This window comes from Pongo abelii, chromosome 6 (genome assembly GCF_028885655.2).
Source record: "Pongo abelii isolate AG06213 chromosome 6, NHGRI_mPonAbe1-v2.0_pri, whole genome shotgun sequence".
NCBI classification, from domain to species: Eukaryota; Metazoa; Chordata; class Mammalia; order Primates; family Hominidae; genus Pongo; species Pongo abelii.
Window position 1 is genome coordinate 29,094,268 of NC_071991.2, and position 144,179 is coordinate 29,238,446.

Sequence of the window (144,179 nt, forward strand, 5' to 3'; positions counted from 1 at the left end):
AGCACTTTGGGAGGCCAAGGTGGGCAGATCATGAGGTCAGGAGATCAAGACCATCCTGGCTAACATGGTGAAACCCCATCTCTATTGAAAATAGAAAAAAATTAGCCAGGAATGGTGGCGGGCACATGTAGTCCCAGCTACTTGGGAGGCTGAGGAAGGAGAATGGCATGAACCCGGGAGATGGAGCTTGCAGTGAACCGAGGTCATGCCACTGCACTCCAGCCTGGGCGACAGAGCAAGACTCTGTCTCAAAAAAAAAAAAAAAAAAAAAAAACTAAAATGAGGTAGCCTATCCTAAAGCATGAGATATTGACATACAAAATTGCAAAATAAAACTTTAAAAACAGATTAACCTAAAAAGTCTTGAATAAACATAGTTCATTATGGAATCCTTCTAGATACCTACAATGTTCAACTATGACTGGGCATCCATAAAGAGGAAATATTTGATTTTATTAAAACTTCAACTTGTAGGTTCAAGGGTTACATGTGCAGATTTGTTACATGGGTGTATTGCATGATGTTGAGGTTTAGGGTAGGATTGATCCCATCAGCCAAGCAGTGAGCATAGTACCCAACAGGTAGGTTTTCAACTCTTGGCCCACTCCCTCCCCCAACCCAGTGGTCTCCAGTGTCTGCTGTTCCCATCTTTATGTGGCATCATCACAGCTTACTGCAGTCTTGACCTCCTGGGTTCAAGCGATCTTCCTGCCTCAGCCTCCTGAGTAGCTGGGACTACAGGCATGCACTACCACATACAGCTAATTTTTGTATTTTTAGTAGAGACAGGGTTTTGATACATTGTCCAAGTTTGCCGCAAACTCCTGGGCTCAAGCAATCCACTTGCCTCGGCCTCCCAAAGTTCTGGGATTACAGACATGAGCCACTGCACCTGGCAGAAATTTTTTAATCTGAGGAATGTAAACTACCTCTAAGTTATTAGGCCCACACAGGCACAGGAACTAGGCAGCAGTTATGTCTCACTTCCCCCCTTGAGCTTTGTAACCATTTCTTGAAGCTGCTTTCTCTGTGGAATCTGGACTGACTGATGTAAAAAGTGGCTAGAAATTAACCTCCGCCTCCCAGGTTCAAGCGATTCTCCTGCCTCAGCCTCCCGAGTAGCTGGGATTACAGGTGCCTGCCACCACGCCTGGCTAATTTTTTGTATCTTTAGTAGAGATGGAGTTTCACCATGTTGGCCAGGCTTGTCATGAACTCCTGACCTCGTGATCCACCTGCCTCGGCCTCCCAAAGTGCTGGGATTGCAGGTGTGAGGCACCGTGCCTGGCTAGATTTTCAACCAGGAAAATAAAACTCATATACTTAAATTAAGAAATAAAATTCTTAAATACTTGGGCAAACTGGAATTACATTGCAGCAAGATTTTTATAAAGAAAACAAAGCCAGGCGTGTTACTCATGCCTGTAATCTCAACACTTTGGAAGGCCAAGGCAGGTGGATCACCTGCGGTCGGGAGTTTGAAACTAGCCTGGCCAACATGGTGAAACCCCATCTCTACTAAAAATACAAAAATCAGCCGGGTGTGGTCGCAGGCACCTGTAATCCCAGCTACTCAGGAGGCTGAGGCAGGAGAATTGCCTGAACCCGGGAGGCAGAGGTTGCAGTGAGTCGAGATCACCCCACTGCACTGCAGCCTGGGAAAGAATTCGAGACTCTGTCTCAAAAAAAAAAAAAAAAAGAAAAGAAAAAAAGAAAACAAAACAAAAAGGGAAACAGCCTGTTTCATCCACAGTTCATAAGGAACCCCATACTCTAGATTAAACACAGGCCCAAGCTTAGTAACCACTCTGACCTTGGAGATGGAGCCCAGGGTGGTTCATTTCTAAGTGGTGAGTGAGAGAAACTTGATTCTCACCAGTGGCCAAACTCACCTGGAGTCAGTTTAAGGTTCTCACCTGTGATGTCTCTTTTCTTTTCTTTCTTTCCTTTTTTTTTTTTCTTTTGAAACAAGGTCTCCCACTGTCACCCAGGCTGGAATGTAGTGGTGCAATCTGGACTCACTGCAACCTCTGCTTCCCAGACTCAAGCAATCCTCCCTCAGGATTCCAGAGTAGCTGGGACCACAGCCTCCAGAGTAGCTGGGACCACAGCCACTCTATTGTTAATAAAAATGGGGTTTCCCGTGTTGCCCAGGCTGGTCTAAGACTCCTGAGCTCAAGCCATCCACTTGTCTTTGCCTCCCAAAGTGCTGGGATTACAAGTGTGAGGCACCACACCCAGCCTGTGATGTCTTTTATCTGACAACACTTCTGACAGCAAATGTGTGTAGCTTGCTGAATACAAACCAATTCTCCAACACAAACTAGTTCTTCAACAATTAAATTCTGTCACCACCCAGAGTTAGCACAGATCTCACAAGTTCAGGGCTCGGTCCCACCAACTGCCCCCACTGCAGATGCTAGTCACAATCTCTGGGGCCCATCTATACTGAGCAACTGTCTATAAATCAGGGGCTCCCATAAGCCCTCATGTCCAATAATTTGATAGAACTTCTCAGAGTACTCAGGGAAACATTTTACTTAAGTTTACCCGTTTATTATAAAGCATACAACTCAGAGGCTGGGTGTGATGGCTCATGCCTGTAATCCCAGTGCTTTGGGCGGCCAAGCCGGGCAGATCACCTGAGGTCAGGAGTTCAAGACCAGCCTGGCCAACACGGTGAAACCCTATATCTACTAAAGCTATAAAAATTAGCCTGGTGTGGTGGTGAGTGCCTGTAATCCCAGCTACTCGGGAGTCTGAGGCAGGAGAATCACTTGAACCCTGGAGGCTGAGGCTGCAGTAAGCCGAGATCACGCCATTGCACTCCAGCATGGGGGACACAGCAAGACTCCATCTCAAAATATACAAGTAGATAAATGAGTCTAACTGTACTACAAATGTATAGCCACCCTTAAAAGGGTGGAGATAAAGAGTCTTGACCTAAGTAACTTTGGAAAGCAGTGTTTTGATTGAATGCTGTAAGACTCAAGTTTGTATACAAACACTGGAATCTAGTTGGTAAATTTGTTTCCTGCAAGAATATGGGTTAGTAATTCTGAAACTACTTTATATGTTAGAATATATTTTGTAGATAATTAGTGCCCATTTCTCAGTATAGTCATACAACAATTACACATAAACAAAGGAATCATGTTAGAATAAACTAGTGGTTCTGGACTGGAGTTGGAAATGTCAGAATGAAGCCATGTCCATACATTCAGGATGGATGAATGGATGGGTGGATGGATGGATGGATGGATGGACAGATAGATCTATTGATAGATAGATAGATGTGGGCATATTTGAGTTTATATTTATATACACAGTTTCAAAGTCTGTCTGCTGAGAGGCCCAGAAGCAGTTATATCCCAGTATCTATGAGCACACCTAGCTCTCTAGATCTTGATTTCTAATATCATTCTTTAATAAAAGGAAACAAAGATTGTAAAAATGGATAATTCTCGGGCTGAAAATGGAAAATAAAAGTTGAGTAGAGTTTCTTGTAGGGCCAGAAAGCTGAAAAGTGCTTTTCAAAAAAGACAGATGTCAAAACGAGATAACTTGGCAGACCTCCCAGTGGCCCAAGCTGGAACAATGTGAACAATGAAATCATGATAGCATTGAACTCTAACTCACAGAATAAAATAAATATCCATGAGTCCATATTGATAGAAAAGATTGGGTAAATAAAGAAGGAAAGAATAAAGGATGGAAGGAAGGAAGGAAGTTTAAAATTTTCCTTGCAGAATTCCAAAATACTCATCAATATAGGTAGATAATTCAGATATAAAATTACCATTAGAACACCACAGTAGTAATTATCGTAAGCAAGATTCACTGAACAATTCAAAAATGGTGACTAAAGAGTTATAGGAACTGTGTGCATTTGTACAGTTCCAAAGTATCTGCCTCCAAATATCTGGCAGATATTTAATTTTTCTTTTAATTTTGTGAAAAGACTTATGACTTTTTTTGTTGTTGTTTTTCTGGACACAGAGTCTCATTTGGTCACCCAGGCTAAAGTGCAGTGGCATGATCTCAGCTCACTGCAACCTCTGCCTCCCGGGTTCAAGCGATTCTCTCACCTCAGTTTCCCGAGTAGCTGGGATTACAGGCATGTGCCGTGATACTCGGCTATTTTTTTGTATTTTTAGTAGAGACAGGGTTTCACCATATTGGCCAGGCTGGTCTCAAACTCCCGACTTTAGGTGATCTGCCCGCCTTGGCCTCCCAAAGTGCTGGGATTACAGGCATGAGCCACCTTGCTCAGCCAACTTGTGACTATTTAAAGCAAAAATTATAACATTGTAATGTGGAATTCAAATCATGAAGATGTTAAATTTATAATGGTAGCACGATAAATAGAAAGAGTTCAATAAAATTGTTTCATAGCAAGGTTTTTATAATGTACATTGATTAAAATTGCACAGTATTAACTCTACATAGATTGTGGTATGTTAAAAGTGCATATTGCGGCCGGGTGCGGTAGCTCGCACCTGTAATCCCAGCACTTTGGGGGGCTGAGGTGGGCGGCGGATCACAAGGTCAGGAGATCGAGGCCATCCTGGCTAACACAGTGAAACCCTGTCTCTGCTAAAAATACAAAAAATCAGTTGGGCGTGGTGGCAGGCACCTGTAGTCGCAGCTACTTGGGAGGGTGAGGCAGGAGAATGGCGTGAACCTGGGAGGTGGAGCTTGCAGTGAGCCGAGATTGTGCCACTGCACTCCAGCCTGGGTGACAGAGCGAGACTCCATCTCAAAAGAAAAAAAAAATTGCATATTGCAATCCCTGGAGTAACCGCTAAAAAATGCAAAGAGGTGTCACTTAAATGCTAATAAAGAAATTAAATATTAGAAATTATATAAAGTTGTTCATAGACGTTTTAGTCATAATAGCCCAAAGTAGAAAACCACATGGATGAACGAATTGCAGGGCATTTATACAACAGGATACTATTCAGCAGTACAAAGGAACAAACTACTGAAGCATGGACCCGGGATGACTCTCCTAACCCTGCAAAATGAGACAGGCTGGACATAAAATAATGCAGCTGTATGATTCCAGGCAAAAGTAACATATGTTGAAAAAAAAATCAGAGCAGAGATAGCCTCTTGGGAGAAAAAAAAATTGCCTAGGAAAAAACAAAAGGGAATTTCTGAGGATGATGAAAACATTAACATTCTATTCTTTTTAACTAATTTATTTATTTATTTATTTATTTATTTATTTATTTATTTATTTTGGAGACGGAGTCTCGCTCTGTCACCCAGGCTGAAGTGCAATGGTGCGATCTCAGCTCACTGCAACCTCTGCCTGGCTCAGCCTCCCAAGCAGCTGGGATTTCAGGCACTTGCCACCACACCTGGCTAAATTTTGTATTTTTAGCAGAGACGGCATTTTGCCATGTTGGCCAGACTGGTCTGGAACTCCTGACCTCAGGTGATCTACCCATCTCAGCCTCCCAAAGTGCTGGAATTATAGGTGTGAGCCACCTGGGCCACTGGGCCAAAAACATTCTATTCTTAAAGTAGGTGAAGATTACATGGGGGGTGTATTTATTTCTTAAAACTGTAAAGTTGGGTGGGATGTGGTTGCTCATGCCTGTAATCCCAGCACATTGGGAGGCTGAGGCGGGCAGATTGTTTGAGGTCAGGAGTTCGAGACCAGTCTGGCCAACATGGTGAAAACCCATCTCTACTAAAAATACAAATATTAGCCGAGCATGGTGGCGGGCACCTATAGTCCCAACTACTCAGAAGGCTGAGGCAGGGGAATCACTGGAACCCAGGGGGCAGATGTTGCAGTGAACCGAGATAGTGCCACTGCACTCCAGCCTGGGTGACAGAGCGAGACTCATTCTCAAAAATAAATAAATAAATAAATTAATTAATTAATTAATTAATTAAATGTTCTGTAGTAAAACAATTATATAAAAAGATAAAATCCATCTACAATACTAATGTCTAAGATATTGGTGACCTTTGTTGCAGAAGGGAAGGAGAAAGAAAATGATCGTTGAGGGCATACATGAGGGTGGTTCTATTTCTTGGTTATAAAAATATATTTGCTTTGTAATAATTCATTGAGCTTTACATGAATGCTTTGTGCTCACATTTCTGTATGCATGTTATACATCAATAAATATTTTTTTTGAGACAGAATCTCACTCTGTTGCCCAGGCTGGAGTGCAGTGGCAGGATTTCAGCTCTCTGCAGCCTTCACCTCCTGGACTCACTGGATCCTCCCACCTCAGCTTCCTGAGTGGCTGGGACTACAGGCACACGTGCCACCACATCCCACTTTTTTGTATTTTTTGTAGAGAGAGGGTTTTGCCATGTTGCTCAGGCTGGTTTTGCACTCCTGGGCTCCATAAATCCACCCATTTCAGTCTCTCAATGTGCTGAGATTACAGGCATCAGCCACCACATCTGCCCCACCAATAAAATTTTTAAATATTACATATTTGCATAAAAATCCTAACTCGGTACCTCAGAATAATGGCACATTTTGTTTATTCATTTGTTTTGTTTTAAAGTGGAACACATTTGCTCAGGCAACCACGAGATGGATTTTAATATTTTCAAGTATCTATTAATGTTCTAACATTCAAGTGACCTCCTGGGTCTTTCCATTTTTGCCTGCATTTGATAAGTGGTATGGTGTTGATTTTGGGGGATGCATTTCTCCCCAGCAAAGTCCTCTCCCAATAATGATGCTCACCAAGGTTAGGGAATCTAGTACAGTGCCCTGTGCATACAGTAGGGCGCTTGTGGAACTTGGTTGAATCCAAAACAAAACAAGTAGTAGAAGTCAATTCCCACCAAGGTACTAAGTAGGTAATGCAGGTATGGCTGGAAAACCAAATTCCAACAGTCAACATTTTTGCATTAATTTGAGGAAACATTTACAACGAGTTCACCAGAAGATGTTGGTGTAAGGCAATGTTTTGGGGACTTGGTTGCATACTGTAATCATCTGGAGAATTTTAAAAACACTGTTGCCTGGTGGTGGCAGGCACCTGTAATCCCAGCTACTCGGGAGGCTGAGGCAGGAGAATCGCTTGAACCCAGGATGCAGAGGTTGCAATGAGCTTTGATCACACCATTGCACTCCAGCCTGGGGAACACACACACACACACAAAGAAAAGAAAAAGAAAAAAGAAGAAAAATTGTTGCCTGGGACTCACTCAGAGATTCTGATTTACTGGTCTTTTGCAACTTGGCCTTGGGAGATTTTTGGCCCACCTATCATCCTCTGGCAATTCTGATGTTAAACCAAGGGTAATGTTCATTGGTTCGGTGTGAAGGATGAATTAAATATACGTTTTCCATGTGGACTGCTGGTATTTGCCCCCATGGATGCTCCTGAGTTTTGGCTTTTGGAAAACAGTTCTGCCCTGTTAAAATCAAAAGATGGGCCAGGCACTGTGGCTCATGCCTGTAATCCCTGCACTTTGGGATCACCTGTGGTCAGGAGTTCGAGACCAGCCTGGCCAACATTGTGAAACCCTGTCTTTACTAAAACTACAAAAATTAGTTTGGTGTGGTGGTGCATACCTGTAATCCCAGCTACTCTGGAGGCCGAGGCAGGAGAATCACTTGAACTTGGGAGGCAGAGGTTGCAGTGAGCCAAAATTGTACCACTGTGCTCCAGCTTGGGTAACAGAGTGAGACTCCGTCTCAAAAAAAAAAAAAAAAAAAAAAGATGACTTGAAGATGTACTCAGCAGTTGTCTGGGCTAAATTGCAGCAAGGGAAAATGTCCTCTTGGCAGCTCTATTTTTATGTCACTTGTTTTCAGAGTAACAGATTGTTTCACGCACAGTATTTTGATTTAGTCTGTGTTGAAAGTCGTAAATAGCCTACAGATACCATAAAGGTATGACAAGAATTTGCAGACACATAGAGTGCATTATACATGCTTTTAAATTTCTCCTATGGTGGTGAAAGAGGAAGTCAAATTGTGCCTGTTTGCAGACGACATGATTGTATATTTAGAAAACCCCATCGTCTCAGCCCAAAATTTCCTTAAACTGATAAGCAACTTCAGCAAAGTCTTAGGATACAAAATCAATGTGCAAAAATCACAAGCATTCCTATACACCAATAACAGACGAACAGAGAGCTAAATCATGGGTGAAGTCCCATTCACAATTGCTACAAAGGGAATAAAATACCTAGGAATCCAACTTACAAGGGATGTGAAGGACCTCTTCAAGGAGAACTACAAACCACTGCCAGTGAAATAAAAGAAGACACAAACAAATAGAAGAACATTCCATGCTCATGGATAGGAAGAATCAATATCGTGAAAATGGCCATGCTGCCCAAGGTAATTTACAGATTCAATGCCATCCCCATCAAGCTACCAATGACTTTCTTCACAGAATTGGAAAAACTACTTTAAAGTTCATATGGAACCGAAAAAGAGCTCACATTACCAAGATGATCATAAGCAAAAAGAACAAAGCTGGAGGCATCACACTACCTGACTCCAAACTATACTACAATGCTACAGTAACCAAAACAACATGGTACTGGTACCAAAACAGATATGTAGACCAATAGAACAGAACAGAGGTCTCAGAAATAACACCACACATCTACAACTATCTGATCTTTGACAAACCTGACAAAAACAAGAAATGGGGAAATGATTCCCTATTTAATAAATGGTGCTGGGAAAACTGCCTAGCCATATGTAGAAAGCTGAAACTGGATCCCTTCCTTACACCTTATACAAAAATTAATTCAAGATGGATTAAAGACTTAAATGTTAGACCTAAAACCATAAAAACCCTAGAATAAAACTAGGTAATACCATTCAGGACATAGGCATGTGCAAGGACTTCATGACTAAAACACCAAAAGCAATGGCAACAAAAGCCAAAATAGACAAATGGGATCTAATTAAACTAAAGAGCTTCTGCACGGCAAAAGAAACTACCATCAGAGTGAACGGGCAACCTACAGAATGGGAGAAAATTTTTGCAATCTACCCATCTGACAAAGGGCTAATATCCAGAATCTACAAAGAGCTTAAACAAATTTACAAGAAAAAAAAACCTTAAGAACTTAAAAAGTGGGCAAAGGATGTGAAAAGACACTTCTCAAAAGAAGATATTTATGCAGCCAACAGACACATGAACAAATGCTCATCATCACTGGTCATCAGAGAAATGCAAATCAAAACCACAATGAGATACCATCTCATGCCAGTTAGAATGGCGATCATTCAAAAGTCAGGAAACAACAGATGCTGGAGAGGATGTGGAGCAATAAGAATGCTTTTACACTGTTAGTGGGAGTGTAAATTAGTTCAATCATTGTGGAAGACAGTGTGGCGATTCCTCAAGGATCTAGAACTAGATATACCATTTGACCCAGCGATCCCATTACTGGGTATATACCCAAAGGATTATAAATCATGCTACCATAAAGACACATGAACACGTATGTTTATTGTGGTACTATTCACAGTAGCAAAGACTTGGAACCAACCCAAATGTCCATCAATGATAGACTGGATGAAGAAAATGTGGCACATATACACCATGGAATACTATGCAGCCATAAAAAACGATGAGTTCATGTCCTTTGCAGGGATATGGATGAAGCTGGATACCATCATTCTCAGCAAAATATCACAAGGACAGAAAACCAAACACCGCATGTTCTAACTCATAGGTGGGAACTGAACAACAAGAACACTTGGACACAGGGCAGGGAACTTCACATACCAGGGCCTGCCAGGGGGTGGGGGGCTGGGGTAAGGATGGCATTAGGAGAAATACCTAATGTAAATGACAAGTTGATGGGTGCTGCAAACCAACATGGCACACATATACCTATGTAACAAACCTGCACGTTGTGAACATGTATCCTAGAACTTAAAGTATAAGAATACATAAATAAATAAATAAATAAATTTCTCCTACGGTGAGAAATGAAAAATATAATATTGAGCCTTGATTTCCTAAACTCAGCCATTTCCCCAGATTATTTCAAGTCCTTTCAAGGGTCTTCAGAAGTATTTTCTGGAGGGGATTATTCCCAGGAGTGAAGGGTACTAGATGCATGAGAATCTCAATGGAATCCCGCTTCCTTTTCAGAAGACTCACTATCTAGAACCTTGAGAACCTGGGGATGCTGCATAAGTAGCATGGCCTATGGAGGTGCATGAGCTTTGAAATTAGGTGAGGGTGATCCTAAGTCCCAGCCCAGCAGTTTAGTAGTTGTGCAGTTTTGGACAAGTCTCTTGACTTGGAACATGTATATAAATGTTGTCTACAAGAAAAGGCAAAGTGATACTGATTGCAAAAATGACACCTATTCTTCATCCTTCGCTATATCTATGCCCTTTGGAAGGTGCCTTTTCAGCTACTCCCATCAATAGGTAAAGTGTGTTTCTCAAAACTTAAATCTGTCCATCCTTATTTGTTCTGGCCAATAGAAAGCTCTGCCTGGCCGCCACCCCGTCTGGGAGGAAGTGAGGAGCGCCTCTGCCTGGCCGCCACCCCGTCTGGGAGGAAGTGAGGAGCACCTCTGCCCAGCTGCCCCATCTGGGAAGTGAGGAGCGCCTCTGCCCGGCTGCCACCCCCTATGGGAAGTGAGGAGCGCCTCTGCCCGGCCGCCCACTCTGGGAAGTGAGGAGCGCCTCTGCCCGGCCGCCCACTCTGGGAGGTGAGGAGCGCCTCTGCCCGGCCGCCCCGTCTGGGAGGTGAGGAGCGCCTCTGCCTGGCCGCCACCCCGTCTGGGAGGAAGTGAGGAGCGCCTCTGCCTGGCCGCCACCCCGTCTGGGAGGAAGTGAGGAGCACCTCTGCCCAGCTGCCCCATCTGGGAAGTGAGGAGCGCCTCTGCCCGGCTGCCACCCCCTATGGGAAGTGAGGAGCGCCTCTGCCCGGCCGCCCACTCTGGGAAGTGAGGAGCGCCTCTGCCCGGCCGCCCACTCTGGGAAGTGAGGAGCGCCTCTGCCCAGCCGCCCACTCTGGGAGGTGAGGAGTGCCTCTGCCCGGCCGCCCCGTCTGGGAGGTGAGGAGCGCCTCTGCCTGGCCGCCACCCCGTCTGGGAGGAAGTGAGGAGCACCTCTGCCCGGCCGCCCACTCTGGGAGGTGAGGAGCGCCTCTGCCTGGCCACTCCGTCTGGGAGATGAGGAGCACCTCTGCCCGGCCGCCCCGTCTGGGAGGTGAGGAGTGCCTCTGCCCGGCTGCCACCCCGTCTGGGAGGAAGTGAGCACCTCTGCCCGGCCGCCCCCTCTGGGAAGTGAGGAGCGCCTCTGCCTGGCCGCCACCCCGTCTGGGAGGAAGTGAGGAGCGCCTCTGCCTGGCTGCCCCATCTGGGAAGGGAGGAGCACCTCTGCCCGGCCGCCACACCGTCTGGGAAGTGAGGAGCGCCTCTGCCTGGCTGCCCCATCTGGGAAGGGAGGAGCACCTATGCCCGGCCGCCACACCATCTGGGAAGTGAGGAGCGCCTCTGCCTGGTCGCCCCGTCTAGGAGGTGAGGAGCGCCTCTGCCCGGCCGCCCAGTCTGGGAAGTGAGGAGCGCCTCTGCCCGGCCGCCCTGTCTGGGAGGTGAGGAGCGCCTCTGCCTGGCCGCCACCCCATCTGGGAGGAAGTGAGGAGCGTCTCTGCCCGGCCGCCCCGTCTGGGAAGTGAGGAGCGCCTCTGCCCGGCCGCCCCCTCTGGGAAGTGAGGAGCGCCTCTGCTCGGCCGCCCCCTCTGGGAAGTGAGGAGCGCCTCTGCTCGGCCGCCCCGTCGGGGAAGTGAGGAGCGCCTCTGCCCGGCCGCCCCGTCTGGGAGGTGAGGAGCGCCTCTGCCCGGCTGCCACCCGGTCTGGGAGGAACTGAGGAGCGCCTCTGCCCGGGCGGCCCCGTCTGGGAAGCGAGGAGCGCCTCTGCCCGGGCGGCCCCGTCGGGGAAGTGAGGAGCGCCTCTGCCCGGCCGCCCCGTCTGGGAGGAGAGGAGCGCCTCTGCCCGGGCGGCCCCGTCTGGGAAGCGAGGGGCGCCTCTGCCCAGCCGCCCTGTCTGGGAGGTGAGGAGTGCCTCTGCCCGGCTGCCCTGTCTGGGAGGTGTACCCAACAGCTCCGAAGAGACAGCGACCATCGGGAGCGGGCCATGAGGACGATGGCGGTTTTGTTGAAGAGAAGGGGAGGAAGTGTGGGGAAAGGAAGGAGAGATCAGATTGTTGCTGTGTCTGTGTAGAAAGGGGTGGGCATAGGAGACTCCATTTTGTTCTGACTAGGAGAAATTCTTCTGCCTTGGGATGCTGTTGATCTATGGCCTTTCCCCCAGCCCCCTGCTCTCTGAAACATGTGCTGTGTCAACTCAGGGTTGAATGGATTAAGGGTGGTGCAAGATGTGCTTTGTTAAACAGATGCTTGAAGGCAGCATGCTCTTTAAGAGTCATCACCACTCCCTAATCTCAAGTACTCAGGGGCACAAACACTGCAGAAGGCCGCAGGGTCCTCTGCCTAGGAAAACCAGAGACCTTTGTTCATGTGTTTATCTCCTGACCTTCTCTCCACTATTATCCTATGACCCTGCCATATCCCCCTCTCCGAGAAACACCCAAGAATGATCAATAAATACTTCAGAAATTAAAAAAAAAAAAAAAAAAAAAAAAAAAAAAAAAGAAAAATTCCTCCAGCTGAGGCTGAGCTATGTTGTTGTTCATTGTGTTCAGAAGCCACTAGTTCCCAGAAACTAAAATAAATTCCCTTATCAGTAAAAAAAAAAAAAAAAAAAAAAAAAAAAAAAAAAAAAAAGAAAGCTGTGAATATGACAATGTACCACCTTTGGCCCTAGGCTGAAAAGATTTTAAATACTTCTGCCTTTTCTTTTGGAATCCTGCCATTACCATGAGAAGAGGCCCACAATGAAGGATGAGACACCAAGGGGAGGAGTGGAATCAAGGTGTCCCCGTTGACAGCCAGCTCACTCTCAGAAACAGAGCTGCCTCCTCAACCAGCAGCTGACCACATATGCCTGAAAGATCCCAGATGAAACCAGAAGAATGGCCCAGCTGAATTCAGCCTAAATGGCTTAGCAGCTCAAATATAAACTAAAACAAATTTGGTTGTTTTTTTTTTGAGATGGAGTCTTGCTCTGTTGCCCAGGCTGGAGTGCAGTGGCATGATCTCGGCTCACTGCAATCTCCACCTCCCAGGTTCAAGCAATTCTCCTGCCTCAGCCTCCTGATTATCTGGGGCTACAGGTGCGTGCCACCATGCCTGGCTAATTTTTTGTATTTTTAGTAGACACGGGGTTTCACTGTGTTAGCCAGGATGGTCTCGATCTCCTGATCTTGTGATCCACCTCGGCCTCCCAAAGTGCTGAGGTTACAGGCGTGAGCCACCGCGCCCAGGCTTGGGTTTTTTTTATTATTATTTAGTTTTTTTCGAGACGGAGTTTCATTCTTGTTGCCCAGGCTTGAGTGCAATGGCGTGGTCTCCACTCACTGAAACCTCCACCTACTGGGTTCAAGAGATTATCCTGCCTCAGCTTCCCAAGTAGCCGGGATTACAGGCACTCGCCACCACGCCCAGCTAATTTTGTTTTTTTGTATTTTTAGTAGAGACAAGTTTTCACCATGTTGGCCAGGCTGGTCTCGAACTCCTGACCTCAGGTGATCCGCCAGCCTTAGCCTCCTAAAGTGCTGGGATTACAGGTGTGAACACCACGCCCAGCCTTGGCGTGTTTTTTGTTTCTTGTTTTTTTTTAAATGTAGGGATAGTTAACTAATACATACCATCATTACAGATGGGATGCCAGGATTCAAGAACAGGTTGATTACAAGTTCCCTGACAAACAGCACATTACATGTAATGATTTTCTATATCTCTTATTTACGCGGTGGTGTGCGCCTGTAGTCCCAGCTACTTGAGAGGCTGAGGTGAGAGGATCGTTTGAACCTGGAAGGTTGAGGCTGCAGTGAGCCATGATTGTGCCAGTGCACTCCAGCCTGGGTGACAGAGTGAGACCTGCCTCCAAAAAACAAGGGGAAGGAAAGGGAAGGGGAGGGGAAGGGAGGGGAGGGGAAGGGAGGGGAGAGGAGGGGAGGGGAGGGAGAAGAAAGAAAGAAAGAAATTTGTCTTTAATCTATTCCCTCCACATCTAAACCCTGGAGGTCAGGGCTGTGGACACATCTGAAGACATGGGGTTTCATCCTCCTGAGGCCTCATCATTCTTTGTTTACTGCCTGGTTTCTAGAAGGAGGATGCCCCACCCCACCCTCAAGCAGCAGGTGGGTAACAGTTGTCTACCTGTGGACACTTTCTGCTTGTGAGCCCCCTGCTCTCTTTCAGGGCACCACCTCTCCCACCTATCAGCCTGAGGGGAGATGCTGGTAGGAAGGGGGTGTTCCTTTGCCCGTGGCAGAAAAGGAGAGAGTTCAGGCCTTCACTTCCCCTGAAGTCAGGGGAGCCAATGCTCCCAGAGCTCCACTTCAATGTGGCAGCCGCTGACCATGTAGGGCACCTGGAATGTGGCTGGTCTTAAGTGAGATGTGCTGGAAGCTTAAAATATAGAGTTTCTAAGATTTCCTACCAAAGGCCCCCTTCAGTGGCTCACGCCTGTAATCCCAGCACTTTGGGAGGCCAAGGCCGGAGCTTCCCTTGAAGCAGGAGTTGGACACCAGCCTGGGCAAGACGGTGACACATCTCTACAAAACTAAAAATATTAGCTGGGCATGGTGGTGCCCACCTGTAGTCCCAGCTACTCGAGAGGCTGGAGAGGGAGGATCACTTGAACCCAGGAGTCCCAGGTTGCAGTGAGCTATGCTCACCTCACTGCGCTACAGCCTGGGCGACAGAGAGAGACTCTGTCTCTATTTTTAAAATGAATAATAATAATAATTTTATGTAGATCACAAATCAAAATAATAATATTTTGGATCTATTGAGTAAAATCAATTATTGCAGTCAATTTCACCTTTTTGGTTTTTTTTTGTTTTTTTTTTAGATGGATTCTTGCTTTGTTGCCCAGGCTGGAGTGCAATGGTGGGATGTTGGCTCACTGCAACCTCCACCTCTCGGGTTCAAGTGATTCTCCTGCCTCAGCCTCCCGAGTAGCTGGGATTACAGGCGCCTGCCACCACGCTGGGCTACTTTTTGTATTTTTAGTAGAGATGGGGTTTTGCCATGTTGGTCAGGCTGGTCTCGAACTCCTGACCTCAGGTGATCCACCTGCCTTGGCCTCCCAAATGGTGGGATTACAGGCGTGAGCCACCACGTCCAGCCTGTTTCCTTTTCCTTTAAGCAGCTACTAGAAAAATTTAAATGACACACATGGCTCACATTTTTTTTCTTTCTATTGGAAATGGCTGCCTTAAAGGACTGCCTCTCTTGTGAAAGCTCAGGCTGCCGCCTCAAAAATCCAAAGGTCAGAAAGAACTCAGGAAGTGCAGGAGGCCAACAGTGGAACAACTGGAAAGGCACAACCAAGTTCTGCTTAAATGCAGATGTTCCCCTGGAGAGGCCACGTGCCAGCACCGCAAGGAAGCCCTGCAGCAAAGGGCTGAGCCAGCCAAACACCTGTCCTTCGGGCCGCCTGTCCCAGGCAGGAACACAGCTTCTGTCAATCAGGGCCCTGCAGGGCGGGGTCAGGATCCCTATCCAATCAGAGGCGCTTGTGTGGAACTGTCCAATCAGGTGCCAGCCTCGGAGGAAGGGGCGGCCTTCCACCACCTGGCTGGGTGTTTGTTTCCGGACCCGCGGAGCTCAGCGTTGTGTGTCAGTTGCGTGTTCGGTGTCCGTTGCTCTGTCCGGTTTTCTCCGCGAGGCTCCAAGTGACTCCGCCATTGCCTCCATGGCCCTGGGACCTGCAGGTACTGGAAGGTCCATTGGGAAGTTGTCGGGACACCACAGAAGACAAGAACCGGTGAGTGTGCGGAAGGACTGTCGTGAGGGGTAGACCTATGGTTGGAACCAGCTCTGGGGGGGACCCGGGCCTTCTCGCAGTCCGCTACAGGGACCAGGATTTGAGTCTCCGCCGGCGCAGCTCGGCTCTCAGTCTCCTCCGGCGCAGGGTGGGGCTGGGCGGCAGCCGGGAGCCCGGGCATCCCATCTCTACCCGTCCCTGCTCGGTGACTTCGGCTTGGCTCAAGCCCTCCTGGGGCAGCTCCACGCCCGCAACCATGCATTTCCTCAGGTTGTGCGGGGACCTCCTGGGGATCTTCAGTGGAGAATCCCGCTTCGGGGTGCCGCGTTCCTGGGTGGGAGGAGCTGTGGTCCGTGGGGTCCGCAGTCCCTCCTTTTTCCTGTGGAAAAAATAAACTGGGACGGGCGCGGTGGCTCACGCCTGTAAACTCAGCATTTTGGGAGGCCGAGGCGGGCGGATCACCTGAGGTCGGGAGTTCGAGACCAGACTGACCAACAAGGAGAAACCCCGTCTCTACTAAAAATACAAAACTAGCCGGGCGTGGTGGCGCGCGTCTGTAATCCCAGCTGCTCGGGAGGCTGAGGCAGGAGAATCGCTTGAACCTGGGAGGCGGAGGTTGCAGTGAGCCGAGATCACGCCATTGCACTCCAGCCTGGGCAACCAGAGCGAAACTCTGTCTCAAAAAAAAAAAAAAAAGATTGTGAATTTTACTTTTGTTGAGTGTAATGCTTTCTATGTGTCTATTAGGTGTAATTGTTTTATAGTGCTTTCAAGTCCTTTGTTCCCTTGTTTGTATTTGGTTTTGCTTTGTTATTCATTACTGAAAGTAGAGTATTGAAGTATCCTGCTATTATTATATTACTGTCTATTTCTTAAATTCTGTCAGTGTTTGCTTTATATATGAGGGAACCCTGATTTTTATTTACCTATGTACGTCTGTATGTTTCATAGGTTCCCAGTGAATGAAACCTTTTATTATTATTTAATGTTCTTTGTCTCTTCTGACAGTTTTGACGTAAGGTATATTTTACTACAAATAGTAATTTTTTACTTAAAAGATATTTTGCCTAATAAAATTGTGACCTCTCCTGCTCTCGTTTGGTTCATATTTGCATGTCGTATCTTTTCCATCCTGCAACTATGGACAGTTATGGCTAATCCTAGTAGATTGTCTTCCCTTCTTTTAACATCTTGGATGAATTTGGGTCACACTAATTGTTATGTGAAGATGGATGTTGAATTGTGTAGAATTTGACAGCAGTATCGACCTGAGGAGGAGAAGATGGAAAGGAGTCTAGCAACTTAAAAATCTTACAGCATTCTCTGTGAGGTGACCTTTTTTCCTGTTGGTGACTCAGTTTCCTTAGGCCATAAAGAAGATACTGAGGTCTGTGACAGCCTGTGACAGTATCAAGTTGTATCTGAACTTATTGAACTGTTTCCCCCCTTCCTTATTCGTTATTCATAGTTTGCTTTTCATGTGCATAAGTTGATTCATTTGTTTCCTGTTAGCATTTGAAACACCATGTGGCCACCATAAGTCCTGACAAAATGACTTCTAATGAGGAGGGGGAAGGTCCATGTCCCACCTTCCTATGAAATTTTGGCCTATTCACAAATCTACCCCCACATAAGAGAAGTAATTATGTTCTGTAAAGAAGAGGTTGCTAAAAACCTTTAGCATGGTGTTTTGTGACTTAGAAGTTTTAAGTAGTCGTTGTTACATCTAAGCATTTATTAATTTTGGTAAGAACATTACTATATATTTCTGATGTCACTTTTACTGTTAAGAGGTTCCAGGGATCTGGCAGCCTGCCACTTCAGGATTTGAGTGAATCAGACCATCTAAATATAATATAGAGACTTGTACTTGTATTTCCTGATTAAAAACAAACTAACCTCTGTTTCACTATTGAAGTAAGAGTACTTTATAATGAATACAAAAAAAGTATATTAAATATCCAGTAGAGCATGCTAAAGTGAAAAAAAATAGTAATTTTTTACTTGCAAGGTATTTTGCCTAATATAATTGTGACGTCTCCTGCTCTTGTTTGGTTCATATTTGCATGTAATGTCTTCCATCCTGCCAGTTTGTCTATTTTTGGTATTGGATCTAATGTGTTTGTCTTAGAGACAGGATATAGTTTCCTCGAGTTTTTATTTTTTAATCTCTATTTAATATATGTCCTTTGATAGGAAAGTTTAGTCCATGAATATTTAAATAATTTCCTGAAAGGCAAGGCCTTACTGTTGCCATTTTCATACTTCTTTTATTTAATTTTTGTACCCAGTTTGTCTCTCTTCTGTCTTTGCATCTTGTTCATCTTTGTAGTGACGTGCTTTGACTCCTTTCTTATTTTATATCTGAGTATTTTATTCATGGTTGCCATGGGGATTATCTTAAACCTTTTTTTCTTTTTTTTTGAGACAGAGTTTTGCTCTTGTTGCCCAGGCTGGAGTGCAATGGTGTGATCTTGGCTCACCGTACCCTCTGCCTCCCAGGTTCAGGCGATTCTCCTGCCTCAGCCTCCCCAGTAGGTGGGGTTACAGGCATGCACAACCATGCCCGGCTAATTTTGTATTTTTAGTAGAGATGGCTTTCTCCATGTTGGTCAGGCTGGTCTCGAACTCCTGACCTCAGGCCATCCACCCACCTCGGCCTCCCAAAGTGCTGGGATTACAGGCATGAGTCACCGCGCCCAGCTATATTAAACTTCTTAATGTTATAGCAGTGCATCTTAAGCTGATAACACCTTAACTTCAGTTCTATACAAATAGCTTTTCTCATTATTTTCTACCCTCAACTTTGTTATTATTGTCACTAATTACAACTTTCTATTTTATATTTACATTAACAGATGTTTATTTCTATTTTTATGCTCTTGACTTACAACTTTTAGAGCATAATTAAAAGTGTTTTCTGCAGTATTATTATCCTACAAAGTTTTATTTTTGTGTATGTGCCTATCTTTCCTGAGAGTCACCTATTTTTATCTGATTTTGTGTTGTTTTGTAGCATCATTTCATTTTCAATGGAAGAGACTCCCTTTAGCATTTCTTGTAGGGCAGGTCTCTTAGTGATATACTTTTTAATCTCTGTTAGCCTTAGAAAATCTGTATTTTTCCCTCATTTGGAGGACAGTATTGCTGGTTATAGTATTCTTGCTTGGAAGTTTTTTCTTCTTTCAGCTCTTTGATTATATTATCCAACTCTTTTCTAGCCTGTGAGGATTCTGTTCAGAAATCTACGGGTAATCTTACTGAAGCACTCTTACAGATAATTTATCACCTTTCTCTTGCTTCTTTCAAGATTCTCTCTTTGTTTGTGGCTTTTGAAACTCGGCTTATGATGTTTCTCATAGTGGGTTTCTTTGTGTTTAATTATAGTTGGAGTTTGTTGAGTTTGTTAAGTTTTAAGGTCTTTTTCCTTCCTTAAGTTTGATAATTTCTCAATCATTTTTGTATTCTGCAGCTCTACAATTTGTTTGCCTTATAGTTTCTATCCTTGTTGATCATTTCATTTTCCTGATTTTATTTTGTTGTCTATGTTGTGATTTACTCATCAAGTGCCATTAAGATGGTTACTTTAAATTTTTTCAGGCAATTTATACATTTTTTTTTGAGACAGGGTCTCATTGCTATCACCCAGGCTGGAGTTCAGTGGCATGATCACGGCTCACTGTAGCCTCAACCTCCCAGTCTCAACTGTTTCTCCTACCACAGCCTCCTGAGTAGCTGAGACTACAGGCATGCCCCACCATGCCTAGCCAATTTTTTGTGTTTTTAGTAGAGACAGGATTTTGCTGTTTTGCCCAGGCTGGTCTCAAATTCCTAGGATTCAAGGGATGTGCCTGACTTGGCCCCCCAAAGTGTTGGGCTTACAGGCATGAACCACCCACAGCACCCAGCCATATCTTGGTTTCTTTGGGTTTGATTTCTGGATGTTTGTTTTCTTTTATTGATTGGGTCATGCTACCCTGACGCTTTGTATACATTTTAATCTTTGGTTGAGATGTAGGCATGTCTGAAAAAAATAAACCCAACACTTTTTGCAGTGTTATTAGTGTCCAGTCTTGTAAATTGACACCAGTTTTCTTTTTTTTAATTTTTATAGTTACATAGTAGGTGTATATATATATTTATGGAATATATGACATATTTTGATACAGGCATAGTTTGTGTAATAATCACATCAGGGTAAATGTGGTATCTATGACCACAAAGATTTATCCTTTGTGTGACAAACAATCCACTTACACTCTTTATTTTTAAATGTATAACTAAATAATTATTGATTATACTCACCCTGTTACACTATCAAATACTAGATCCTATTTTTTCTATTTTTTGTATCCATTACCTATCCCCACTCCCCTGGCACACACTCACAGTACCCTTCCCAGTCTCTAGTAACTATCATTTTACTCTCTCTGTTTTAATTTTTAGCTCCCACAAATAAGTGAGAACATATGATGTTTGTCTTTCTGTACCTGCCTTATTTCACTGCACATGATGACCTCCAGTTCCATCTATGCTGCTGGAAATTACAGGATCTCATTCTTTCTTATAACTAAATAGTACCCCATTGTGTATGCTTGCCACATCCTGTTTATCCATTTGTTTCTTGATGGACACATAGGTTGCTTCCAAATCTTTGCTATTATGAATAGTGCTGTAATAAACATGAGAGTGCAGATATCTCTTTGATATAATAATTTCCTTTTTTGGGGGGTGGTATATATCTAGCAGTGGGATTGCTGGATCATATGGTAGCTCTATTTTTAGTTCTTTGAAGAAGCTGCAAACTGTTCTTCATAGTGGTTGTACTAATTTACATTCCCACTAACAGTGTACAGGGGTTCCCTCTTCTTCACTTGCATGTCAGCATTTGTTATTGCCTGTCTTTTGGATAAAAGCTATTTTAACTGGGGTGAGATGATATCTCATTGTAGTTTTGATTTGCATTTCTCTTATGATCAGTGATATTGATTGAGCACCTTTTTATATACGTGTTTGCTATTTGTATGTCTTCTTTGGAGAAATAGCCATTCAGATCTTTGGCCCATTTTTTAATTGGATTATTAGATTTCCCTATAGAGTTGTTTGAGCTCCTTATATATTCTGGTTATTAATCCCTTATCAGATGGATAGTTTGCAAAGACTTTTCCCATTCTGTGGATTGTCTTTTCACTTTTTTGCTGTGCAGAAGCTTTTTAACTTGATGTGATCTCGTTTGTCCATTTTTACTTTGGTTGCCCCTGCTTGTTGGGTATTGCTCAAGAAATCTTTGCCCAGTGCAGTGTCCTAGAGAGTTTTTGCAAGTTTTTCATGTAGTAGGTTTATAGTTTGAAGACTTAGTCTTTAATCCATTTTTATTTGATTGTTGAATACGGCAAGAAATGGGTCTAGTTTCATTCTTCTGCATGTGGATGTCCAGTTTTCTTAGCACCACTCATTGAAGAGGCTGTCCTTTCTCCAGTGCATATTGTTGACACCTTTGTTGAAAATGAGTTTACTGTAGGTGCATGGATTTGTTTCTGGGTTCTCTATTCTGCTTCACTCGTCTATGTCTGTTTTTATGCCACTACCATGCTGTTTTGGTTACCATAGCTCTGTAGTATAATTTGAGGTCAGGTAATGTGATTCCTCCAGTTATTTTGCTTAGGAAATCTTTAGCTATTCTGAGTTTTTTGTGGTTCCATATACATTTTAGGATTATATTTTCTGTTTCTTTTCTTTTCTTCTTCTTTTTTTTTTTTTTTTGAGATGTAGTTTCACTCTTGTTGCCCAGGCTGGAGTGCAATGGCACGATCTTGGCTCAGTGCAACCTCTGCCTCCCAGGTTCAAGTGATTCTTCTGCCTCAGCTTCCCAAATAGCTGGGATTACAGGCATGCGCCACCACACCAGGCTAATTTTGTATTTTTAGTAGAGACTGGGTTTCTCCATGTTGGTCAGGCTGGTCTCGAGCTCCCAACCTCAGGTGATCCGCCCACCTCAGCCTCCCAAAGTGCTGAGATTACAGGCATTAGCCACCATGCCCAGGCTATATTTTCTATTTCTATTAAGAATATCATTGGTATTTTGATAGGGACTGCATTGAATCCATAGTTTTGGGTGTAATATATACATTTTAACGATACTGATTCTTCCAGTATGTAAACATGAAATCTCCATTTTTTGTGTGTGCCCTCTTCAATTGCTTGTATCAATGTTTTTTCTTCTTCTTTTTTTTTTTTTTTTTTTTTTGAGACAGAGTCTCTATCGCCAGGCTGGAGTGCAGTGGCATAATCTCGGTTCACTGCAATCTCCGCCTCCTGGGTTCAAGGGATTCTCCTGCCTCAGCCTGCCGAGTAGCTGGGATTACAGGCACACGCCACCACACCCAGCTAATTTTTTTGTATTTTTAGTAGAGACGGGGTTTCACCATGTTGATCAGGATGGTCTTGATCTCCTGACCTTGTGATCTGCACACCTTGGCCTCCCAAGGTGCTGAGATTACAGGCATGAGCCACTACGTCCGGTCTGCTTGTATCAGTGTTTTATATTTTCATTGTAGAGGTCTTTCACTTGGTTAATTTCTGGGTATTTTATTTTATTTGAAACTGTTGTAACTGGGATTACTTTCTTGATTTTTCAGATTGTGTGCTGTTGGCATATAGAAATGCTACAGATATTTGTAGGTTGATTTCGTATCCTGCAATTTTACTGAACTTGTTCGTCAGTCCTAATAGATTTTTGGTGGAGTCATTAGGATTTTTCCAAATATAAGATTATATCATCAGCAAACAAGGATAATTTGACTTCTTTTCCAATTTGGATGGCCTTTATTTCTTTCTCTTGTCTGATTGCTCTAGCTAAAACTTCCAGTACTATGCTGAATAACAGTAGCGAAAGTGGGCATCCTTGTCGTGTTCCAGATCTTAGAGGAAAGGCTTTCAGTGTTTCCTCATTCAGTATGATACTAGCTGTGGGTTTGTCACATACAGCTCTTATTGTGCTGAGGTATATTCTTTCTATCCCCAGTTTTTTGAGGGTTTGTATCATGAAGTAATGTTAAATTCCATCGAATGTTTTTTTCAGCATCAATTTAAATGATCATATGGTTCTTGTCCTTCATTCAGCTGATAATGATTACACATTGATTTGCATGTATTGAACCATCCTTGAGTCCCAGGGATAAGTCCCCGTTGGTCACGATGAGTGATCTTTTAAATCTAATTTTGCATTTGGTTTGCTAGTATTTTGTGGAGGAGTTTAGCATCAATGTTCATCAGGGATATTGGCCTGTAATTGTCTTTTCTTGTTGTGCTTTTGTCTACTTTTGGTATCAGGGTAAGATGGGCCTTGTAGAATGAGTTTGGAAGTATTCCCTCCTCCTCTGTTTTTCAGAATAGTTTGAGAAGGATTGGTACAAATTCTTCTTTAAATGGCTGGCAAAATTCAGCAGTGAAGCTGTGGGGTCCCAGACTTTCCTTTGTTGGGAGACTTTTTATTACAGCTTCCGTCTCATCATTTGTTATTGGTCTATTCAGGTTTTGGATTTCTTCATGGTTCAATCTTGGTAGGTTATATGTATCTAGGAATTTGTTCATTTCTTCTAGATTTCCCAGCTTTATTGGACTATAGTTGCTCATAGTAACCTCTAATGATTCTTTGAATTTCTGTGGTATCAGTTATAATGCGTCCTTTTTCATCTTTCATTTTATTCATTTGGATTTTCTCTTTTTCTTATTTACTCTGGCTAAACATTTTTCAATTTTCTTTATATTATCCAGAAACCAACTTTTGTTTTATTGACTTTTTGTATTTTCTTTGTTTCAGTTTCATTTATTTCTGCTCTGACTGTTGTTATTTCTTTTCTTCTACTAACTCTGTGTCTGGTTTGCTCTTGCTTTTCAGGTTTTTTTTTTTAGACGGAGTCTTGCTCTGTCACCCAGGCAATGGCGCAATCTTGGCTCACTGCAACCTCCACCTCAAGCAATTCTCCTGCCTCAGCCTCCCAAACAGCTGGGATTAAAGGGACACACCACTACACCCAGCTAATTTTTGCATTTTTTGTAGAGACAGGGTTTCACCATGTTGCCCAGGCTGGTCTTGAACTCCTGACCTCAGGTGATCCACCTGCCTCAGCCTCCCAAAGTACTGGGATTACAGGCATGAGCCACCATGCCCAGCCACATTTTAGTTCTTTAAGGTATGGCATTATGTTATTTATTTGAAGTTTTTCTACTTTTTTGATGTAGGAGCTCATGGGTATAAACTTCCCTCTTAGTACTGCTCTCACTGTATCTCATTTGTTTGATATGTTGTGTTTCCATTATCATTTGTTTCAAGAAAGTTTAAAATTTCCTTCTTAATTTCTTCATTGACCCACTGTTGAAGTTAGTTTCTTTTTTTTTTTTTTTTTTTTAAAGGCAGTCTCGCTCTGTTCCCCAGGCTGTAGTGCAGTGGCACAATCTCAGCTCACTGCAACATCTGCCTCCTGGGTTCAAGCGATTCTCCTTTTGCAGCCTCCCGAGTAGCTTGGGACTACACGCCCAGCCAATTTTTGTTTGCTGACAGAGGAAGTTTCACCATGTTGGCCAGGCTGGTCTTGAACTCCTGACCTCAAGTGATTTGCCCGCCTTAGCCTCCCAAAGTGCTGGGATTACACATGTGAGCACCTGCACCCAGCCAATTCTGTCTTGAAATCTATTTTGTCTGATACGAGTATAGCTACTCCAGCCCATTTTTGGTTTCCATTTGCACAGAATGCCTTTTTTCATCCCTTAATTTTCAAACTGTGTGTGTCTTTACAGGTGAAGTGTGTTATTTGTAGGCAACAATTGGGCCGTTTTTTTCTTTTTCAGTTCAGTTACTCTATGTCTTGTGATTGGAGAGTTTAGTCCATTTACAGTCAAAGTTATTGATAAGTAAGGACTTGTTCCTGCATTTTGTTTGTTTTCTGGTTTGCGGTCTTTCTTCCTTAATTCCCTCCTTCCTGTCTTCCTTTTAGTGAAGGTGATTTCTCCAGTGGTATGTTTTAATTTCTTGCTTTTTATTTTTTGCATATCTGTTGTATGTTTTCACATATAAGGTTACCATGAGGCTTGCAAACAATATCTTATAACCCATTATTTTAAACTGTTGACAACACTGATTGCATAAACAAGCAAAAAGAAAAGTAATGAAGTTTCTACATTTTAACTTCATTCCTCTGCTTCTTAACTTTTTGTTTCTATTATATCTGATTGTACTATGTCTTGAAAAGTTATCGTTATTATTTTTGGTCAGTTCATCCTATCATCTTTTCTCTTTTCTTTTCTTTCTTCTCTTTCTTGATGGAATCGCTCTGTCATCGGGCAGGAGTGCAATGGCACAATCTCAGCTCACTGCAGCCTCTGCCTCCCAGGTTCAAGCAATTCTCCTGCCTCAGCCTCCCGAGTAGCTGGGACTACAGGCACACACCACCACACCCAGCTAATTTTTGTATTTTTAGTAGAGATGGAGTTTCACCATGTTGGCTAGGATGGTCTCCATCTCTTGACCTCGTGATCCGTCCACCTCGCCCTCCCAAAGTGCTGGGATTACAGGTGTGAGTCACCGCGCCCAGCCCCCTTCAGCACTTTGAATATGCTGTGCCGCTCTCGTGGCCTGTAGGGTTTCCACTGAAAAGTCTGCTGCCAGACATATTAGAGCTCCATTGCATGTTGTTCTTTTCTCTTGCTGCTTTTAGGATCTTTTCTTTATCTTTGACCTTTGCGTGTATGGTTATTAAATGCCTTGAGGTTGGATACTGATATATTTTTCTAGGTTTGGGGCATTATCTGGTATTATCCCTTTGAATAAACTTTTTTTTTTCTTTTTTTTGAAACGGAGTCTCGCTCTTTCACCGAGGCCGGACTGCAGTGGTGCTATCTCAGCTCACTGCAAGCTCCGCCTCCTGGGTTCATGCCATTCTCCTGCCTCAGCCTCCCTAGTAGCTGGGACTACAGGTGCCCGCTACCGTGCCCGGCTAATTTTTTGTATTTTTAGTAGAGGCGGGGTTTCACTGTGTTAGCCAGGATAGTTTTGATCTCCTGACCTCGTGATCCACCCGCCTCAGCCTCCCAAAGTGCTGGGATTACAGGCGTGAGCCACCGCGCCCAGCCTGAATAAACTTTCTACCCCATCCTTGTCTCTGCCTCTTCTTTAAGGTTAATAACTCTTAGATTTGCCCTTTTGAGGCTGCTTTCTAGATCTTGTAGGTATGCTTAATTTCCTTTTTTGTTTTCTTGTCTTCTCTGACTGTATTTTCAAATGGCCTGTCTTCAAGCTTACTAATTCTTTCTTCTGCTTTATCAATTCTCCTATTAAGAGACTGAGGTATTCTTCTGTATGTCAACTGCGTTTTTCAAATCCAGATTTTCTTCCTGATTCTTACTATTTCAATTTCTTTCTGAAATTTATCTGATAGAATTCTGAATTCTTTCTGTGTGTGTTATCTTGAATTTCTTTGAGTTTCCTCAAAACAGCTATTTTGAATTATCTGAAAGGTCACATAGCTCTGTTTATCTGGGATTGATCTCTCATGCTTTATTTAGTTCATTTGGTGAAGTCATGTTTTTGTGGACAGTCTTGTGGATGTTCATTTGTGTCTGGACGTTGAAAAGAATGGGTATTTATTGTAGTCTCAGTTTATGCTTACTTATAACCATCTTCGTTAGGAAGACTTTCCAAGTATTTGGAAGGACTGGGGTGTTGTCTCACCGAAGGACTGCTGTAACCACTACCTGGCTACTGCCTATGTTTATTCAAGGCCCTAGGGTCATACAGTCCACAGGTGGTGAAGCCAGCCAAGCTTGTGTCCTTCACTTCAGAGCAGCAAGTTCCCCTAGGTCCCGATTTAGTCCAGAGATGCCTTCTGGGAACCAAGGCCTAGAGTTGGAAACATTAGAAATCTACTTGGTGCTGTATTCTACTGTGGCTGAGCTGGCATCCAAACCACAAGACATTGTCCTTCCTACTCTTCCCTCCCCTTTCCACAGGCAGAAGAGTCTCTCATGTTCAGCACTCACAGGCCCACGGGAATACTATCAGGCTACCACCAATGTTCACGTAAAGCCCAAGGGCTCCTCAGTCAGCTTGTGGTGAATGCTGCTGGGCCTGGAACTCACCCTTCAGAGTGGTGGGCTCTTTACCTAGGGCAGGTCCAGAAATGCCACTGACGAGACCCCAAGAGCCTGCTAGGTGCTTTACCTCACTGTGGTTGAACTGGTACCTAAGCTGCGAGACCAAGTCCTTTTAACCCTTCCTCTGCCTTTCTGAAGCAGGAATTTCTGCTAGTAGCCACCCTAGCTGGGAATGTGCTGGGTCATACTTGAGCCAGCTCATCTCAGCATCTCTCCCAAGCCCCATGGCATGTACTAATGGTTACTGCTACTAATTTTTTTTTTTTTTTTGAGGCGGAGTCTCGCTTTTTCGCCCAGGCTGGAGTGCAGTGGTGCTATCTCGGCTCACTGCAAGCTCCGCCTCCTGGGTTCACGCCATTCTCCTGCCTCAGCCTCCCAAGTAGCTGGAACTACAGGTGCCCACCACCATGCCCGGCTAATTTTTTGTATTTTTAGTAGAGACAGGGTTTCACCGTGTTAGCCAGGATGGTCTCGATCTCCTGACCTCATGATCCGCCCGCCTCGGCCTCCCAAAGTGCTGGGATTACAGGCATGAGCCACCGCGTCCGGCCTACTGCTACTAATTATTCAGGGCCCAAGAGTTCTTTAGTCACCAGGTGGTGAATCCTGCCAGGACTGGGTCTTTCCATTCAAGGGAGTGGGATTTCTTCTGGCCCTGGTTGTGTCTAGAAATGTCATACAGGATCCAGGACCTGGAATGGGGACCTCACGACTCTGCCCAGTGCCCTATCCTACCGTGGCTGAGCTCATATCCATGTTGCAAGACAAAGTTCTCTTTTTCTCTCTATTCTCAAGTGGAAGGAAGTAGTCTCTTTCAGAGTGGTAGGCTGCACTGTCTGGGGTTAGGGGAGGGGTAGCACAAGTACTCCCTTAGCTGGTGTCTCAATAGGTCACATGATCCCATGTTTACTGGCTCTGAGCCCAGCACAGCGCCAGGACTTGCCTAGTAGTTGCCGTCCTTATGGCCTAGACTTACTCTCAGGTTTATTTATGACCCCAGAGCACTTTATCCCTCGGTGGCAAGACTTGCTGAAACTCCAGTTTCTTTTCTTTTTTCTTTTTTTTTTTTTGAGACGGACTTTTGCTCTTGTTGCCCAGGCTGGAGTGCAATGGCATGATCTCAGCTCACTGCAACCTCTGCTTCCCTGGTTCCAGGGATTGTCCTGCCTCAGCCTCATGAGTAGCTAGGATTACAGGCACCTGCCACCATGTCCGGCTACTTTTTGTATTTTTAGTAGAGACAGGGTTTCACCTCGTTCACCAGGCTGGTCTCGAACTCCTGACCTTGTGACCCACCCACCTCGGCCTCCCAAAGTTCTGGTATTACAGGCGTGAGCCACCATGCCCAGCCTTGAAACTCCAGTTTCAGCCAGTGGGATGGGTACTTTAACTCTGGCTAGGGCTTCTCTAAATGCTTCCTCTGTGGGCATCGGCTCAGTTCTTCCTGGTATTGGCAGCGCTGATTTCCAATGCAGAGTTCCACAATGACTGCATTCTCCTTATCCTAGGTACACAGATTCGTGCCATGTGGCCACTGCCAGTGGGTGGGGGTAGGATAATGTCAGCAATTCAATCTGTCTTTCCTACCCTCTTCAGTGTTTCCTTCTGTCGTATGGTATTAAAACTAGGTACTATGATTGCTCAGCTGATTTTTTGTTTTTGTTTTTGTTTTTTTTGAGATGGAGTCTCGTTCTGTTGCCCAGGCCAGAGTGCAGCAGCATGATCTCAGTTCACTGAAACCTCCACCTCTCAGGTTCAAGTGATTCTCCTGCCTCAGCCTCCTGAGTAGCTGGGACTGCAGGTGCACACCACCACACCCAGCTAATTTTTTGTATTTTTAATAGAGACGAGATTTCACCATATTGACCAGGCTAGTCTCAAACTCCTGACCTCGTGATCTGCCTGCCTCAGCATCCCAAAGTGCTGGGATTACAGGTGTGAGTCACTGCACCTGGCTTGATTTTTGGTTCTTATGAAGGTACTCTGTTGGGTAGATTATTAAATTTGGTGTAACTGTAGGGAGGTCAGTCAGTGGAGGCATCGAATCAGCCATCTTGGTCTGCCTGCTTCCCTGACATCAGTTTTCTGGGCTAGATATTTTCAGGTCATCTCAAACCTGTTCTCAGGATGCATGTTGTCTGGAATTCTGTCTGTGTGTATATGTGTGTGTGTTTTGCAATTAAAGACACTAGTCCAAGTTTATTCTTTAGAATCTGTAGTCAGTTGCTACACCTCTTGTCTGTCTGTGGTATTGCAGTCTCTCTGGTGCTATAACAATCATGTATCTTTGGTCATAGTTGACCCAACCTGTCATTCAAATTGTACCATCAGGCCCAGCACGGTGGCTTTTGTCTGTAATCCCAGCAATTTGGGAGGCCAAGGCAGGTGGATCCCCTTGAGGTCAGGAGTTCGAGACCAGCCTTGCCAACATGGTGAAACCCCATATCTACTAAAAATACAAAATTAGCTGGGCTTGGTGGCAGGTGCATGTAATCCCAGCTACTCAGGAGGCTGAGGCAGGAGAATCATTTGAACCCGGGAGGCAGAGGTTCAGTGAGCTAAGATTGCCCTACTGCACTCCAGCCTGGGCAACAGAGCAAGACTCTGTCTCAAAAAATAATAAAATAAAATTAATAGGTGTACAATCATTCTCTTCAGCACTTTATCCTGGGAGACAGAAACCAGTCTATGGACAACCCTCCAAAAGCCAAAAGTGTGAACCCATTCCACTATTCTTGTTTTCTTCTCAGGGAGAAGCCAGGAGTTGGGAGTTTGCTCTTAAAGGCACCATGTTGTTTTAGGGAGGAGGAAGGTCTGTGGTGGGTAAATGTAACAAACTTTACTTCCTCTTCTATGTAGCTCTTTTTAAGCATTGTCCACACTGCAATGCTGCAAACTGTTTACTGGTTTTTAGAGTTCTCACATAAGCAATTTTGTCAGTATAGTTTTGTTCAGTGTATCTGTGAAGGAGTTAGGGCCCATTGTATCTTATTCTGCTCACTTGCTGGTGTGCTTGGTATCATTTTGTATATTAGATTTGTAAATATATTTACCTGAGTCTAGCAAGTGGCATACTTTATTTTGTTTTGTTTTTCATTTCTTTAAGCTGTGTCTTTTCATGACACTCAAGACCTTTCGCCAGAGCAGGGCATAAAAGATTCGTCCCAAGAAGTGTTACAGGGAAGAAATGAAAGCTCCGGCCTTGAGAATTCACAGTTAAGGAAAGATAGTGAAAGTGTGAGTGCATGTGAAGGACAGAAAGAATGTAGTAATGAACTTAGCCAATGTTCATCAGCTACACAAGAAAGACTTGAGATGCAATAAGCATGTAACAGTCTTCAGTAAATCATCAAACCTGAATGGACATAAGACAAAACATACTGGAGAGAAACCCTACAAATGTAAACAATGTGGCAAAATCTTTAAATGTTGCTCAAATCTTCCTAAACATAACAGAATTCATACTGGAGAGAAACCCAACAAATATGGGGAATGTGGCAAAGCCTTTACCCAGTGTGCTAACCTTTATAAACATAAGAGAATTCATACCAGTGAGAAACCCTACAAATGTGAAAAATGTGGCAAGTCTTTAACCAGTGCTCAAATTTTACTGAGCATAAGAAAATTCACACTGGAGAGAAACCCTACAAGTGTAAAGTATGTGGCAAAGCCATTACCCGGGGCCCAAACCTTACTGTACAGGAGAGAATTCATACTGGGGAGAAACCCTACAAATGTAAAAAAATGTAGCAAAGCCTTTACGCGGTGCACTTACCGTATTATGCATGAGAGAACTCATACTGGAGAGAAACCCTACTGTTAGGGACAAGCTGCCCCAGGAAGCTTCTTGGTGCAGCTGACCCTTCCCCCAAATGCTTAACAGCTGCATTCCTAAACCCTTATCTAGGTGTAAGGGATAATTGGAAGGACAGCTGAGAAAGGAATGAGGCCAGTAGACCCAAGTTGAGGCAAGCTGATTTATTGTCAGTCCTGTCGGGCTACCTCCTGACAAAAGCAAAGGAGGCAGCCCTGCTTACAGACTACAGCAGGGCTTTATAGGGCAAGGAACTGGATCAGGGTAGGGGAGCTCAGTTGGGTATGCAGGAGGCTGAATCGGGGTGGGGAAGCTGATCTGGGTGTGCAGGAGGGCTGAGTTGGGGGTGCAGGCGTCTTGACTGCATCCTGCAGATGTTTTTGCCAGCTTTGTTATGCAAGGTGAGCAGATGTGTTAACCACATCCTGTAACTGCCTGGACAGTTACTGGAGAGGTCAGTGAAGGGGGGTTTGTATTTAACCCTGGGGGAACTGTGCGGAGGTCACAGAGGACTGCATTGTAAGACCCATGGGAAGAGGGGAGGGGAACAGCCTGGTCGGGGTGACCCTAACAGTGAATAACCAACTGAAAACTTGGGTTAATAACCAATTAACACAATGTGTTATTCTTTATGGCTTTTCTTTGTTGGTTTTCTTTGCTGATAGTAGTAATATAGAATTAAGAAAATTCCTTTTTTCCTCTTTTATTTTTAGAAATTATAGATTTTTTTAAATGTTTTGAATAAACTACAATTGGCTTTGTTGTTTTTGCTAATAATTTTTCTTCATGTATAGGCTCATTCTCTCAAATACTAAGTTTTGCTTATGAATTCATTGGCTAATCCATCTCACAATAATTTTTTTTAAAGTAGTTACGACTAAGGCACAACCAGCAGAGAAAGCACAAAATATTAGGAAGATCCTTTTAATAATGTTTATGTCTTAACTTAGATAACCGCAGTTGTACATAACAGGGCAAGTTCAGCCTCAGGGTGTATTTATATAGCATACAACTGAGCCCTTAACATAACACTTTCAGGAGTGAAATCTGAAATAAGTCTTTGTAGGCCAGGTGCGGTGGCTCACACCTATAATCCCAGCACTTTGGGAGGCCGAGGCGGGCAGATCACCTGAGGTCAGGAGTTCGAGACCAGCCTGACCAACATGGAGAAACCCCTTCTCTACTAAACATAAAAAAATTAGGCCGGGCGCGGTGGCTCACGCCTGTAATCCCAGCACTTTGGGAGGCCGAGGCGGGCGGATCATGAGATCAGGAGATCGAGATCATCCTGGCTAACACGGTGAAACCCCGTCTGTACTAAAAATACAAAAAATTAGCCGGGCAAGGTGGCGGGCACCTGTAGTCCCAGCTACTCGGGAGGCTGAGGCAGGAGAATGGTGTGAACCCCAGAAGGCGGAGCCTGCAGTGAGCCGAGATCGCGCCACCGCACTCCAGCCTGGGCAACAGCGAGACTCCGTCTTAAAAAAAAAAAAAAAAAATTAGCTGGGCATGGTGGTGCATGCCTGTAATCCCAGCTTCTCGGCAGGCTGGGGCAGGAAAATCACTTGAACCCAGGAGGCAGAGGTTGTGGTGAGCCAAGATTGCACCATTGCACTCCAGCCCAGGCAACAAGAGCGAAACTCCCATCTCAGCAAAAGAAAAAGAAGTATTTGTTTGAAGAATTTGTGGCCAGAAATCCTAAAAGAGCCTCATAAGAAAACTGATTTATCCAAAACCCAGTTCAGAGGCAAGAAAAGCATTATGTAAACATCATATACAAAGAATTACGAGTCGAAGTAACATCAGTCTTCCCAATATCAGCAGTTGAAGAAAGAACAATACCTTTACAATCCTGAGAGAAACTTTTTTTCATTCCAGAATTCTATACCCAGCTAAACTATCCGTCAAGACTGCAAGCAGAGGCCTGGCGTGGTGGCTCATGCTTGTAATCCCAGCACTTTGGGAGGCCAAGGTGGGCAGATCATGAGGTCAGGAGTTCAAGACTAGCCTGGCCAATATGGTGAAACCCCATCTCTACTAAAAATACAAAAATTAGCCAGGCATGGTGGTGCACACCTGTAGTCCCAGCTACTCGGGAGGCTAAGGCAGAAGAATCTCTTGAACCCGGGAGGTAGAGGTTGCAGTGAGCCAAGATCATGCCACTGCACTTCAGCCTGGGTGACAGAGTGAGATTCTGTCTCAAAAAAAAAAAAAAAAAAAAAAGACTGAGAGCAGAATAAAACATTTTCATGTATTTTAGTTCACAACAATGTACCTCATTTGCACCCTTTCTCAGGAATCCACTGAGACGTATTTTCTAGGTATGAGAAAGTAGATCAAAAAGGAGTAGATGGGCGGGGAGTGGTGGCTCACACCTGTAATCCCAGCACTTTGGGAGGCAGAAGCAGGCAGATCACTTGATCTCAGGAGTTCGAGATCAGCCTGGCCAACATGGCGAAACCCTGTCTCTACTAAAAATACAAAAATTAGCTGGGCATGGTGGCAGGCGCCTCTAATTCCAGCTATTTGGGAGGCTGAGGCATGAGAATAGCTTGAACTTGGGAGGCAGAAGTTGCAGTGAGCTGAGATTGCACCACTGCACTCCACCCTGGGTAATGGAGTGAGACTCTATCTCAAAAAAAAAAAAAAAAAAAAGTAGATATGTATCTGTGTTGTGGAAGATGCACCCCAAGGTAATATCAAAGGAACCATGGGATGTGCCTATAATCCCAGCCACTGGGGAGGCTGGGCCAGAGGATCATTTGAGCCCAGGAATTCAAGACCAGTTGGGCAATATGGTAAGACTCTGTCTTAAAACAAAACGAAAAACAAAACCAAAAAGATAACAGCATAGAGAATTATCAAGACTATGACAAAAGAAAGCCGCAAGAGTGATGTCCAGCATATCTGATGGACAGCAGTCACTGCAGACTGGATTAAGTAGAGCACTCATCTGACAAGGAATTAATAATCACAATATATAAGGAATGCAACCAGTTCTTTGGAAAAATATCTAATAATCCAATTTAAAATGGGCAAAAGATCTCAATAGACATTTCTCAAGACATACAGATGGCAAACAGGTATATGAAAAGGTGCTCAACATCACTGATCATCAGAGAAATGCAAATCAAAACTATCACCTCACCCTAGTTAAAATGGCTTTTATCCAAAAGATAGGCAATAACAAATGCTGGCAAAGAGGATGTGGAGAAGAGGGAATTCTCGTACACTGTTGGTGGAAATGTAAATTACCACAGCCACTATGGAGGTTTGGAGGTTCTTCAAAAAACGAAAAATAGAGCTATCATATGACCCAGCAATTTCACTGCCAGATATATTCCCAAAAGAAGAGAAATCAGTATTTCAAAGAGATATCTGTACCCCATGTTTATCACAGCACAATAACCAAAATTTGGCAGTAACCTAAGTGTATGTCAACAGATGAATGGATAAAGAAAATATGGTACTTACACACAATGGAATACTATTTAGCCATAAAAAAGAATGACATCCTGTCATTTGCAACAACTTGGATGGAACTGGACATCATTACGTTAAATGAAATAAACCAGGCATAGAAAAACAAACTTGGCATGTTCTCACTCGTTTGTGGGTGCTAAAAATTAAAACAATTGAACTCATGGAAATAGAGAGTAGAATGGCAATTACCAGATGCTGGGAAGGAGAGTAGGGGTTGGGAAGGCAGAGTGGATAGTTAATGAGTATAAAAAAACAGCAAGAATAAATAAGATCGAGTATTTGATAGCACAACAGGGTAACTTCTGCTATCAGTAACTCAATAATAATTTAATTGCACATTTAAAAATAGCTAAAAGACGACAGGCATGGTGGCTTACACATGTAATCCCAGCACTTTGGGAGGCTGAGACAGGCAAATCATTTGAGGTGAGGAGTTTGAGACCAGCCTGGCCAACATGGAGAAACGCCGTCTCTACTAAAAATACAAAAATTAGCCTGGCTTGGTGGCACTCACCTTTAATCCCAGCTACTCAGGAGGCTGAGGGAGGAGAATCGCTTGAACCTAGGAGGCGGAGGCTGCAGTGAGCCAAGATCATGCCACTGCACTCCAGCCTGGGTGACAAAGCAAGACTCTGTCACAAAAAGAAAAAAAAAAAAACTAGAAGTATAATTGGATTGTTTGTAACACAAGGAATAAATGCCTGAGATGATTGATACCCCATTTACCCTGATATGACTATTATGCATTGCATGCCTGTATCAGAATATCTCATGTAACCCATAAATATATACACCTACTCTGTACTCAGAAAGATTTTGAAAAACAAGAAGTAGGCTGGGCATGATGGCTCACGCCTGTAATCCCAGCACTTTGGGAAGCCAAGGTGGGCAGATCATGAGGTCAGGTGACCGAGACCATCCTGGCTAACACGGTGAAACCCCGTCTCTACTAAAAATACAAAAAATTCGCTGGGCGTGGTGGCATGTATCTGTAATCCCAGCCACTCGGGAGGCTGAGGCTGGAGAATCGCTTGGACCCAGGAGGCGGAGGTTGCAGTGAGCCTTGATCACACCACTGCACTCCACCCTGGGCATCAGAGTGAGACTCAGTCCCCCCAAAAAATAAAAAATAAAATAAAACCAAGAAGTAGAGCACTATTGGGAGGTCATTCCCAGGTAAATGAGAAAAAGAAACAGAAACAGATTGTCTGATATGTGTGATCATAGCAAGAGGAATTATAGTTCTGTCAGAAGACTTATAGATGAACTAGTGATATGTGCATAAAAAACTAATAGCCCGCCCGGGCGCGGTGGCTCACGCCTGTAATCCCAGCACTTTGGGAGGCTGAGGCGGGTGGATCACGAGGTCAGGAGATCGAGATCATCCTGGCTAACAAGGTGAAACCTGTCTCTACTAAAAATACAGAAAATTAGCCAGGTGTGGTAGCGGGCGCCTGTAGTCCCAGCTACTTGGGAGGCTGAGGCAGGAGAATGGCGTGAACCTGGGAGGCGGAGCTTGCAGTGAGCAGAGATTGTGCCACTGCACTCCAGCCTGGGTGACAGACTGAGACTCTGTCTCAAAAAAACAAAACAAAACAAAAAAACTAATAGCCCAAAAAAGGCAATGCTTAATGCTAAGAGTTAAAAGAAATGTGTCCAATTGTTAATATCTGATTGTTACTGATTGTTGGTTTAATCAGAGATTGCTATGTGACTCTATTGAGAAGGTCAGGGGAGAAGTGTATGGGACAGAGGTATGTGTTGAGGCATGTTGGAGAACTAAATCCTCACTTTCCTTAGTAGGAAGTGACTAGATAATGTCTAACAGTGAAAGATGAAGAAACATCAGTATAAGCATGTTTGATTTTATAAACTAAGTACATGTCTGTCCTTTCTTTCTTTCCTTCCTTCCTTCTTTCCTCTTTTTTCTTTCTTTCTTTTTTTTTTTTTTGAAACAGAGTTTCACTCTTGTTGCCCAGGCTGGAGTGCAGTGGCATAATCTTGGTTCACTGCAACCTCCGTTTCCCAGGTTCAAGCGATTCTCCTGCCTCAGCCTCCCGAGTAGCTGGGACTACAGGCATGCGCCACCATGCCCGACTAATTTTGTATTTTTAGTAGAGATGGAATTTCACCATGTTGGTCAGGCTGGTCTTGAACTCCCAACCTCAGGTGATCTGGCCACCTTGGTCTCCCAAAGTGCTGGGATTAGAGGCATGAGCCACTGTGCCTGGCCAGTACGTGTATTTCTTAGAGGCAAAGAATTTTTTTTTTAAATCCAGAGTTAAGAGAAATAAATTATAGAATATTTTAAAAGTATGTGTACCTATTATTTTGAAATTCCTCTGGTTATTTATTTGACAGTCTTACTGCCTTTCTTCCTAAGACATAATTTCTGTTTTTGGGACATTCAGAAAGTGTGGTTAGCAAACCACAATTCTTCCATTTTAGAATGGCATTATGAAACCTTTTTTAGAGGACTTAAGACATTAATTTTAAAACTAATTTTGTTCAAAATAACATAATTTCATTGACTGCATAGCAAATTGTTCCAAATATATTTTAATAACTTTCTGACCAAACAAAATCAGAAGATGATTCTTAAGTTCAGTTTGAGCCCATTAAAAATAGTCATCTGGGTGCAGTGGCTCATGCCTGTAATCCCAACAGGAGGCCAAGACAGGAGGATGGCCTGAGGCCAGGAGTTCAAGACCAGCCTGGGCAGCATAGCGAGACCCCCATCTCTACAAAATAAAATAATTAGCCAGGTATGGTGACACAGGCCTGTAGTCCCAGCTACTTGGGAGGCTGAGGTAGGAGGCTCACTTAAGTCTGGGAGGTTGAAGCTGCAGGGAGCTATGATCATGCCACTGTACTCCAGTATGAGCAACAGAGTGACATCCTGTCTCATAAACAAATAAAAGAATAGCCAATGCAAAGCCTGTCTTACTAATGCAAAAATATTTTCCAGATAGAATATTTATTTAAAGTATTATTTTTCTGTGTGTGTAACAGTAATAACACTTTAAAACAACAACAATAAAAAAACTATTTTAGCAATTTTTAAATAAGGTTTATGAATAACAGTAAGTCAGGGGCCTTTTGCCATAACTCAGATAATTAAAATAATTACCTGCTGAACACATATTACATGAATTATAATGAAAAAGAAGGACTCCAAGATTCAGAGTCAAAGACTTGCACTCAAATTCTGGCTTCATCATCAACTGGATGATTTGGAGTACGTCATTTTATTTGTTTGAGCTTCCATTTTGTCATCCATCAAGCACCTAGACTGTATCAGGCACTATTTTAGGCACAGGGACACAGTAGTCATTGTGTGGTCTGTGCCATCATGGAGCTTACACTCGAAAGGGAAGAATTATCCCAACGCTTTGGGAGGTCGAGGCAGGAGGATCTCTTGAGACCAGGAGTTTGAGACCAGCCTGGTCACCATAGCAAGACCCCATCTCTGTAAAATAAAATAAAATAAAGGAGGGAAAGAGGAGTACCAGAGGACAATGTATGTTGAAGTTTGAAAGCTGCAGTAAGGAGTTTTTGGTTGTATTTGAGATAAGCCACAGGATTGTTTAAGGAGAGGAGTAACTGATCTGATTTACTCTGGTGGCTGTTTTCAGAAGGAATTACGAGGGCATAAGAGAAGAAAGAGAAAGTAGAGAAACCTGTTTTAAGGCTATTGTAGTAGTGAGGTATGACGGTGGCTTGGATTACAATGACTGCAAAGGAACTAGAGATAGACACAGTGGATTGACTTTGGGCTAGAATGCAGAGGTAGAGTTAAGCGAATTTGTGATGCATTAGTCAGGAAAAGAGGAAAGAGAAATCAAGAATTTTGCCTGGCTTTTCTTTTTATAACATAAGCAAATAGGTAAATGATTTTGTGAAATGGAGAAATCTGTGGGAAGAGCAGGTTCAGTGGTGGATATCAAGGACTTAGTTTTGGACTTGTTGAGTATGTAATGACTACTAACTTCTAGGAAAAAAACATCAAGATGGCAGCTGGAGCTATGAGTCTGAAGTTTTGGGGAGAATTTGAGCAGAAGGTATCCTTTGATTAGCATTAGTATATAGGAGATACATAAAGCCATGGGACTGGATGAGATCATCTAGGTAAGATGTGCACATGGGGAAATCTGTGGGGTTCAGAACGAAGCCCTGGGCCAGAGAAGGAAGAACCAGATGCTAGAAATCAAGAACCAAGAACCAAGGAAGGAGATTGAGAAGAAAGAGGCTTCATAGTTGAAAGAAAGCCAGGAGAATGTGGTAACACCGAAGCGAAAAGAAGAGTTTCAAGGAGGGTATGAACCCACTGGTCAGCTGGGTCAAAGGCTGCTGGAAAGTTCCAGAAGGTATGGCCCAAAAAGTGAGCGATGAATGTGGCAACAAGGAGGTCACTGATGACCTCAACGAGGGCAGTTTGGGTGCAGTGGTGTCGACACAATCGAGTGGGCTAAGGAAGAGATGGGAGGTGAATGAGAATGTAGTGACCATAGGCAATGCTTTCAATTCTGCAGTGAAAAGGAACAGACAAATGGAAAGGTAGCCAGAAAGAAATGTGGGGTCAAGAGAAGTTGTTTTGTTTTTAAAAAATGAAAAATGTGGCCGGGCACAGTGGCTCATGCCTATAATCCGAGCACTTTGGGAGGCTGAGGCGGGCGGATCACGAGGTCAGGAGATCAAGACCACCTTGCTAAGATGGTGAAACCCTGTCTGTACTAAAGATACAAAAAAAAAAATAGCCGGGCGTGGTGGTGGGCGCCTGTAGTCCCAGCTACTTGGGAGGCTAAGGCAGGAGAATGGCATGAACCTGGGAGGCGGAGCTTGCAGTGAGCGGAGATCACGCCACTGCACTCCAGCCTGGGCTACAGAGCGAGACTCTGTCTCAAAAAAAAAAAAAAGAAAGAAAATGTTAGCGTAGGTTTCCTTTCAGATAGGAATGATGCGTAAAGGAAGGGAAATCAGTGATGTAAGAGAGAGGCAGTAATAGTTATAAATCATGTTTTAAAAATCCTGACAGGTGAATAATTAAATACAAGTCTCTTACATTATATGAAAAACTTTCAACATGAAGTCTCCTTAATTGTGAATGGTTCTATGAAAATTTCTGGTATTTTGTTAGCATCTCATTCCTTATATCCAAATATTTAACCTTGAGTTTATGTGTATCCATTTTATTGCTTCCTAAGAGTTTAGATTTCTCCATAATTCCTTTTTGTCACATATAGTAAGTTTGTGTCCACATGAGACATTATTGTGTTGTGATTTTGAGGTCAAGTCTTGGAGTCAGATTGACTTGGATTAAATTTCAGCTCAGCTGAGTGATAACTCTGTGGCCTTGGGAAAAGTTAACTAAAATCTCTGAGCTGCAGTGTCCTTTTCTATCAAAAGTTAACAGTAATACCTATTTCATTAGGTTGTTGTGAGGATTGAAAAAGAAAATATATACAAAGTTTCTGACCTGTAGTAAGCATTCCATAAATAACAGCTGTTACTATCATTATTATCATTATTCCATAGGCAAATAAAAAAGCAAAGTGAAAAAATATTCATAAAGAAATTTACAATTTAAGAGTTAACCTGTGAATTCAATAAATGACAGAAATTTTCTTATGAACCAACCAAGTAATCTTTAACTTTGCTTTCATGCAGATTTCATTTAACTATGCTTTAAGTGTTTTGAAACTAGATAGAGGTGTGAACATACAAAACACCACTGAATTGAACACTTGAACACTTTATTTTATTTTTAATTTTTTTTAGAGACAAGGTCTCACTCTGTCATCCAGGCTGGGGTGTAGTGGCCTGATCATAGCTCACTGCAGCCTTGAACTCCTGGGCTCAAGTGATACCCCAAACTCAGGGGTACTACAATCTGGTACTACAAGCATGTGTCACCATGCCTGGTTAATTTTTTTTATTTTATGTAGACACAGGGTCTCACTTTGTTGACCAGGCTAGTCTTGAACTCCTGGGCTCAAACAATCCTCCTGCCTTGGCCTCCCAAAGTGCTGGGATTACAGATGTGAGCCACTGTGCCTGGCCCACTTAAAAACACTTTAAAATGGTTAATTTTATGTTATGTGAAATTTCACCTCAATTAAAAAAATACAGTGAACACCTATTATGTGCCTTATTTTGTTTAAAAGTTATGGCCACAATGAACTTTCTTTTCCTTTCCTGGTCAAAAATACCAAATTAAAGTGGATATTAACAGGTGACAGATGATAGATAGATAGATAGACAGATAGATAAAGGTTTAAGGGTTAAATCTGTCCCCAAAGATAAGAGCTTTAAAACCTCAATACTCTTTCCCAGGCAGGACCAAGGACTCCAGGTATAGGCCAGCAGTAAATACAAGGTATAGCCAGGCAGCAACGGCAAAGTAGGGCACAGTTACAAGTAAGGATCGAGACTGACATTTTAGACAAAAGAGCAGAAATTCAGGAGAGGGTCCTGTGAGGAAAGCGGACTTGGCAGAAGTCTTAAGCAGCACCAGGGAGAGCTCCCAGCCCAAAATATATCCGCTCTTGCTATATGCTAAGAAGCTGCCCATTTTCCTCCAGAACTAAGGTCTTCCCCAGGTTGTCCTGCCTTTGAAGCAGGGCCATTATGGACTTAAGGATCTTTCTGACCTCCAGTGACGGGATCCACATCTGCTCCCACACAAGAGTCTTTGGTCAAGCTCTCAGGGATCTGCCTTTCCACCGAGCTCCAATTCTACCTAGAACATTGCTCCTCGAAGTGTGATCTTTGCAGAAGAACACAAGCTCCTCTACTGTGTTAGGAATGCAGAGTTCAAGGGTCCCAACCCAGGTCTATAAAATCAGAATCTGCATTTTAACAAGACTTCCTGCTGATTTGTGTGCACATTTAAGTCTGAGAAGTACTGGCCTAGAGAATGTGACCCCAGCAGAACTTGGCAGAGCATGTTTCTCAAGAGCCTTCGTTGGCTTCTTCACTGGACGAGTGATCCTGGGGGTAGGAACCCTGTCATTAAAATCACTGGGATTATACAATAAATCATATAAAGCACTGGGAAGAAATGTGATAAAAATGAAGAAACAAAAGGAAAAATTATCTCTAGGATGATATCTGGTATGCAACAATATGCAACTGGTATTTGGTGTAAAATGTGTTTGTTTTTCCATTAGACTCAGCTGTCCTAATTTGAAAGAGCTTCCAAAAATAACAGTTGCTATTTAGCTTCCCTTAGTTAAGAGTTGTTTAATTTTGTTAGACAAGTTAATTCTCATCACTGCAACAGGAAGAACAATGTCATGAACCCACAAAAGATATCCCCACCTACATATGGTCACAGTGGCATAAGCTGGGGACACCATGACTAAAGGCATGTCCTAGTCATTTAAACTTACCAGGGTATAATGGGGATCGCCAGAATCAGTGCTAGAAGCTCCATGTAAGAGATGTGTTTCCTGCTTGTGTTTGCTTCTTGGATTTTAATTTCCCAGCAGGAACATTTTTGCCCTGCTTCTTAGATAGCAGTCCCTAAAGAGTTATTCTCTATTTTTATCCTGAAATGGATTTTCTAGGCCATCATTTCAGGTAAATTCTCTGTGAATCAATCCAGTATGCGTGAGGCACTGGCTCTGAGTCCAGCTCTGGGCTAGGGAGTGTGAAGGGGAAAGGGGCTGGGTGGCAAGACCCAAAATACATTCCAGCTGCACAATCTCTACCCTCTAGAGGGGCAGAGCTATTGTTTTTTGGTTTCTTTGCTTGTTTGTTTTTTGTTTTTTAGATGGAGTCTCACTCTGTCACCCAGGCTGGAGTGCAGTGGCGTGATCCCGGCTCACTGCAAACTCCAGCTCCCAGGAGCAATTCTCAAGCGATTCTCCTCCCTCAGCCTCCCAAGTAGCTGGGATTACAGGTGCCTCATGCCCAGCTAATTTTTGTATTTTTAGTAGAGATGGGGTTTCACCATGTTGGCCGGGCTGGTCTCCAACTCCTGACCTCAGGTGATCTGCCCGCCTTGGCCTCCCAAAGTGCTGGGATTACAAGCGTGAGCCACTGCGCCTGGCCTGTTGTTTTTTTTAATAGACTTCAAAAACAGGAAACCATTGGGAAGAAATGAAAGAGAGGGTAATGAAGTACTAAATAATGTGGTTCACACTTCAAGTACTATAGAAGGTTAGAAAAGCATGAGTTCTTTCCTATGAAAAGAAGAGAGGAAAGCTTAAAAATGGTCCCTGATGAATGTGTTGCAATTTCATACATAGAAGAGACATTAGGGGAAGTTTCTAGGGAGGAAACAGGGAGTGCAAAGGCACAAAGGTGAGAGTTATTTAATATCTCTTATTTTACCTTCCACTTCCCTAAATGAGAAGAAGAATAACAGGATTTGTTTTAGTTAAATCATAGGTTTTTATGAGAGGATTAAATGAGATGGTTTTTGTAATTGCTTTATAGATTAAAGGGTTATTCCAATTATTCCTTACTACTGTTGTTATTATCATTGTTGTGGGCATGCCTACTGTGTTTAGGACATTACCTTAGGCCTATGGATAATCAAACTAATGAAATGACTTCAGTAACCAACTACAGTGACTTAAAACCGGAATAGCAATTTCTGATTTCTACAACTTACAATAAAACCAGCCAAGATATTTGAATCAGTCTTATGTGTGAGACTTTTTTTTTCTATAGTCAGTCTGTTCAGAAATCAAATTACAGATCAGCAGGATAATGATGACAATATTAACACTGGCCATCATTAATTGTATAGCAATGGACTGGGCTCTCTGCACACATGCCCTTGCTAATTCCTCACAGCAGCCCTGTGAGGAGGAGACATCACCCCCATTCTGCAGGAAAGGAAGCTGGGGCTCAGAGAATTTAAATAACCTATCCATCTTCACAACTAGTAAATGATGAGCCTGAATTTAAACACGTTTGTCTGGCTTCAAAGCCTAAGCTGTTTCCCCGTGTTACCAGATACGAACAGGAAATCACAGCAAGAAAAGTCGCTCTTTAAGGTTTCTCCTACCATGTCTGGGTAACATGAACAGCAAACTGGGAGGAAAAAAATAGCTGAATACATGAACTAAACTGAACATTGCACCAAGCTTTGTAACTTGGATCGAGCTATTGATTAGACCAGATTCTAACACCCTTCCTAACCTTTTTTACTCTACTCTTGGGGAGAATGGATTCAAGAGAACCAACCAGTTTACCCCTGTAAATTACAGAATGTTGTCTTCTAAACAGGAAATGGGGTTATAGCTGATTAACTTGATTGGTTGTAAAACTCAGTTAGATAAATTACATCCAAAGCCCCTCTTCTCCACATAAGGTAGCTTTTCTGTTGTCACTGTTTGTTGCCTCTGCCCCCATAGCTCATTTCTCATCACAGCCTCACAACTACCTCACAGCTCACATCCTGCCCTCAATATGCTTGCACTGTGAAGAGAATGCTACCATATTTGTTCTCTAGAAGAGAAAAAAGTATCAGCTGTCTTCCTGATAAAGTTAGATTTAAAAACCTTTTTTATTTTTATTTATTTATGTATTTATTTTGGAGACAGAGTCTCACTCTGTTGCCCAGGCTAGAGTGCAATGGCGCAATCTCAGCTCACTGAAACCTCTGCCTCCTGGGTTCATGCAATTCTCCTGCCTCAGCCTCCCAAGTAGTTGGGATTACAGGCATGAGCCATCATGCCTGGCTAATTTTTTTGTATTTTTAGTAGAGATGGGGTTTCACCATGTTGGCCAGGCTGGTCTCGAACTCCTGACCTCAAATGATCTGTCCCCCGCGGCCTCCCAAAGTGCTGAGATTACAGGTGTGAGCCACCACACCCAGCCAGAAAACCTTTAAAAAAAAAAAAAAATATATATATATATATATATAGCTACATTGATCATAAAGTAAGTTGAACACTTAAGAGGTTGAGGAGGGAACATTAAGAAAACCAAGTAAATATGAAAGGGGAGGTGACAGGTTGGTATGGCATGTGACCACTAACTCAGCATCCTCAGGCTCTGAGAGGGACAGAATCAGAATATGGAGAGCACAGCCTGGGCATTCAGCACACATCCATCTGGACTTTCAGCAAGCTGACTCACTTTCTATCTATAGCATCCCTCGTTTTATTTATTTATTTATTTATTTTAGATGGAGTCTCGCTCTGTTGCCCAGGCTGGAGTGCAATGGTGCGATCTCGGCTCACTGCAAGTTCTGCCTCCCGGGTTCATGCCATTCTCTTGCCTTAGCCTCCTGAGTAGCTGGGACTACAGGCACCTGCCACCACGCCCAGCTAATTTTTTGTATTTTTTAGTAGAGATGGGGTTTCACTGTGTTAGCCAGGATGGTGTTGATCTCCTGACCTCATGATCCGCCAGCCTAATTTCCCAAAGTGCTGGGATTACAGGCGTGAGCCACCGCGCCCGGACTTATCTTTTTTTAAAAAATGTATTTCCTGGGATTCTTTCAGGGCAACCACAGAAGTGCCTTAGCTCCTTCCCCATGTCTCCCCCTACCCCAGCCCCCATCACCTTCTTTAGTGATTCAGGGCATAGCACCAGATGCAGACACGACAGCACAAGTCTAGGATGGGAACTCTTTGGCTGCTTACTTGCAGAAAGAATTTTGAAAAACTATGCACCTCCCTGTGTATTTTTTAGGTTGGCATCTAAAATTTGTCACCATAAGTTCAAATAATTGCACAAAATGTAATTTCTAACATAATGATATTTGAAAATAGAATGGTTCCAGCACCCTTTGGAATGATTCCAGTGACTGCTAAGCATTACTGGTATGGGATACCTGCTTCATAGAGTCATTATGCAGACTCAAGGGCTGAATAGAGGCACAGTGCCCAGCATATGATAAATACTATGTCTTTGCCATATGTGTGGGCATATAGAGAGGGAAAGAGATGGCAAGATGTTAGCAGTAAATCTTGGGGGGGGATTGTAGCAGATGATGTTGATGCTTCACCCCACATCCCCTCAGCTCCTGTTTGAGTTGACTCACAGCTGTGGTTCACAGTTTCGTTATGGGAAGACTTGACACCTCAAATGACGCATCTCACCACTTCTCTGCCAGAGGGCTTTCTCCAGCACAGGGAAGCGTGCAATACTGTTAGTGAGGCACAACCTGGAAACTGAGGCAATTGACTTTCTCAGGGTTGACTCTTAACCAATGGGGAGAGGAGCCAGTGGATAAAAGCTCCTGTCTCCCCATCCTCCGGTGAAACAACTGGGAAGCTTATCATGCTTGGTTTCCCAGAAGGTCCCCAGGATGGAGCCCTGGTGGCACACAGCGGTGACCACCTCAGGAATGCACATATTATTACTGTGTTTTCCTTTCCTGTCCCATGTCCTGCACCCTTTCACTTGTGCTTTCTGGGATCACCTCCCAAATAAACATCCTGTACCCAAGTTCTCTCAGGATCTCCTTTGAGGGAAACTCAACCCAGTCCAGGAGATACAGGGGTTCATTATAGTGTTCTTTCCATTTTTCTGTGGTTTGAAACTTTCCAAAGTAAACTTATAAACAGATTTGTTTACATATTTTAGAAGAGCAGCCCTACAGTATGTTTGGGAATCGTACCTGGCTGTGTGCTCCAGAACCTAGTCTGTGAACCTCCCAGAGATTCTGTAAACTACTGAGGATCCCTTAATCAGCTCATTTCTGCTTAAAAACAAATTGATATTGAATGGTTTTAGTAGCAAGAGGTATAGGAGAGGGATTCTGAATGGGGAATCCTTCCATCACTCAAGAGCAGCTAACTCCTCTCAGCCTCTTTACTATTCTTTTGGCTGCCATTAAAAAAAAAAATCATGGGCCGGGCGCGGTGGCTCCCGCCTGTAATCCCAGCACTTTGGGAGGCCGAGACAGGCAGATCGCGAGTTCAGGAGATTGAGACCATCCTGGCTAACACGGTGAAACCCCGTCTCTACTAAAAATACAAAATACAAAAAATTAGCCGTGTGTGGTGGCGGGCGCCTGTAGTCCCAGCTACTCAGGAGGCTGAGGCAGGAGAATGGCGTGAACCCGGGAGGCGGAGCTTGCAGTGAGCCGAGATCATGCCACCGCACTGCAGCCTGGGCGACAGAGCGAGACTCCATCTCAAAACAAAACAAAAAATCATGAGCATAGTGGCTTAGAACAGCACAAACTTACTATCTTACAGTTCTGCCATTCAGAGGTCTAACATGGGCCTCACTGGGCTAAAATCAAAATGTATACAGAGCTGCATTCTTTTCAGAGGCTCTAGAAAAAGCTTAGTTTCCTTGCCTCTGCCAGCTTCTAGAGGCTGCCTGCATTCTCTGGCACATGGCCCCTTTTGCCGTCTTCAAGCCAGCAATAGCGGATCAAGTCCTTTCAGTGTAGCATCTCTCCAATCCTCTCTTCTGCTTCCCTGTTCCACTTTTAAGCACTCATGATTATATTGGCCCCATCTCAAGATCAGCTGATGAGCAACCTTAATTTCCTTTTGCCAGGTGCAGTGGCTCACGCCTGTAATCCCAGCACTTTAGGAGGCCAAGGCAAAAGGATCACAAGGTCAGGAGTTCAAGACCAGCCTGGCCAACATGGTGAAACCCCCATCTCTACTAAAAATACAAAAGTTAGCCAGGCATGGTGGCACATGCCTGTAATCCCAGCTACTCAGGAGGCTGAGGCAGGAGAATTGCTTGAACCCAGGAGGCGGAGGTTGCAGTGAGCCAAGATCATGCCACTGCACTCCAGCCTAGGCGACAGAGCGAGATTCCGTCTTGAAAAAAAAACAATTTTTTTTTTCCTTTTACCGTGTCAGGTAATGAAGGAGTTCAGGAAATGCCATCCCCAAATACACCAATGTGTTACATTGATTACTTAGAGCTGGAGGTACTTGAAAAACAGCAAAGGCAAGGGGAGGCTTTTTCTTAACTCCCCATCTGTATAATACAGATCCTCAAAAAAGAACTCAGTTGTCACCAGTCCTCTCCCCAGGAGTTTTCATCAGCCAAGGAAGATTAATTAATTCATCACAAGAGAGAAAACAAGAAGCCAACACCACACCCAGCCAAGGGCCCATTCATTTTTATTCCAAAATCACTTACTGTCTTCTAAATTGCCTACATATCTCCTCCCCTCTCGCCTGTGAAGAGGGCATACAAGCTCCTAAACCCCACTGGTTTTGGGGGTATTCCCTTTTCTTTCCTGTGATGCCACGTGCACATGATACATTTGTATAACTTTTCTCCTGTTAGTCTGCCTGTTTTCAGCTCATTTCATGGACTCAGCTATGAAACCCTCAGAGAGTGGAGGGGAAGCCTTCCTCTCCTACAGTAGCATATTCACTAGTTCCAAGAATTAGAATGTGGGCCAGGTGTGGTGGCTCACACTTGTAATCCCAGCACTTTGGGAGCCAAGGCGGGTGGATCACTTGAGGCCAAGAGCTCGAGACCAGCCTGGCCAACATGGTGAAACTCTGTGTCTACTAAAAATACAAAAATTAGCTGGGCATGGTGGCACACACCTGTAATACCAACTACTCAGGAGGCTGAAACATGAGAATCTCTTGAACCCCGGAGGTGGAGGTTGCAGTGAGCTGAGATCATGCCACTGCACACAAGCCTGAGTGACAGAGTGAGACTCTGTCTCCAAAAAACAAAAAAGAATTAGAATGTGGACATCTTTGGGAGGGCCACCATTCTACCTGCCAGAACATCACAGCAGCCTGACCCTTATCTCACCCTTCTCAAGGATAAGAACACCTGGGAGGAAGCTGTGGGCTGTGGTTTCCCAAGCAGATAGGTTTGCAGAGGAAATGAAAACAGCCATCTACCAATGGCTTAAACAGGAACTCTTCTTTTTAGAGATAGGGGTCTCACTATGCTGCCCAGGCTGGTGTCAAACTCTAGCCTCAAGCCATCCTCCTGCCACTGCTTCACAGAGTGCTGGGATTACAGGCATAAACCACCATGTCTGGCCAGAACAAAAGCTCTTGCATGCTACAATAAGGAACAGCAGATAATGGCTTAGGACTCTGTTTGCAAATTTAGGCTTAAGTACAGAGACTTCTATTTTCCCAAGATTATGTCCCCTAAAATAAGAAAATCAGCTATTAATTCTTCAGTTCACAGAGTGTAATATGGGGTGTGTGTGTGTGTGTGTGTGTGTGTGTGTGTGTGTGTGTGTGTGTGTGTGTGTGTGTGTGTGTGTGTGTGTGTGTGTGTGTGTGTGTGTGTGTGTGTGTTTTAAATGCTGTCAACCCAGTTTTCAGGCCCTGTGTGTGTGTGTGTGTGTGTGTGTGTGTGTGTGTGTGTGTGTGTGTGTGTTTTAAATGCTGTCAACCCAGTTTTCAGGCCCTGGCTAGAGGTGGTCAGTTCCTCTTCTTAAGCAACCAGTTACCTCCACACCTCAACCATCTCCCTGACTGGGCCCTCACACTCTGGGCTACTACACACCCACCCTAACTGCCCTGGGCCAGGTGCCAGACAACAAGGGACAGCCCCTATGTCCCAGAACCCAGTGAAATTATTCAAATTAGCTAGTAGTAAGCCATGTTCCCCCACCTCCCACAAAGACCACAAGAAAAGGGTATTCCCACAGCCACCCTCTCTCCCCCTTTGCCACGTGACTCACCCGGGGCTTCACCTGAGTGGCCTTGTATGGAGTGCTGTTGCTCCCAAGGGAGCTGCAAGTGTAACAAAACTGTAAAACTCTGGTTTCTCTCTCTTGATCTGCACCTTCACTTAAGGTAGCATGTTTACAACACCGGGTACATGTGTTTGGTTTTTCTTTTTAATCTTTGATTTATTTTTTTTTCCTGAAAAGGGGCTCAGGGAGGACCTTTCTTAACCAGTTCAAGGCTAATTTTAATGTCAACAGAGGGAAGTCCAGAAAGGCCTGAGGCAACATTCTGCCTTCCTATCCTGATGCCCAGAATGTCCCTCCGCCGCCCCACCGCAGATGGCAGCAGAGACAGTCCAGGGAGGGACCCCACTGGAACACCATTTTTTATTTATTTATTTATTTTTAAGACAGGGTCACCCAGGCTGGAGTGCAATGGTGCCATCACAGCTCACTGCAGCCTCAACCTTCTGGACTCAAGCAATTCTCCCACCTCAGCCTCCCGAATAGCTGGGACTACAGATGCATACCACCATGCCTGGCTAATTTTTGTGTTTTTTTGTAGAGATGGGGTTTTGCCATGTTGCCTAGGCTAGTCTTAAATTCCTGGGCTCAAGAGATCCGCCAGCCTCAGCCTCCCAAAGTGTTGGGATTACAGACATGAGCCACCGCACCCTGCTTGTAACACTATTTCTTTGGAACTGTCTTTTGATTAATCCAAAAACAAGCCTGCAGGGTAGCAACATAAATTCTGACTGAAGAAAACTTCTCCTTCATGAATAACTGCTTTACAGCGAGTCTTTTCTCTCCCCAACAAAACCCCTGAATCTCCTATGCACTCCTAACACTAAACTGCCCCAAACTTGCAACCTGACTGCCCCATCTTAGGAGTCCAAGCCCGCAGTCCGCTATGCTGGACTGTCTCTACAGCACAATCTCCACACTTGGAGGAACAGAGAAGCTGGACCCACATGCAGATCTGGGCCAACAGCCCCCAAAATCGAAGCCCTCCTTGTGGACTCTCCCCTCTGCCCATCCCACCTGACTATCCCATTCTCCCTGCTTCTCTTCACCGCAGTAGCTTCTCATCTCCCATTTTTACTTGTTTTTTTTTTTTTTTGCCCATGCAAGTAAACGCTGCAGCAGGTTCCACCCCGGGGCACTCACCTAGGACATATAAAGATTAAAGTATTTTTGTTGTTGTTGAAACAGTCTCATTCTGTCACCCAGGCTGGAGTGCGGTGGCATGATCTCGGCTCACTGCAGCCTCCACCTCCTGGGTTCAAGGGACTCTCCTGCCTCAGCCCCCAGAGTAGCTGGGACTACAGGTGCCTGCCACCATGCCCGGCTAATTTTTGTATTTTTAGTAGAGATGGGGTTTCACCATGTTGACCAGGCTAGTCTCAAAACTCCTGGCCTCAAGCAATCCTTTTGCCTTGGCCTCCCAAAGTGCTGGGATTACAGGCGTGAGCCACTGCACCTGGCCGATTAAAGTATTTTCTTTCTCCTGGTGGAGGGAGATGATTTCATACCTATGAGGGTGAGGAGATGGAAAGTTTCTGACATTTTTGTCTTTTCCCTGCTCTGAAGGAGAAGTGGGTGCAGCTGTGCTGAGTTTGTTGCATTTGAGGGCTACTGTATACATTCCGATCAATTCTCTGAGTAATTTCCTTCCCCTCTTCATGTTTCCAGCTGAACTATTTGTCAACATTTCTTGTGGGAACTCCAGTGGTCTCTGTTGGAAGATGCATATATCTCTTTGTCTCTGCTATGGATTGATACTCATCTCGCTTCTTCCTCTAAGTCCAGCCCTGGGCTCCCAGCAACCATACATAGAGAGAGCCCTTCCCTCCCGCAGGCATCGTCTGTCCCAAGGACTGTTCCCAAAGCAAATCCCAGCCTGTGCTCTGTGCATTGTCCCTAACCCTCCCTGATCTGTGGGTATGAGATTTGGGCTCATTCATAGGGCAAGATCTTAGAATAAAGTAATGATAAAAGCTAATATACTTCAATATAATGTTTAAAAGCCAAATGAAAAGCCTGGTGTAAAATCTATACTAAAGAAACCTCTGGGCCTGGCGTGGTGGCTCATCCCTGTAATCCCAGCACTTTGGGAGGCCAAGGCAAAAGGATCACTTGAGGCCAGGAGTTTGAGACCAGCCTGGCCAACATGGTGAAACCCCGTCTCTACTAAAAATACAAAAATTAGCCGGGTGTGGTGGCACATGCCTGTAATCCCAGCTACTCAGGAGGCTTAGGCAGGAGAATGGCTTGAGCCCATCAGGCAGAGGTTACGGTGAGCCGAGCGCCCCACTGCACTCCAGCCTAGAGGACAGAGCCAACAGAGCAAGACTCTGTCTCAAAGAAGAAAAGAAACATCTGTTGCTTGAGCTCAGTTTAAATACAACAGTGTTCAAATGCAATTTCTAACTTTTAAAATGTTTCTTTCTTTCAAACACAGGATATGGGGCTTTTCTCTGGTTACTGAGTTACCCATTTCCCTGTTGGCTCTGGGTCACCAGGAAGGACCAGGAGTTCCTTCTCCTTCAGTCACTGTGGGTTTTTTTCTCGTAGTCCACAGCTCATATCCTCCTCCTCCTCTCCTCACCCATCCCTGCCCAGGCAGGAAGTCAGAGGTGAGTGTGGGAGGCACAAGAGGGGAGGGTAAGTTTACTTAAGGTTAAGAAGTAAGTTATTTGTGTGGACTGAATTTAGCTGGCTCTACTCACTAACTCTGTAACCTTGGATAAGTTAGCTTAATCTCTATAAGCCTCCGTTTTCTGCAAATTGAGGCCAATAGTAGTACTGACACTTTCTTCTGTACTAGTAATTTCTTTTTTTTTCTTTTTTTTTTTTTTGATATGCAGTTTTGCTCTTGTTGCCCAGGCTGGAGTGCAATGGCGTGACCCCGGCTTATTGCAACCTCCATCTCCCGGGTTCAAGCGATTATCCTGCCTTAGCCTCTGGAGTAGCTGGGATTACAGGTGCCCGTCACCACACCCAGCTAATTTTTTTTTTATTTTTAGTAGAGATGGGGTTTCTTTTTTTTTTTTTGGAGACAGAGTCTCACTCTGTCACCCAGGCTGGAGTACAGTGGTGCGATCTCAGCTCACTGCAACCTCTACCTCCCAGGTTCCAGCTATTCTGCCTCAGCCTCCCAGATAGCTGGGACTACAGGCATGTACCACCATGCCCTGCTAATTTTGTATTTTTAGTAGAGACGGGGTTTCACCATGTTGGCCAGGCTGGTCTTGATCTCCTGACCTTGTGATCCACTGCCTCGGCCTCCCATAGTTTTGGGATTACAGCTGTGAGCCACCATGCCCGGCCTGTACTAGTAATTTCTATATTATAATAATAATACTGATGTCATCTTTGTACTAATAATTTCTGTGCATTAATAATTTCTGTACTAATACAGATATAGTAAAATGTCTGTGGCACTAATAATTTAATAATAATTCTGCACAATTTCCTTTCTATACCAGAATACTAAAATTTTTTTTGCAAAATGAAGCTAATACAGAGTTATTCTGAATATTAGATGAGGAAAAAAAGCAGATAAAGCATTCAGAGTATAGTACATAGTACGTGGTTAATAAATGTTAGGTGCTATTATTATTAATGAGGACATATGTCCTCTAGTCATTCTGCCTGAGCCTTTGCACCTACAGAAACTTGTGAATAAAATCAAAACTGGCTTGTTTTCAGGTCTGTCTTAGGACAGAAAAGACAGTCCCTGTGAGTGATCTGTGGGGAGAGGAGAACATCCCCTTTCCCTGGGGCCTCTTCAGGGAGTCTGTGCACTACCTCTCCAGCTTGGAAAAGAATTTGTTCCTGCCAAGAAGAGAAATGGGGATGAAGGGGTTGGAATGGCCAAACACATGCTCATGAGGCAGGGGCTGTTGTTTTCTCTCTGGATAGAATAGGGATTTTTCTCAGAGGGACAGGGATGGTGATCAGGGAGGGAAGAAAGGGGACCAACTCTCGAGTTTGGGGTGGTAACTTCTGACTGTCCCAAAGAAAGGCATCTTCAGGCATAATGGAGAGTCAAGAGGCAGGAGAGTGAGAGCCCCAGTGTCACTGCACTGGACCCAGGCCTGGAGTAGAAACAAACATTCCAAACCTTGCATGGCTGTAAGTGGAATGAGTGGGTGTCTGGAGGAGGGAATAGGAGTATCATTTTCCTTGCTTCCTCTTTCAGGGAGGAGCCACCCGACTGGATAGAGATGAGCTGAATCACTTCAGGAAGGCCCTTTTGATGACGTTTTCATTTTTAAAATTATATTTAATTTTATTTTTAAAGATAAGTGCAGTAGCAAGAAGGAGGGAAAGAATAGAACAAGGTATTCTATCTGTAACTGACTGTGAACAATCAAAGGGAGATAACTCACTGCCTTCAGACCAGCCGGATTACATTTTTAAATCAGATTTTTAGGGCTTCATTTTGTTCTTGTATTTTATTTTTATTTATTTTTGTTTTTTTGAGACAGAGTTTTGCTTTTGTCACCCATGCCGGAGTGCAGTGGCTCAATCTCAGCTCACTGCAACCCCCGCCTCCCAGGTTCAAGCGATTCTCCTGCCTCAGCCTCCTGAGTAGCTGGGATTACAGGCATGCACCACCAGGCCCAGGTAATTTTTTATATATTTAGTAGAGACGGGGTTTCACCGTGTTAGCCAGGATGGTCTCGATCTCCTGACCTCGCGATCTGCCTGCCTTGGCCTCCCAAAGTGCTGGGATTACAGGTGTGAGCTAATTTTTGTATTTTTAATAGAGATGGGGTTTCACCATCTTTATTAAACATGGTTTCACCATGTTGGCCAGGCTGGTCTTGAACTCTTGACCTCAGGTGATCCACCAGCCTCAGCCTCCCAAAGTGCTGGGATTACAGGTGTGAGCCACTGTTTTTTTATTTTAAATGGAGCCATCCTTGAAATTATTTGGAGTTAAAAGTTCCATGAATTAAAATCAATTATTTCAAATATTTTAAGAAGTAAGACAAAAACAACAACAACAATAAAACCACAGTCACCTCCACCCTGATTTTCTGCTTTCAGCCTGGTAGTGCCTGATCTCTGTCCTCAGAAGCCTGGAATAGTTACCAAACAAAAACTTTTTTTTTTCTCTCCTTCCTCCCACCACCCAAGATGCCAAAAGGAAAGAAGGCTGAGGGGAAGAAGGTGGCTCCAGCTGCTGCTATTGTGAAGAAGCAAGAGGCCAGGAAAGTGGTGAATCCCGTGTTGAAGAAAAGGCCTAAGAATCTTGGCATTGGACAGCACATCCAGCCCAAAAGGGACCTCACTTGCTTTGTCAAATGGCCTCGCTTTATCAGGTCGCAGTGGCAAAGAGCCATCCTCTACACATGGCTGAAAGTGCCTCCTGCAATGAACCAGTTCCCCCAGGCCTTGGACCCCCAAAGAGCTACTCAACTATAATACGTAAGCTGGCCCACCAGTACAGACCAGAGACAAAGCAAGAGAAGAAGCAGAGGCTGTTGGCCTGGGCTGAGGAGAAAGCTGCCAGCAAAGGGGACGTCCCCACTAAAAGACCACGTGTCCCTCGAGCAGGAGTTATCACCATCACCACCTTGGTGGAGAACAAGAAGCCTCAGCTGGTAGTGACTGGACATGATGTGGATCCCATCGAGCTAGTTGTATTCTGCCTGCCTGCAGCCTCAACCTTCTCATCTGGAAAGTGGGTGATGATAGTGCATATCTCTGTGTTGTAAAATAAAGGTCCCTGACTGCATTATCAAGGGGAAGGTAAGACTGGGACGTCTAGTCCACAGGAAGACGTGCACCACTGTCACCTTCACACAGGCTAACTCGGAAGACAAAGAAGCTTTGGCTTAGCTGGTGGAAGCTGTCAGAACCAGTTAGAATGGCAGATACGATGAGCTCCATCATCACTGGGGAGGCAATGTCCTCGCTCCCAAGTCTGTGGCTCTCATTGCCAAGCTGGAAAAGCCAAAGGCTAAAGAACTTGCCATCAAACTGGGTTAAATGTACGCTGCTGAGTTTTCTGTACATAAAGATAATTAATACAAATTCTCCTGCAGAAACAAAAATACTTTCCTTCCAGACATCTTGCAGAAGTGGAGTTACAATACCTTCCTTCTTGTGCTAAGCCAATGCACACCTCTGAACTGAATGTTGAGAACTGAGCTGAATAGTCTTCACAAAACAAATGCAGCTTGTAGTAAAAGATCATACAGGATGATTTCATTTCTCTATAAACAGCGAATTTATAGAGATAGACAGTAGATCAGCGGTTGCCTAGAGCTGGGGGTAGCAGTGGGTATGAACCAAAAATGGACATAAGGAAGCATTTTGGGGTAGTGGAAATGTTCTAAAACTGGCTTGTGGTAATGGTTGCACAACTCTGCAAACTTACTAAAATCATCGAATTGTACACTTGTAATGGGTGAATTTTATGATATGTAAATTTGCCTTAATAAAACTGATGTTGTTTTAAAGTTAGCGTAGGTAACTGATTTAAATTGGTATGCCAAATAACACTGGTTAGTATCTACATTAGGACCCTGACTCCACTGCTCACAAACCATGTGAAATGAAATTTTCATATCCCCCAGCCTCAATCTCATCTGTAAAGTGGGTGATGATGGGCGTGTCTCATAAAGCATAATGCCAATTAAATGAGATAACTTACAGATTCTTAACGCATTATATTTTTCCTTAGAAATGAGAATGTGAGCAGGTAGGGAGGTGGGAGTGTTGATCCTTTCTTGGTGACTTGGTGGGGGAAGGTCATTCCGAATTTTTCAATGAGAATGATCTGGAAGGAGCATGCTCTAGCACTGTCTTTCAGACTCTCAGACCCACCCATTCCTCTGTGCCCAGTGGTTTCACATTTCCACTTCTGGGTCAAGTTGCAAGGATACAAGGAATAGTATTTGTTATCAAGCAGAAGGAGTGAGTGCAGTCCTGCAGACTGCAGGAGCTCCAGGCCCCTAGGTGACTGTTCCAGACTGGCTGCCCTAGGAGATGCTCTAAGGGAGACATAATCGGGCAACTGAATGTGCAACATGGGTCCCTAATGTCCAGATAAGCCCAGGAAAGTCAAGGCTGGCTATTGGGAGCAAAATGAGATAACTCGAAAGAGGCAGTGTGGGAGAAAGAGGGATGGGCCCAAGGCCACTTGGGAGGGCTTGTCCTCTCCTTGTGTGTGGAGTGCACTTTATGCTGAAGTTTTTAGGGACATGGGATGGACAGGATGAAGTAGCAATTATTACTATTATTATTATTATTATTATTATTATTTTCGATGAAGTCTCACTCTGTTGCCCAGGCTGGAGTGCAGTGGCATGATCTCGGCTCACTGCAGCCTCTGCCTCCCGGATTCATGCAGTCCTCCCCACTCCTCCCAAATAGCTGGGATTACAGGCATGCACCACCATGCCTGGCTAATTTTTGTATTTTTAGTAGAGAGGGGGTTTTGCCATGTTGTCCAGGCTGGTCTTGAACACCTGACCTCAAGGGGTCCACTTGTCTCAGCCTCCCAAAGTGCTGGGATTACAGGCGTGAGCCACGGAGCCCGGCCTAATTCTTAGCGGAAAGAGGCATACAGTTGTATTTTTTGTATCCTCACAAACCCCTCCCACTCTGTACTTGGCAGGCTGGCCTGTTCATTCATTCATCCCACATACATATGACCAAATTCCTGCCCTCACAGACCTTATATTGTAGTGGAAGACAGATCATAAAGAAATAGTCAAATGACTCTATAACCTAACTGCTAACAAGGAAAGGATGTGGAGGAGGTGAGATGGCTTAGACTGAGGGGTCAGGGAAGACTCTGAGGAAGTAACATGTTAGCAGGGCTTTGAGGGAGCAAAGGAAACAAAGGTTGGAAGAAAGAGCACTTTTGACAGAAGAGAACATCCAAGGCCCTGGGCTTGGTGTCAGCTATGTGTGTTCAAGGAGCACAAAGAAGCCAGTGTAGCTGGGACAGAGTGAGAGGGAAGCAGGGTGGTAGGAGATTATTTCAGGATGAGGGTCAGGGCCCAGACCTATTGGCTTTACTGGCCATCAGAAACACATGGATTTCATTTCAGATGTGATGAAAAGCCATTGGAAGAGTTTTGAACAGGATAGCAAGTGATCTGATCTTGAGGTTATTCCAGCTGTTGTGAAGAATATGGGCTGGGCATGGTGGGTAACACCTGCAATCTCAGCACTTTGGGAGGTCAAGGTGGGAGGACCACTTGAGACCAGGGGTTGGAGGCCAGCCTGGGCAACATAGTGAGACTCCATCTCTACAAAAACTACAAGAATGAGGTGGGTGTAATGGTGCATAAATGTTGTCTTATTCAGGAGGCTGAAGTGGGAGGATTGCTTGAGCCCAGGAGTTTTAGGCTACAGTGAGCTATGGTCGCTCCACTGCACTCCAGCCTGGGCAACGGAGTGAGACCTTGTCTCTAAAAAAAACCCAAAGAATGTATAGGAACCTACTCACCAAACTACTACGGGATTCCACAACAAAGTGAACAGCCCCTTCTACCTGAGAAAGTCTCATGGCCTTGTCTAAGGTGGGAAGAAATACGGGCTATGGACTTTGAATTGCCAGAATGAGGAGATGGGTCTGTCCTCCCCTTTTCTTTTCCTTATGGATCTTCTCTTTCCCATTTAGGCCTCGTGCATGGATGTGTTTCCCTCTCCTTTTTTGCCCTGAGAATCAGTGGGTTTGTTTGTGGAGGTTTACCTTTAGAAACAATTCAGGCCAGGCACAGTGGCTCACACCTGTAATCCCAGCACTTTGGGAGGCCAAGGCAGGCAGATCACGAGGTCAAGAGATCGAGACCATCCTGGCCAACGTGGTGAAATCCTATCTCTACTAAAAATACAAAACTTAGCCGGGTGTGGTGGCGCAAGCCTGTAGTCCCAGCTACTCAGGAGGCTGGAGCAAGAGAATCGCTTGAACCTGGGAAGTGGAGGTTGCAGTGAGCTGAGATCGTGCCACTGCACTCCATCCAGCCTGGGCAACAGAACAAGACTCTGCCTCAAAAAAAAAAAAAAAGAAAAAAGAAAAAATAATTCAGTCCCCATCAGTTATCTGCCATTGAGTCTTGAAATCACTGGAAAAAAAAATATTTATTAAGATTTGGAAGAATTTTGCAATTTATAGTGTTTTAACCCAAAAGAAATCAATTATCTCCCTGTGTGCCATGAATGCTAATTCTCTTTGTTTTTTTAAAACATCTTTTCAACTCTAACCAGATCTCCACTGCCTGAATTGAAAGAAGACCCTAGATAAGGCTTTCTAGCCAGAGAACACTTCCATAAAATAACCAGAAGAACTAGGGCACAGAGAGGCTGTACTCATCTGCTCGGGCTGCCATAACAAAGCGTACTGTCGTCAGAGTGTCTTAAACAACACAAGTGTATTTTCTCATAGTTCTAGAGGCTGGAAGTCCAAGACCAAGGTGCCAGTGGGACTGGGTTCTGGTGAGACCCCTCTCTGCTTGCAGACAGCCACCTTCTCACTGTGTCCTTGCGTGCCCTTATCTCTGTGCTTGGTTGCTGAGGGAACTTGGATGTCTCTCTCTTCTTTTAAGAACACTAGTCCTATCTAATTAGGACTCCAGTCTTATGACCTCATTTAACCTTAATTTCTTCTTTAAATGCTGGATCTCCAAATACAGTCATATTGGGGGTTAGGGCTTCAACATATGAATGTGATGGTGAGGGGTCGGGGGCGTAGCACACTTCATAACGGAAGTTCTCAATAAATGTTCAGTGAAGATATGGGTAAATGAATGGATTTTGTCCGGACACCCTGAAACTATCAGAGGATGAAGCATGAAATAAAGACAGTGGCTCAGGCAGAGAAATTATAGACCCATGAACTAAATGACCCAGAACCTACATAAATCACTAGTGTTCCTCTATGTCAGCAGTAACCCTCTAGAAAATGCAATAACAATGTTCACTGTAGTAACAACAACCATAATATCTCAAATTTTACCTAACAAAGAATATATATAAGACCCCTAGGAAGATAATTTAGAAATGCTATTAAACTGCATTTTAAAAGGAGTAGAGGCCGGGTGTGGTGGCTCACACCTGTAGTCCCAGCACTTTGGGAGACCAAGGCAGGTGGATCACTTGAGGCCAGGAGTTTGAGACCAGCCTGGCTAACATGGTGAAACCCCATCTCTACTGAAAATACACACACACGTGCACACGCACACACACACACACACAAATTAGCCAGGCTTGTTGGCACATGCTTGTAATCCCAGCTACTTGGGAGGCTGAGGCAGGAGAAACACTTGAACCCAGGAGGCAGAGGTTGCAGTGAGCCAAAATCAAGCCACTGCACTCCAGCCTGGGAGACAGAATGAGACCCTGTCTCAAAATAAAAATAAAAATAAATAATAATAATTTTAAATATCCTTCTAGCCAAGCCAAGCACATCTAAGGAACTAATTTGGCCTGTGAGCACTAGTTTGTAACTCGTGGTGAGTATAATAGGTATGAGGCTTGTTTCTAGACGTAGGAGTGTGGAATGGCAGAAGAATGCAAGCAGACCCTCCCCGTTCCTCTCACCCTTACCTCTCCACCTCTCTACAGGCAGCTTCCTAAGGTCCTGGACCTTCAGATCCTTGCTGGAGTTGGAGGCAGAAATGTTCTGGGTCTGCAAAACAGTTAAGGGATATTAAGGAATATTAAGATAGCCATCCCCCAAACCAGGGCATCCTCCTAACATTATCCACAGCTCATCAGTAACATGCGGGAGAGAAATTTGGGTTTATTACTTTATAGCAGTATAAAGCAGTAGCAAAGTTAATACAAAATCACTTTCCTTTTGGGCCTGCATGGCGTCAGCTGATGGGTCTCTGAGACCCAAAAATTGAGAGAGCTTTTGCACCCCAGGGGCTGCTCCTAGTGGCTCTGCAGCCGTCACCATGTTACAGAACAAATATACTGAATTACACCATAAACGCTATGGATACTGTTTGGATTATCATGAGAACAAGAGAAAGAAGGAAAGTGGAGAGGCTCATGAATGTTCCAAGAAAGCAAAGAAAATGATTGCTCTGAAGGCTAAGCTTTACCATAAACAGCGCCATGCTGAGAAAATACAAATGAAAAAGACTATCAAGATGCATGAGCAGAGAAACACCAAACAAAAGAATGATGAAAAGCCTCCACAGGGAGCAGTACCTGCCTATCTGCTGGACAGAGAGGGACGATCTCGAGCTAAAGTACTTTCCCGTATGATCAAACAGAAACAAAAAGATAAGGTGGGAAAATGGGAAGTCCCTCTGCCTAAAGTACGTCCCCAGGGAGAAACAGAAGTATTAAAAGTTATTCAAACAGGAAAGAGAAAGAAGAAGGCATGGAAGAGGGTGGCTACTAATGTCTGCTTTGTTGGAGATGGCTTTACAAGAATACCACCTAAATATGAAAGATTCATCAGGCCAATGGGCTTGCGTTTCAAGAAGGCCCATGTAACACATCCTGAACCGAAAGCCACCTTTTGCCGACCAATACTTGGTGTAAAGAAGAACCCCTCGTCCCCACTGTAGACAGCTTTGGGTGTTATTACCAAAGGTACTGCCATGGAGGTAAATGTGAGCGAATTGGGCCTTGTGATGCAAGGAGGCAAAGTTATTTGGGGAAAATATGCCCAGGTTACCAACGATCCTGAAAATGATGGATGCATAAATGCAGCCTTACTGGTTTGATGGCAATTTCATATATAATTATTGAGGACTACACACCAATTGAAAAAACTGCCATTACTGTGATGTTTCTGAATACTACCAAACAGCCATGCATGTCTGCAGTCGTCAAGAGATTTATTAAACTGTAAACATTAAAATGGAAAAAAATACAAAATCATTATAAAAACAATAATCCTTTAGGACTCTAACATCAAACATTCCTCTTATCTGCAAATATTAGAAAAGATCACTTTCCCTTTAAATATGCAAAGAGAAAATGTTTCCAGAATTACTCTGAATCCTTTGTAGCCCTTTAAGCTGGAAGGATCACCCTACTAAAAATGCATCAATAGAGACATTAATCAAATAACCAGTGAATGTAAAAGTATAAACCAACATGTGTATTAAAGGAAAGAAATGTAGGGAATGTGTAAGGATTTTTAGCAGACTGGGAGTTTAGATGTCCCCCCAGAAAGCAACTGGCACTGACAACAGAAAGAGACTGGGATTCACTGGGAGAAGAAAAGAGCATTGCAGCTTGGAACAGCCCTGAGGCCAAAAGGAGGACAGAGCATTGTCAAAAGTCAGCCAAGGTGGCTGGAGTGAAGGGAGCAAGTGAAGAAATGATGCCTGATGAAGCAGGAGGGGTGTGGACCGGAGTGATTAGAGCTGTGTAGACTGCAGTTAGCCATCCTAGGGTTTTAAGAGGTAGAGAAGGAGGATCATGATCAACCTTATGCTGGAGATGATGACACTGGCTGTGGTGTGATTCATGGGGTAGGTGGGTCTGAGCGGGCGCAGGGCAACCAGACTTGCAACCACTGCTGTGATCGGGAGAGGATGATAGTAGCTTGGACTAGCGTGGGAGGGCAGTGGATGTGGAGAGGAGTAGGCAGAAGTGCAAACTATTGAGGAGGTAAAATTATTAGACACATGAGTGGTTGGATGTGAGCAGGGAGGGAGAGTCCATGCTTGGGCTGACTCCTGGCTTTCTTGCTGTGGCATTGAGATGTGTGCAGACGCATTCCCCCAGACAGGACACTGGAAGAGGAATGAATTGGGGGGCAAGAGCACCAGTCAGTCTTGGACAAGCTGACTAGGAGGTGCCTTTGCAAACTCTGAGTGAATCTCTGGCCTGTTTCCCAGTTCACAAATCCCTCACTTGAAACAGTTATGATAAAAATGGCAGGAAGTTAGCTCCCAGGTGTGGAGGAGCAGAAGAGAGACTCGGACGGGGGCTCTCCATTTACCCCCTACCCTCCCTGGAGCCTCTCTGAAAGATATTCACTGCAAGATGCTTTGTTTTTTGGTCTAGTTGAAGAAGGAGAAACTCAAATTTGTTCTGAAAAATAAGTATGGGGCCTTCTTAACAAGGCTATGGCATACTATCCACACTTTCCCCTCCTGCCCTGGAGGGAGTGGCTGGCCACTCACTCTAAACTTAGAGAATCAGCTGCAGCAGGAGGTAAGGAGGAGAGCCAGACCTCTGGGAACATTACTGGAGAATGAGGACTGGCAGGAGCCTCGCATAGGGAGCGAATTCTCCTGCCTCCTGTCTTGAGTCAGCCAGAGGAGCAGTTTTCAGTTCCCCCATCATGGCACACTTCTCTCTTGTGGCCTCACATGTGCTGTCCCCTCACCAGAAACAGCCTGCCCTTCCTCCTCTCCTACGTACCTTTCATCTGCATGGGTTCCTGAGCATATTTTATTCAGTGCTCAGATACCACCTCTTTCTCGAGGCCTTTTCTCATGTCTCATAGCTGAGTTCAATGTTTGTGGCAGAGACTGCTAATCGTCTACCCCATATCCATTCTCTTGTCTTTTTTTCTTGGTACAAGAACACCTACTATTTGGCTGAGCATAAAGTGCTTGGGATAAAGTCTACATTTTCCAATATCTTTTGCAGCTGGATGAGACCATTTAGCTAAGCTCTGGCTAGTAATATGAAAGTGGAAATGTTTGCAGCTTCTGGGATATGATTTTATAGGCAGAAGACATGCCTTTCTTCTTCTTCCTCTATATGAATATCATGGCTGATCCTTTTTTTTCTTCTTTTTTGTTTTTGCTTTGTTTTGAGACAGGTTCTCACTCTGTCGCCCAGGCTGGAGTGCAGTGGCGCCATCTCGGCTTACTGCAACCTTTGCCTCCCGGGTTCAAGTGACCCTCTTGCCTCAGCTTCCTGAGTAGCTGGGATTACAGGCACATGCCACCACACCTGGCTAATTTTGTGTATTTTTAGTAGAGATGGGTTTCTCCGTGTTAGCCAGGATGATCTTGATCTCCTGACCTCATGATCCACCTGCCTTGGCCTCCCAAAGTGCTGGGATTATAGGCTTAAGCCACCATGCCTGGCTGATGGTTGATTCTTTAGTCACCAGCTTGGACTAGGAAGACACACACCACACCCTAGGGATGGTGAAGCTTTGCACTAGAAAGAGATTGGATTCATTTCCTCTTTTTTTTTTTTTTTTTTTTTTTCTGAGACAGAATCTTGCTCTGTTGCCCAGGCTGGAGTGCAGTGGCATGATCTTGGTTCACTGCAACCTCTGCCTCCCGGGTTCAAGCAATTCTCTTGCCTCAGCCTCCTGAGTAGCTGGGACTACGGGTACATGCCACCACGCCCCAATAATGTTTTTTTTTTTTTTTGGTAGAGATGGGATTTCACCATGTTGGCCAGGCTAGTCTCGAACTCCTGGCCTCAAGCGATCCACCTGCCTCGGCCTCCCAAAGTGCTGAAATTACAGGCATGAGCCACCATGCCTGGCCTGGATTCATGTTCTAATGACTTTATGGAGCTACCAGGTATTTTACACTACCTCTTGCTTTCGTTTGTGTAAAAGAGAAATAAACTCTCATCCTGTGGAAGGCACTGATATTTTGGTTACATGCAGCAAAACCTAATCCAGATTTACAGTGTTCCTGCCATGTGTTTATTGCTATGAAAACACTTACACCCTGCATTACCAGTTACTTATATGAGTGAAAAAAAAGTCTGTTCTGCAAGAGTTTACACTCTTCTTCTTATGCAGATAGCTCCAAAGATGTCCTCACCTAACATAATTCATATCAGCAAGTGTTCAGTGAGGAACCAGAAAGCCAGTTATCCAAAGGCAGTGCTGTGGAACCACTTCACATGTTGCTTTCTGGTCTCAGGCTTGATAGTCACCAGGCAATGCCATGGTTAGGATTGTGCCCATTTCTCCTCCAGTGCAATTTCTGTCTCATGGATGGAATAGTCAGTTCATAGCACCAATAAACCCACAGAAAACAAGAAGGCAAAAAAAGCATGTACAATAACTGTCTTAAAACTAGTATCTCCATTGACACGTCCTGTGTTGTAGTATTAAACCAAAAGTAATTTTTAAAACTCTGATGGTTTGGCATTTGGAATATTGAAAGCAATCTGCAAAATTCCGATAGTCCATTTGTGTCTCCATCATTAGCTGAAGAAGCAGATGGTCAGGATGAATTTCAGTAGGATCAGAGGAGTGAGTGTATCCGGTGGATCGGCTCACTCCTAGCACCATTAGTGAGGTTTGTGATACACCCTTTAACAGACTCTGCCAATGAATCTGTGCTGATTAATTCACTTTTTCCCCCAGAACCTTTCCGAGATCAAGTACTGTGTATGATGGTGTTTTATACTTTTATACCAAGCGTTTCTGCCTTAATTGACTCATCTGTAATTGATAGTCTTCAAGTATGAACCAAAATAATAATGACCAAGAGACAGAAATACATAACCTGGACAATATCCTAAAAGTCAGAAAGTTAAAAAAATTTAAACATTATCAATAGAATACTGTCCAAATGTCTGGACAAATCTAATAAGTCTTATAGGGTTGAGATTCCAGTTATGCTGGATTTTTGAACTTCAATTGGCCTGTTGGCCAGGCTGGTCTCAAATGCCTGACCTCAAGTGATCCACCTGCCTCAGCCTCCCAAAGTGCTGGGATTACAGGTATAAGCCACAGCACCCTGCCAGCGCTGAAGATTAAATGTGGTCGTGTATATAAAGCACATAGCTGCTATCAATAGGTTTTAGCTATTATCATGCAGTGGGCTTTAACTCCCTAAAGAGGGACTCCATTTTTTAAAAATCACATTGTATTCCTAGTACCTGCCATAGTGCCTGGCACATAATAAGCATCCCCAAAATGTTTGATCAGTGTTAACTGAAAGTATGAGAAGGACCTTGAATGCAAAGAGTTCTTGCTGGGATCTTCCTTTAAGTACAATGCTTTTCTCCTAAACATAACCCTTCCCTTAGGAGGCTACACGGGGCTGGGCACGGTGGCTCATGCCTGTAATCCGAGCACTTTGGGAGGCTGACATGGGAGGATCGCTTAAGCCCAGGAGTTGGAGACCAGCTTGAGAAACATGGGGAAACCCTGTTCCTACAAAAAATACAAAAATTAGCCTGGCACGGTGGTATGTAACTATAGTCCCAGCTACTCGAGAGGCTGAGATAGGAGGGTTGCCTAAGCCCAGGGAGGTTGAGGCTGCAGTGAGCTGTGATTGCACTATTGTACTCCAGCCTGGGCAACAGAGTGAGACCCTGCCTCAAAAAGAAAAGGAAAAAGGAAAATTAAAAAGAAGCAGAAGAAGAAGCCCACACTGGAAAGAATCCCAGCCCAGAGTTTATGTGAAAAGGAGATCCCTGACACATTGGTCCTGTGATTCCCGGAGCCTGCTGGGCAAAAGGTTGTTAACCAGAGTAATTTATGCACAATCAGTGGCAGAGGAGAAAGAAGGTTTCATACAGCTTAAAAAAGAGAAGTCATTTAATTTGGGCTCCTGCAGTATTATTATTTAGACTCTCATTTATTTTACATCACTTCTCTGATGACTGTACATGAATAAATATTGACAAGTTGAATGATCTGATTCCTGCACTAGAGGGTAAACTGGCATAATCCCTTGTAGACGTACTCCAGGGAGTGAGGCTACTTTGTGGAGTTCTTGCCAGTAGCCCTAAGCAAGGGATTCTTTCTTGTTCTAAGCTGTGGCATATGATTGTGGTTTTGGAGCTGGAAAAGGAGAATAAGATGGAATATTACATAGCAAATTAGCTGGTCATTTCGATTGTTGAACATTTTTCTTTCAAGAAGAGTTATTATTACAGCCTCTGCTGGCCTAACACAGTGAAAGTGCAGGCTGGGTGCAGTGGCTCATGCCTATAATCCCAGCACTTTGGGAGCCTGAGGTGGACAGATTGCTCGGCCTCCTCCCTACTGCCCTCTGATGTGCTCACTCTAGAAGTGGAAGGAGAGAGGCCCTGGGCAGTGAGTCCACCAGACACTCCCAGGCTCAGCAGAATAACCTCTTGAAGACAGAGACAAGAATGAGTGAAAGAAATGTAACTAGGAAAAGTCAAAAGGAGATGATAGGCTTTTGAGATATTTGGAGCGAGTTTTATTCCCTTTCTTTGGATTTGGGGGAAATTATATCCCACAGGCTGACAAGGAGAAAGAGGGAGAGTGGAAGTTTTGTCTTCATTCCCCCATTTGTCTCTCCAACCTTGAACTTGCACAGGAGCTATGCAGGGGCAGGTGACGAGGGTGTCAGCCGAAAAGGATCTGTGCCATCAGCACCATTAGAAAGAAACCAGGCTGGGCACAGTGGCTTATGCCTGTAATCTTAGAACTTTAGGAGGCTGAAGGGGGATGGATCACTTGAGCCCAGGAGTTCGAGTAGCCTGGGCAACATAGGAAGACCCTGTCTCTACAAAAATATTAAAAATTAGCCAGTCACGATGACACACAACTGTAGTCCCAGCTACTTGGGAGGCTGAGGTGAGAGGACAGCTTGAGCCAGGAGGCTACCGTGAACTACTATTGTGCCATTGTCTGGGCAACAGAGTGAGACCTCATCTCTAAAAATAAAAAATAAGAAATAGATTCAGCCAGGAGGAGCCAAGATGGCCGAATAGGAACAGCTCCTTTACAGCTCCCAGTGTGAGCAACACAGAAGACGGGTGATTTTTGCATTTCCAACTGAGGTACCGGGTTCATCTCACTGGGGAGTGCCAGATAGTAGGTGCAGGACAGTGGGTGCAGCGCACCGTGCACGAGCTGAAGCAGGGCGAGGCATTGCCTCACTCAGGAAGCACAAGGGGTCAGGGAATTCCCTTTCCTGGTCAAAGAAAGGGGTGACAGATGGCACCTGGAAAATCAGGTCACTCCCACCCTAATACTGCGCTTTTACAATGGGCTTAAAAAAACGGCACACCAGGAGATTGTATCCTGCACCTGGCTCAGAGGGTCCCACGCCCACGGAGTCTCGCTCATTGCTAGCACAGCAGTCAGAGATCAAACTGCAAGGCGGCAGTGAGGCTGGGGGAGGAGTGCCCACCACTTACCCACAAAGGGAAGCCCATCAGACTAACAGCAGATCTCTTGGCAGAAACTCTACAAGCCAGAAGAGAGTGGAGGCCAATATTCAACATTCTTAAAGAAAAGAATTTTCAACCCAGAATTTCATATCCATCCAAACTAAGCTTCATAAGTGAAGGAGAAATAAAATACTTTACAGACAAGCAAATGCTGAGAGATTTTGTCACCACCAGGCCTGCCCTAAAAGAGCTCCTGAAGGAAGCACTAAACATGGAAAGGAACAACCGGTACCAGCCACTGCAAAAACATGCCAAATTGGAAAGACCATCAAGGCTAGCAAGAAACTGCATCAACTAATGAGCAAAATAACCAGCTAACATCATAGTGACAGGATCAAATTCACACATAACAATATTAACCTTAAATGTAAATGGACTAAATGCTCCAATTAAAAGACACAGACTGGCAAATTGGATAAAGAGTCATGTGCTGTATTCAGGAAACCCATCTCACGTGCAGAGACACACATAGGCTCAAAATAAAGGGATGGAGGAAGATCTACCAAGCAAATGGAAAACAAAAAAAGGCAGGGGTTGCAATGCTAGTCTCTGATAAAACAGACTTTAAACCAACAAAGATCAAAAGAGACAAAGAAGGCCATTACATAATGGTAAAGGGATCAATTCAACAAGAAGAGCTAACTATCCTAAATATATATGCACCCAATACAGGAGAACCCAGATTCATAAAGCAAGTCCTTAGTGACCTACAAAGAGACTTAGACTCCCACACAATAATAATGGGAGACTTTAACACCCCACTGTCAACATTAGACAGATCAACGAGACAGAAAGTTAACAAGGATACCCAGGAATTGAACTCAGCTCTGCACCAAGCAGACCTAATAGACATCTACAGAACTCTCCAGCCCAAATCAATAGAATGTACATTCTTTTCAGCACCACACCACACCTACTCCAAAATTGACCACATAGTTGGAAGTAAAGCACTCCTCAGCAAATGTAAACGAACAGAAATTATAACAAACTGCCTCTCAGACCACAGTGCAATCAAACTAGAACTCAGGATTAAGAAACTCACTCAAAACCGCTCAACTACATGGAAACTGAACAACCTGCTCCTGAATGACTACTGGGTAAATAATTAAATGAAGGCAGAAATAAAGATGTTCTTTGAAACCAATGAGAACAAAGACCCAACATACCAGAATCTCTGGGACACATTCAAACCACTGTGTAGAGGGAAATTTATGGCACTAAATGCCCACAAGAGAAAGCAGGAAAGATCTAAAATTGACACCATAATATCACAATTAAAGGAACTAGAAAAGCAAGAGCAAACACATTCAAAAGCTAGCAGAAGGCAAGAAATAACTAAGATCAGAGCAGAACTGAAGGAAATAGAGACACAAAAAACTCTTCAAAAAATTAATGAATCCAGGAGCTGGTTTTTTGAAAGGATCAACAAAATTGATAGACCGCTAGCAAGACTAATAAAGAAGAAAAGAGGGAAGAATCAAATAGATGCAATAAAAAATGATAAAGGGGATATCACCACCAATCCCACAAAAATACAAACTACCATCAGAGAATACTATAAGCACCTCTACGCAAATAAACTAGAAAATCTAGAAGAAATGGATAAATTCCTCAACACATACAACCTCCTAAGACTAAACCAGGAAGAAGTTGAATCTCTGAATAGACCAATAACAGGCTCTGAAATTGAGGCAATAATCAATAGCTTACCAACCAAAAAAAGTGCAGGACCAGATGGATTCACAGCCGAATGCTACCAGTGGTACAAAGAGGAGCTGGTACCATTCCTTCTGAAACTATTCCAATCAATAGAAAAAGAGGGACTCCTCCCTAACTCATTTTATGAGGCCAGCATCATCCTGATACCAAAGCCTGGCAGAGACACAACAAAAAAAGAGAATTTTAGACCAATATCCTTGATGAACATCGATGCAAAAATCCTCAATAAAATACTGGCAAACCGAATCCAGCAGCACATCAAAAAGCTTATCCACCATGATCAAGTGGGCTTCATCCCTGGGATGCAAGGCTGGTTCAACATATGCAAATCAGTAAGTGTAATCCAGCATATAAACAGAACCACAGACAAAAACCACATGATTATCTCAATAGATGCAGAAAAGGCCTTTGACAAAATTCAACAACCCTTCATGATAAAAACTCTCAATAAATTAGGTATTGATGGGATGTATCTCAAAATAATAAGAGCTGTCTATGACAAACCCACAGCCAATATCATACTGAATGGGCAAAAACTGGAAGAATTCCCTTTGAAAATGGGCCCAAGAGAGGGATGCCCTCTCTCACCATTCCTATTCAACGTAGTGTTAGAAGTTCTGGCCAGGGCAAGCAGGCAGGAGAAGGAAATAAAGGGTATTCAATTAGGAAAAGATGAAGTCAAATTGTCTCTGTTTGCAGATGACATGATTGTATATCTAGAAAACCCCATCATCTCAGCCCAAAATCTCCTTAAACTGATAAGCAACTTCAGCAAAGTCTCAGGATACAAAATCAATGTGCAAAAATCACAAGCATTCCTATACACCAATAACAGACGAACAGAGAGCCAAATCATGAGTGAACTCCCATTCACAGTTGCTTCAAAGAGAATAAAATACCTAGGAATCCAACTTACAAGGGATGTGAAGGACCTCTTCAAGGAGAACTACAAACCACTGCTCAATGAAATATAAGAGGATACAAACAAATGGAAGAACATTCCATGCTCATGGGTAGGAAGAATCAATATCGTGAAAATGGCCATACTGCCCAAGGTAATTTATAGATTCAATGCCATCCCCATCAAGCTACCAATGACTTTCTTCACAGAATTGGAAAAAACTACTTTAAAGTTCATATGGAACCAAAAAAAAGCCCACATCGCCAAGTCAATCCTAAGCCAAAAGAACAAAGCTGGAGGCATCACACTACCTGACTTCAAACTATACTACAAGGCTACGGTAATCAAAACAGCATGGTACAGGTACCAAAACAGAGATATAGACCAATGGAACAGAACAGAGCCCTCAGAAATAATGCCACATATCTACAACTATCTGATCTTCTACAAACCTGAGAAAAACAAGCAATGGGGAAAGGATTCCCTATTTAATAAATGGTGCTGGGAAAACTGGCTAGCCATATGGAGAAAGCTGAAACTGGATCCCTTCCTTACACCTTATACAAAAATTAATTCAAGATGGATTAAAGACCTAAATGTTAGACCTAAAACCATAAAAACCCTAGAAGAAAACCTAGGCAATACCATTCAGGACATAGGCATGGGCAAGGACTTCATGTCTAAAACACCAAAAGCAATGGCAACAAAAGCCAAAATTGACAAATGGGATCTAACTGAACTAAAGAGCTTCTGCACAGCAAAAGAAACTACCATCAGAGTGAACAGGCAACCTACAGAATGGGAGAAAATTTTTGCAACCTACTCATCTGACGAAGGGCTAATATCCAGAATCTACAATGAACTCAAATAAATTTACAAGAAAAAAATAAACAACCCCATCAAAAAGTGGGCAAAGGAGATGAACAGACACTTCTCAAAAGAAGACATTTATGCAGCCAAAAAACACATGAAAAAATGCTCATCATCACTGGCCATCAGAGAAATGTAAATCAAAACCACAATGAGATATCATCTCACACCAGTTAGAATGGCAATCATTAAAAAGTCAGGAAACAACAGGTGCTGGAGAGGATGTGGAGAAGTAGGAACACTTTTACACTGTTGGTGGGCTGTAAACTAGTTCAACCATTGTGGAAGTCAGTGTGGCGATTCCTCAAGGATCTAGAACTATAAATACCATTTGACCTAGCCATCCTATTACTGGGTATATACCCAAAGGATTATAAAACATGCTGCTATAAAGACACATGCACACATATGTTTATAGTGGCACTATTCACAATAGCAAAGACTTGGAACCAACCTAAATGTCCAACAACGATAGACTGGATTAAGAAAATGTGGCACAGATACACCATGGAATACTATGCAGCCATAAAAAATGATGAGTTCATGTCCTTTGTAGGGACATGTATGAAGCTGGAAACCATCATTCTCAGCAAACTATCGCAAGGTTAAAAAACTAAACACCGCATGTTCTCACTCATAGGTGGGAATTGAACAATGAGAACCCATGGACACAGGAAGGGGAACATCACACACCGGGGACTGTGGTGGAGTGGGGGGAGGAGGGAGGGATAGCATTAGGAGATATACCTAATGCTAAATGACGAGTTAATGGGTGCAGCACACCAACATGGCACATGTATACATATGTAACAAACCTGCACATTGTGCACATGTATCCTAAAACTTAAAGTATAATAATAATAAAATAAAATAAAAGAAGTACATTCAATGATTGGAAGTACTCACATTATTCTTACCCCTAATTCTATTTGTTCGAAATTGAATGGAAGGCATTGACATAAATGTTATTGTTGGTATCCATATTTGAATAAAAATAAATTTAGAAGCATAAAAAAAATAAGAAACAGGCCAGGTGGCCTATTTCAAATACGGTGGCTCATGCCTGTAATCCCAGCACTTTGGGAGGTCGAAGAAGGTAGATCACCTGAGGTCTGGAGTTCGAGACCAGCCTGGCCAACAAGGCAAAACCCTATCTCTACTAAAAATACAAAAATTATCCAGGTGTGGTGGTGCACGCCTGTAACCCCAGCTACTCTGGATGCTGAGGAACAAGAATCGCTTGAAACCATAAAAATAAAAATAAAAAATAAGATAAATAAGGCATCAACCATCCAGCCATTTCTGCATTTTTGGGTGAGTCCACAAAAAGAAAGAAAGAAAGAAAGAAAGAAACCAGATTTGCTATATTAGTATGAAGCTACACTCACCTTTGATTAGCTGAAAGCTTCTCTAAGATTGTGGTTAGCAAAAGCCAAAAGCTTCCTAGAGGTAAGATTGAGAAGGTTTTTGTTGAGGCTGTTTTGTTGGCTGTGTGTCAGCTCTTGGGGGTAATTTGCATAAATCTTGTCAGAGTGTATTTTCAAGGTGTGAAACACTAAATTTTCAATATTTAAGATAGGAACCTTGGTCAACCTGACATCTGCCTGCCAAGGCTTTACCATGCACTACCTCCCAAAAGCCAATCAGCCAGTTGTGAGGTTAAAGTTATAGGAGGCAGCTGAGTCTACAGACAGCCTGAGCAACCTGCGATAAGAGAGGTGGGAGTGGGATGTCAGGACCCAGTGGATGGAGAGGTACGATCCAAGGAGTATGGCTAATAGTAGAGTCAGTGGTTTGGAGTGAGCAGACCAAGAGTGAATGTGTTTCCTCGTCTTTAAAATGGAGTTAATGAGAGTACCAGTCCAAAAAGGCAGTTGCGGTAATTGAATGAGTTAATGCATGTAGCACGTTCAGCACACTGGTTGACTCATAATGTATTCTCAGCCAATGTGAGCTGTGTTCATCCTCACCACCATTATTATCACCATCTTCATCACCATCATCCTGACTCTTCCACTTACCAGGGTTGTGACCTGGGGCAAGTTGTGTAACATTTCTAAACCTTGGATTCCTCATCTTTACATTAAAGAAAAAACATAACTATCTTCAAGAATATAGTGAGGATGAAATGAAATGAGGCACATAAAGCATCTAACATGATGCTTGGCAAATAGTCAGCGCTTGTTGAGTGGGTGTTATTTCCTGTTGGTTTCCACGGCTTTCCTTTATTGGTTGGTGGTCAAAACAGGTATTTTGGAAGAAAGAATACCAAAGGAAGGAAGACGTCAAAGTCCCCCCGATGGGAAAAGTTTACTCAGTGGAAGAGACTCTCAAGTTTTTGATGAGAGTTTTTATTTTCGTGTTTTATGTGGTTCCATCGGTCATCTCCCTAAGATCTCAGATGTCCTTGAGTTTACAGTCCCACACATTAAGTAGCTTTCATTACTGAAGAAATCAGAGAGGATTGAAGATTTGGGGACATGGATGTGGGGTTGTCAAATTTAGCAATAAAAATACAGGTGTGCAACATTTTATCTGGCTAGCATACATGGATGCCAATTTATCTTCTTGTAAACTCAAGCTAGGATTGACTCGTTTTGTGACTTTGTGTGATTTACAATATCCACATTCAACGGCTTCTCAGTGAGAGAGGGAGATGCTGCAGAACGCAGGCTCAGCCCAGTGCGGTGGCTCACGCCTGTAATCCCATCACTTTGGGAGGCTGAGGCGGGTGGATCATGAGGTCAGGAGTTCAAGACCAGCCTGGCAAAGATGGTGAAACCCTGTGTCTACTAAAAATACAAAAATTAGCTGGACGCTAATTATTGTATACAAAATACAATACAAAAATTACAGTACAATACAAATTGTAATTTGTATTGTATACAAAATACAATACAAAAATTACAAAAATTAGCTGGGCACCTGTAATCCCAGCTACTCAGGAGGCTGAGGCAGGAGAATTGCTTGAACCTGGGAGGCAGAGGTTGCAATGAGCCGAGATCACACCTCTGCACTCTAGCCTGGGCGACAGACCAAGACTCTGTCTCAAAAAAAAAGAACGTAGGCTCAACTTCTCAGGGAGACAGTTGTCAAGGGCATCTTCTCCCATGAGTCATGTTGGGTCTAAGTGTTATAGAAGCAAAATGGATCCTGGAGGTTAGGTTCTAGTAAGGAGGCCCTGGGTTAACTTCCTCAAGGCTTCTCTTCATTATTATTTCCTGTTACTATCAATAGAGCACTCCTCATTGTCCCCGACCCCCTGCCATCCCCTTACACCTTCCTTAGCCCTACAATGCCCCTTCTCTCACTAGTGGAAACACCGCACAGTCTCCACAGCCTAAGGGATGGGGGAAACACGGCTTCCTAAGGATGATATTATGAGAACCCAACACAAACCAGGCCTCCTGGGCTCCACTTTGTTCAACTCATAATATTCAGATGTTATATCGTTTCTCTTTCCGAAATCCAATGGCATTTCCTAGTGGCTTTGCTTTTGAAATGAAAATGCAGATAGCAGAGCAAAGTATCAAATTAATGACCTTTATCTCAAAACCTGTGTTTTTTGGTAACAAGAGGAGCAGACTTCAGAGAAAGATCAAGTTATGAACTCTCTGTGACATCTCACTCACTGTCCTACCCTGAAACCTTTTTTTTCTGCAGAGTAGGTCTCAAGGTAAGGTGCTCCGCGCGCGCGCGCGCGCGCGTGTGTGTGTGTGTGCCCCCCTCTGGAATTTTCATGTACAATCTTTATGTCATTACTGGCTGAGATCATATGGAGTCACCCTTCATTGCAGTTTTAGATCCTGGTTGCTAAGGTTGGGTAGGTGAGGCTTGATATCTTCCCTGGTTTCAGAGCATACATGTCTCCCTCCCAGCCTGGGTCAGGGGATAGAAGAGACTGCGGCAGCACATCTCACCCCGAGACAGCATGCCCAGCTCCTAAGCCCCTCCCAATCCCTTCCCACTCTGAACTCATGGCCTGCAGAGCTCCTGGGTGGGCCCACACTATCTGAGAGGGGCCAGAAGGCTTTGGAGTGATGCAGTTTGTCTGCCTGCCTCTCAGCATGACTGACAGCACCTGAACCATGAATGCAGAGATAAAATGAGCGGTGGCCCTTCTCCAAGCCCTTGGTCCTCCTCCAAGCCCTTGGTCCTCCTTTTACTGATACTCTTTGCCTTCCAGCCTGGGGTTCAGGAAAGATTTTTTATTTTTTTTATATATATATTTTTTTCTGAGACAGTCTCTCACTGTGTCTCTCAGGCTGGAGTGCAGTGGCATGATCTCGGCTCACTGCAACTTCTGCCTCCCAGGTTCAAGCAATTCTCCCTGCCTCAGCCTCCTGAGTAGCTGGGATTACAGGCACCTGCCACCATGCCCGGGTAATTTTTGTATTTTTTAGTAGAGATGGGGTTTTGCCATGTTGGCCAGGCTGGTCTTGAACTCCTGACCTCAGGTGATCTTCCTGCCTCAGCCTCCCAAAGTGCTGGGATTGCAGGCGTGAGCCATGGCACCTGGCCAAAAGGTTATTTTTGACCTGATAAGAGATACTAAAGATTCCTGTGGATATGCTCTGCCTTTAAAGATCCTCCCCCTTTGTCCTCATCCCTGACAGGGCAGAAAGCTTCGAGAAACTCAGGGGCCTTAGCTTCATGTCAGGAGCTGGCCGAAGGGCACTAAGAGTGAAGGGACCATGGTCTACTGAGCTTCTCCCAAAGACCCTGTTTAGCAGAGGAGGAGGAGGGACAAGTGACCTCTAGAAGTTATGAAATCCATCCCCTACTTTCTGGCAGCACTGACAATCAATAAACAGTTCCCTCTCCAAGATGATTTCCATTGGAATTAGAACCTGGAATTTCCTCAAGTTGTAATAGACAATTTGAATTCCTGAACCTGGAATTTCCTCAAATCATCGTGGAGAGGGCCTTTAAAGATTACAAATTAGAAATGAACTGTTTGACATTCTCCTCACTTTTTCTGGATAATGCATAGGACTCCAGAATTCTCTGCCCAAATATCCCCAAGCTTGTCTCCAGACCCAGTGCTGACATTTTCAAGGTCAGTTCTTCTAAGGGTGACCCAGATGCTGGTGTGTATACCCCAACCTTAAGGGATCAACAAGGAGTGAGTGTTATGAGGAAGTTGGATATATGGGCTGAGTAGTCCATATGGGAATGCAAGAGATCTATGCTGATGCAAGAAGGGCTGGAGTCAGGAGTGGGAAGAAGAAAGGATGCAGGATGAGGGCCAAAGCTGGGGGCTGGCTCTTCCCATGCCGCCATGTTTCAGCAAGAGATTCTAAGACATCTAAGAATTTAAAATTCCAACTTGGACTTCCAGGTTGTTCTGAAGGTATTTTTGTTAAGGTAGGAGACAGAACATGTTGTATTGAATGATTTGTGAGTTTTATTTATAACTTTAAAATATTTAGACATCTGGTTTTTAGGCCGCCATTTGTGCTGTTGTCAAGGCCTGCAATACCCCATGACCTACCCTGCTACCTTCTGGGAGAGAAACCTTCACAGTCCAAATGGCTCAGAGCATGGTCCAGCTGAAACCACATGCTGTACCACCTCACATCTGTCCCACTCTGCCCTATTTTGGCCCCTAAGAGTGGTTAGATATTACAGGGCACATCCTATGGCCATGTGTTTTGCACAAGCCCTATACTAGTTTTCTGGTCGTACTGAGGGCATTAAATCAAATATAAGAGTTTTGCCCAGCTTTCAGGTACCATTAAGCTTAAAGTCATTGAACTATGGGCCTTGAAGGCTTGCCTGAAAAAGATGAGGTGGTTGAACGGGTGCGGTGGCTCACGCCTATAATCCCAGCACTTTGGGAAGCCGAGGTGGGTGGATCACCTGAGGTCAGGAGTTTGAGACCAGCCTGGCCAACATGGCAAAACCCTGTCTCTACTAAGAATACAAAAAAATTAGCCAGGCATTGTGGCACATGCCTGTAGTCCCAGCTACTCAGGAGGCTGAGGTGGGAGAATCGCTTGAACCCAGGAGGCAGAGACTGCAGTGAGCAGAGATGGCACCACTGCACTCCAGCCTGGATGACAGAGCAAGACTCCATCTCAAAAAAAAAAAAAAAAAATGATGTGGTTGAAATTTGTCTGACAATCCAACTTTCTTTTATTTTTTCCACGTCAGATGGGCAATGGGCCAACATCGTAACAAAGTTTGAGGGAGGCCCACCCATCTCTCACACATGAGCATGAAATCACAGTCATCACACTTATGAACTACGAAAGGATCACCGACTCTCTTTTCAAGGAGTGGCATGCGCCAGTGAAGGGAAGAAGGGAGCAATGTCAGGCTCAAGGGGCCACTTAATGCAGTTTGGGGAAGAAGAAGGGCATGCAGCAGCCGCTGAGAAGAACTTGGAGGGATGAGCAGAAGTGCTCACAGGTATCCTTAGGGAAATTTTGCCATATGTTATGAGGAGCTTGTCTCGCTTTCTCAAAGAAAAGTCAGTAAATGCTACCTTACTCAAGATGGCTGATGGAGTTGGATTTGTTCATTTGTTTTGGAAGAGGGTGACCAGGGGATGGAAGGAAGTGCTGAGTCTGGCCCAAAGCTGATCTTGGGGTGACAACAGGAGCTGCAGAAGAGCCCACGTGCATTCAGGCTAACTAAATAAATGGAATGTTGGACACTCATTTCTCTTTCTCCAGAGCTGACCATGTAAAGGCTTCAAAGTAGATGCCCAAGTATCTGAAAATGAAACAGGGGCAGCAGCAGCAGGCTTACTTAGGCCTTCCTGGAAGATGAACTAAGAGACAGATGAGCTGCATGTCTGCCCTTGAGCTACCAAAGTCTGTTTTTAGATATCTGCTTTGGTTGTTTTTGTTCTCTGTTTTTACAATAAAACGAGTTTGTGTTTATTCAACAAAATTTGAAGCAGGCCAGGCAAGGTGGCTTATGCCTGTAACCCCAGCACTTTGGGAGGCTGAGGTGGGAGGGTAACTTGAGCCCAGGAGTTCAGGACCAGCCTGGGCAATATAGCAAGACCCTGCTTCAAGACCCTGCTTCTGTTTTTTTTTTTTTTTTTTGATACAGAGTCTTGCTCTGTCACCCAGGCTGGAGTGCAGTGGTGTGATGTGGGCTCACTGCAACCTCCGCCTCCCGGGTTCAAGCAATTCTTCTGCCTCAGCCTCCCAAGTAGCTGGGATTACAGGCACATGCCACCACACCCAGCTAATTTTTTTGTATTTTTTGTAGAGATGAGGTTTCACTGTGTTGGCCAGGCTGGTCTCGAACTCCTGACCTCAGCTGATCTGCCCGCGTTGGCCTTCCAAAGTGCTGGGATTACAGAGGTGACCCACCATGCCCAGCCTTATTATTATTTTTAATGAGAAATGTAGAAACAGTTAAAAGCAAAAAGAAAAATCGTCTATAGTCTTACCATCCAGTATAACCATGTAAACATTCATCATATTTCCCTCAAGACTTTTCTTGCTCTCTACATAGATGGTGTCTGTGTGTGTGTGTGTGTGCGCGTGCATGTCAGGGAGAGGAAAAGAGGGAGATTTTAACGTAATTGGATCCCCTTCCTTTAAGCACTGTTTTCAAGGCAGCAGGGTTAATGTGATCTTAAAGTACTAAGATAATTCATCTTAGAATTATTAATCAACTTCATGAGTTTTGATAAAAACAATGTTGACTTTCCTTCATTTATCATTAGGAATTACCTACTCTAATATCCAGCTGCTTTTCTCGTGGTCCATACTCAGCAAGAAGGGTAGCAAGATTCAAATCAGAGATGTAAAAGTAAGAAATGTAACTAAGGCACATGCTATTGACTTGAAGACTTAAACAGATTTTTACACCTGAGTCTTTTAGTCACAGTAGTCTCACTTCGGACTAAGGTTAAATATGTCAAAAATCAAGTTAAAGTTAAAGAGGTCAAGAATCAAGTTGAATGGCTGGGTATGGTGGCTCCCACCTGCAATCCCAGCACTTTAGGAGGCCAAAGCAAGCAAATCGCTTGAGCCCAGGAGTTCAAGACCAGCTTGGGCAATATAGCGAGACCCTGTCTTTACAAAAAAAAAAAAAAAAAATCAGCAGGGCATGGTGGCACAAACACCTGCAGTCCCAGCTACTTGGGGGACTGGGGCAGGAGGATCACTTGAGCCTGGGTGTTCAAGGCTGCAGTGAGCTGTGTTCGTGCCACTGCATTCCAGCCTGGGTGACAAAGTGAGAACTTGTCTCAAAAAAAAAAAAAAAAGAATCAAGTTGAGGCCAGGTGCAGTGGTATATTCCTGTGATCCCAGCTACTCAAGAGGCTGGGAGGATTGCCTGAGCCTAGGGTTCAAGGCCAGCCTGGGAAACATAGCAAGACCCAATCTCTAATTAAAAAAAAAAAAGAATCAAGCTGAATCATTTGAATCTTCTGGTAAATCCCGTTCTAAAATATATTAGGACTTGATTTTTGTGGTATAAGTAACTTTGCATTTACTTGGGGATTTTTCTCAAAGATAAATAAGAGATGAGACAGCTCTCCCATATCTGAGGATGGCATATCAACAGTATATAAAGAGCAACATAAATTACCTTTTATAATTGAGCAGAGACTGAGAAACCAGACTCATTTTGTCACAGTCCCAAAGAGACAAAAGTGAAATCTCAGCTCTTTTTTTCTTAGTGGTTTGAGAAACTGTCCTGGGAAGAAACATTTCAGTCAATTCAATAATAAGCCTTCATACCCCATGGCTTTTGCTTATGCTAATCGTTTGTTTTGTTTTGTTCTGTCGCCCAGGCTGGAGTGCAGAGGTGTGATCTCGGCTCACTGCAACCTCCACCTCCCAGGCTCAAGTGATTCTCCTGCCTCAGCCTCCAGAGTAGCTGGGACTACAGGCGAGCGCCACCACGCCTGGCTAATTTTTTGTATTTTTAGTAGACCAACATGGTGGTCTCCAACTCCTGACCTCAGGTGATCCACCCACCTCAGCCTCCCAAAGTGCTGGGATTATAGGCATGAGCCACCGAGCCCTGCCACTGTTTATGTGAATCCTAAAACCTAGAAAATCCCACCCTGCCAGAGGCGTTCACACCAAAGTAACTCTACCATGAGTGAGGGCTAGGAAAATGAGGCTGGACTTAATGGGCTGCATTCCCATAAAGTTAGGTATGCTTAGCCTCTAGATGTTTACAGTTAAGGGATCAGGTTGTAAATGTTTACTAAACAGACTCAGACTTGGGAGTGTCCTAATATCCCAATATCTTGAGAACAAAAGAACTTCTAATTTTGCTTTAAAGATAATAATATTGATTCTTGCAAAATATAGTAATTAAGAAAATTAATCCTTTATTACAAACCCTTGTAGCAGAGCACATCTCCCCATGATCTTTTTTATCCTGTATATAAACAAGTATTGTACTTAGGGTGGACGTGTTCCTCCTCTTACTTTTGGGAACGCCCTACTCTATCTATGGGGTAGCTATTCTTTCACCACCTTACTTTCTTAATAAATTTACTTTTGCTTTGCACTGTGGATTTGCCCTGAATTCTTTCTTGCACGAGATCCAAGAACTCTCTCTTGGCATCTGGATCAGGACCTCTTTCCTATAACAATCCTAATTCTCCACCTTTCTATTTTTTGTTTTTTAATTTTATTTATTTATTTTTTTGAGACAAGATGTTACTCTGTCACTTAGGGTTGAGTGCAGTGGCACAATTATGGCTACTGCAGCCTCGACCTCCAGGCTTATGTGATCCTCCCACCTCAGCCTCCCGAGTAACTGGGACTACAGGAATATGCCACTGCACTCTGCCATCTGTTTGCTTCGGCCTCCCAAAGTGCTGGGATTACAGGCATGCGCCACCACACCTGGCCTTCTCCACCTTTCTAAATCAATCTTTACAGCCAGACAGACCATAGGCCACCACTCCATGAAGCCTTCCAAAATCTTTGCCAGGGTGATCTTTATTTAGCATTCATACTGTTCTGCCATGTGTAGCAATGTGTTCTGCTTGATAACAGTGTTTTAAATGATAAGCAAGATATTTACAATGGTTCAAAAATTGAGCAATATAAAGCATTTCCAGTGTACTGTCTTGTTCCAACCTTTGCCCCCACACCCCACAAACACTTCTGTCAGTTTCTTGTGTCTTTTCCAAAGTTTCTTCTTGCAAGCATAAATACAAATCTATTATTTCACCATCTCTATTTTCTTACACAGAAGGTAGCCTGATATACATATAATTTTATATCTTGCTCTTTTCATCTTTTTTTTTTTTTTAGATGGAATTTTCTCTTTTTGCCCAGGCTGGAGTGCAATGGCATGATCTTTGCTCACTGCAGCCTCCGCTTCCTGGGTTCAAGTGATTCTGCTGCCTCAGCCTCCCCAGTAGCTGGGATTACAGGCGCGCACCACCACGCCTAGCTAATTTTTGTATTTGTAGAAGAGATGAGGTTTCACCATGTTGGCCAGGCTGATCTCGAACTCCTGACCTCAGGTGATCTGCCCACCTTGGCCTCCCAAAGTGCTGGGATTACAGGTGTGAGCCAGCATGCCCAGCCACCTTGCTCTTTTCATTTTAATTCATCAATACATCTTGGGACTCTTTCCACATAGGTTTAGAAAGAAATTACTTATTCTGTTTTTAAAGGGTTTTCTCTGTTTGCTTGTTTTTGTTTTTTGAGATGGAGTCTTGCTCTTTTGCTCAGGCTGGAGTGCAGTGGCATGATCTTGGCTCACTGCAACCTCACCTCCCAGGTTTAAGCGATTCTCCCACCTCAACCTCCCAAGTTGCTGGGACTACAGACTCACACCACTGCGCTGGGCTAATTTTTGTATTTTTAGCAGAGACAGTTACCATGTTGGCCAGGCTGGTCTTCAACTCCTGACCTCAAGTGATCCACCTGCCTCGGCCTCCCAAAGTGATGGGATTACAGGCATGAGTCATCATGCCTGGCTAAAGGATTTTAAAATTTAAAGAATCTTATTACAAATTGTCTCCTAATGTTTTTAACCAGTTCCGCTAATGACGGACATTTGCATTGTTTGCAATCTTTTGCTACATTGATGATGCCTTGTAGTCATATGTCAATTTGCATTGTGCATGTACATATTTGGATAAATTTCCAAAAGCAGGAGGGCTGGGTCAGATGATATGATTCTGTAACATTGAGAGAGAGAACCAAACTATTTTCCACAGGAGTTGTAGCTGTTTATACTCCCAGTAAAAATACGGAAGAAACCTGTTTCACCACAGCCTTGCCAAAATAGAGGAAAAGAGGGAGCAAAGATTTAAGAAGTGGTGGCTCGGCCTCAAAAACAAAAGGAGGCTGGGCGAGGTGGCTCATGCCTATAATCCCAGCAATTTGGGAGGCAGAGGAGGGAGGATTGCTTGGGCCCAGGAGTTCAAGACCAGCATGGGCAACATGGCAAGACCCTGTCTCTACAAAAAATACAAAAAAATTGGCCGGGCATGATGGCACACACCTGTAGTGTCAGCTATGCAGGAGGCCGAGGTGGGAGGATCACTTGAGCCCAGGAGGTCGAGGCTGCAGTGAGTCATGTTTGAGCCACTGCATTCCAGCCTGAGTGACAAAGAAAGACCCTGTCTCAAAAAAAAAAAAGGAAGAAAGAAAAAGAGGACAACTAGATGAAGACTGGAAAGAGCACACATAATGTTAGAGCTGAAATCTTCCCTGAGGTTCAACCAGCCTCTCCAAGAGATGCCTGGAACCTCTGCTAGCACCAACTGAACATGCCTAACACAGAACTTGCTGAAACCAGACCCTGGTCTTGGTTTTTCATTTCCTAGCAATGGAACCACCATTTTCTCACATTTAAAACTCCGTAGGAGAGGGTGGGGGCAGGTAGACTTTCAGTTTTTACTTTACAAACTCTAAATATTTATGCTGTATTTTATTACAGGAAGCATATATTTCTCTTATAATTTAAAACCCATAATAATATACTGCAAAACTTGAAAGTCTAGTCATTTTTCTTTTAGTTTTTATTTATCCATTCAAACATTTTCTATTGTGTTAGCTGTTTTTTTTTTTTAAATTTCTGTTTTGGTTTTTTCTGACAGGTGCCCAGGATAATAGTTTCTAAATAACATAGCTTTATAGGGAAATTATTTTAAAAACCATTAATTTCACATTTTTTTTGAGAGATAGGTTCTCGATGTCACCCAAGTTGGAGTGCAGTGGCAAGATCATAGCTCGCTGCATCCTCCAACTCCTAGGCTCAATTGATCCTCCTGCCTCAGCCTCTGGAGTGGCTGGGACTACAGATGCACACCACCATACCCTGCTAATTAAAATTTTGTTTTAGAGAGACAGGGGTCTCACTATGTTGCCCAGGCTGGTCTTCAACTCCAGGCTGGTCTTGAACTCCTGGCTTCAAGCAGTTCTCCCATCTCTGCCTCCTAAAATGCTGAGACTACAGGCTAATTTCACTTCTTTTTTTTTTTTGATACGGAGTCTCACTCTGTTGTCCAGGCTGGAGTGCAGTGGCGCGATCTCAGCTCATTGCAAGCTCTGCCTCCTGGGTTCACACCATTCTCCTGCCTCAGCCTCCCGAGTGGCTGGGACCACAGGTGCCCGCCACCACGCCCGGCTAATTTTTTGTATTTTTAGTAGAGACGGGGTTTCACCGTGTTTGCCAGGATGGTCTCGATCTCCTGACCTCATGATCCACCCACCTCAGCCTCCCAAAGTGTTGGGATTACAGGCGTAAGCCACCACACCCGGTTTCACTTCTTTATAAATTACTTATAAGCATCACCCCCTGCCACCACTCTCACACCCCTCACACCCACTCGCAACTTTTTTTTTTTTTTTAGACAGAGTCTTGCTCTGTCGCCCAGGCTCAAGTGCAGTGGCGCGATCTCGGCTTACTGCAAGCTCCGCCTCCTGGGTTCACGCCATTCTCCTGCCTCAGCCTCCCGAGTAGCTGGGACTACAGGCACCCGTCACCATGCCTGGCTAATTGTGTGTGTGTGTGTGTGTGTGTGTGTGTTTAGTAGAGACGGGGTTTCACCGTGTTAGCCAGGATGGTCTCAATCACCTCACCTAGTGATCTGCCCACCTCGGCCTCCCAGAGTGCTGGGATTACAGGCGTGAGCCACCACGCCTGGCCCACTGGCGGTTTTTAAACTGAAAAGAAACCGAAATGTTTACATAATCATTATTGGAGCTGGGACACTGTTTAAGGGGAATTTCTATAACTAGGAGTTGTGACAGTTGTGTGATAGTTTTATGTGGTGTCATGCACTTTTCAATTCACTGAGGTCTCTTGTATAATAAAAATGCATATTTATATTTATTTTATATAATTTGGAGCAAAACTGTACTACTTTAAGTTATGGAAGCTTATAATTATCACAGGTGTTTTTAGAATCACATTCTTGGTCCAACACATAATCCACTTGTTACCAAGTCCTTATTGAAGCATTCCTCCTATGGGAAACCGTCATCAGCTTTATCATGTTTGGCTCTATTTCAGGATTTCCAGGAATTCAATGTAATAAAAGGGAGGGGCCACCTCCTTCTGCCTTTGACCTTTGCATGTTCACCTTTACACAAATGCAGACATTGTACATAAATTCAAGATGGATTAAAGATTAAATGTTAGACTTAAAACCATAAAAACCCTAGAAGAAAACCTAGGCATTACCATTCAGGACATAGGCATGGGCAAGGACTTCATGTCTAAATCACCAAAAGCAATGGCAACAAAAGCCAAAATTGACAAATGGGATCTAATTAAACTAAAGAGCTTCTGCACAGCAAAAGAAACTATCATCAGAGTGAACAGGCAACCTACAGAATGGGAGAAAATTTTTGCAACCTACTCATCTGACAAAGGGCTAATATCCAGAATCTACAAAGAACTCAAACAAATTTACAAGAAAAAAACAAACAACCCCATCAAAAAGTGGGCGAAGGATATGAACAGACACTTCTCAAAAGAAGACATTTATGCAGCCAACAGACACATGAAAAAATGCTCACCATCACTGGCCATCAGAGAAATGCAGATCAAAACCACAATGAGATACCATCTCACACCAGTTAGAATGGCAATCATTAAAACGTCATTAAACAACAGGTGCTGGAGAGGATGTGGAGAAATAGGAACACTTTTACACTGTTAGTGGGACTGTAAACTAGTTCAACCATTGTGGAAGTCAGTGTGGCGATTCCTCAAGGATCTAGAACTATAAATACCATTTGACCTAGCCATCCCATTACTGGGTATATACCCAAAGGATTATAAAACATGCTGCTATAAAGACACATGCACACGTATGTTTACTGCGGCACTATTCACAATAGCAAAGACTTGGAACCAACCCAAATGTCCATCAATGATAGACTGGATTAAGAAAATATGGCACATATACACCATGGAATACTATGTAGCCATAAAAAGGATGAGTTCATGTCCTTTGTAGGGACATGGATGAAGCTGGAAACCATCATTCTGAGCAAACTATCGCAAGGACAAAAAACCAAATACTGCATGTTCTCACTCATAGGTGGGAATTGAACAATGAGAACACTTGGACACGGGAAGGGGAACATCACACACCGGGGCCTGTCATGGGGTGGGGGGAGTGGGGAGAGATAGCATTAGGCGATATACCTAATGTAAATGACGAGTTACTGGATGCAGCAAACCAACATGGTGCATGTATACATATGTTACAAACCTGCACATTGTGCACATGAACCCTAGAACTTAAAGTATAGTTAAAAAATATATATATATTTAAAAATTTTTTTAAAAATAAAAAAAATCAGTGGGCAAATTACATCAAGAAAAAAGAATAAATGAAAGAATGAATGAATGCTTTGTGTATCTAAACTATAGACATGCAACTATGTTTTTACATGTGAAATGTAAACTTTCCCATTCTGTGAAATGGGAACTATTTTCCTAAATATTGGTCAAATTTTAAATTCACTTTTAAGTTATCAGCTAAGTTTCTACCTAATTTTGACTAACAGTAATTCAGGCAATCAATTGATACTTTTGATTCCCCTCTAACATCAATCCCTGCTGTGTCTAATAAAGAGATGGCTGGACATAGGTGAGTAAGTAGAGTTTAAATTCTTTCTGTTGCCTTCAGTTTTATGGGGGAAAAAAAAAACAAATGCACCAGAGCCATCTTTCCTACATGGCATCAGGACAATGGGCCAGGTAACAAAGGAACCTTTTGAGCTATCTCTTGGCGGTGCTGCCTGCCAGCCCACAGCTCAGGTCCATCTGTGCCACCAGCTGTGTCAAACTACAGCATTTACTCAATTATCTTCATACTGGGTTCCATTTAGCCTTGTTGCTTTTTCAAAATTAGTGAAATATGGAGAAAATATAAGTGCAAACACTAGTAAAAAGGAGTGTTGTTCTCATAAACATAAAACAGTTGAGACAAGGAAGGGAATCATTAGGTGTGGAGAAGGTAGTGAATCTTCAGCCTCAATAATGACAACTCATACTGAGACGTTGCTATGCATCACTCACCATTGCTATTACTTTATATGATTTAATTCATATTCTTACAACAATACTATGTGAGAAATAAATGATGAAGGTACTACTGTTATCTCTGTTTTTACAGATAAAGAAAACAATTCATGATTTACAGAGGTAAATAGCCTGATTCAAATCTTAAAGCTGCCTATTGGACTTTAGGTGGTCAAATTTGCTCAGTTAGGATGGAGAAGCTGAGATTTGCAAAACATCTACTACACGCTGGAATTATAGCTTAAGACTACGTCTAAGGGACAGCACACAATCAGGAATTTTATACTACATTTTAGATTTCTGAAAATAGAAACCTGCGCTTAAAAGTACACAGAGTTGCCGGGTGCAGTGACTCACCCCTATAATCGTAGCACTTTGGGAGGCGGAGTCGGGTGAATCACGAGGTCAGGAGATAGAGACCATCCTGGCTAACACAGTGAAACCCCATCTCTACTAAAAATACAAAAATTAGCCAGGCGTGGTGGCGGGCACCTGTAGTCCCAGCTACTCGGGAGGCTGAGGCAGGAGAATGGCGTGAACCCGGGAGGTGGAGCTTGCAGTGAGCCGAGATCGTGTCACTGCACTCCAGCCTGGGTGACAGAGTGAGACTCGTCTAAAAAAAAAAAAAAAAAGCACACAGATTTGTTTTTGAACTTTATCTGGCGTTGGTGTGTGTTTTGGGAACGTGTTCTATATGAAAGTAGAAATCTCTTGCATTGTTGTATGTTTTGGATGTACATGTAAAGATGTGAATCCTATGAGGACAGGGAACTTGTCTTCTACTTTTCCAGCATCTGCAACAGTGCTCAGTAAAGGTTGTTGTGGTGCTGAGTGAAAACAGTAGTGGGTTGGAAATCGTACTGCCGTCATGCTGAGCACCAAGAAATACCCTATTCAATCTCCCCAAGTGTTTGTAACAATATATTGAAAAAGATGTCATATGGCTGACCATGTTGGCTCACACCTGTAATTCCAGCACTCTGGGAGGCCGAGGAGGGAGGACCACTTTAGCCCAGGAGTTCGAGACCAGCCTGGGCAATATAGCAAAACCAAGTCTCTAAAAAGAAAAGAAAGAAAAAAAAAGGCCAGGCGCAGTGGCTCACGCCTGTAATCCCAGCACTTTGGGAGGCCGAGGTGGGCGGATCACGCAGTCAGGAGATCAAGACCATCCTGGATAACACGGTGAAACCCCATCTCTACTAAAACATACAAAAAATTAGCCAGGCGTGGTGGCAGGCGCCTGTAGTCCCAACTACTCGGGAGGCTGAGGCAGGAGAATAGCATGAACCCAGAAGGCGGAGCTTGTAATGAGCCGAGATCATGTCACCACACTCCAGCCTGGGCAATAGAGCAAGACTCCATCTCAAAAAAAAAAAAAAAAAAAAACACATAGCCAGCCATGTGTGCCACCTGTAGTTCTGCTACTTGGGAGGCAGAGTCAGGAGGATTGCTTGAGATATGTGTTCACACCACTGGATTCCAGCCTGAGTGACAGAGTGAGACCCTGTGACCAAAAAAAAAAAAAAAGAAAAGAAAAAAAGAAAAATATGTCCTCTTAAATACACATAAACACACATGCATCTATGTGTTTACACAAATATTTAAAGACATACTCAAAAACACATTTATAAGTATATGACAATAAAAGAAAAATGATGTCACATCTCAAGTATGTAAACACATTTACAGGCATAATGACAACGATCGTTACAAAGGCCATACTTTTTTTTTTTTTTTTTTTTTTGAGACAGAGTCTCACTCTTTCGCTCAGGCTGGAGTGCAGTGGCATGATCTTGGCTCACTGCAAGCCCTGCCTCCCAGGTTCACACCATTCTCCTGCCTCAGCCTCCCAAGTAGCTGGGACTACAGGCGCCTGCCACCACACCCAGCTAATTTTTTGTATTTTTTAGTAGAGACGAGGTTTCATCATGTTAGCCAGGATGGTCTTGATCTCCTGACCTTGTGATCCGCCCACCTCGGCCTCCCAAAGTGCTGGGATTACAGGCGTGAGCCACCGCGCCCGACCAAGGCCATACATTTTTTTTATGTTGAAGAGGTGAATGGAACTACCCTCCTGGATTCACTAAGTGTAGAAATCAAGGCAGCAAACAGGCACAGTCAGCAAACTGCTGCATGCCCTAAATTTGGAGTGTCTACCCTGTCTTCTCTCCCAAGAGACTCTATCCCCATTCGCCATCTCTTCTTAATGGGGCAGTAGGCTTTAGGATACCACTCCTCTGACAGCGGTTGTTTGGAATGCAACTGGACAGGCACTTGGTCCCAGAAGAGCCTTCCTTGTCAGTGACCTATGACCTGGGTGGCATGGTTTAAAAGGTTGAGCTGGGTGAGTCAGAGTCTCTCTCTGTTTTTCTCTGTCTCCCTTTCTCCCTATGGAACCTGAATCAAAAGGCCTAGAGGGCAGTTTCCAGTCAGCTGTGGGCAACATTGCAAAAAGGTTGTTCTGGGGCCCAAGTCAGGATCATGACAGGCTACAGGGACTTAGCAAGCTGAAATTAGGGGAAGAGGAACAACTGTGAATTAAGTGGGAAGAAGCCTCAAAAGACAGAGAAGAAAGGAACATCCAACCATGCAGAGATGCACAGCCCTGCCTTCTTTTGTCGTCTGTTTTTCCTGGGCTCCTAGGCATGTATACCTTAATAAGATTTCTTTCTGGCCTGGTGAAGTAGCTCACACCTGTAATCCCAGCACTTTGGGAGGCTGAGGCAGGTGGATCACTTGAGGCCAGGAGTTTGAGACCAGCCTGGCCAACATGGCAAAACCCCATCTCTACCAAAAATTCCAAAATTAGGCCAGGCGTGATGGCTCACACCTGTAATCCCAGCACTTTGGGAGGCTGAGGCAGGTGGATCACTTGAGGCCAGGAGTTTGAGACCAGCCTGGCCAACATGGCAAAACCCCATCTCTACCAAAAATTCCAAAATTAGGCCAGGCGTGATGGCTCACACCTGTAATCCCAGCACTTTGGGAGGCCAAGGTGGGTGGATCACGGGGTCAAGAGATTGAGACCATCCTGGCCAACATGGTGAAACCCCGTCTCTACTAAAAATACAAAAAATAAGGCATGGTGGTGGGCGCCTGTAGTCCTAGCTACTTGAGAGGCTGAGGCAGGAGAATCACTTGAACCCAGGAGGCAGAGGTTGCAGTGAGCCGAGATTGTGCCACTGCACTCCAGCCTGGTGACAAAGCGAGACTCCGTCTAAAAAAAAAAAAAAAATTCCAAAATTAGCCAGGCATGGTGGCTCACACCTATATTCCCAGCTACTCGGGAGGCTGAGGCACAAGAATTGCTTGAACCCAGGAGGCAGAGGTTGCAGTGAGCCAAGATCACATCATTGAACTCCAGCCTGGCTGACAGAGTGAGACTCCGTCTCAAACAAAAACAAAAAAACAAAAAAATAAAGCGAAAAATGCCTGGGTGCGGTAGCTGATGCCTGTAATCCCAGCACTTTGGGAGGCAACAGAGGGCAAATCACTGGAGGTCAGGAGTTCAAGACCAGCCTGGCCAACATGATGAAACCCTGTCTGTACTAAAAATATAAAAATTAGTTGGGCATGGTGGCACGCACCTGCAATCCCAGCTACTCAGGAGGCTGAGGCAGGAGAATCGCTTGAACCCAGGAGGCAGAGGTTGTAGTGAACCGAGATCACACCACTGCACTCCAGCTTGGGTGAGCGAGTGAGACTCTGTCTCAAAAAAAAAAAATTATTTTCCTTAAAGTAACCCACATGCTCTTCTGATCCTTGTTACTAAAAGAGACTAAATTGGAGCAACAGACAACAGAGAAAAAAAGTCTCTCTTGGCCAGGTGTGGTCACTCACCTCTAATTCCAGCACTCTGGGACTGAGGCAGAAGGATCACTTCAGCCCAGGAGTTTGAGACCAACCTGAGCAACATAGTGAGACCTCATCTCTACAAAAAATAAAAATAGGCCTGGAGCGGTGGCTCACGCCTGTAATCCCAGCACTTTGGGAGGCCGAGGTGGGCGGATCATGAGGTCAGGAGATCGAGACCATCCTGGATAACATGGTGAAACCCCGTCTCTACTAAAAATACAAAAAAAAAAAAAATTAGCTGGGTGTGGTGGAGGGCGCCTGTAGTCCCAGCTACTCGGGAGGCTGAGGCAGGAGAATGGCGTGAACCCAGGAGGCAGAGCTTGCAGTGAGCCAAGATTGCACCACTGCACTCCAGCCTGGGTGACACTGTGAGACTGTCTAAAAAAAATAAAAATAAAAATATATTTTAAAAAGTTAGCTGGGTGTATTGGTGTGTGCCTATAGTCCTGGCTACTTGGGAAGCTGAGGCAGGAGGACAGCTTGAGGCCAAGAGTTTAAGGCGGCAGTGAGCTGTCATCACGCCATCATACTCCAGCCTGGGCAATAGAGCAAGATGTCATTTCTAAATAAATAAATAAATAAGTCTCTGCCAATGGAGGATATAAACTTAAAAAAAAAAAAAAAAGACAGGAGATCCATATAAGTACAGTAGTCCAGGACTATGAAGGATAGTGGCAAACAGTCATTTCATTCAATCGTCCCCAAGGACCTCAGTTGGTGTAATCCTGTGCAATAATTGATATTTATAGTGATGACCTTGAGTCTTAAAAGCAAAAGCTGTTTGACTTTCAGTGTATTTTCAGAAGTCAGTGAAATGTGTAGTTTCATTCAGAAGAAAACTTTCCTTAAAGTTAAAAAAAAAAGTTTTGGTGTCTAAAAACAACAAGATTTGGCTGATTGCAGTGGTTCATGCCTATAATCCCAGCACTTTGGGAGGCTGAGGCCGGAGGATTGCTTGAGCCCAGGAGTTCAAGACCAGCCTGGGCAACATGGTGAGGCTCTGTCTCTACAAAAAATTTAAAAAGTATCTGAGCTATAGGTAGTGTGTGCCTATGGTCCCAGCTACTTGGGAGGCTGAGGCAGGAGGATCACTTGAGTCTGGAGAGATCGAGGCTGCAGTGATCCATGTTTGTGCCACTGCACTCCAGCCTGGGAGACAGAGTGAGATGCTGTCTCACAAAAAAAAAAAAGAAAGGAAAAAAAAAGAAAACAAAAAAGAAAAATGGAAAAAAAACAAGGTTCATACAGATATTTATTTTTTACTTTTTGAAACGCACATATTTATTGATCCATGCCTTGCCTTGTTGCAGCAAAGAGCTCAGATGGCTTATAAGAATACACAGAATCCAACAGGAAAGTAAACATTGACAGTGAGGAGGGAAAAGAAAGAACATCAGGGTGCGGACAGATTTAATTATCTGCAAAGTTCATTTCCTTGGACTTCTTCATTCCTTGCTAGATCATGGACCACCATAACTGGTATTACTCATTATTTCATCTCCAAATTTTCTAGATTTGGAGAGAGGTCAAGGTTTATCTTCTGAATTTTAAAATTAAATTGAAACTGGAAGAAATAAAAGAAAATATCGATTTAAATCAGAGAAAATATAATAATAAATCTACATAAACATGCTTTTAATAAGCTGCTAATTTAAGCATATGTTTAAATCATTTCTATTCCTTTACTTCAGTAAAATAATTGTTACAGCAAAATAATTTTATCTCATTTTTTTTTTTGAGACGGAGTCTCCCTCTGTCACCCAGGCTGGAGTGCAATGGCACCATCTTGGTTCGCTACAACCTCTACCTCCAGGGCTCAAGTGAGTCTCCTGCCTCAGCCTCCTGAGTAGCTGGGATTACAGGTGATAGGCACTACGCCCGGCTAATTTTTGTATTTTTAGTAGAGATGGGGTTTTACCATGTTGATCAGGCTGGTCTCAAATTCCTGACCTCAGGTTGCTGGGAGAAGGGCTTACAATGTGCCTGTCTAAACTGGTCATAAGAAAAATGAGACAACCTGTGGAATACCATGTCGACTCTTGAGAGAGGAACACCTCCTCATTGCCAGTCAACCTTTGAGAGAGGAAAACCTCCTCATTGCCATCATGTTCCCATGCCCAGAGCATGACCTGCTCTCTGGACATTAAACATAATGCTCGAGGAGAAAGGCACTCCTTTAAAGCATTGGAATGTGACCAGACATGCTGGCTCCTTGTAAAACCTGCTCCTACCAGCTGCATTCCGATAAGTTAAAGATCACCTCTTGTAGTTATGACCATGCTTTGAGCTTAAAGGAAATTCACTTAAACCACCACTGCTATAGATCAAATGTATGACACACTGTTTCCCCTTCACCAATTCACCCCCTGCCATCTGCTTCTTAAATCTAAGAGATTATACTCAATAAATAGTGTGGAGACCAGAGTTCAGGGCCTTCGCAGTCTCCAAACTGGCGATGGCCTCCTGGCCCCACTTTATGTACTCTTAACTTGTCTTATCTCATTCCTTTGTTGCTGCCGGACTTCGGGTACCTGTGGGTGGTGTTGAGGCTGGTCCTCAACATGGGTGATCCACCACCTGCCTTGACTTCCCAAAGTGCTGGGATTACAGGTGTGAGCCACCAAGCCCGGCCTTAATTTTATCTTAATCAGAAGTAGTATCGTGTTACATTATACAACTGGTGAAATTCTCTTCAACATCCTTTTTATAAACCAATACCAACATACTAGGGGGAACAAGTGTTTAGAGTTGAGTTAAACTCACTATGCAAATGTAATTTTTATATTCCATAAAAAAGCAATAATTTTTCTGGGAGCTCTGGTTTGGAAAGGCTCACGGGGTTTTAATAAGTGTGTTTTGTTCCTATTCATTTTGGGCTTGCATTAGGGACAATTTCTTCTGATGGACATTTTTATTACACAATCACTGTTTAAAGGGTAAGAGTGTAGGCTTCAGAGCCAGGCAAATATATGTATTTTATGCAGGATAGCTGAGTAATAGCTTGGGCAAATTACTTTAAATCTTCTCAACCTAGTTTCTTAACTGCAAATGGAGAAAACTGGGTCATATGGAAGTTTAAATAAGATATTGCACATTAAGTACTTAGCTCAGTATCTAATATCTAGTGAACTTAATACATGATGTGTGTTATGACAGAAACAGTGATCGTAGAGGACATTTCACACTGATATGATACAAGTCTCTCTTTTATTAGTGTCTTGTTAAAAGTTTCTAATTTTCTCATTAACAATTTTTTTTTTTTGGAGATGGAGTCTTGCTCTGCCACCCAGGCTGGAGTGCAGTGGCGTGATCTTGGCTCACTGCAACCTCTGCCTCCCATGTTCAAACAATTCTCCTGTCTCAGCCTCCCCAGTAGGTGGGATACAGGTGCAGGCCACCATGCCCGGCTAACTTTTGTATTTTTAGTAGAGATGGGGTTTCACCATATTGGTCAGGCTGGTCTCAAACTCCTGACCTCGGGTGATCCACCCACCTCAGCCTCCCAAAGTGCTGGGATTTCAGGCGTGAGCCACTGTGCCCACCCAAATTTTCTTTAACTTTAGTGTTATGAGTGCATTCTGAATGATTTTTTTATGGTATTGACAGGAAAACTAGTTTTATTGCTTGATATTATTTTCTTGCTGCTTTCCAAAATGTATAAACAATGATTTATTTCACTGATAGATTTATACAGAAAATTTTACTTTGTATTCATTTTTTTTTATTTGTTCCTTTTCATTCAGCCGCAGAAAAAATGCAATTAATCATGTCAAGGTATGCACAAAGTCTCATCTGACTGGCTCCATCATGTGTCTAGAATGAGGTTTACAGTTTTAAAAGTTGCTTCCACTTCGCTGCTACTATGTTCTTGAATAAGAATAAATATCTGGCAGGACTCAGTGGCTCAAGTCTATAATCCCTGCACTTTGGGAGGCTGAGGGGGGCAGATCATTTGAGGTCAGGACCTTGAGACCAGCCTGGTGGCGAAACCCCGCCTCTACTAAAAATACAAAAATTAGCTGGGTGTGGTGGCGCACACCTATAATCCCTTCTGCTTGGGAGGCTGAGGCGAGAGAATTGATTAAACCTGAGAGGCAGAGGTTGCAGTGAGCCAAGATCATGCCACTGCACTCCCATCTGGGTGACAGAGCAAGACTGTCTCAAAAAAAAAAAAAAAGTAAAGAAAAGAAAAAAAAACTTTCCACAAAGTGGAATGTGAAAAGACTGAAGCCACTTAGTACAGGTGGCATCTGGGCAAATCATTCATCTTATATGAAACCTAATTTCCTAATGTGTAAAATGGAAATAAAAATCATACCTCCCTCGTAGGGGGGTCTAGTACAGATTAAATGCAATAATGCGCTATGTGGCACATAGCACTCAGTACATTAAGATGGTAACTGAAGGGCTATATTTGTTATGGATGGAGAGAAGAGATGGCAGTTTGACCCTAAGAGAAGCTGGTAGGGTTTTCCTTCCAGCCTGCAGAGCTTGGGGACACACAGTGGGGGCAGAAACCCAGGAAAGCTGTGAGCCTGAACGCAGAAGCAAGTGCACCTCCACATCTTGACTGCTTAGTACATTCTCTGTGTCTGTGTATATTTCCCTCACTCAGTGCTCAATTAACAGAAACACTATGTAACGTGTGTCATGCTTCTTAATAAAACTTTGTACTCGGAGTGATTTTTCAACAATTCAGATACCCTTAATAGTACCAATAAAGATTTATGTTGCCTGGTAAGAGTATGTTAAGCTAATTATATGGGGAAATTTAAAAATATCACTTGGACTTGGTGCTGTAAGAATACAGCCATGTCTTCATTGCACCTGGCATCATTCCTTCCTTCATTCATTCCTTCAACAAATAGCTGTTGAATAATCTTAGCCTTAGTATGGGCATGTGGCAAATTCATCTGAGCAGTTTTAAAAAGAAAATCTCCATGTGTTCTGGATTTAGCAATCATACTGAGTGTAAAATTTTTTTTGGCTTTATCCAAGGATTTGCTGTATGATTTCTTCATGTTACAAACTTCTTTGGTGAATTTAGTTGTCTTGCAGGACTCATGGTACTTTACAGTTTACAAATAACTTTCAAGAATATTCACTTGGGTTGTGCAATAATCCTAATAGTAAGAAAGGCAAGGATTATTACTTCCACTTGCCAGATGGAAAAACATTCCTCCTGCCATGTTAAGATATGTGTCTACCCTTGGAAATAATGTGGATTATATTAGGTTGGTGCAAAAGTAATTGCAGCTTTTGCCATTACTTTTAAATAAATGGCAAAAACTGCAGTTATCTTGCAGCAACATAATAGCTCCTAGTCCAGTGTTTGCTCTATTTTATCATAAGGTCTGTTGGATTGTCTTCTACTCAATTTGGCACTTTACAGCTGATATTTTCATGTGCATTACTTTGCTTATCTTCACAGCAATGTTATGAAACAGGCCAGTAATTATGATCATCATTGTCATTGATATCATCCTCCCAAGCTGTTCTTGTGATAGTAAGTGAATTCTCATGAGATCTGATAGTTTTATAAATGTTTGGCATTTCCTCTTTGACTTTCTTCTCTCACCTGCTGCCATGTAAGACGTTCCTGCTTCCCCTTCAGCCATGATTGTAAGTTTCCTGAGGCCTCCCCAGCCATGCAGAACTTTGAGTCCATTAAACCTCTTTTCTTTATAAATTATCCAGTCTCGGGCAGTTCTTCATAGCAGTGTGAAAACCAACTAATACACTAGGTATTGTTCCTGACTCCTGACTCTGGTGTTTCAAGGGATATACCAAGAAGCCCATGACAGAGGAACTTGGCTCATGCCTCCTGGGAGAAATTAACTAACAGGAAGAAGAAAATTGCTTGAACCTGGGAGGCAGAGGTTACAGTGAGCCGAGATCGCATCACTGCACTCCAGCCTGGGTGACAGAGCAAGACTCCTTCTCAAAAAAAAAAAAAATTAAAAAAAAAACAACTGTCCTATAGTTACAATATCCTCCTCCTATCCTATTTTCTTGCTCAGTCCCATTTGCAGCTTACTCATTCTCCCTCCCTTCTCCTGTGTTGGATTCATTTTATATTCTTTGATTAGTTTCACTGCCTTGAAAATTGAATATTGATTATGAGATAAAGTATGGAAAGAAACATTAACATTTTTTACTTGAAAAGTGGACTTGGCAGGATTGTCCTCTGATGGATTACACAGTGAGCTTCCTAAAGCCAGACACCCTGCAGGCCAGTAGAATTGCAGCACCAGGTGGATGCTATCTGTTTCCTTCCTCTCTTGGCCCAACAAGGGACTAGAGCTTAGAATGGCCTTCTCTTGGGTTCCTTACTTGCTACAGATCTCCACTGTCCCAGAGAACTTCTGCTGCCTGTACTTTAGCACATAGCACTGTTAGGTTCATAGCATAGTAGTCAGAAGGAAAACATTATATGTGTGCATCCTCAAAGGATTTGGAACAAAGGATGGTTCTAGGATGCCCTATGAAACCATCTTGCCGAATAAGGATTCCTACTATTAGTTTAAAAATTGATACTTAAGGGATCCAATTAAACATGTGGCTTTTGTTTTTTATTGACAACAAAAATGATTTAACAGATAACTACAGGATGAGACGTTTATCCTCTCCAGGGTAAATATTAATGTGAAGCTGTAAGGTAAATGGTGGGATTTTTATAGAGGTCTAACTAGTTTATAGATTTTAACTGGGAGCTGTTCTGAATGAATGCAATTAACATTGCTTGTAATAAAAAATCCCTGTATAACATATAATTAAATAAATCAACTCATTAATGAAGGCATGTGTGAAAGGCAGGTGATGATGACAAGGAAAGCCATAAATGGTACTACAGAAAACTACCATGATGTTGCTATAGCTCACGGAAAACTAACAAAGTGAGGAGAGAAAAATGAAACCTTGGCAATGCAAAAGTGGTGACAGTCACTTATGTAATCTGTGTATTGTTTTTGCCTAAAGCCCGGGCAGCACAGGGATAATAACAGATCTCAATAGGTTTGTGTCATACTTCCTTTGTCATCAATTGTCTTGGACTTGAGGAGAAGCCTGGATTCATCTTTTCTCTGCCCTCAAGTGTGTGGTCTTCTCATGCAGTAAGGCTGCCTGCCTTTTCAGTTTTGCAGATGAAGGGGACACTGTAAAGTATTAACACTTTCCCAGGAAAATACATCTTCATTCCAAAATGAACTTTGAGATTCTACAAACAGAGCAGAGCAGCTGTTTCCCCTAGAAGAAGACCCGTGGCTAAACTTCTGGGGTGGGCTAATGAATATTTCAAAGGCCAGCGATAGCAGATGAAAATGCACTCAGATACTGCCTCGGAACAGCGGGGCACCAGGAATGCACCTTCACCTCTGCCTCTCGTATTTTGCATGCAAAAACACCAAACTGAGCCACTGTGATTTGTCCAGGCTCAGGAAAGCTTCAGTGTCAGGAAGAGTGGCTTCAGATCTGCCTTATAATGGTTGGAACCAGGACTGAAGAAAGCCTGGTGAAGGAGAGATCATGCAGAAGGGGGAAGGGGCTCAAACGCTCTCCTTTCACTGTAGTCATCAAGCCAAGTTTGGGGTCTCCCTAGGAGAAATTGCCTTGCTAATAAACAATCTCCCCACCCCCATTCTCTCCTTCCTCAGGAACATGAACAACGGCTGCTTGACGACAGCCATGAGAAGAAGGCCAGGTAAAAGAGACATTTCAAGGAAGTCAAGACAGGCCCCAGGCCAGACCTGCCCAGTTACAGATGTTCTGTCCACTTCCTTCCAGACCCAAGGCTCTCTACTTGGTTAGCTAAGCAGCCAGCTTCTCTCCTTAGTGTGTCCCTCATTGGCCCCCTACTAGATAGAACTTCTTTACTTACTTTTCCTAGTCTCTTCTTTTTCCTAATCACCCAGAAAATAGTTCCCTTTCACTTGCTTTCCGTTTCTTGCTTTACCTCTAGGTATCTAGCTCTGCCACATCTGCAAGACATCACCTAATAGACACCCACCCCAGAGAAGGGCCCTATAGAAATTGACATGCATGGTACAGAAAATGGGGTATGAAGGCAGCAGATGTGCTTTATTTTATTTTTTGAGTCAGAGTCTTGCTCTGTCACCCAGGCTGGAGTGCAGTGGCATGATCTCGGCTCACTGCAACCTCTGCCTCCTGGGTTCAAGCAATTCTCATGCCTCAGCTTCCCACGTAACTAGGATTACAGGTGCCCACCACCATGCCCGGCTAATTTTTGTATTTTTAGTAGAGAGACGGTTTTGCCATGTTGGTCAGACTGGTCTCAAACTCCTGGCCTCAAGTGATCCCCCTGCCTCGGCTTCCCAAAGTGCTGGGATTACAGGTGTGAGCCACTGTGCCCAGTCCTCAGATGCATTTTAGAATTTCAAAAATTTCTTAGAATTGCCAGCTGCTGTCTTGGATATGTGACTTCCCGAGCCTCAGCTTCCCCATCTATAACATAAATATACAAACAGTAATCTACCTCAGAGAATTATGAGTAGTACTACATGAAATAATATTTGTGAGCCCTCTGCACAATGCCTCGCACATAGGAAGTACTAACAAATGATCATTTTGGCCGGGCACAGTGGCTCACGCCTGTAATCCCAGCACATTGGGAGGCTGAGGCGGGCAGACCACAAGGTCAGGAGATTGAGACCATCCTGGCTAACACAGTGAAACCCTGTCTCTACTAAAAATACAAAAAATTAGCCAGGTGTGTGTGTGGGGGGGGGGGGCACTTGTAGTCCCGGCTACTCAGGAGGCTGAAGCAGGAGAATGGTGCGAACCCGGGAGATGGAGCTTGCAGTGAGCCAAGATTGTGCCACTGCACTCCAGCCTGGGCAACGGAGCAAGACTCTGTCTCAAAAAAAAAAAAAAAAAAAAGATCATTTTTATTAACCAGCAAGTGTGACTTCGACACATGCTTCCCTGTACAAAGAAACAGCCTAAAATCAACTCTCGCTGGCTGTGGCAGGGGACAAAACTCCAGGCTGTTATTTTTATTATTAAATCAAAACTATATTGATCATTTATATATGAAAATCAACGGTCTACTAAAATAATGGCCTTTATTTACACCTCTGAGCCTGTGCCTGTTATAAAAGTGTGACTCCAGTGAATAAATACGGAAAAAGGACTACTGACAGAAGGTTTTCTCCCTTAAGCTTCTTCCCTGAGCTCGGGAGGTCGAAAGATTCTGTGGGAGTTCACAGCTCAGTGGCACTGCCATGATTGTCTCTTGTTGGCCATATCCATTCCCACCATCCACTGCTTAGAACCCTGCCCTAAGCAAGTGTGTAGATACCTGGACACCACATACCACCTAGCCCAGAGGAAACACATGTACCAGAGGCTGGAAGTCCCAGTGCTCTCCTTGGCCTCATCTTGAGGAATAAGGCAGAAGCCCACAAGTTGCTATACTATGTGGTGTCAGCATCTCTAGTCATGCTCACTGCTCTTCTCCTGCTTCACCCATTCATAAGAAAAAGGGGGGCAGGCATAGTGGTTCACACCTATAATCCCAGCACTTTGGGAGGCTGAGGTGGGAGGATCGCTTGAGCTCAGGAGTTCGAGACCAGCCTGGGCAACATGGCGAAACCCCATCTCTACAGAATAAAAAAAAATTAAACATTAGTTAGCTATGTGCCTATAGTCCCAGCTACTTGGGAGGCTGAGGTGAGAGGATTGCTTGAGCCCAGGAGGTTGAGGCTGCTATGAGCCAAGATCAAACCACTATACCCCAGCCTGGGCAACAGAACAAAATCCTATGTCAAAAAATGGAAAAAAAAAAAAAAGAGAGAGAGAGACATAGGGCATTGGCTTTGTTACTTTACTGAAGTGGTAGTTTGGACATTGAAATTGATTCTTCTTTAAAGTCACTTGTTGAGATAGGCAGATTTATACCCTGTATAATCTCATCAAAATGGAAGTCCACTGTTACAGTGTACAAAGAGGAAATTCTGACATATATATAGTTATCAACTGCCACTGTCCACAGATGTCCAGTGTGCCTCTCAGAGGACAGTAAGAAGGAAAAGGCAGGCTAGAAGGTGAAAGGCACCAGGACCAGCCCTGCAAAGAAGGTTCAAATATGAAACCTCAGGGTATGAGTCAAGACTGTTTGGTAGGTGGCAGATCTGGTGACCTTCGAGTATCAATTCTATACACATGTGGTCACCCTTGGCTGTTGCTGGTCTTTGTCAGTTTGGTCTGCTGGTGGTACCCAGAAGTACGGGGCACAACATGGGCAAATCAAATGTTAAAAAGTACATCTCTCCTTAAGACCAGTCCGTTAAGTGTGAAAGCCCAAAGTATAGGAATTGAGAGGAGGGGAGAAGTTTCGGGTCTGAGAGATTTTCTCAACAAGATCTGGCCCAATCGCTTCTCTACAGCCTCCCTGCCTTCCCCATCCCCCTCGGGGCAAACCAGTCTCTGACCCCTCCCACCAGCAGCTTTCCTAGCCTCTTCCCTGACAGAGACACCTACACTGGTTCATCTGCATAGCTCAGCTAAACACATAGCTTTACGTAGGAGGCCGGACCTCCAGATGTACCCCCTCCCCCAGCCCCAAGTATACCTCATCCCCACTGAAAAGGCATCTCACTGGGACCACAGGCCAGGCACAAGATGAATCTGAGGACCAGAACTCCAGAGCTTTTAGTTCCTAAATGGAAAAAATCCTGCCCCCACTTTCACAATCCAAAAGTGGGCATTATGTTTGTGTGTCCAGATGACTGCACATTTTGTAAAGCATATGAAATTTAATATCTCATAAGTATTCAAATCTAATTCCAGTACACAAACACCCACTAGAGGCCTCCTTGGTTGCATAGATTGAGTAGAAGGGTTTATTACAAGATGTTTTGCCTTCAAACAGGATATTGTATCTACATCAGCAAGGAGATATTGATATTAATAGCAATATTATTCCCTCAGATCTCCAGGCTCCTTCCAATCTTGATATTCTAAGATTTTATACTTCTCTACAGAGATTGCATTTTTAGGGAGAACAGGGTGTTATGGTGGTATTTGCTCAGATGAGACTTCGCCTTGGTATACCACATTCACAACCAACCTCAGAGTCCCAATACACTAATACAAGCAATTCAATTCATCTTACAAGGAAAAGTTAATCATCCATTTTCTCCTTGCAGAGAAGGTTCTGGTTGAGGAAAAGAAAACAAGAGAATCTGTAAATTCTTCTAACCAATATTGCTACTACTTCTAAACTCTTTTTGATCCCTCGAAGGCACAAAGTGAATCCTTAGCTAAAACTGCCACAAAAGCCTCATCTCATTTGTCTTACATGGATTTGTGTAATTTCTTTTTTTTTTCTTTTTTTAATGACTTGTGTAATTTCTTCCTTTGTAAATCACTCTCCACACACAAATACAGGCAGTCAGAGTTTTGGAATAACAGTGATGATAATCTGCAAATAATTCCTGAATTATTCAGCACAGTGATGTTTCAGAGATACGGCTAAATGTCTTAGGGCAGGTGGTTGGCAAGATGGTAAATATTTAGGCTTTCTATGCCATAGGATCTCTATCACAACCACTCAACTCTGCTATGGTAGAGCAAAAGCAGCCATATACAATATATAAATGAGTGAGCACAGTTGTGTTCCAATACAACTTTATTTATGGACACTGAAATTTGAATTTCATATAATTTCCCTATGTCACAAAATAGCACTCTTTTTATTTTTTTCAACCTTTTAAAAATATGGAAATCATTGTTAGCTTACAGGCAAGCTGTGGGCCGTGGTTTGCCAACCCTGCCCTAGAGGAAAACTGTGTAGCATCTTATACCCCTAATTGAGAGGGTAAGTAAATTATCATAATTATGATGACATATGAGCTCATGCTATGTGCCAGGGATAAGGCTAAGCTAGTGAAATGGGGTCTTTTGTTTAGTCTTCACAACTAACCTATTTGATTGGGACTATTGTCCCCATTTTACAAATGAGGACACTGAGGCACAAGAAAGGTGAAATGAGTTACCTAAGACTGCGCAGCTACTAAGTATTAGGTTGGTTCGAAAGTATTTGCGGTTACTTTTAATGGCCAAAACTGCAAATACTTTTGCACCAACCTAACAGTAGATCCAGGATTGGAGCCACACCTGACTGACTCCAAGGCCTGCGCTCCTTATCGCTCTCTATAGAAAGAGAGTGCCAAATCCACACTCATTAAACTACCCCAATTATGTGAAATCCTGTCCCAGGAAGATGTGAATACAATGGCTCCAAATGAAAATCATATCAGGCACATTAACTAGTGGGCCTGAGACGGCCATGATTCACTTAAAATCTAAAGAGTTGAAATAATTTTCATTATATTTTCAGCAAAGCCCTTAAAATGCTTGATTCTTCTCATAGCTAAACTAAGATAAATCACTAAAGAAAGCCTAAAGAATAAAGGGGGTCCAACGAGTAGAGCTAAAGGGAGATGAGTGCCGGCGGGGAGGTAGGGGAGGAGGAGGAAGTGAACAGTGCCAGGACTCATGTTTATAGGGACTTATTTCTGTCTTTACTCAATTTCTGATGCTCTTTACTGAGCTCAGGTCAGAGGAGGCCAAAAATGCTGAATGTGGCAACATTGAAAATGTTAACACTTTAAAAGACAAAACGATTCAGGAAACTGCTGATACATTCTTCACTGTGAGAAGCCAAAACTCTAGGAATAGAAAACTCACGAGGCGTGATTTTGGCTGAAATGCAAGCACTGTGAAAGGACACTATGGAAAGTGACTAAAAGCAGAGGCTGCTGGGCATCGGAGCAAGACAGCGCTAGCACTGAACAGCTCCCGGGAAGGTCATGTCACAGCTGAGAGTGCTCTGGCTGGCTTTCCTTCCGGAGGGCTGAGAGAAACTCAGCAGCAGTGTTTGGCCATTAGCGCCCAAAGGAAAGGCTCCTGAAAACTCTTCTGTGACAGCACACAAGGATCCCTATAAGACAGTTCCAATTTGGCTGGCTTGGTGCATTTACTTCAAGCTAGATGTGTCTCTGCAGCCTTTCCTTGCCCATCTGGAAATCTCGCCCTTGTGGAGCTGCTGAGAAAATGGCTTTCTCTAAAATCCCTGTTCCAGAAGATCAGGCAGGTGAATGAAAATCACTATCTGAATAAGACACAGGATGAATAAAAACAAGAGAGCTCTACAAAAACGGAGATGTTCCACTCAAACCCCCAACTACTCCCCGAAAACCTCTTTTCACAATTCCTATTGTCACACTCCACAGTTAAATTAACATGCCTTTCTTCCTAACAGGGAAAAAGTGTCCAATTTGTTTTGATATTTCAAAATGTGCTGTAATATAAATGATTCCTGTAACCAAAGGCCACAGGGCAAACGAGATTATTTGACCTGAAAACTCTGAAGTTCTTACATCCCTGGCCCCATGTGTCATGGGAGGGCATTATCAGGCTATGCCACTTGCCTGGGCTCATGTCTCCACCTTCTCCAAAATCCCAGCACTTGGAAAATCTAAATTGTCAAAGACAATGGGGAAAGAAAGCCTTTCAGAAGCCATGGATACTTTACAGAACTGTAGGAACCTATCATTGCTTTTGGGGTCAAGATCAAATTCCTACCCACTAGAATAAGGAAGACAAAAAAGTGGCATGAGTTTAAATTCAGGTTCCCAAGGAAAAAGTTCACAAAAATGGCAGATGAAGAAATTGGAGCAAAATGGCTAAGAGATGCCAAATGACTGCCCCCAATTCCATGTGTGTGGGATGCATGTGGTGGGGGTTCTCAGGTCAGTGTGCTGGATCACAGCCTTCCCTCCAGAGGCTCTCAGCTGGGGCAAGGGTAGAGAATGACAATCGCACCACTGCCTTCACACAAGACTGCATTAATGCCAGTTACATCTAGTCCCAGATGTCACAAAATGTGTAAACTAGGGTTTCTCATGCATCACACGCAAGAAGCAGAAGGTGGGACCCTTCTACATTCATGTTTGTTTGTTTGTTTTTTGAGATGGAGTCTCACTCACTTTGTCACCCAGGCTGGAGTGCAGTGGTGTGATCTCGGCTCACTGCAACCTCTGCCTCCTGGGTTCAAACCATTCTCCTGCATCAGCCTACCGAGTAGCTGGGACTACAGGCCTGTGCTACCATGCCTGGCTACTTTTTGTATTTTTAGTAGAGGCGGCGTTTCACCATGTGGGCCAGGTTGATCTCAAACACCTGACCTCAGGTGATCCTCAGCCTCGGCCTCCCAAAGTGCTGGGATTATAGGTGTGAGCCACCATGCTCAGCCCTGGCATTCATTTTTTAAACAAGCCCTGTAGGTGATCCTGATGCAGATGGTTCAGGGACGACACTGTGAAGAACACTATTTACTTATCCTGCTCAATCAGAATCTCTGAGAGTGGATCCCAGGAATTGGCAGAAATTCATTCAACAAATACATTTTGAGTACTGACGATGTGGCTGGCACTGTGGTTGGTATCAGGAATGCAACAGCATCATGGTCCTTACCTTTACTGAGCTCGGGCATTACCTGCAGGCCTCTAGTCCCACATTTTAACAAAGGATCTGAGGAATGAAAACCTCATACAACTGGCTAAATAACTGAAGCTACTTCTTGTGTGTGTGTGTGTGTTTTTTTTTCTTTCCTGTCTGTGTTCTCTTTGCCTGGATTACTATTCTAAGAAAAGTCTTGTACAAGCAACAACCTCAACTTTATGATCCTATCACATGGCCCATAAACCACCTCGATGCTTCATTCCATTCCCATGAGCTTCCCCAGGACAGAAATACATATTATAATGAGCAATGCAAAACAAACCGGCAATGCCTTCCTGACCTGCCTTGAAAAATAACAATTTATCAGCTTTAATCCAACTCCATTGTTCTTTGTAACAAGTACATGATTATATGAGCAGATAGAGTGTTCTTTCAGCATCTGCCTCTAAGAGACCAAGAGGGCTGAATCATAGCTGGAAATAAGGAAAAGATTAAGAGCTCCCTCCCCCGCTCAGTCTTCAGTTTTCTGAACCTTCAATGATGCTGGTTCCAATCCTGGTGTCAAGAAATTCTAGAATAATATTTCTGAAAATATTATCAAGGGATAGCCTGCGTCAGAATCACTTTAGGCTGGGCATGGTGGCTCACACCTGTAATCCTAGTGCTCTGAGAGGCCGAAGTTGGAGGACTGCTTGAGCTCAGGAGTTTGAGACCAGCCTTGGAAACATAATGAGACCTCATCTCTATAATTTTTTTTTACATAGCTAGGCATGGTGGTGCATGCCTGTAGTCCCAGCTATTTGGGAGGCTGAGGCGGGAGGATTTCTTGGGCCTGGGAGTTCGAGGCTGCAGTGAGCTGTGATGGCACGCACCACTGCACTCCAGCCTGGGTGACAGAGCCGGACCCTGTCTAAAAGAAAAGAAAAGAAAAGAGAAAGAGAAAGAGAGAGAAAGAGGGAGGGAGGGAGGAAGGAAGGGAAATCACTTTGAGAAGCTTGCTAATATGTAGATTCTGAGGCTTTACTGAAACCTACTGTAGTAGATTAACTGCATTAGTGGACCCAATCAGTGACCTCTCTATATCCTTGCTCTTGCCCTCTTTGTACACCCCTCCCACTCTGAATCTCAACTCAGCCATGTAACTTGCTTTGGCCAATGAGATGTTAGCAAATAGGATGCAAGCGGAGACTTGAAAAACTCATGTGCATTTCTTCTTGTTCTCTCGTATTATTGTGTTTGCTTGCCTAGACCCCTGCCACACCACAGAAACAAGCCTGGGCTGATGTTTTGAGGATGAGAGGCCACATAGAGCAGATTAAAGTCATTCCAACTGAGGCCATCCTAGAAAAGCCAAGCCCTGGTTAACCCACCGGCTGACTGCAGCTGAGTCCATCTATGATCAGCCAAGCCTGGCCCAGATCAGCAGAAAGCATCCAGCCAACTCATAGGCTATAAAATAATAGACAGTTGTTATGTTAAATCACTTAGTTTTGGGGTGGCTTGTTATATAGCACAAACTAACTGATATACCTACTAAATGAGTTTGGTGGAAGAGGTGATTTTATGAATCCGCATTTTTAACAAGTTCTCCAAGTGACTGGCTCTCATGCACTTTCAAGTTTGATCATTTCACTATTGTGTACACAACAGTGAGAAAGAAAGTGATACATCAACTGGCTTAAACATAGTGCACACAAACCTGAATCATAGTTCTGCAGAGGTAGCTCTTACATGAGGTGTCTCCTCTGGATTTGCTACCTGTCAGCAGTGGGAAGAGCCACTACTCTAGAATACAAACAACCCAGGAGACCCCAGTCAAGCTAAAATGGTGGCTATAGAAGGTTTTATTAATGGTGGAAAACTTACTTTAAGTATTTTTAGGTATACAGTTCAGTGACATTAAGTACATTCACACTGTTGTGCAACCATCACCAACATCTTCAGAACTTTTTTCGTCTTCCCAAACTGAAAGTCCATACTCCATTCCTCCCTTTCACAGCCTCTGGCAACCTCTACTCTCTGCCTCTATGAATATGACTAATCTAGGTACTTCATATAAGGGGAATCATACAGTGATTTTGTGACTGGCTTATCTCACTTAGCATAATGTCTTCAAAGTTCATCCATCCATCACTTACCATATAGTCTTCAAGGTGTAGCATGGGTCAGATCTTACTTTGTTTTAAAGGCTGAATAATATTCATATATATATATTTCACATTTTGTTTGTACAGTCATCCACCAATGGACACTTGGGTTGCTTCTACCTTTTGGCTACTGTGAATAATGCTGCTAGGAACATGGGTTTGCAAATATCTGTTTTTTAATTATTAAATTTTTTGTGGGTACATTGTAGGTGTATATATTTATGGGGTACATGAGCTGTCTTGATACAGGCATGCAATGTGTATTAATCACATCGTGTAAAATGGGGTATCTGTCCCCTCATGTATTTATTATCCTTTGTGTTACAAATAATCTAGTTATACTCTTTTAGTTATTATTATTATTATTATTTTGAGACAGAGTCTTGCTCTGTCACCCAGGCTGGAGTGCAGTGGTGAAATCTTGGCTCACTGAAGATCCACCTCCCGGGTTCACGCCATTCTCTTGCCTCAGCCACCCAAGTAGCTGGGACTACAGGTGCCTGCCACCATGCCTGGCTAATTTTTTGTATTTTTAGTAGAGACAGGGTTTCACCGTGTTAGCCAGGATGGTCTTGATCTCCTGACCTCGTGATCCACCTGCCTCAGCCTCCCAAAGTGCTGGGATTACAAGCATGAGCCACCACACCCAGCCTTAGTTATTTTAAAATGTACAATTAAATTATTATTGACTATAGTCACAAATATCTATTTAAATCCTTGCTTTCAGTTATTTTGGGTATGTATCCAGAAGTGGAATTGCTGGATTACATGGTAATTCTACTTGTAATTTTTTTGAGGAACCACCATACTATTTTCCACAGTAGTGGCACCATTTTATATTCCCACCAGCAGTGCATAAAGGTTCCAATTTCTCCGCATCCTCAACAATACTTACTTTTAATTTTCTTTTAATAATGGCCATCCTGGACAGGTGCAGTGGCTCATGCCTGTAATCCCAGCACTTTGGGAGGCCAAGGTGGGCAGATCACGAGGTCAGAAGTTTGAAACCAGCCTGGCCAACATGGTGAAACCCCATCTCTACTAAGAATACAAAAATTAGTCAGGCGTGGTGGCAGGCATCTGTAATCCCAGCTACTCAGGAGGCTGAGGCAGGAGAATTGCTTGAACCCGGGAGGCAGAGGCTGCAGTGGGCCGAGATCACACCACTGCACTCCAGCCTGGGCGACAGGGAAAGATTCTGTCTCGAATAAATAAATAAATAAATAAATAAATAAATAAAAATAATAATAATAATGACCATCCTAATGGGTGTTAAGCGGTATTTCATTGTGATTTTGATTTGCATTTCCCTAATGATTAATGGTGTTGAGCATCTTTTCATGTGCTTATTGGCCATTTGTATATCTTTTATCTTTTTTTTTTTTGAAGAAATTATTCAAGCCCTTCTTCCATATTTAAATCAAGTAGGTTTTTGTGTTTGGTTTTGTTGTTGTTGTTTCCATAAGGATTTAACACCGTGTAAAAAGAGCAAGGTTTCTTAGGTAGAGAATTCTAAATTAAAGAAAGGAATCAATCACAAATGCCTCAGACTGTTGGAAAAAGCCCTTAGTTTATCTGTGCCCCTGTGCATCCTCGCTTCATAACTCCATCTCAGAGGAAGGGCTCAAGTCCATAGCTAACCATCTCTCTGCGGTTTCCTATTTCCTTTTGGTCCTCTTGCTACCTCTCCAATCTTCATCAGTTATCCCCCAATTTCTCCCCTTCTACTAGCTGCTTCTTTGCTGACTCACTCCTCTCAGCCAAAATAAATGCTCAACTTTCGCCATAATAATAAAAAAAGTTATTCAAGATCTGTTTTGTCTTCAAGAGTCTGTCATCTCTCTATATCTTACCAGACAGGTTTCTAGAAAGAGTTGTCTACACTTATGTCTCCAGGTCTCCATTCCTCATTCAGTTTCCAAACCACTGCCACATAATTTCCACCCATAATATTCTACTTGATTTGCTTCTTATTACTCAATAACCTCTTTAATTACTAAATTACTTAATTACTAAATCCAAGGGGCATTTTTCATTCTATCTAGCTTGGCCACTCTTTAGCGCTTAGCAATGCTGACCTCCCTTTCCTTATTGAAATTCCCTTCTCCCATGATTTAGGTGCTCTGTCTCACTCATTCTTGGTCCTCTTGCTACCTCTCCAACTATTTCCTCATGGTTCAGGTTGTTTGTTACATTTATTCCACCCAGATCACACAAATAGATATTCCCCAGGGTTCCATCCTTGTTTTCCCTCAAGCTTCAGACCCATATGTCCATCTGCTTACTGAACATTTACATGTGGAGGACTCAGCGCAAGTTAGATTATAACAAAATTGAATTGACTTTCCTTCCTTTTCTAAACCCATGCCCAGACTTCTTATCTTAGTCCATCAGTTTAATCCATCACAACCTACAGGCTGGAAAAATCATGGCTTCATTGTTGACTCTCTTTGACTCCTGCTCTGAACACATCAAATTGGTCACATGTCCTGTCTTGTCCACCCCTCTCTTATATGTGTCCCCTCCTCTCCATTACCACACCCCTAGTTCATGTCCTCACTGCCTTTTACCTACCATAAAAGCCTCACAATTGACTTTTTTGCCTCTGATCTCCCCTCCATTAAATTGTCCCCTATACTGCCACTAGAGGGATAAATAAGTGAATAAATATGCAGTTGGATAAATAAACTGCAATGAAAATATGTTTCCCCCATGTTCAAGAACATTTAAAGCTCCCATTTTCCATAACATCCAAGTTGGTACAGCAGTTCAGGGGTTGGTGTGGTATGTGGAGAGGGAATAGGCATTAGCATCAGAGACTTCAGTTTGAATCTAGATTCTGTCACATACTGAGTGTGATATTGATCAATTTACATCACCTCTCCACACTGCTTCCTCAGGATGATTGTGAGAATCAAAATAGTTACCCATACATATCCAGTATTTGGTATTTTACAGAGCCTGGTATATAGTTTTTTTGTTTTTGTTTTTGTTTTCTTAGACGTTGTCTCACTCTGTCGCCCAGGCTGGAGTGCAGTGACGCGATCTCGGCTCACTGCTCCGCCTCCCAGGATCAAGCGATTTTCATACCTCAGCCTCCCAAGTAGCTTGGATTACAGGAGTGAGCCACTGCTCCCATCCTCAGAGCCTGGTATATAAAAGGTACTCAGTAAGTATCAATTCTCCTCCCTTTTCCTACTGAGCACAGTCTCATCTATATTTTCAGGCTCACTTCCCGGGACATCTTCCAAAACCCTATGCTCTGAACACATACATCACTTAGCCTTTCCCCAACCAGGGCAAATACTTTCTTTCCTCCACTTCTACTGTTACCCTAGCCTGGAATGTCTTCTTCTTTCACCCTCTTCGGTCTGATGAAATCTGGCTCACATTTCAAAACCCAAGTCAAATGCCACAGCCTCCTTGAAGCCTTTCTGATACCCTTTACGCTTTATACACACTTTATTTGGGGCACTTCCTATTGCTTGCCTTGATTTATAGCTACATATCTGTTCACCTGCCTTCCTTACCTGACTGAACTTCTTAGGCATTTGAACTCTGTTTTAAACATCATTTTTATACCTAGCCCCTAACGCTCAAAAATATATGTTGGAAGAAACTAAATAGAAACTATGTACGAATACAGTCACGATTTAAAACCTGAAGAACAAATATTTAGAATATAGGACATTATGAAATGTGTGTTTTTATATTTAATAACTAGGTAATGAAATAATAATAATCATTTTATGTAGTGATTATTCTGTGCCAAACACTATTTTAAGTACTCATCTAGAAACTCATTTAATCTTCACAAGAGTCCTATAAGGTAGTTACAATTATTATTTCAAAACAACAAATGAGGAAACTGAAGCTCAGAGAGGTTGAGTAACTTGCCTGAGGTCACACAGCCTATAAAAGGTAAGCTGAGAAGCAAATCCACGCAGTCTGGCTCTAGAACCCATGGTCTCAACTGTTACTATGCTCCAGAAGTTTGTACTGTAATTAACATTGCAACAGGCTAAGATGGCAGAGTTTTAGTCTTGGCTGTGTTAGCTTTTTGTTCTTGGGCAAGTCATTTCTCGTCTTTGGGCCTCAGTTTCCCCATATGTGAAATGAGATTATATCTGATGATCTTCTTAGTGCCTCTCAATATCAACACTCTATGATGCTATGATAAGTACGCTTCATCTGTCTGATGTCTCTTTCAATAGCTTGTTAACCTCTCAAAGGGAGGTACTGTGTTTTAGTCAAATTTGTATCCCCACAGTAGTTGCCTAGGGCTGTGGACGATAGGGGGATGGGAAAGTGATGGCTAAAGGATGTGGGGTTTCTTTCCAGAGTGATGAAATGTTCTAATACAGACTGTAGTGATGGTTTCACAACCCTGTGAATATACTAAAAATCATTGAACTGTACATTTTAAATGACTGAATTATATGGTATATTTATTATATCTCAAAGAAGCTATTAACAAAAAAATTGTATCCCCAGAGCCCACCACATAGCGTTACTCAACAAATGTTTTTTGAGTGATGAACAGTTGTACTACATGGCTTTTAATCTTAAGATTCTGCGTCTATTAATGCAACAGTTGGTGCGTACTTACCAGTTCTTTGCATGTGAACTGGCACTTCTAGAAGTGTGCTCTACTTGGCAGTTTAAATAACCCCTTTGTCAGCTTACTTTCTTCTTTTCATAGACCTTTCAAATTTGTTCTTCACACTGTTTTGAATTAATAGGGGCTCAATTAAAGAGGTTTAATTTTTGATAACAATATTCACTGCTATGCTGCCCACAAACAGATTAAACCAGTCCCAAAGATTGAAAGGTTATAAATTGTTCTGAGTTCTTCAAGTGAGAGACCTAATAGGAAAAGATGGTGTCACTACTGTAATTAGTCTTCAGGTACAAAATTAGTTATTTGAACCAAATGGGTAGTGAGTGATTGTCAATGACTGTTTTCCACCTCAAAGGAAATAAAAGGAGCATACTAGTCACTGGGAACATAGTCTGAAGTTTGTGCAAGGGCCTCTACTGGAGGGAAGTTTTCCAAAAATATTTGCTGGCTTCTAATTAGCTCATGCATCTGATTAATTTAGGAAAAAAGAAAAAAAATCTGAAAAACATCAACTTTGAGACCAAATGTTAAGCGACCGTACTTGAGCAACCCAACTCCACAGCCAGCAACTTTAGAGTTCACTGCTAACAGACAGTAATGAAGCTTCTGGGCCCTAGGAAGTCTTGCTTCCAGCTGGGTTTTGTGCCTCAGTACAAAGAGGCCCATTAGACTGACAGGCAGGCAACAGAACCAGCATGGACTCAGGGCTCTAATCTGCGGTGACTAGAGAATAAAATGAAAAGTAAAATAAGATTGCAGCAGGTAAAATTAGGGAAACAGTGGAGGAGGCCACAAAATTAAACCTTGGAACATGTAATCAAGGTGATTAAAAACTTGGGCTGTCCCACCTTGTTACTCACCAGCTTGCCAACTCACGGTACACTCTTGACAATCAGAGCCAGTTTTTGTTCTGATTTTTAAGAATGCCCCATCCTAGAGACTCAACTACAGTCAACTTGCATTGAGGTGGATGAACAGGATTTGCATCTCCTCCCCACCTTCCCCACAATAAGCCTAGCATACCTTGTAGAGACCTACATTTGAATCATGTCAATATCCAAAGGGTTTGGGTGGCTTCTGTTTTCTCACTTGGAAATAAGAGGCAGGGAAAATTATGCATAGTAATCAGGAAATGAAACACCACATAGATTCATGGGGCCTGCAGAGTTACCTAGCCCATACTCAGGGGTACCTTATAACCAATTGGAACAATCTCTTGAGCCAGTTGGGAGAAGAATGGGCTTGAAATCAGTGTGACAGCCCTCCAGGGAACACTGATTGAAAATAAAATACCTATACTTTGCCAAGCCATTTGTCTTTAAAATCTCTTATAAATTATCTTTTGACTATGTTGATTCTTTTCATTCATCCAGCCAAGACTTACGGAGTCGCACCTTTGAGAATGATTCCTAAGATGAAATCTACACAGAACCGGCAGTGTGCAAATCAATTCAATTCAACAAATATCAATAAACATCCCACTATGTGTCAAGCACTGTGCTAGGAGATATGCAAGTAAATAAAAAGGAAATTGCAGTCAAAAGTGATTAAAAGCAGGAGCTAGACTGCTTGGCCTCAAATCCCATTTCTGTCACTTATTAGCTTTATAACCTCTCTTAGTCTCAGTTTACCCTTCTGTAAAATGGGCATAATAATCATACCTACCTCTGATAGCTATGGTGAGAATGAAATGAGTTTGCTTAAGTTCATGCACATATTCATGCATCATATTCATGCCTGGCTGGTGCTACATGCACTTTAGGTATATGTGGAAGTTACTAACCCTCTTGTGTATCATGGACTTTTTCAAGAAGTTGATGGAAACTCTGGCCTATCTCCTTGAGTATACACACATATTTTTGCATCTAGTTTTAAGGGCTTTATGGATACTGCAAGGCTCTACAAAACCTAGGTGAAGACCCCAAAAGCTTTGTAATCCTAATACACTTGTGCCATGATCTCTAGTTATTAATAGTTGTACTGGGGTGACAAACCCTTTTGGCTTTCAAGAGCGACAATGCAAGATAGCAGTTAAGAGCAAGGGCTGCAGGGTAGAAAAGCTCTATGTTCCGAGCTTGACCCACCACTTACCGGTTGGTTGAGTGACTTCAGACCAGTCACTTAAATTTTTTGAGCCGCAATTTTCACATCTGCAAAATAGACTATTACCCCATAGAGTTGGCAAGAGGGATGATGCCTTGGCACCAGGTAAACACTGCGAAACTGTCACTAATACTAATAATATACATTAGGGATAGGCAATAACTGCCACCAAAATATAGAATGATGGTCAGGAAGGAACTATTCTGCACTAGGATTAAAACAAGCAGCTGGAGGTTTTGACTCTTGAAAATTACAAGCTCAAGTTTCCCACCTACAACTAAAATCTGTATTCATCTGTAATGGAAATGTATGCAAAACTCAGTCAGGGCTTACTGTGGAAGAGCAAAAGGCAAGAGGTTGGTGTCCACTGACTTTCTCAGTGCATAAAAGCCAGTCTATTTTCTGTATTATCAGAGTTAACACAACATGCCAAGAGAAATAGGTGTGACCAACTGGGAGTTTCTTTTCATTCCACCAGACTGTAGAATATCTCACCATATCCTCTGTCATCCAAATCAGCAGTGAAAAGCACTGTCAGCCAACCCCAGCACATTCAGCAGATAGGTTGCTTAAATATGCCACTGAATGGGCTATAGAATTCTACTGCTGATTCTGACAGGTGAAAGACAGAAGGGACAATTTCCTGGGTTTTTATTTAAGATGTATTTTCAATGTATCCTCCACAGAGGGTATCACAGGCTGCATTAACTTTTATGGTTTTTTTTTTTCCTAAACTCAACTCCACATGGAATGAGCTAGTTGATGAAAACAAGTCTAAAATCAGTAATTCCCCCATTGTCTCCACATTGAGAACTAACGCGCAATGGGTGGATTAGGCAATTATGAAAGATTTAGATGTTGCAAAGCAGTGTTGGGAAATAGGCTCTCTTTCCACCATTCTCAGTGTTAATGCCTTTAAACCAGGAGTGGGAAACCATTCCTCAGAACCAACTGGAGGTATCGCATTTGTATATAGCAAACGGACCTAACAAGTGCTAAACCATGCTGAATTTAGGGATTATGTGAATGTTGTTAAATGAAAACTTGCATAACCTGGGATACATCAGCTTTGAAAAGAAAATGCTGGAGACAAAAAATTAAATACAGTACAATACAACGGTCCAGCACATTGAGCTAGGAGCTCACCAGAGCCAGCTAGTGTCCAGGCCCCATCAGTAGCACCAACTGCATGTGATATGTGCAAAAGACAATACCCAGAAAACTAAAAGCATGACCCATGCTTCCTAGAGAGCCAACCTTTCTGAAATAAATGGTGAAGAAAGACAAGATTCCAAATCAGCATTTTCTTTTGGAAGAATTTGAGGATTGGGAAGAAATCCTCCCTTCTACTTTCCCACCTGGAGACAGACTTGCAGTTGTCATGCTCCACGTCCCCTGCCATCCCAGAGCCAAGCACTTGACCTGACAAATAAGTGAACTTGCAAGAGAGCCCTCTCAAGCACGTTGCTTTCCTCCCTTTAGTCTAAGCTGCTAAATACGTGATAGCATGAGCCCTTAACGCCAAGATTGCCACAAAACACACCAGTAGAGCCCACCCGATAGCTTAGCAACTGTTTTTATTTCTTTAGGCTTTTTTTGAGAAGTAGAGAAAAGAAAAAGAGCTTTGTCAAAGTAAATGTCATGCCACTGTATTTCTTCAACTTCTTGCGGGTGGAGGTGAGGAAGGGGCTTGGCCAAATGTTAATTGTGAGCTCTGAAACATTTCATTCTAAGGCCCAAGGATGAAGGCTATAAGGCCACAACGGTGTATCTTCCCCACTTTTAGAAGGCACTATGCAAACTGGCTGCCCTAGAAGGCACCTCGAGCCTCCCCAGCCTGAGGTCTATTGAAGGCAAGCAGACTATGCTCCTTAATGCCAGACAGTTAAAAAAAAAAAAAAAGGATTTGAGAGTCTGAGCCTCTCAGTCCAAAGGCCCCCTGCTTCACTGCTATTGTCCTTTGTCCAAAATAGACAGATGAAAGACCCTAATAGACAGGGCCCAAGTCAAAGCAATCACCCCTATTTCAAAGTGCAGAAAGTTTGGCATTGCCACAGGTCTGTCCTAAAGCTAGGGTAGATGGAGGTAGGTAGGAGAGGGAGCAGCCAGAGGACTGATAATGATCCCCAGAGATTTCTGAACCCAGGGGCCAGAGAAAGGAAGAATGGAAAAGATACTTTGCACATAGGCATCGGAGAAAGCCCATGCAACGTGTGAGAAAGGACAGACAGCAGGCTGAAGACCAAACCACAAGACTAGCGTGCAGGGAATGGGGGAGCTATCCAGGGAGCTGTAGGCAAAAGGAGCTTCGGATGGCTGCTATTGAGAAACACTGGCATGAGCTAAATCTATGATGGTGCATAAGCGTGAGTGCTTGCTCTGGTAATTGATAGGAATATTTGGGGTAATGGGGCATGAGCACTGTAATCAACCACAAGTTGGACCAAGGGCTGGAGTTGCTCTTCCATTCAATCAGAATTGAATGGTCATTAGGCTGATGGTAGGTTTTACAGTGTTAGTGTGATGGCAAACTGGGCAGGATATTTACTCTAACTCCATCCCTGTGAACTGGAACAATGAGAATGTCCTGTTTCTATCCTCCACAGCCCAGGACATTCAGTGTCACTGCAAGAAGGAAACAGTGGCATCTTGTTTTTTGGCATCAGTTCCCATTAACAAATTAGGGTTTAATTATGAAATTCAGATCTCCTCCTTTTCAAAGTGATTTGACTGGTAATTCTCACCACCTCCCCCGACCATAAAGCCCTGATTAACAAAGATATATAACATTCCTTTTAAATAAGAGAATATTTCTTATTTATAGTTACTGAGAGATCATCAAAAGCAGTTTTTCCTCACTCTAATGAAATCATAGTTCCTGCTTCCCATTCCCACTCTTCAGAGGCAAGAAGAGGCATCTGAGTGACCCCAGTGACCACCTCCCCACCCAGGCCCTCCAACCCCCAGGGTCTAGGTTCTCAGAATCCAACACCAGAGCTGGAGAATGCCACAATCAAGAATCTAAAAGAGTCCAGTTCTAACAAATGTAACAGCTAATACTGTACTCAAAAAGCATCTGCTGGCAGAGCATGGTGGCTCACGCCTATAATCCCAACATTTTGGGAGACAAAGGTAGGAGGATCACTTGAGCTCAGGAGTTTGAGATCAGCCTGGGCAACATGGCGAAACCCCGTCTCTACTAAAAGTACAAAAATTAGCTGAGCGTGGTGGTGTGCGCCTGTAATCTCAGCTACTGAGGAGGCTGAGGTGGGAGGATCACTTGGGCCTGGGAAGTGGAGGTTGCTGTGAGCTGAGATCTCACCACTGCACTCTACCCTGGGTGACAGAGCCAGATCCCATCTCAAAAAATAAATAAATAAAAGCACTTGCTATGTGCCAAGCAATGTTCCAGCACTTGACAATACAAACTCATTTAATCTTCATAATAACCCTAGGAGTAGGTACTTTTATTGTCCCTGTTAACAGATGAGGGAACTGAGCCACAGAGAATATAAGTGACTCGTCCAAGTCAGAAAGTTAATAAGTGGTAAAGATCCAAATATCCAGAGTTCAGCTCCAGAGTCTGCACACCTGTGTCATTAAACCTCAGAAGAGCTGGCTCTGTCGAGTAGGCCAAAGTGATTTCTGTGTCTCTTTCTTTCCCTAGCCTAGAGCTACCTCTCCTTCCATCCCTGTCCGTGGCCTCAGAGAGGACACCCTCTCTGATTTCAGAGCCACATCCTGCTCAGCAACTCAGGCTTGCACTGAGGAGCTGGGCAAACCAAGACCACGGAGGAAGGAGAAGAGGAAGGCCCAGTACAATCTCTCCTCATGCTCTGGCTAAGAGAAAAGGATCCTGGCAGCTCCCCAAACTCTGCCTGGACTCCTGATACGTGCTATATCACTTTCAAATATATCCAGATTATTACCCCAATGCTTCACCTGAAGTGTCCTAATGAAATATGAGTGGATATTAACTAAGCTGTAAAATCCATAAAAATGCTGCTTTACAAGAGACATTTACCTATGAATCAGCAGTTGGGTTAATTCATTATTTAGCAGGCTTGTTATTTATAGCATATTATAGCTTGGTAAATTATTTAGATGTGATGTTTCTGTGCATGATTTTCCCTTAAGAGAGGGAAAATGTTTATCAACCATCCAGGGAGGTTGTTTCAGTCAGAGGCATATTGTTAAAATAGCTTGGGCTGGTTTCTCTTTCTTACTTCCTGCACAAGATTCCCATCTGGAAAGAACAGGGGCTGACAGAACTGTAACCAAATCAGGCATTTAGCCATTACTGGGGAGCCAAGAGCCCACTGTAAAGCAACATTTCCCATTGTGTGTTCTGCCACAAGGCCCATGGAACATGGACTATGAAATAAAGGCTCTGTAGGAAGACCAGTTTGGTTAATACTGGGTTAAAGTCAAAGTTATAAGCTGCAAGACTTTGATTAAAAAAAAGTTTGAAAGCTGTATAACCTTTAAAATATGAACATGTCTTGTAAGTCTCCAAGAGGAAGATATGGAATGGCTTGACTATGGAGTCCTTTTTATGCGCAAACCTCATGGGGACTAGAACCTATGTTAAGAACACTCCTCTAAGAAATATTTTTCATGCTGAAATGGAACTTATATATTTTTTAAATATTTTTTATTTCAATAGCTTTTGGGGTACAAGTAGTTTTGGGTTACATGTATGAATTATATAGTGGAGAATAATGAGATTTTAGTGTACCTGTCACCTGAGTAGTATACTTTGTACCTGATGTGTAGTTTTTTTATCCCTGGCCCACTCCCACCCTCGTCCTTCTGAGTCTCCAAAGTCCATTGTATCACTCTGCATGCCTTTGCAGACTCACAGCTTAGCTTCCACTTAAAAGTGAGAACAAATGAATTTTGGGTTCTCACTCCTATGTTACTTCACTTAGAATAAGGGCCTCTAGGCCAGGCATGATGGCTCACACCTGTAATCCCAGCATTTTGGGAGGCCAAGGCTGGTGGATCACTTGAGGTTGGGAGTTCAAGACCAGCCTGGCCAACATGGTGAAACCCTGTCCCTACTAAAAATACAAAAAAAAAAAAAAAAAAAAAGCCAGCGGTGGCTGTGCACTTGTAGACCCAGCTACTTGGGAGGCTGAGGCACGAGAATTACTTGAACCCAGGAGGCAGAGGTTGCAGTGAGCTGATATCAATCACACCACTGTACTCCAGCCTGGACAAGAGTGAGACTTCAAAAAAAAGGAATAATGGCCTCAAGCTCCACCCAAGTTGCCACAAAAACATTATTTCATTTTTTTAATGGCTGCATAGTATTCCATGGTGTATATATACCATATTTTCTTTATCCACTCATTAGTTGATGGAGAAAACTTCGATTTTGGTAAATTTGGGGCCTGAACTCTGCCATCTTGTCCATCCCTGAGAAACTGTGAAATGGAATAGTCAACATGGACTAGTCTATTGATGCAATACAGAAACAGTCTAGTCCAGCTACACCTAAATGCCTCTAAGAGTATCTGCACCACATCATTCAGCACACTCTTGTATTCTTTGGGGTTTGTTCATTACTTCGTGTTTTTTAGTCCTGTCCTCTAAAATGACTGTGCTTCACTGTGGCAGGGAGTGTCTTCTGCCTCTTTGGTCCCTCCTTGTACTGCATAAGCATGACAAGCACCAAGTCCCAGCAGATGTAAGGATAAGCAGCAAACATTAAGTAGCAACTAGCTATTTCAGGCCTTAGCTTTCTAAAATGTTTTTGCTTTCAAGCAATGTAGAAAAGCAGACAGTGTATCTTTGGACAAAGAAGGCTGGAGCAAGGCCACAAAGTGAAATGATTGCCAAAGTCAGAAGAAAAAGGGTAAAGGAATTCAAAGTGTTGGGACCTTTGAGGCCAGACTTAGAGGGACTGACTGCTCTGTGTTGTGAACAGTTTGTCAGATAAGGAAGGCAGCCTGAATACCTGCCAGAAGACCTGGCCTCTGCTCTATGGTTACTCTAAAGTATTTTTTTGTTGTTGTTACTCGAAGAGTTTTTATTCTATGATTTATTCTCCAACTGGAACCATATTCCAAGTAAGGGATACCATTAAACTTTAATTTAAAAAGTCATTGCTTTTCTTTTAAATGTGAGTTTAAAAGATTTGCTGCATTCAAAAGTGCCATTTTATTATATTCAGCAGGGTCAACATTTTTTCCATTTGAAGGACATCTGATTTTATTGAAATCCATAAGGCTATAGAGGCCACTTACCAGAAACTCATTTTATAGCAATCATTACTGAAATCCATCTCTTAATTCAGGGATACCTTCATCTGTGATACAGTTTGTCAACTGTTAACCCTAGAAAGCTAAAACAACTACTTAGTGATTGAAATACACTTCCTAATCTGAATTTGTTGCTTTCTATGGAGAAGGCCTTTGGCAAACACTAGCACAGCTCACTGGGTGGAGAGAGTCCTGATGTGGGCCCCAGCTCTGACATTTCTAAAACTGTGTGACTCTGAGCAGTCCTTTCCTCTCTAAGCCTCTGTTTTCTGTTCTATAAGAACAGGGCCTTGAACTAAATGGTCTCTGAGATCCCAGTATTCTAATATGATGTTGGGGTATACGAGGAGAGAGAAAGGAGGAAACCAACTAGTGGAACACTGTGTTGTAAAGACCTGAGTCAGTGACCTCAGTCAACTTCCAAGGGCATCATGCTAAAAGGCCCATTTGTATCTGTTCAGAAGAAACAAACTGCAGAGAATCCTTGGCCTGGAAATTCTCTGTCATATGTTGAGGTGGTACCTCAGCACTTCAGCAGTACCTTTGTCAATAGGGCTGGGGGGCCTCCCATTAATCAAACACAGAGATCATAGCTTCCAACATTCTCAGGAGCATATCTGCTGATAGTTAAGGTAAATGCTCTCAACTCAGAAGGCTCTGGATTCAAAATTTTGCTATGCCAGCTTTCTGGACTTGTGACCTTGGACAAGTCCTTCTACCTCTCTAGAGATTCCACTTTCTCATGTGTAATATTCAATGACAAAAAAATACAAAGAATTTGGTACAGGGACTGGCCCCTAATCAGGAAAATGCTAGCTGCAATTATTATTTTTCAGCCCTGCTGTTAACTGAGGTCTATTAACCATCTCTCTACGTAGTCCACCTCTCTGTAATAGAGCCAAAAGGAATCCCACCTTTCTTTCTACAATTTCCTTTATGTGAATTCTCAGTTACAGCCAAGCTAATCTACTCACGGTGTCACAATGCTTCTATACATTTGCTCAAGCTGTCTCCCCCACCTGAACTGCTTGCTCTCCTCTTTCCCCATCTCAGACAAATATTATACTTTGTCCAATGTCCCTTGTACTCCATGACCATCTCAAATAGTAGGGATTACTTTCTCCTCTAAACTCACAGTCCTAAACTGCCTGAATCACTTGCTTGAGAATTAATCACAAAAACTGCCTTGTGCTTGGACACATTATAAATTACAAGCAAAATGATTTCACTTTTCATGTGTGACTGCTTTACGGTAGAGGCTGCACTGTATCCTTTTGTCTCCCCACTACCTAGTGTCTAGTATGGAACATGGGACCAATAAACATACTGAGTCATTTTTTGTTTTTGTTTTGGTTTTGCCTATGAACAAATGTAGCTCCACCTTTATAGGAAAGACTCCACTAGAAGTTTTTTTGGGCCTTGCTGGCCAATATGATCGCCAGTAGCCACATAGAGCTCTTGAACACTTGAAATATGGCCAGCCTAAAAGGAGGTGGGCTGTAAGTATAAATTGCACACCAGATTTCTAAGACTTAGAACAAAAAAAGGTAAAATACCTCATTAATATTTTTATATTATTTACATGTCAAGGTGATAATATTTGGGGCCTACTCAAACTAAATATATATATATTAAAATTAATTTCACATTTTTTTCTACATTTTTAAATTGACTACTAAAACACTTTAAAATTATATATGTGGCTCACATTATATTTCTATTGTAGAGCACTGCTGTAGCCCTTTAAAAATATAAAGCATGTGAACACACTGATAATTAGATGCACTAATCATTTTACCACTGTTCTTTTCAGAGAACACCTATAACAACCTACTGGTATTTGAATTTCATGTCTGTTCTAATCTAGCACTGGAGGTGTGAACTGTTCATGGGTCCTTGGAGAGAATGGGAGCTCCTATTGCGTATGCCAGCTGGGGACCTACAAGTCCTTCTACCTCTCTAGAGATTCCACTTTCTCATGTGTAATATTCAATGATTAAAAAAATACAAAGAATTTGGTGCAGGGACTGGCCCCTAATCAGGAAAATGCTAGCTGTCTACAGTCCTGGTAAAGGAATGTACTATGGTCAGGCCATCTCCTTCCTGCTTGACATGTTTTTGTTATTAATTAAGATGCCTGAAAACTCCTTGGTGAAATACTAAAAGAAAATATGGCCAAAAAGGTTTACACATGCCAGTGGGGAGGGTGGCAAAGGAACAAACTCAGTGACCAGTGTTGGATAATGATATTGATTTTAAGGCAGCAATTGGGCATTTCCTAAGGCACTTCCATTGATAAGAAATCACTCAAAAGCCCTCCATCCATTCACAAGGACCATTGTATCTTTATGCTGACAGTGGCTACAGTGTCTTCCCAACAGAACCCCATCTTTGTCACAGCATTATTCAAGCCTAGGAATTGTTGAGTGCTCTGTGAACACAACTTCTGTAGGTGCTGTGGGAGCTGCAAAAGATAGAACTCCAACACTGAAGGGTCCTATAAACTTACTATGGTTCACAGTGTCAGGGAAGGCTTCACAGGGCATGCCACACTGGGTAAGTGACAGTTTGTTATGGCACAGGATGTTACAGCAAAGGACGAGAAAGATGCGAAGGAGAAGGAAAAAAGGAGGAGGATGTGTGTCCTGGAATGTGTTAACAGTGGGAAAAGAGGGAATAAAAGAAAGAAAAGAGGAAAGGAAAGAGGCAAAGAGGAAATGTAACCGTGAGACTCTGGGCATGTTTCAATTCCCTCCATTTAAAGGGAGATTTATATAGATCAACCTCACTCATTGCAAATATTAAATGAATTATTACATATGAAAGCCCCTAACATTGTTCCTAGTCTTCATCTTTGTTCATTCCCTCCCCTCCTTGCCTTTTATGTTGGGCTTAGACCTCTTGATTTCTGACTTGGGACACTGAATTTACACCTACAACCACTGCTGAGCCATAAGTTCTTGCCCGTGATGTTCCTAACCTTGATGTTGCCCCTCGATTTTGCTGTTGGAGAGGATTTCAGGTGCTTGATAACTCATGAAGAGCCAGTCTATCTCAGAAAGGACAGCTTTCATGGAAAATTGAGAGCCATGATTTTCACCAAAATGAACAACAAAATGACTGTTTAGTCTCAGCAAGGGAGTATTTACTCTCTGAACCTGTATTTCGAACTCGATTGACCAACACAAACATACCATTTTAGCTGCCCAATCCTAATCACTCTGGGAGATCCACTTTTAATCTACTTCCTAGGGACTTGCCATGGCAAAGTACTGCAGGATTAGCAAACCAAGCACTTCATACCCTCTTGTTTTAACTCATCTATAGAAAGAAAACAGCCAGGAGCATTTGGGGGTGAGGGTGTTTCTTTCAAGTCAGCATGGCTCCTGCTTTATTTCTGTAACACACCTTCTTTGTCACCCCCTACCTGCTAGCACACATGGTTCACAACAGATGGTAGTGGTTTTGTTAATTCTTGAAGGGGAAAAAAAAAGGTAGTAGATAAGCTGCACACAGTCACAAAGCGATCCCTAGGGCAACCTGTGCACAGGATAGCTAAGCTCAATACAGGCAACTGGGCAGCAATGAAATAAAGAGTGTGCATATCTTCTCGGGCCTGCCAATGTGAGGTGGCAGAAGTCCGGGCGACACCAAAGCCATGAAAATCTTCCTTCAGAGACTGCCTGTCAAATCATTTCAGATGAGAGAAGAACATCTCCGAAATCACTCAAAAATGAGGGACTTTCAGAATAGTGGTGACCTTGTGGGTGCGTGGAGATACCGACTGGGCACTAGATACCGACTGGGCACTAGAAAACTTCCTGGGGATAATGGAAATATCATATACACACACACACACACACACACACACACACACAGAGGTGTGATTTACATAAAAAAGTACAACATATATAAATATATATTTATATATTTAAGTATATATATTTAACATATTTATACAATTTAAGTATATAAATATATATGCTGTATTTATATATCCAAATATGTAGATATATATGCTGTCCATATATTTTATATGTATAAATCACATCTATCCTTTTTTAACCTAACATTATAACATAAGCATTTTCAAACATTAATTACCATATTTTCATTTTTAAAAAATGATTACATAATAGTCTATCAAGTAGATTCATGTTAATATGTTTAACTACTTGTTGCTGGAAACCTAGATACTTTCCAACTTCCTCTTATTCTGATCTGGAAAGATCTAAGTTAATATCTAAGCTGGAAAGTATCTAAGTTAATGTGTGTTGGATCCTGTACGTAAGGAATATATATGTGAAGCATATATATTTATGCATAAATTAAGCCTATGCGTATATGATTTATATTAACATGTAAATCATATATAATATTAAATATCTAAATCATATATAATATTATATATCATGTATAAATATAAATGCTGCTCAGATGGATCAATCTATGTATGTATGTATGTATGTATCTATCTATCTACAGAGAGAGATCTGGGATCTGGGTAGCATTTACCCAAATGTAGGTATGTAAAAGTTCCCCAAGCCTATGCACTGAAGACTTGTCCAGTTTATTGTATGTAAATTATACTCATTAAAGTAATTTTAATGTTAACTGTTCCCATGTACAGGTCCAGAGGAAGACTCAAGCCTTGCTGCTGCCAGCCATGTCAACTGGCACAGCCCTTCAGGAAGGCAATTTGCCACTACATTTCAAGGGCCTTAAAATAGGTTGAGAACCTTTGACTCAGTAATCGCATTTCTGGATGTCTCTCATGAGGAAATCATTTGAAACATGAGAAAAACAATGTGCAGGGTGATGGTGAAACAAATCATTGGATAGAAGATGTACTTGCTTGTGTGACTAGGTTATGTTCTGTGAACATGTCAGGTTGAAAAAGCAGAACACAAAAGCTTGTTTGTTCATGATGACTTACTTGTACTGACAAAAAAGGAACAGAGAGAACAAAAAAGACAAAAAATACCACACAATTGTCACAATGTTTATGCTGTGATGAGGGAATTTTTGGTGATTTCTTTTGAGTCACTCTCCTATGGTTGCCTTAGAATCACTTTGTGTCTGTGCATAACATAGCCACCACTGGTGTTTTCTATGAAATATAGTTATATTATTTGCAAAACAGAATCAGGGAGCAGGGGAACCCAAAGGTATCTGGATGGTTCTGCCCTTAACAATTGCATCAGCTAACTGGTATCAAGCCAGAAAAATGAATAAAATGATACTCCTTAAAGTAATTCCATACCTGCATGGCTTCTCTTATATTTGTACCATGCTTTAAATATTTTCCAGAATGCTTTTACATATAAACATCAAATTCTGAGAAAGGGGGAATGATAAAATGGAAATCTAAAGGGACCTTTGGATTGGATCATACAGGACCCACCAGGATGGACATAGGACCAGGTCACCCAGTGCCTGAAAAGGCAAAATGACTATAGAGGTAAAGTCCTTCAGATCCCTCTCATCTCGTAAGAAATTCTGATCTGGTTCTAGCCTTGATTTATTCTGCTACGTGGAGTGATCCAGGGGCAAGCAAATTGAGACTCACATTTTTTCCACTGCCTATAATAAAAGCAAGCATTTTAAGCATTCTTCATCACCCCCTGCTACTTCTTACATTTTAAAACCAAAATTTTACATTCCTGTCACTTCTCAGAACTTCCAGAGATTTTTCTCCTTTCTACCTGTATGAAGTTTGAGAACGATTTCATTTTTCCCCTCCAGGTTTTCCATTAGCTAAAGCCATTAGAAAGAGCTGGAACCTTGTCTTTATGAGGCCTCCTTCAAAGTAGGCTGTCACTGGGGTTGATGGTCCAGTTACAATATTGAAGACTTGGGCTCTGTAAAGAACTGCTCTTGAAAAGTCATTAGTGAGGTCCCCAGGCCCAAGTTTTTACACCCAGTGCAGGAATAAATTCCATTAATCCACATGTACCTTTCTACTATTGCCCAAGAGAATGGTTACATATGCAGATTACAACAGAAGGTAGTGAAGGGGATGACAGAGAAGACTCTAAGGGGTTGTTTTGTTTGATTTTAAAGATTTTAAAGAAGACATATGCCAAGAAACTATCTCAGGATTTTTGTTTTTCCAGAACTTTCTTTCCTTTAGGTCTCTGAGACCTAACTGGAAATCCTGTGACAAACTATATGTACCTGTAATTTCACTATGTTGGATTAAGGGCCAAATAATAAACATGAGGAGAAAGAGGTTTCCCAGAAACCTGACAAAGAGAGGAGAGAAAAGAACTCTGAAATACTATGATGTTATTATATAGGCAGATGAATTCCACTAACTGACTTTGCAGCATAAAACAAAACACTTAACTAACCTGGGCATCGGTCTTCTAATCTGTAAAATAAAGGGTTCCAACAAAATAGCCCACCAGTTTCCAGAATTTCTGGTACAAAATGAGAGCCTAAGAGGATGTTGAAGTGGGAGGCTCAAGACGTCCGAGACAAGGAGGACTAATAACATGGAGGCCTCTCCTCTGTAAGTCCCAGCCACTTACAGACATTCTACAGCACACGAGCTTGTCCAGCTACATTCTGGACACTGCCTCTCAGTTCTCAGAACCGAGATACTTAAGAAGTGGTTCTCATCTACTAAAATGTACCCGACAGCTGTACTTAATGAGGCTGGGAGGAACACTTTGGTTCTGTTCCAGGGGAGAAACAAAAGGGTCAGGCCTGTCTTAGGCAGAAACCACCCAGGGCAACAATGTTTCTCTTCACAGTAAGCTTTCCCACCTGTCAACAGATGCTTAAAGCAACAGGATGAATCTGAAACAGCTGAGTTGGACACCAAAGTAGAACAAGGCAGCTGTTCCTTGCCTTTCAGTATAAAAAGCATGGCAATTATGTTGAGGAGCTGGTGGTCCATAAATATGATTGTTTTGCACATTCCCTTCTTTCTGTGGTTTTTAGGACTTGAGTTATTTAACCAAAATAGCTGCAGAACAACAAAAAGGTTTATGCTACAGGTAGGCCAAAGAAGCAAACATTATAAGAGACAAAGAATAATAATAAATTACCATGGTGATGTGAGGAGAGCTAGGGAGTCTCTGAGCTTCAGAATTAAGCTCCAATGTAAAGAATAGATTGTATGACATTATTCACTTGCAAAAGTTCATCTCCAACTAGTACTTAAGTACCAATCATTTGAAGAACACATCTGAATGTTTTGATAAAAGCTAATATAATTAATAGATTTAAGATCAGGACATGTAAATTAGAGGTGCATTACGATTACAAAGACAATTTTTAATTTATATTCTGAAAGCTTCAAAAGCTCTAAATCTAAACAAGCATAGGGGTCAATTCTGAGAAAACAGTTTATTAAAAATGTTTTTTTAGTCACAGATTTTCCAACATTTATGCCATGTGTTTTATGTATACCATTGTGTTTGGCAATTTCATTACAAGCCAAAATATTAATGAAAAGGTTAAGTATTGATATTTAATCCAGAGTACACTGGACCATACAATCTATGCTACATTTTCATCTAGTGTAAAAAATAATTTTTATTTCTTACTTTTTAAAGGATTTATATTTTCAATTCCATGAGCTGAAAAAGTTGGCACTAATTCATTTTTATTTGCCTTTCCAATAGTTTTTTTCATTTTAATATATGAGACTACATATGTGATCACTAAACTTAATCACTGTATTTAAAAATGTGAAAAAATACAGAAGAAAAATCGGTCACAGTTCACTGCCAACTTACATACACTGTTAGCCTTCTGGAAAATGTCTTTCTGTTCTGTTTTTCTATGTATAAGACTTGTTCTTGTTGTCAGTAACAGCTTTATTGAGATATAATTTACATAACATACAACACATCCATGTAAAGTGTACCATTCAATGGTTTTTAGTATATTCACAGATGCCACCCTCACCACAATCAATTTTAGAACATTTTCATCACTCCCAGAAGAAACCCCACGTCCCTTAGCCAATGATTCCCCAACCCTCATTAATCCCAGACCCTGGCAACTACTAATCCATTTTCTGCCTTTATAGATTTGCCTATTGTAGTTGTTTTACATTTCTAATTATACTATATATTTTTATCCTTTTTAACCTAACATTATAACATAAACATTTTCTAACATTAATGATCATGTTTTCATTTTTTAAAAATGATTACATAAGTCTGTCAAGTAGATTTATGTTAATATACTTAACTATCTGTTTCTGGAAACTTACTTTCCAACTTCCTCTTCTTTTGATCTGTTAATGTGGTGTTGGGTCCTGTACATAAGCAATTAATCCAAGATTCATTCATTGGAATGTGAGTGCCAGCTGTTACATTAAGGCAATGCCAGCCCTCCTGCCAGCCTGTATTTCTCCTTCTTTGTCAGAGTTTAGAGCTTGGCTAGAATTCTGCCCATGAAACACTTGGCATGCAGTGGCTAACCTTGCCAAGGGGAAACTAGGGCTCAAAAGTGACCCCTGTGACCAGCCGTCAGATGCCGGATGTCTAGTGTCCTGATATCTTCCTGATCTGATCAGTATCACACCCAGAATACTATTCCTCCATTTGGCACTGTAATCTGATGCCCTCAGGCTGCAGCCAGAAGCACACAGCAATTAGGAAACCTGTAAAAATCTAGTCCCCACTTGGGGAAGGAAGCAGGAGGCTTCCCCAGGAGCATTCACAGGAAGGGAAGTTGCACATTCCACTCTCCCCAGTGGGAAAAGTGATGGGACAACACACAGCAAACCTGGAGGGAACATCAGTTTTCAGGGCCATGTCTTAAGCCTGAAAATGACCCCTGTTAAGGATGAAATGTGAATAACTACAGGTAACACCTTTACTTGCTGTTTATATGCACAATCACATTCTATTATCCATCCCCATTTTGCAGATACAGAAACTGAAGCTGTCCTGCTAAGTAACCTGCCCAAGGTCACACAGCTCTCTGCACCCCCATCCTCCCCCTCCCTAAAAAAGTGGCATAGGCAGGACTCAACTCCATTCTTTTCCCATGCCAAAGTTCAAGCCCTCTCATTCATTTAAATGCCGTCCACCTACTATAAAAGAAGAGGAACGAGGAAATATCATGTGTTCATTAAAACACTTACTATGCACCAAGCCCTGGGTAAAACACTTTCTCACATATAAGCACTCAATACATGTGTGAGTTAAAGGTATCCCCATTTTACAGTTAAACAAACTGAGGCTTTGAGAGGTTAAATGATCTCTCTGATCTGTCAGAGCTAATGGATGGCCCAGCTGTGATGAAATCCCTGATTCCAACTAAAAGAGCTTATTGTTACTCCGAAGCTTAATGAAAAATGCCTCTGCTTTAGGTCATTGATACAGTGAGGGTCCCATGGCAACATCACTATTTGAAGACCCAAGGCTCAGGAAATTGCACTTTGGCCAAGTTAAAAAAAGCAGGCTAAACTCATCTCAGGGGGCAATGAGTTTTGAATACTTCATTTCCAAGTGTAAGATAAACTCAACGGAAAAGATATAATTTGGTTCATGACTTGAGAATTGCACATCGCACATAAATGTGCACTTTGTCAAAGCTTTGTAGTTCACCTTTACACTTAACAGACCTCTTGGGAAGCAGAAAAATATGACAATTATGCAAATAGCAGTGTTGAATCAATTACATGGAAAAGTGGGTGTACTGAAAGGCAAAAAGGTTTGGCAAAACTTAAGCTTCCCTTCTTAACAATGAGGAGTTTAAATTCAAAGACATTTTTGGCAAACATAAGGGCATAGGTGGCTCTCGCTTTCTCCCTAGGTGTTACTAGCACCAGAGGGCTCCTAGTCCTTTGTTTTCAGCTTTTAATAACCCAAGTGCTTTCTAGTGGTATTTTAAGTGAGTTGCTAAAATGTTCAGAATTCATTTCTCCATATTGAGCTCCACAGAGATGATTCTCAGCAAGCAAATAAAAATAAGAATCTAAAAAGATTTTTTCTCTGATCAAATGGTAAAGAAATCCATTCCTTTTAGCCTGTTCCATGCTTGAAAAGGTTAGTGTGACCTTTGGAAAATACCAGCCTGTGCATTCCATACACTGTTAATGATTCCCGGGATGTGCTGACAGTTTCGAGGACATCTTAACCTTTTTAAAATGGGCCTCCCATTGTCTTACCTTAACAAACAGTTTGCTCACCTTATGTCTTACAAAGGCCACCATGGTGGAAAATACATACGAGATGAAAAGGTGCATGGATGAGTGGTGTAACAGGAGAAGGAGGATGGAGCACCAATTACATAAAACACAACCTGCAGAGCACCTCCCCCACCCATCTCTGACCCCAACCCAGTAATGACAGTAATGACAGCTGCTCGCTTAAACAGTACCTGATGATTAGATTACTTCTCCTCTCAGTATCTTCCTGGAGACCCTCCTCCAGAATTGTAGCTGTATGAAGGTAACTCAAATACACATTTATGAGTCTCCTCGTAGTCACCAAACTTCAGGTTCACCAAGCGGTCCCTGTGGTTTAGAGAACAAGACTGATGAGAAATCTGCTATAAACATTTTAGGCCACGCCTATAATCCCAGTACTTTGGGAAGCCAAGGCGGGCAGATCACCTGAGGTCAGGAGTTTGAGACCAGCCTGGCCAACATGGCGAAACCCCGTCGCTACTAAAAATACAAAAATTAGCCGAGCGAGGTGGCAGATGCTTGTAATCCCAGCTACTTGGGAGGCTGAGGCAGGAGAACTGCTTGAACCTGGGAGTTGGAGGTTGCAGTGAGCTGAGATTGTGACACTGTGCTCCAGCCTGGGTGACAGAGGAAGAATTTGTCTAGGGTGAAGGGGGGAAGAAATCTGCTATAAACATTTTACTTTCCTGTTTCGATGCCTCACATATTGTGGGGGCCAGAGCTCTGAGCTGTCTGGAGTACCCTTTCAACTTGAGCCTATTAATCCCTTATAAATCTCTACATATATTTTAGGCTCATCAAGTGAAGCAGGGGACCACATATTTTTTAGCACAGCTCCAGAGTCCCCTGTGTGGAGTTAGCTGGACTCTCTTCCAGATTCTCACAGTACTTTTTTCCCCCAGCAGTTTAAAGCATTTATTGAGCATCTGCCATATGCAACACTTTGTGCTGGGTTCTTGGGTTACAGATGTGGCATTACATAGTCCTTGCCTTCAAGGAGCTCAAGACCAAGTGGGTTGCACTTCTGTGGGGTTTCTGTAAAGTTAAAATAGTTAATATGAGACCTTTTTCATGTGTAATTTACAATCTATCTGTAAACATGAAGGAGTCTCAGGGTCCTGGCAACAGGGAACCTTAAGGTTGCTAGGGCAGGAGGCGCCTGTGCCCACAAATGGGAAGGCTGGAAGGCCATTGTGAAGATGGAAAAGGCCATTTTGGAGCATTCTTGGACTCTCTGCCTCCCAGGTAGAGGAGGTGCTGCTGTGAGAAGCAACAGCTCTCCTCTCCTCCCATCGTCCTTTGCACACACTTCAACACAGGTTCAACATATATCATAGAAGTGTCCACTCACATATCTGTCCTGGCCAAAGGCCAGTGAATTAATTGCTTGAAGGAAGCAGCTGGGCTTATCTGTATCCCAGAATCTTTTTCTTTTCTGTATCCTCTTTAACAACTAGCGTGCTACACGGCAGATTCTAAGCCTTTCCTATTGCTTGCAGATGAACAAATAAATAAAGGCAAGTGAGTCTAGGTTGGCTAGTGGCAGGCCTTGATTATAAGGCCAAGGAATTTGAACATAGTTGGACATAATTTTTCATGAGAGGAGTCAGAATAAATAAAGCCTCTAACAGGAAATGTATATTCATTTGTGTGTCCTACAGAATTAAAAATTCCAGCTTCCACAGCTTAAAACAAGAATTTTTTTTTTTGAGACAGAGTCTCGCTTTGTCGCCCAGGCTGGAGCGCAGTGGCACCATCTCGGTTCACTGCAAGCTCCGCCTCCCAGGTTCACGCCATTCTCCTGCCTCCGCCTCTGGAGTAGCGGAGTAGCTGGGACTACAGGTGCCCGCCACCAAGCCCAGCTAATTTTTTTGTATTTTTTTAGTACAGATGGGGTTTCACCATATTAGCCAGGATGGTCTCCATCTCCTGACCTCGTGATCCGCCCGCCTCGGCCTCCCAAATGCTGGGATTACAGGCGTGAGCCACTGCACCTGGCCGTAAAACAAGATATTAAAAACTCCTTTGAACAATCTGTATCTGGAAAATGAGGAGTCATTTAGGATTCATCAGAGCAAAGAGGTTTACTTAAGCCTTGAGGTGGAGAGAAATGACATTATAAATCGATTTTAAGAAGAAAAGCCAAAAACACCTAGAAAGCATTTTGCAGTACAAGAGAAAAGCAATTTACTTGTTACTGCTTCCATTTCTTAAAACATCTGGCTTCACAGATCAACACTAACTCTCTTTAAATCTACCAAATGAAATTCCATCCAATGACTCATTACCCAGGGCAAGCCACAAATTGTGATTTGTGATTCCAGTAGTTCCTCCAGGAAATGCGGGAAAAATGATTGTCCAGGAAAACAGTGTAGCCGTGTGTGTGTGTGTGTGTGTGTGTGTGTGTGTGTGTGTGTGTGTGTGTTTAAATAGATGCCTTTCACATGCCTACCTGATTCTGCTCCATGATGTCCAGATTGGGAAGACTAATCAAAAATGGCCCTGTGACTTCCTAGACAGGTGTTTCTGACTGAATACTGACTCCTCGCCACTGTGGGGCCAATGCTGCCCCACTGGCCACAGTTTGCAGTGAAACTAGCAGAATGCAGAAAGCCTGGCTTCATTCTAATTGAGTTTAGGCAGTGTCACTAAATCCCTACCTCAAACAGGAACCCTGCATGGCAAGTTCCTGTGAAACAGTCCTTATTGTTTTCCTCCATTAGCACTTCTTTCATATCCAGGAAAGCCATTCTTTACAGAGTAGCATTTGGGAAAAGAAAACCCCAGGCCAGGCGCAGCGGCTCACGCCTGTAATCCCAGCACTCTGGGAGACCGAGGTAGGTGGATCACAAGGTCAGGAGATCGAGACCATCCTGGCTAACACGGTGAAACCTCATCTCTACTAAAAATACAAAAAAATTAGCTGGGCGTTGTGGTGGGCACCTGTAGTCCCAGGTGCTGGGGAGGCTGAGGCAGGCGAATGGCATGAACCTGGGAAGCTGGAGCTTGCAGTGAGCCAAGATTATGCCACTGCACTCCAGCCTGGGCAACAGAGCGAGACTCCGTCTCAAAAAAAAAAAAAAAAAAAGAAAAAGAGAAAACCCCAGAACTCAGATTTCATGTCTCATTCAAACTGTTCTGCACACTTCTAGAACTATGACTGCAGGTGCCCAGGGAGAGTCCAGAGAATTTTCGGCTTGACCCTGTTTCTCAGATTCATCCTCTTATCTCACAACCATTTTTTGTTTGCTGTACTTTGTGCATTCTTTGATCCAGCCCCATCTTGTAAGGAATCATTGCTTAATCAATGGATTTGCTGTGAACAATTAACATGAGATGCAAATAGAAATAATAAATATATTTTTTCTCCTCACAAAAGCACAGGTTTCTTTATGGCACAGGCATAGTTGCCATCACCAAGTTTATTTGGTCTGACGCAGCATATTTTACAGTAATTATGTTTTTATGGCTGTATTATTTCAGACTTACATAGAAACATCATTTTAATTCTTATAAATTCTTTAACCATCTGACTCTTCTGTGAACACAAGCTCTCCCCGCCCACCCACTTCACCAGATCCTGGAAGGTCTACAGCAAAGCTTCACAACACACTATTTCCCTTCTTGCCCATGAAACATATCTGCCCTGCCTTCTCCACCCTTTTACTGCCAGAGAGAGTCATCAGTTCTGTCCTGAAAGATGTCATTCATAAGATGAGATGCTAGGAACCATCCACTGGTTGCTCTGTATCTGAAAGCAAGTAGGTCATTACCAAAGAAGTATCTCAGTTCCACTATCTAGCACCAGATGGTGTTTACAGTGAAGAGAGCTATGAGATCTCCAAATGATAGGCCTGGATAAAAGGGGTGACCTAAGGAAGCTTTGGCTCCTAGGACCCATATCATAAATTATAGTATGTGAATTGAAATTAAACTCTACTTGGCAACACTGAATTTAGTATTTTATCATTTTAACTTGGACTTGATTTTTTTCTCACTAAGAAAGGACTTACATAGAAATTCCAAAAAGACATGTATTACTTCCAAATGAATGCAAGAAGGTTTTCTTTTTTGCTGAATCAAACTTGAATGTAGAAAAAGTGGTTCTGGAATTCAATACCGTGAGCTGAAAAATTCAGTTGTAAATGATAAGTCAAGTGTGAGGAACATACCACCTTCCATCACTATTAAAAAAAAACCCATTAAAAAGTGGGCAAAAGACATGAATAGCCATTTTTCAAGAAGACATACAAATGACCAACAAGCATATAATAAAATACTCAACATCATTACTCATCAGAGAAATATAAATTAAAACCACAATGAGATACCATCTTACACCAGTCAGAATGGTTATTATTAAAAAGTCAAAAAAAAAAACAGATGTTGGCAAGAATGCAGAGAAAAGAGAAAGCCTATACACTGTTGGTGGGAATGCAAATTAGTACAAACTATGGAAAACAGTATGAAGATTACTCAAAAAAAAAACCCAACATTTGATCTAGCAATCCTACTACTGTGATTTACCCAAAGGAAAAGAAATCATTATATCAAAAAGACATCTGCACTCATGATAATCAGAACACTATTCACAATAGCAAAGACATGGAATCAATCTAGGTGTCTATTAATGGATGATTAGATACAAAAAATGTATCTAAAAACACACACACACACCATGGCATACTATATGCAACCATAAAAAAGAAGGAAAATATGTCTTCTGCAGCAACAAGGATGTAACTAAAGGTCATTATCTTATATGAAACAACTCAGAAACAGAAAGTCAAATACCTAACTTTCTCACTTATAAGTGGACGCTAAATAATGTGCACACATGCACATAGAGTGTGGAATAATAAACACTGGAACCTCGGAAGGGTGGGACTGTGGGAAGCGGGTGAGGGATGAGAAATTACTTAATAGATACAATATACATTAGTCCAGTGATGATTACACTAAAAGCCTAAACTCCATCACTAGGCAATATATCCACGTAACAAAACTGCACTTGTAAACCTTAAATTTATACAAATAAAAAAAAGTTGCCTATGAAGATCAAGAATTGTTCAAGATGATAAGGATCTGCAACCAGAAGAGGAGGGTAAAAAACAGCTCCCCATGGAAGTGGTGAGATGCAAATGAGTATCTTATTCAAATTAGAGCCTCTGGCTGGGTGCACTGGCTCACACCTGTAATCCCAACACTTTGGGAGGCCGAAGAGGGTAAATCACTTGAGGTCAGGAGTTCAAGACCAGCCTGGCCAAGATGGTAAAACCCCGTCTCTACTAAAAATACAAAAATTAGCCAGGCACGGTGGCGCACGCCTGTAATCTCAGCTACTTGGGAAGCTGAGCAGGAGAGTCACTTGAACCCAACAGGCAGAGGTTGCAGTGAGCCGAGATTGCACCATTGCACTCCAGCCTGAGCAACAGAGCAACACTCGGTCTCAAAAAATAATAATGATAATAAAAAAATTAGACCCTCTGCAGAAGTAATAAGAGCAACTGAAGAGCTGTGAACTGGGTCTAACCACTTGGCTCTTGACTGTGAAACAAATATCTTTTAGTTCTACTTTGATATCATACCCACAAAGATCCAGTTAATTTAACAATTTAATTTAGTTGGATGAGGTAGAGGGGAGACTCAGAATCATGAAATAAATAATGCAGGTTCCCAAAGTCAATCAAGCCCAAATATTTTGAAATGAGGCAGGCTCTGGGTTTCCCTCCTCCCCACTCTCCCTTTCTCCTTCACTTTTTTACTCCCTCTTCCTCCTCTTCCCCTTCCTCTTCATCTTCCCTTTCTCTCCCTCCCTCCCTTTCTCTCTAAGTACCTAACAGATATTATTAATATTATTGGGATTTTAAAAGCATGTACATTGCAAGAATGTCATGAGGATTAAATGGAATTGGGTCTGTGAAAATGCCTAGTACAGCGCCTGATACATTTTGAGAGCTCATGAAATATTCATTTTATTCTATTTCTCCTTTCCTTCCCCTTTTTTTCCTCTTCCTACTTTGCTCTTCCTACAGCCATTGTGTCCTTATCTGGCCATGACTAAGAATTGAAGTCAATTCTAATGTATGTGCAGGTACAAAAATGCATAAATATTAGTACTTATTCTTAAATCATTCTGTATGCTGCCTTTTCTTAATGATAAAAGTGGTTATGTTGAACATTTTTTATTTTCCTTTCATATATAATGTTTGTGTTTTATTAACTTCACAGGGGTGGTTCATAAAAATCACAAAGCAATTTTAAAACTGGAGTGGGTCACTACAATAGGCTTATAGAGCTTACTTCTTTTTCAAGTGCAACAAAGTTGTGCTTAAATTCTAGTTACAAGTGGTGAGAAAGCCCTAACAGAGGAAATGAAATCACATGATCTCATACAATCACCCAATTTCATACTTTGAACGAAATTGAGTCTCTCAATTATTTTTATGAGAAATAATGAGCTAGTACTCTTACATAGAACTATGGGAGAAACTTGAGACTTACCAACTTTAGGAGAGCTCCAAAGATTTATTGTTCATTTTTCCAAAGGTCTCCAATCAGACTGCTTTTCTTATCTGGAGGTTTTTTCCCCAAAAAAATCAAGAAAATATCTATAATCAGTTTACATATTGCCTAGTTGCTGCATCCTTGGTCCTCCATATAGTCCACAAATACTCCTCTAGTACCTCCTCTGTAGAAGACCCTTGGCATCTTGTGAATATCCCTACTGGGTATCAAACTGGGCAACAGAAGTACCACTCATCTTTCTGTATAGAAAATCTACAGGCATGCACTTTGGGAGGCCGAGGCGGGCGGATCACGAGGTCAGGAGATCCAGACCATCCTGGCTAACACGGTGAAACCCCGTCTGTACTAAAAATACAAAAAATTAGCCGGGCGAGGTGGCAGGCGCCTGTAGTCCCAGCTACTCGGGAGGCTGAGGCAGGAGAATGGCGTGAACCCCGGTGGGCGGAGCCTGCATTGAGCCGAGATCGCGCCACTGCGCTCCAGCCTGGGTGACAGCGAGACTCCGTCTCAAAAAAAAAAAGAAAATCTACAGGCGCGATACTCTTTATGAAGCTCAGGGCAAGGAGGCATTGCTGGCAATGAAACTTATTATGGGAATTAGATGAGGAGGCTTCTTGCCAGCAATAGGGCTCCCAATAGAATTAAGAGCAAACTATAAGGGTGCTGGCAGCAGCAGTCAGTTTGGTGAGCTACCATGTAAAATGAGGAGGCCCTACTGTGACGATTCTCAAAAGTATGCTTCAGTTGAACTTGATACCCAAATAGCCAGTTAAAAAGTGAAAAAAAGCAAGCAACCACACATCATGTTTTATAAAGACAAATGGCCAGCTTTGCTGATTTGTTTTTACAAGGCACAGGTTTTGTTTTGTTTTGTTTTTACAACAAAATTAGTCAATTTTTTTTATAATCTATAGGCCCACCATACTAGGTTAAACATTTTATGTTTCCATAGAAATAGGTTAATGAAACTGATGGACACAGCTAACATGCCCATCAGGTGAAGATCAAAGGAAATATGAAGGGTTGTATCTTTCAAAGTTTAAGGAGATTGAAGATGAAAGAAGTTGGGTTAAGGAGGAAACTGGCTATGAAAACATGATATCAAACGCAAATGATTAAAGGTTAGAAAAAATCCAACCCGTTGAATTTAGAGGTTTTTTCTAGATAACAGGAGGGGAAACACTTGAGGTAATTTGGTCACTACATCAACTAGTTCTGACTGAATAGATCAATTCACTCTACCACTTTCCAGCAGCCATACTGGGCTTTGAGCCCATTGCACACAGAGCCACAAACAACAGCCCAGGCTGGTGAATGCTCCCTGACAAGGTTTTCCACCTCTCTGTGGCAACCGTATCTGCTCAATTTTGGTTTTGTTGCAACTATGCAGCGTTATTTCAGCACATTCATTTTTCACACAGCAGTTTCATTTATTTATTTATTTTCATGTTCAGTGGATTGGTCCCTAATCACCAACCAGCTTGTGCGCAAGTACCCCTAAATATGTTAACTCAAACTCATAGTGCAAGCGCATTGTGCTGTTGTAACGACTTTTCATTACCACCTCTAATTAAATGTTTTGCCAAAGTATCAGAAAAATATTTTCCTTTTGATTCCCAGAAAATCCCGAGAGAAAAGGACAGAGAGAAACAGTGCTTCCAGGCTGGCCTGTTCTCTTCCTCCCCCAGCCCTGCCCTGGATAGATGGCTCTGCAGATGAAGGCAGGGGCCTTCCCAGATTACCACACACAGTAGAATACTCTCATTGGTCATCAGTGCATCTGACAGGAGCAGTCTCTGAAGGGGTCGGATCCTGGTGACTATTCCCGCACGAGGGGCCTGTCATGCCTGGAATGTTTAAGCCAGCCCAGTCCTTATCCACAATCCATTATAAGCTTAGAGGAAAACCCAGCTGAATTTATGTATCATCTTCTTTTTTGGTGGGGGCGGGGTGGTTATAAACAACAGAAATCTATTTCTCACGGATCTGTATGCTAGGAAGTCTAAGACCAAGGCAATGGCAGGTTCATTCCATCTGTGAAGGGCCCTGCATCCTCATAGATGGTTGTCTTCTCACTCTAACCTCACATGGTGGAAGGGGCAAGGGCTCTCTCTTAGGCCTGTTTTATAAGGGCACTGATGTCATTCATGAGGGCTCTACTCTCATGACCTAATTGCCTCCCAAGGGCTCCACCCCCTAACACCATCACCTTGCAGGTAAAGATTTCAACACATGAAGTTTGTGGGGACTTAAACATTCACACCATAGCAACTCATCTTGAACCATCTTGTGACTCTAAGGCTACTGGTTGTTTTAGTGCTCCAAACCGTGGGAAACAATTACATTAGTTGGGTTGGTTGGTTTGTTTGTTTTTACATTTTTTTAAGAGACAAGGTCTCACTCTGGTTGCCCAGGTTGGAGTGCAGTGGTGAACACATAGTTCACTGCAGCCTTGACCTCCCAGGCTCAAGCAATCCTCCCACTTTGGCCTCCCAAAATGTGGTGATTACAGGTGTGAGGCACTGCACCCAGCCTCTTTTTAAATTTTTTAAATGTATTTTTTAATTGACAAATAGAAATTGTGCATATTTATTGTGTATAACATATTGCTTTGAAATATGTATACATGTAGAATGGCTAAATCATGCTAATTAACATGCATTACTCCATATAGATATCATTTATTTTATGGTGAGAGCATTTAAAATCTACTTCTTGCAATTTTCAAGAATACCATATATTGTTATTAACTATAGGGAGATATTGTTCAAAGAATAGAAAATTTCAGTTAGGAGGAATAATTTTAAGAGCTCTATTGTACAACATGATGACTAGGTAATAACTATAGTTACCTATCATTCCTTATGGTAGAAGGAGGATATATCACAGGAAAAGTAAAAGAAAAGTACCGCTCCTTTTAGTACTGAGAATGAAGGAAGAATCTAGAAGCATCAGAGAGATTAAGCCCAGGAGATGAATATGTCCCCATCTACCCTTCTCCAGAAAGCAGTATAGAATCAGTAAGGCTAACACTTCAAGCACAAGGGTCTCTTGTCTTCACGCTTTTCTTAAAAATCTGTATCTGACAAAAAAGATAAACAACTCAATTTTAAAATGTGTAAAGGGCATAAATAGACATTTCTCCAAAGATATACAAATGGACAATGAGCACCTGAAAAGATTCTCAACATCACTAATCGTTATAGAAATGCATATCGAAGATACAATGATGTCAGGCGGGGAGACTCACACCTATAATCCCAATACTTGGGGAGGCTGAAGTGGGAGGATTGCTGGAGCCCAGGAGGTTGAGGCTGCAGAGAGCCATATTTGTGTTATTACACTCCAGCCTAGATGGCAGAGAGAGACCCTGTCAAAAAAAAAAAAAAAAAAAAAAAAAAGGCAGAAGAAGAAAAGAAAAAGAGAAACCTGTAGTAAGATACCACTTCACACCTATTAGAATGGCTATAACCAAAATAACAGAAAATGACAGTATTGGTAAAAGTGTGGAGAAATCAGAACCTCATACATTGCTGGTAGGAATATAAAATTGTTCAGATGCGGTGAAAAACAGTCTGGCAATTCCTCTAAAAACTAAACATAGAATTACCATATGACCCAGCAGTTTCACTCCTAGCTATATACCCAAAATAATTAAACACAGAGACTCAAACGTTAAGGTTTATTGCATCATTATTCACATTAGCCAAAAGGTGGCAACAACCTGTGTGTCTGCTCACAGGTGAATAGATAATTGAAACATGGTATACATATACAATGGAATATAATTCAACCACATGAAAGTGAAAAATAGAATCCTAAGCTCCCCAGCCAACTGAACTGACCCCCTCTTGGCCAAAGGCGCCCTCAGAGAAACCTTAAAAACTGAGTTCCCTGCCACGAAGGGATGGGAGGTCGGCCATGCCTTGTTATATACCCCCGCCTCGTGCAGTTTAGACACAACTGGCCAGCATTCACGTGAAAATAGAGCTCAGAAGACTGACAATGGACTCTTTGTGGCATAAAAAACCAAATTATAAGCAGGATCTAAGGCCATGCCAGGCAAGGGTTAAATCACTCACCCCTACACTTAAAAAATAAACTGTGTGCTAACTGCCACAAATTCTTTTCTTTTTCTTTAGCGGTTAAACAAGCACTGGCCTTAAGATAAGCAATATTAAAACAATTTGCAGCTCATCCACAGCCACAGCCAGACGATGACCCCCAATTATCCCAGCCAACACCCACTTCCCCATTCCACCAGCCAGAACCACAGCTGTGACTGGACAAGAGACCAATTTCAGTAAGTTTCTCTTGATAAGAAGACCACCAGCCATTGCTTGGTTCCGGCCGGTTTACAGAGCCTTCACACTTGGGTGCCTTCCTGTCCCTGCTTCACTTTTTGATATATAGGGACTAATTGTAATGCATTTGAACATTCTGTCTCCACCCCAAAATGAACACGATCACATGTAACATGCATGTTTGCTTATCACATATGTGTGTGACTCCCCTCATGAATATTCATAGCTCTCCTGTGACCTGTTGAATATGTATGTTTAACCAACCAGTTCAGCATAATCCTCCTGCCCCAGCCCTTCCTTCTTCAAAGTGCCTGCTAACAGCTTCAGCCAGAGGCCACTCTTCCCAGCCTGTCAGAATGACCGCTTTGCACACTGTAACCCTTTATAAGAAAGTCTCTTTTCCAGATTTTAGGATATGTGATTTTAGGCTGGGTACAGTGGCTCATGCCTGTAATCCCAATACTTTGGGAGGCCTAGGTGGGAGGAGCACTTGAGGTCAGGAGTTCAAGACCAGCCTGGCCAACATGGTAAAACTCTGTCTCTACTAAAAATACAAAAATTAGCTGGGCGTGGTGGCAGGCGCCTGTAGTCCCAGCTACTTGGGAGGCTGAGGCAGGAGAATGGCTTGAACCCAGGAGGCGGAGGTTGCAGTGAGCCGAGATCTTGCCACTGCACTCCAGCCTGGGTGACAGAGTGAGACTCCATCTCAAAATAATAATATTAATGTTAAGTTGACGTATCAAGAAGAATGACATTCTGATACATGCTACAATATGAATGAATTGTGAAAACATTATAAGTGAAATAAGCCAGATACAAAAATGACAAATATATGGCTCCTTTTATACAACACATCTAGAATAGGCAAGCTCATAGAGATAGAAAGATTAGCTGTGACCTGGGGCTGAGGGGAAGGAGGTAACTGGGGGAATTTCTGTTTGGGGAGATGAAAAAGTTTTAGAAATAGGTAGTGGTGATGGTTGTGCAACACTGTGAATCTAATAATGCTACCAAATTGCACACTTAAAAATGGTTAAAATGGCTAATTTTATGTTATAGATAATTTTGCTACAATCTGGGGTTCCCCACAGCAGACTGGTGAATGGAGAGTTCTCTCCACTCAGGGTGAGTGGAGAGAAAACGGACCTGTGACAGCTGGGTGGGGGAAGGGATGCATAGAATAGGCCCTGGGTCTACAGCCAGTGCAGGCCGACAGGATGACAAGTCAGAGAGGGTGAGCCCAGACTGGGACCAAACTGACAGAGAGACCGAGCACGGGTGGGTGACATCCAGGCAGCCTGCAAACAGGAAGGGCAGTGCTCCTCCCTAGAGGCCTCCATGGAGACCCAGCCCTTCTGCATCACCACAGAAGCTGTGTGAGGCACACTCTACGCCTCTCCTCTCAAGATACTGCCTCGGACAGAGAGCAAGGGGAACGAAGGATAACTGAGAAAGGGAATATTCCTATCTATGAGAAGTTTGAGCAATAACTAAAGACACCGATGAGATGAAGGGAACATGCTACAATCTTTAAACCAGATAAAATTAATAGTTAATTTTTTAACTCCCTTTCTACCCCTGCACCATTAAACCAGTGGGTGGAGGTTCGTGATGAAGATCAGATTAAACTGAGTCAAAATAAGGAAAATGCATTAATGTGGTGGTGCGTCCCCACTCCTGTTACATATTTTACACGAATTGTGTCAGATGCCCCCTCTTTTGGCTTCTGTGAGGCTCAGGCCCTGCTGTGACTTGCTTTGGAAAACTGGGCTTGGGCTCCTGGAGCCATCTCACCTGCAGGCTGCAGACTCTGAAATTGAACCATTGCTTTGTTTCATCCCCTTCCCATCCTTTTTCCTCTATCTCCTGACTGGTTTCCTTAGGGAGCCCTTCCTCAATAAATATCTTGCACACAAAAGCTCATCTCCAGGTCCACTTGTGTGTAACCCAGCTAAGATACCCATTTTCTCTGCATTCACAAGCTATACTATGACATAAACCTTTCAACCTTGCCATATCTGCTACGTGGCTGAGCCCTGAAAGTTATTTGTGTGTGTGGCCCCTATTCTAGGCATTCTGTCCTGTCTGTGGGAAGCACTGAGCCAGCTCTGTGGTGGGAGCACCTTGGGGAGGGCTATTTTAAGCAAGGTCAGAAGGACCAGTTAATAGGCCAGATCACAGAGGCAGGCCCCTACTTCCTTCCTCCTCATTTTGGACTCCCCATTGGCAAACCCCAATTCCACTACTACATGTTGGACTTGAGTCTGGCCCAGGAGCTTAATAACAAGGTAATCTCTGCAGACGGTCCCTGTGGTTTAGAAATGACTCCCATATACTTTGTTTCACTTTACCTCATTTTTAAAATCTCTGTGGCGAGGGTGATACTCATTCCCATTGACAGACTATGAAATGGATGCTTAGAGAGTAGAAATGATTTGCTCAGTGTTGCACAGTAGCAAAAGTAAGTGTCTCTGTTAATTCCAAATAAAACAAAAACAAAAAGCCCAAGAACTGTATTTCCTCTGCTCTCCTATCACAACGATCAACACAGTATACTTCTGTGATCAGTCGTGTGAGGTCGCCCCTCCACATCAAGCTGGCCATCAGTTCTGCAGAAGACACCAGCTGGGTGTCCTCTAACTCAATTCTGACATTATCTTCCTGGAGATAGATAGCCTTAGATTCCACAGGTTGAGAACTCAGTCCCGTTAAGACTCCCCTTACTCTGGAACTTCTGACTGGCTCCAAGTTGGGGTTCCCATGGCTCCCTTTCTGGGCTCGATTAATTTGCTACAGCGGCTCATGAAACTCAAGGAAACATGTTACCAGTTTTTTTATTTATTTGTTTTTGAGATGGAGTCTCACTCTGTTACCCAGATTGGAGTGCAGTGGCATGATCTCCGCTCACTGCAGCCTCCACCTCCCAGGTTCAAGTGATCCTCCCACCTCAGCCTCCTGAGTAGCTGGGACTACAGGCATGTGCCACCACACCCAGCTATTTATTTATTTATTTATTTATTTATTTATTTTGTATTTTTAGTAGAGGTGGGTTTTTACCATTTTGGCCACGCTGCTTGAACTCCTGACCTCAAGTGATCCACCCACTTTGGCCTCCCAAAGTGCTGGGATTATAGGTGTGAGCCACCATGCCCAGCTGTCACCAGTTTTTTTTTTTTTTTTTTGTAAAGGATATTACAAAAGATGCAGATGAAGGATGCATAGGGCAAGGTATGTGCAAAGAGACAAAGAGCTTCCATGCCTTCCCCAGGTGCTCCACCCTCCAAGTGTTCAGCTATCAGGAAGCTCTCCAAACCCTGTCATTTTGGGTTTTTATGGAGGCTTCATTATGTAGCCATGATTGGTTACATCATTGGCCACTGGTGATTGACTTAACCTTGTGGAAACTGTCCCTTTCCCCTCCCAAGAAGTCAGGGGGTGGGGCTGAAAGTCCCAATCCTACCCGTGCCTTGGTCTTTCTGGTGACCAGACCTATCCTGTAGCTTTCCAGGGGCTGCCTGCCTCCAGTCAATCATTAGCATACAAAAAGACAGCACTTTAGAGATTCTACGAATTTTAAGAGTTGTGTGCCAGGAAACAGGGTTGAAGACCAAATATATATTTCACAACATCACAGCTTCTCAGTCCAATATTTCTTCATCTTAAACTGATGACAATGATAAGGATGAGCTGATGATGATTTAGGATGGACGTCGGGTACTGAGAGT

The 144,179-nt window shown here is 43.0% G+C and overlaps 3 pseudogenes; 2 read left to right on the top strand and 1 right to left on the bottom strand.

Annotated features, from left to right (window-relative positions):
- Positions 1-15,746: 15,746 nt before the first annotated feature.
- LOC129060662 (large ribosomal subunit protein eL8-like) lies at positions 15,747-55,324 on the top strand (annotated as a pseudogene).
- Positions 55,325-59,846: 4,522 nt separating this feature from the next.
- On the top strand, positions 59,847-60,712 carry LOC100455070 (ribosome biogenesis protein NSA2 homolog; annotated as a pseudogene).
- Positions 60,713-76,642: 15,930 nt separating this feature from the next.
- On the bottom strand, positions 76,643-76,752 carry LOC112134506 (small nucleolar RNA U13; annotated as a pseudogene).
- Positions 76,753-144,179: the final 67,427 nt, after the last annotated feature.